General features: G+C 55.3%; 4 protein-coding genes across 9 annotated transcripts; 2 read left to right on the forward strand and 2 right to left on the reverse strand.

The window, feature by feature from the left end:
* Window positions 1-5,791: 5,791 nt before the first annotated feature.
* On the reverse strand, window positions 5,792-12,357 carry BAK1 (BCL2 antagonist/killer 1). 3 transcript variants are annotated; one of them, XM_047734203.1, is made up of 6 exons: window positions 12,221-12,357; window positions 10,059-10,159; window positions 8,981-9,116; window positions 8,471-8,614; window positions 7,207-7,387; window positions 5,792-7,114 (listed from the first exon to the last, which is right to left on the reverse strand). In XM_047734203.1, exons 2-6 carry the CDS (start codon window positions 10,126-10,128, stop codon window positions 7,010-7,012), a joined length of 636 nt encoding a protein of 211 aa, XP_047590159.1. In that variant the 5' UTR covers window positions 10,129-10,159; window positions 12,221-12,357; the 3' UTR covers window positions 5,792-7,009. The 3 variants fall into 3 exon arrangements, with proteins under 3 accessions (XP_047590159.1, XP_047590160.1, XP_047590161.1); XM_047734204.1 differs by having other exon boundaries at window positions 12,216-12,354; XM_047734205.1 differs by lacking the exon at window positions 12,221-12,357 and adding an exon at window positions 11,049-11,167.
* Window positions 12,358-12,498: 141 nt separating this feature from the next.
* On the forward strand, window positions 12,499-18,494 carry LOC125102733 (gametogenetin-binding protein 1-like). 2 transcript variants are annotated; one of them, XM_047734200.1, is made up of 7 exons: window positions 12,499-13,931; window positions 14,538-14,656; window positions 15,099-15,193; window positions 15,437-15,581; window positions 16,464-16,603; window positions 17,799-17,945; window positions 18,201-18,494. In XM_047734200.1, exons 1-7 carry the CDS (start codon window positions 13,471-13,473, stop codon window positions 18,249-18,251), a joined length of 1,158 nt encoding a protein of 385 aa, XP_047590156.1. In that variant the 5' UTR covers window positions 12,499-13,470; the 3' UTR covers window positions 18,252-18,494. The 2 variants fall into 2 exon arrangements, with proteins under 2 accessions (XP_047590156.1, XP_047590157.1); XM_047734201.1 differs by lacking the exon at window positions 17,799-17,945 and having other exon boundaries at window positions 18,201-18,486.
* An 18,474-nt stretch (window positions 18,495-36,968) lies between these two features.
* On the forward strand, window positions 36,969-103,667 carry ITPR3 (inositol 1,4,5-trisphosphate receptor type 3). 3 transcript variants are annotated; one of them, XM_047734948.1, is made up of 58 exons: window positions 36,969-37,404; window positions 52,738-52,808; window positions 63,337-63,458; window positions 65,390-65,476; window positions 66,066-66,224; window positions 66,403-66,501; window positions 66,814-66,897; window positions 69,064-69,210; window positions 69,427-69,522; window positions 70,104-70,154; window positions 70,330-70,472; window positions 71,455-71,554; window positions 71,650-71,810; window positions 72,402-72,543; window positions 74,826-74,987; window positions 75,523-75,695; window positions 76,007-76,126; window positions 76,487-76,669; window positions 77,525-77,776; window positions 77,867-78,011; window positions 78,518-78,659; window positions 79,291-79,490; window positions 80,619-80,748; window positions 81,260-81,317; window positions 82,357-82,522; window positions 83,417-83,581; window positions 83,670-83,744; window positions 84,216-84,341; window positions 85,753-85,875; window positions 85,980-86,180; window positions 87,027-87,278; window positions 87,508-87,633; window positions 87,762-87,887; window positions 89,080-89,200; window positions 89,768-89,958; window positions 90,542-90,690; window positions 90,855-90,963; window positions 91,101-91,191; window positions 91,320-91,489; window positions 93,029-93,203; window positions 93,322-93,506; window positions 93,671-93,871; window positions 94,020-94,130; window positions 94,573-94,668; window positions 94,790-94,891; window positions 94,977-95,063; window positions 95,597-95,707; window positions 95,807-95,999; window positions 96,252-96,377; window positions 96,834-97,006; window positions 97,728-97,892; window positions 98,061-98,253; window positions 98,745-98,858; window positions 98,937-99,064; window positions 99,926-100,091; window positions 100,728-100,888; window positions 101,993-102,154; window positions 102,829-103,667. In XM_047734948.1, the coding sequence occupies exons 1-58, from the start codon at window positions 37,316-37,318 to the stop codon at window positions 102,895-102,897; spliced, it is 8,025 nt and encodes a 2,674-aa protein (XP_047590904.1). In that variant the 5' UTR covers window positions 36,969-37,315; the 3' UTR covers window positions 102,898-103,667. The 3 variants fall into 3 exon arrangements, with proteins under 3 accessions (XP_047590904.1, XP_047590906.1, XP_047590905.1); XM_047734950.1 differs by having other exon boundaries at window positions 70,339-70,472; XM_047734949.1 differs by having other exon boundaries at window positions 36,970-37,404; window positions 98,745-98,849.
* Window positions 103,668-104,664: 997 nt separating this feature from the next.
* On the reverse strand, window positions 104,665-118,301 carry LOC125103125 (ubiquinol-cytochrome-c reductase complex assembly factor 2). Its single transcript, XM_047734953.1, has 4 exons — window positions 118,130-118,301; window positions 108,455-108,529; window positions 107,545-107,614; window positions 104,665-104,846 (listed from the first exon to the last, which is right to left on the reverse strand). Exons 1-4 carry the CDS (start codon window positions 118,265-118,267, stop codon window positions 104,719-104,721), a joined length of 411 nt encoding a protein of 136 aa, XP_047590909.1. The 5' UTR covers window positions 118,268-118,301; the 3' UTR covers window positions 104,665-104,718.
* Window positions 118,302-121,165: the final 2,864 nt, after the last annotated feature.

Consider the following 121,165-nt stretch of genomic DNA (forward strand, 5'->3'; position numbering starts at 1 on the left):
CCTCATTTCAAAGCTACATCTCCACCCACCAGTGCACATGGGATGTATGTTACATGTATGTTTGCTTAATGCCATCCTCCATCTTTCCTCATAAGTTTCCCTGCCCTTTGCATCAATATGTACGTCATCCCACCCCTAAGATTATAAACATTTGTTCTAATCTCACTTGGGGGAAAGATTTGAAGCCAGCCTTCTGTCTCCACGTTTTGCTGCCTCTCGAATAAATCTTTTCCCTGCTGCATACTAAAGGTCTCAGTGATTGGCTTTGCTACACGTTGGGCAGACGAACTTGAGTTCATTGACGCTATTTGCAGTTGTTTATGGAAATCAATTTTCAGTTAATTAAAGTTGTAAATTGACCAACAGATTTTCTTCAGTTTTTAACTTTAGCTTGCAGAACTTTGATGTTCTATTTAGAAATCTTGTAATTTTCATACAAAAATAAAAGTAATAACTCATTCCTTGATTAATGTTCAATTAGCCCATGGGCTTGACACATTAAATTTTCTTGAACGTTACTCTTGCCATTTACAAAGTTAGCTAATTAAATTCTCTTACATATTTAAACTACATTTACAAATTTAATATACTTGGTTTTTTCAAGCACTTCAAATTCCTCATAGGGCTGATTTACAAGTCAAACAAGAAAAAATCTTAAGCATGCAAAGGACTCTCATAAACCTAATATTTCAAGCTTTTAAATGTGTCAAATCAAGTTATCTTAAGGATTTCAATATTGTTTACAAACATAATCAAATTATCCTATACCTTTCAGCTTCAAGTTACAAGTCAAAAATCAATTACACAATTCAATCTGAAATCACAAGACTAATCTCTCAGATTCTCTAGTATGCCAACTTCTCTTAAATATTACACACACATTAAAAACACACACACAGGGCGCCTGGGTGGCTCAGTGGGTTAAAGCCTCTGCCTTCGGCTCAGGTCATGACCCCAGAGTCCTGGGATCGAGCCCCACATCAGGCTCTCTGCTCCGCAGGGAGCCTGCCTCCTCCTCTCTCTCTCTCTGCCTGCCTCTCTGCCTGCTTGTGATCTCTGTCTGTCAAATAAATAAATAAAATCTTTAAAAGAACAAAACAAACAAACAAAAAACAACACACACACAGACTATCTCAGTCTTCAGAAATCTTTTCCCTTGAGGGGGCACCTGGGAGGCTCAGTCTGTGGAGCGTCTGACTCCTGGTTTCTGCCCAGGTCATGTTCTCTGGGATCGAGCCCCTCATTGGGCTCCTCACTCAGCAGGGAGTCTGCTTGTCCCTCTCCCTCTGCTCTTCCCCCTGCTCACCCTCAGTCTCTCAAATTAATAAATAAATAAAATCTCAGAAAAAGAACAAAAGACAAAACTCTTTTCCCTAGGGGCACCTGGGTCACTTAGTCATTAAGGGTCTGACCCTTGATTTTGGCTCAGGTCAGGATCTCTGGGTCTTCTCTGAGATAAAGCCACCCTCCGGGCTCTGTGCTGATTAGGAAGTCGGTTTAAGATTCTCTCTCGCCCCCTTCCCCTACTCACACACACACACTCTCTCTCTCTAAAACAAAACAAAACAAAACAAAACATCTTTTCCCTAACCTTACACAATAAAGTAACATTATGGACTTCTTTTTATATAGCATTTTCCTTTCCAAGGTGGTAAAAACGTTTTCTGTTCATAGTTTTCTTGCCACAATTCTACAATCATCTTATTGATTTGTCCCAACAATGAAAGAAAAGTCTGATAATTATCCTTCTAAATGTAAACCTAGATTTAAACAAAATGAATCAGTGTATTAATTTATATTATTTATCTATGCAAAGGAACAAAACAACACTTATGATAGAGTGAATGATGTAAACAACTATTATCTTATACCATCCTATTCTTTCTGTGTATACTTCTTTTTTTGCTTCATCTGTAAAATGGGCATAGCAATTTCTGTCTTAGAAAACTGCACAAACAAGACATCTGTCATAAGCACAATAACTCAACATATGTTCATTTCTTCCTTTCTCCTTTTCTGACACCACAATCTTTCCAAAACTCAGATTAAAGTGGAGAAATTCTAGGGTCTCTCCTTCTAAGCGTAAGGGGCAGGCAATTCTGTGAAACAGAAGAAAAATGACTTTCTCCGGAGAGGTGCCCCCTTCCTCACTCTGATCCCTCCACAGTCCACAGTGGGGTTTTGAAATAATTTACTGCTTTAAAAAATAGAAAATTAGGGGTGTCCATCTGGCTCAGTTGGTGGAACATACAACTCTTGATTTCAGAGTTATGGGTTCAAACCCCGTGTTGGGCATAGAGATTATTAAAAAAAAATGTATATATTTGTATCTCATATTTAAAGGATATGTTAAGGATTTTAAGGTCATGTGAAGACAATCTGTTCCATTATGCTATACACTACACTATATATCTCCATACACCCAGGAGGATTTCCCCACACCCTTACCAGGACAGCACTTGGCTTTGAGCCTACACACAACCCTTCTCTTACACGGCTCAGTAGCAGCGTTATTCAGGTTCCTGGAAACCTTGTTCTTTCTCAGCAGACATGGGAATCCACATCTCTAAGTCCCACTCAGGGCTTCCCTTGCACTCTGATTCACAGTATCCACAATTCCGAGATGCAGAGCATGCCAAATTCACCCCGTCTTTCCCTGGTGTGGTTCACCTGAGAAAACGTTCCCATGCTGGAGGAAGCCTTACCATCTGCCGGAAATGAACTGGAGAAGCTGCCCTTAGTAAGGTCAGAGATAAGGGGGTCAGATCAAAACATGAGAAGTTTGGTGAGTGCAGCTCCCGTGTAAGTCCATCATCACAGAAGTCTGAACTTTGCAAAAGGAGTTTCACCCTGGATGTGATGCAGCAGGCAACTTTGAAGAACTGTCTTCGTGCTGTGTTCTTAGCCAAAGCTAGGAAAAGTTGAGGTATTAGGCACCAGGAATGATTCCAAGATTGCAGAGCAAGAAACGAGATGAATGGAACTGAGAGGTATTGTGATTTGTCTGTCGATTTCAACAATGGATGTCCAAATGTTACTCTCCAGATGTCATACATGCCTCCACATCCTCACAAGCATCCATTTGGTTGCCAAATCTCAGGTGGAGGGAGACTCTGTGGCTTTAGTCCCTTCAGCCATTAAGTGACTTCTCAGAAAAATCCGGTTTCGGCTCACATTAGTTCAGCCCCTGATCTGGGTCTTGCGACACTGCCCTTCTACTGGATCATTCACACAGTTTGCTGGGGATCTGCTACCAGCCATGTGCTCAATAGGCTAGATCACTGCTTTTTGTTCCCTGATTATCTGGTGGGCTGAATCCTCTCTCCCTCCCCCGCCCCCTGCATTTTTAATATGCCACTAGTTTGGTGTTCACCTTTTTTTTTTTAAGATTGTATTTATTTATTTGACAGACAGAGATCACGAGCAGGCAGAGAGGCAGGCAGAGAGAGAGGGGGAAGCAGGCTCCCTGCGGAGCAGAAAGCCCAGAGGTGGGGCTGGATTCCAGGACCCTGACATCATGACCTGAGCTGAAGGCAGAGGCTTTAACCCACTGAGCCACCCAGGCGCCCCTGGTGTTCACCTTTTTAACATGTCCAGCAATTGGTGAATCTACCCCAGAAGCTGGGTTTGCTGGTTTTCTGGTTCTTTTGGACACTTCCAGAAATCTTTGGTAACTCCATTCCATCTCTCTCTCTCTTCCTCTCTGTTTCTCTTACACACACATACCCACCCACACACGCAGGATTAGAGTGAATTAAATCCATATTTTACAAGTGTCTTTGATCAGGGGCCTTTACATCTGAGGTGTGTACAACGGAGCAGGATATGGGGGCGGGTTTTTTAATTTTAATTAACCAATGAATTCATCTTAATTTATTTTAATGCGATTCAGATGGTTAGGTCATAAAAACCTACATTCAAGTCACTGAGAGGTTTGGGCAAAGGGAGGATTTTCTTGTTCAGATGGACACCTAGTAACCTGAAATAAAACTTTTTTTCAGGGGCGCCTGGGTGGCTCAGTGGGTTAAAGCCTCTGCCTTCGGCTCAGGTCATGATCCCAGGGTCCTAGGATCGAGCCCCACATCGGGGCTCTCTGCTCAGCAGGGAGCCTGCTTCCTCCTCTGTCTCTCTGCCTGCTTCTCTGCCCACTTGTGACCTCTGTCTGTCAAATAAATAAATAAAAATTAAAAAAAAAACAAAACTTTTTTTCAGAGGAGGTAAAAGTGCAGGCACAGAAAGGTACACTGTGGGGTGGGGCGGGGAGGCGGGGAGCCTCTGGGTACAAGGCAAGGCAGGTTTTATACTCCCCACGCCTTCAGGATAGAGTTCCAACTCCTTCCTTACAGAGGCAGGGAAAGCCACAGCTCCAGCCACTGCCCACCCGCCTTTCCCCCAGCCATAGAAATACCGGCTCTTCCAAAAAAGGTCCTCAAGCTATTCTCAAAAACCCCGCGGGAAGACAGTGGGAGGTGCACCCGGAGGCCCCGCCCACCAGATGGCACTCTGGCGTAATCGGCCCGGCGACGGCCATCTTGGATTCAGGCAGCCCGCCCACCTCTGTGGTCTTCATATTCGTGGGGCGGTGGCGCGGCGGCTGCGTGCTGTGGGCAGAGAGGCGAGTTACCCCACCTCCCGGCCTGAGCCTTTGGCTGTCCTGTGCTGGAGACCAACGGCCCCGGGCCGCACCTGGCCGGGTCTCTACGTAAAACCGCTGGCTAGTATCCCCGTGGCAAGTGCCAGCTCCCGCCCTAACTGGTGACTCTGGGCAGGTACCTCAGTTTTCTTTATCTGTGAAGTTGGCGCTTAAGCCCCAGCCCCACCTCCCAACCCACCAGGTCACCAGTCATAATACCTACCGATCAGGCGTGTATGACGAATTCTCAGCAGGAGGCCTGGCCCGCGGGGTGTGTGTCCCCTGCAGGTTGTCTGGGAGCTTTTCTGGAGATTGCTTTGTAGCCGCCAACCCCGCCAGCCACCACTGTAGGGCGGGGGAGCCGGGGGGGCGGGGGGCTTGACATGACTGCAGTCTACCTCGACTCTTTGAAGACCCAAGTCCAAAGGGAGAGGAGATCGGCAAGATGCCCTTAGGGAGTGACAGTGAAGCCCCGCAAGAACTTTAGGACTTGCATGTGACCATTTTGGAAGGGTGTCAGAAACACAGACCAGGGTGCCCGGGACTGGAAAGACTTGGGAACATTTGAACGCCCCCATGCTTGTTATTTTTATCACCTCTAGCTGCTTTCCCATAGGGACTCCGATGCAGCACAGAATTCCTGGACTGAAAAGCCGTGTGTGTGCGCGCGCGCGAACGCGCTAGATGTGGGGAACATGGGGAGGAGGGGGCTGAGACACTGTGTCCTGGCCGAGCCAGGTGTGGGAGAGAAGGGCTTTCTGGGCCCCGCATGGATGGCAGGCCCCAGGGAGGGGCATTCACATCAGGCCCCAGGTGGCCTCTGGGATTCCCCAGACATACACAACTGTTCCACCAGTTCCACAGCCAGGGCCCAGCAATTTGGAGTCCCCCCAGCCTCCTAAGGGGTGGGAAACCTGCCTGGGACGCAAAGATGAGGGAGGCACCTGGAAAAGGGTCTAGGAGAGGTGGGGAGGGGCCAAGGCCTTCTAGGGAGCTGGGGCCTGGGAGAGCCACAAGCAGCTTTTACAGGATTGTGAAAGCCTAATAGGAACTCTTATTCAGTAACAAACCCGCTGAACACCAGGCATGCGCAGGTTCCCCCAACCTAGCCTGGTGGAGAGACAGGTAGCAGAGGATACAAAAATAACCACATGGGAATCAGGGGATTATAGTTTATTTTCAGATTTACTCAGAGCGGTGAGGGCTGGCCAGTGGGCTCCATGTGCATCCCCTTCTTGCATTTGGTTTAATCAAAAACTTCCCTCTCCCTACCTCCAAACCTCTAGGTTGTGCAAGATGGACAAGGCCTTCCCACCCTGACCCACAGGAGATTAGGCAGGTGAGGAGTGTGGAGAGTGGGGGTAGGGTAGGGGGGTAGAGTTCAAGTATTCACAGTTTCCCCATCCATACCCCCTGATTACACTGTGCCCAGGCCATGAGGGAGGATCCCAACTCTGGGGTTCCTAGTGACATTAACAGCTCTTTTCTCACTCAGAAACCTCAAGATGAGCTCCTTACCCCCTTTCCCTGACAATAACAAACATGTCCTAAAGTCTAGTCTGGGCAAGGAGGGGACTTCAGGTCTCCACTTACCCAAGATCCCTCCTTCCTTATCTGGAGTGATGGGGGCAGGGTGGGCTTCACTTGTAGTGAACAGGTTGGGTTGAAGTGGTAATAGGGGAGAAGGGAGAGAACTGAGGGTCTCGGGAGGCAGGCTGGGGGGGGCCAATGAAGTTCTCACAGCTCTGGTCTATACCCCCACTCCCTCCCCATCCCACACCCAGGCCCAGAATCCCTGAGAGTCCACTGCAAAGGCAATATGGGTAGGGGGAGTGGGAGCAGGGGGAGAGCTTAGGAAGGGCCAGGACTGAGCTCCAGGCCCAGCAATCAAACTCTGACCTAGAACAGCTGAGTCCTGGGGCACACAGGGTAACCTACGAACCCCCACATCCCAGGCATCCTTGCTTGGGCAGAGTGGTGGGAATGGGGGGTGGGGAGAGTCCTTCCAAGGGCATTATAAAAAGATATAACCATTAAAAATTTGGAGGGAAGTGACTCTCAGCCTCTTGCTTCCCCAAGTTGTCAATCTCCCCAGCACCCAGGAGACACAGCTGAAGGAGTCCCAGAGAGCTGAGGAAAAAGGCTACAGCCCCTCTCTGACAGGATGGGCCCCAGAGAGGGGGGTCATTAGCACCATGCAATGTTGGGGCACCCCGGCAGCCTGACTGACCCCTGGGCAGGGGCCCTCCTAAAGCTTGAGTGCCCCACTTGCTAAAGCTTCTGTATTCTTAAGTGGGGGGAGCCCTGCAGAGGAGGGGATGAGGGGAGAAGGCTTGGCTGAAGTCCAGGCAGGGGTGCCTGGACTTCCCCTGGGAGTCACGATTTGAAGAATCTTCGTACCACAAACTGGCCCAACAGAACCACAGACAGAACTATCAGCACATTCAGGATGGGGCCATTTCCCAAGTTGAGGGCTGCCACCTGCCAGGAGAGACAGAGTGGTCACTGAGGGATGGACAGCCAGCACAGGCTCGCCAGGGCAGAGGCGGGGCTGGGAGAGCGGCCACACTTACCCAGCCGCCCCTCTGCGCAATCCACCGGGCAATGCAGTGATGCAGCATGAAGTCAGCCACAAAGCGGGTCACCTGGCCCAGGAAGCCGGTCAGGCCGTGCTGGTAGATGTGGAGGGCCAGGCGGTAGCCGAAACCCAGGAGAGCCACCACACGGCCCCAGTTAATGCCACTCTCGAACAGGCTGCGGGCAGAGGGGCGATGCTGTCAGTGGAGAACCCCAGGAGGCCCCCACGGCCTGCTCATCCTCTCCCACTGTCTGGTGGCCACCCGCCCTGCTCCCAGCTGGAAAGCAAAACGGCCGAGCCGTGAACCAAAGTGGCAGAGGCTGCCCCAGCTGGGCCTCAATCTGGGAAAAGCCTGCATCTCTGTGAAAGGAGGAAACTCAGAGGGCCTTTGAGCAGGCTGGTGCTGCTGGGTTGTGGCCGTGAGTGCCAACAGGCGGACAGCAGGGAGGGCAGGACAAGAGGACAGAGGCAGCAGGGAGATTACCTGTGGCGGGTGCTGCTGGCCTGGCAGCCCAAGAGACAGCAGAGAGAGAAGGACAAAGAGGAGGTTAGGACAGGTCCTGGAACCGGAGTGGGGAGGGGGCGGCCTCGAAGGACATTCGGGCTCTGAGCGTCTGTTGTCTACCTTCACCCCGGCGTCAGTCCCCTTGAGGCTGACTCCTAACCCAGATTTAACAACAGATGACACTAGTAAGGACGGCCACCGTTCTGAGCCCACTTCCTCTATTTTATAGACACAGGGCCTGATGGCCAGAGGGTTTCACAAAGCCCGTTAAGTGGCAAAGCTGAGATTGGACCCAGGCACGTGATGTCTTTAACCACTGTCCACTGCCTCTCAGACACAAGATTGTAGCAAAGGGACATGAGCATTTCTGGAACATGAGCAACCGGACTGTCTTTGGCAGGAGTATGATTCCGAACTGAAAGGACAGCTGTGTCTCAGTGGGACTGGGGAACTCTGGGGACAGCCCCATTCTGGGCACCTCTCTAGTCCCAATCTAGCCGGTCAAGTCCTCAGTACCCCAGCTCACAAGAGCTGTGAGCTTCTACCCCAAAGAGGAGGCGTCTGGGGCCCAGAGAGAGAAAGACAGGGGCCCGAGCCCATGCGTGAGCTAACAGCAGATACGGGAATGGCACACACATCTCTTGACGCTGACAGAGAAGCATGTCTCCCATCCCAAAGGCGGGACACAGTGTGCCAAAGGCGGGACACAGTGTGAGGGCGACAGCACAGCGGGGAGGCCAGGGGCCAGGGCTACCTCGAGGCAATCTTGATGAAATACTCATAGGCGTTCTCCACTGTTGGCTGCAGATGCTGCAGCATGGCCTGGAACTCGGAGTCGTAGCGCTGGTTGATGTCGTCCCCGATGATGGCAAGCTGCCGACCCACCTGCCCCATGGTGCTGGAGGAATGGGAGCCAGGTAGGTGAGGAGGCCCAGCGCGGGCAGGGCTGGGGCCTGGGCTCATGGACAAGGGGTTCCACCCAAGATGCCCCCGGCCTTGTGGACCCCTCCCTGGAGGTTCCTGACAGTGTTCTGACATGAGGGCCAAGGCCAGGGTCACGAGACAGGCATGTGCTATAAATGGTGCAAGGCCCCAGCAGGGGGTAGAAGCCCAAAATGAAAAAAAAAGGCAATGATGGGAGAAGGACAAGACCACCCCCCTTCTACCCAGCCTCCCCAGCTCCCCAGGCCTGCTGGGCATTGACTCCATATGAACCTCCACTTCCCTGAAGATGTTCCTGCGGGCCGAGGGGCCTCTTGCTCACCTGCTAGGTTCTAGGGACAAGGAGACCATTTCTGGGTCAGCAGGCGCAGCCGCCCCCTCAGCCTCCTGCTCCTGCCGATGGCGGTAAAAAACATAGCTGCGGAAAACCTCCTCAGTGTCCCGGGCTACCTGCTCCTCTGAGAATCAAAGCCAGGAGTCAGGGAGGACGGGCTGGACCGGGCAGCCCCACGCTTTGTGCAAGGGTCACTCTTCGAGGCATCAGCTGTCCACACCCATGGGCAGAAGCATCCCTAACTCTAGTCCTCAGTTAACACCCAGTGCTGCCTGTGTCCAGGATAACCCTCACCACAGCCTTGTGGAGCAGGGGAATCCTAGTTTACAGATGGGCAAGCTGAGACGCAAGGTCACATGGTCAGAAAGAGCCAGGATGTAAGCTGGGCATGTGGGATTTTCAGTGTGTTTGAGTGGGTACAGGTACCTGGCCCTGATGGCCCAGGGAACGTGGGGAAACAGAATTTGAAATTGTAGCTCTGTGCCTCGAAAAGTCACATAGGTACATAGGGACAGACGGGGCACTGAACCCAAAGCCCCGGAAGCAGTCTGTAATGGGCTGGGGACTCCAGGCGTCCCTGATGGTCCCCTCTGGAAAAGGGAAGAAAGGCAGCCATCTTACTTCCTCCCCAAAGTCGTAACAATCACTTTCGCCAGTTAGCAGGCCTGATGGGGTGATATGTCTAGGAACTTCCTTCTTTCTCCTAGTGGAGGAATAGAATAGCCACACCCCACTCTACTGGCCTCTCTTCACCCCTTCCTGCTCCTCTTCCTTGGGATGGTGCTGTACCTGCCTCACACTCTCTCCCGGGCCTCTCCTAGCCTCTACCCCCCTAACCCCAGGCCCAACCTCCTCCCTGCTCCCAGGGCTCAACCTGGACTGCACTCCAGCTTCTGAGGCCACCTGTACTGGGTGGGAAGATGCCTTCCTCCTTTATCCGAGGTGAGTGAACGGGGGAGGAGAGCCTGCCTGTTAGTCCTGCCTGGTCCTGACCCCTTCTGCTCTCACCACCCTCTCAGACAGCCCTGGTGGTTCTGGGATGGGCAAAGGGCAGAGAGACCCTTACCAGAAGTAGAAGATGGGGCCGGCTCTCCACACCCCTGCCTGGGAGGACCGGGGCCTTGCCCGGATGCCATTTCTCAGGTCCCAGTGGAGGACAGGGTTAGCCTGTGGGGATGGGTGAGAGAAAGCCACGATGGGGATGGGCAGGCGCTGGTTGACGAGAGGGTCCCACAGCCACAGAGAGAGGAGGGGGTTCCCCCACTCCCCAAAGACCCACGGTCCTAGCTCCAGCCACCTCCCAATTTCACAACCTTAGGTCCCTGTGGCGTCTGTGGGCAGAATCAGAACTTCCTGAGCATTTCACTAGCAGTCCTTCCAGAGAGATGGAGAAAGGCAGGGCAGTCTGGATTCATACCTAGGGACCTGGACCCAGGGCCCAGGGGAGGGGGGGACACCAGCAACACCCTCGTGGATCTCAGGTCATAATTCACCTCACTCCTGGGCAAATGAGGCAAGTTTTAGAGGCTGTGGGTTCTTTCCACTGCTCCTGGGACCTCCTGCACCCTACCTAGCACGCACTTACCACAGGATTGCCACCTTCTAACTAATGACCCATGAAAGCTGTGCTCGAAGGTTCCACTTCCCCTTGGCTGGTCAGAGCACGCCTGTTTTCCAAGTCAGGCCTCTTGGCCACAGACATTTCCTGAGTGCCAAGCCTTACTTACTTCCATCTCCAGGGGTGTCAGACACTGAAAATGCACATGAACCCAGCAAGGTAAGCATCATCATACCCATTTTACTGGGGGGTGGGGGTGGGGAAAATGAGGCACCAAGAAGTTAGGGCCTGAGGGCCACTTAGCTAATCAGGGAGTCGGGTTGGTTATCTGAATTTTCATCACTTCATACCTTCAGTACTCCTTTAAGATTTATTTTCCAGTTTGTGGTTATCTGTTAACATCCCACCTGTGCTCTACCCATTCCTGTGTTGCAGTGAGCTGAGGAAGCTGTCTCTGCAGTACCCTCCTTCACGCCCCTCCTCCACCACACCGCATACCTGCTCTCCTGTCCCCAGCCCGTTTTCCTCTTTGCTCCGTCCTGGCCACAGCCCCGGTCCTGGCCACAGCCCCGATCTGCTCTGTGAACCCTCGACACAGGAGTATTTCCTGGACGTGAACTGTTTCACTTTCAATTTGCACCCCTTCATACCCACCCCTCCCAAAGCTGCCTCCATCAGCCTTTTGAGGAAGTACCCCTCCTCCCACCGGGGACCGGGGACCAAGCACAGCCACTGCCTTCTCTCAGGGAGGACCTGAGTACCCTCCCCACCTCCCTCCTGCCTTTGACCTGGGGCCATTTTCAAAAGTGCCCCAGGGCAAGAGGTCTCAAAAAGGGGTGGGGGAGAGCACTCCACCCCTCTACTTACTGGGGGCAGGGAGAAGAAGAAAGAAGGGAGAAGGCAGACCCTCCCCTCCTTCAGCCCTGCCTGCCAGCAAGAAACAGACCTTTGCTTGGCACACCCCCATCCCTGCTGCTCCTTCCGGAAAAAGATGCCCTTCCCTCTTCCTTGGTACCCCGCCCCGCACCCCCCAGCAAACCCGGCACCCCTGGGACAGCAGGACCGGAAGATGCTGACTGCACCCCCAACTCCATCGACCGCTACCCAAGGGGGTCGCAGCTGGGGAGTAGGTGGGGGCGTCAGAGAGGTCCCCAGGGCCAGAGGCCTCTGCCGCCCTGGGCCTACCCCTGCCCTCATCCAAGTGGCCTGACTTCCTGGTAAGGGGAGTTCCCCGCTCTCCACTTGCCAGGACCAGGATGTTCCCAGAGGGAGATGCCTGGTTGGGCGGCAGACCCAGTCTAGGGCTCCTGGGGCAGCAGGAAGCACCATGAAAGTTCTCTCCCTGCCCCTGACCTTGGCTCTGACCTCCACTCCCAACCCCCCAGACTGCTAAAAGACCTGACTCTTTAGCACCCAATTCTTTGGCTCCCAGGGCCCCGGGCAGGGCCAGGGCAGGGCCGGGAATGGGAGGGGAGGCGGGGGAATTGACTGAGGGGCATCCAGAGGGAGCCCAGACTGGATCAGGTCCCCAGCAGGAGTTGGCGGAGCTGCCCAGATAAGTCTCCAGACCTCCTCTTCCGCACCCGGCTGCCTGCCGGCTCCCTGTATCCCCACCCCAGGGTCTGGGGCTGCCAAAAGCTGGAAGGATGGACAAGACCCTCCCACCTTACCTGCCCAGACCTTAGCCCGGGCCCGGATGGCTCACAGGGCCGAGGCCAGAGATCCTGAGGGCCCAGCAGCTGCTCCCGGGGGTATCGGGGGCCCAGGCCCGGCTTCCAGGAACAGGGGTGAGTGCAGTCCTGGCGTTAGACACAGCCTGCGCTTGTCCCGGCGCTGCCCCAGGGACCCGAGAGGCCGCAGTGATCCTAGAGGTGCCGGCGGCTCCTGGCTCCAATCAGCTCCCTCTAGAGGAAGCTGCTGTGAAGCCGCCGGATGCGGATGCGGGACCCACAGCCTGGGGGTCGGTCTTGGCTCCTGGGCGGGAGAGACGCTCCACCCCCCACACTCGGCCGCACTCAGCTGGCATGGCTCCCCTTCTCCCACTCCTGCTGTCTGACCTGCACCCCCTTTCATCAGTCAGTACCAATAAAAAAGCCAGGAGGGCAGAGTTTCTGAAGCGCCACAGTGTGCTTTGCACTTTGGCGACAGGGCCCTTGTCCCGTGGAATTTTCTCAGTAACCCTTGGAAGTGGGTGCTGGCCCCTATGCCTCTTTTACAGATGAACGAACTGAGGCTCAGCGGGATTAAAGAACTCCCAAGGGCACTGAGCTGGGTTTAAGATCAAGTCTCTGAATGCCGTGGGGAAAAAATAACACTGCATTGAGATTCAGCGTGCAATTAGGACGCGCACAGGGCAGCTTGGTGGGGGTTTGACACCCTGGAGGTGATAGGCAGGCCAACAGAGATGAAAACGGGGTGTCTGTGTACCACCTGGGCCCGTGCCAGCGGATGCTGAGAAGAGAGAAGGAAGACAGATACTATCTGGCTGTAGGGAACGGTTCTCAAGGGCAGATGCAACCCCACAGGATCAGGGAAGGACAAGCCAGGTGGAGAGAGGTGTGTGCAGAGGCTCCAAAGAGCCCCTGCCCCATTCTCAGTCCAGGGAGCCCCCCAAAGCTTCCTCTGCCTGCCCCCCCACCCCGTGCCCCCTGAAGCCTCATCAGCCATCCCAAATCTGCCTCCCATACCTCCTTCCCCTGCCTCAACAACCCCCTGCCCTCTCTGCCCCCCCCCCCACTAACTCCCCCTGTCATGTATTCCTCCCAGCCTCCCCATCACCACCACCCCCACCTGACCTTTGCCTTCTAGAACTCCTGGAAGTTTCCAACTGGAGGTTTTAATTTGAAAACTCCTCCTGTTCTTAAGCAGTTGGTGGGGTGGCAGCTGCAGCCGCTCCCTCTGAGTCAGGGTCTCTCTCAGGATGGAGGCCCCAGGTCCAACCCCTCAGTCCCGAATTTTGGGCCACTCCTCCATGTTCCTTTTTTTCCGTAGTCTGGTGGGGAGCAGGGGCAGCCCCAAGAGCTCGGACAAGGCCCTGATGTGGAGTAGGCCATGCCCCTCCCAGGAGCAAAGCACCACCCCTCTGATGAGGAACCGCCAGGGAGGAGCAGGGAGGAAGGAGCCAAGGCAGCCAGCCACACTGCCCTACATGCTCTCTGTGGCCTTGCCACAGCATGATCCCTTGGGGCTAGGGATGGGGGACACAGGGGCCCAGAACCCCACTCCAAAGGAGGTCCTGAGGGTGGCAGCCCAGGGTGGAGAGGTGAAGCCCATCCTGTCCAGGGGAAGCCAGGAGGTGCTGGGCAACGTGTCCAAGAAGGAGAAAAGAGAAGAGAAGGAGGCAGTAGGGGAGGCCTCCGGGGATACAAGGACCTCAGACAGGTGAGGGGCTGGGCTATGTGAGTGGTGGGCAGGGGCCTGGGATGGGGGCACTGGGGCAAGGATATGGGGCAGAGATGGGAGGACCCAAATTGAGGAGGGCCCAGGAATGTGGGTCTTCATATGGGTAGAGGACTGGAATAAGGCCCCTAGCTCTGTAGGGAAAGGACAGGTGCATCAAGGATGGGAAGGAGCCTGGAGGCCGAGGGTGGGCCAGGAGAAAGGGAGGAGAGTCTGGGGGGAGGGAACCAGAGATGGGGTGGGTCTTCCCACAAGTCAGAGGTTGTGGGTGGAGGCACCCAAGGTGAGAGAGGACCAGGCTGCCATTTCTTCCAAGCTCCTTCCTGGTCCCCACTCCACCCTGCCTTCCCCCCCCTCCTCCTGTTTCCCACTCCCATTTGGACCTGGCACCACTCCCTGTGAGAAAGGGGGCCCACCCCTGTATGATGAAGACCTCAGAGGACCAAGCAGGGAACTGTTGGAGGCAGGAGGGAGGAATGGGCTGAGCAGAGCCTGTGGGAGGTCCTTGGGGAGTTTGGGGGTTTAGGGAGCCTTTGCCATGTCTCTGGCTCTGCCTGCCACCCCCATCTGACTATGCTTTGGAGTCAGGGGCCACTTTGCCCAAGCCTTGGAGGTGAAACAAGGATGTCCACAGAGGGCCATGGGGCCACCGGAGGTCAGCCCCAAGACCTTCACCAGGGAGGAGGAGAAGGAGTGTCTGCTGGACGGTGAGTGTGGTGGCCACAGGCATTGGGGCAGTGCCAGAAATAGGCCCTCTTCCTCAGACTCCTCAGGGGTGTGGGGCCTGGAAGGACATAGAGTGGTTTGAGGGAGTGCTGGGGGCAGGCTGCCTGGATTTGAGAACATTCCATCACACTATGCCAAGCTGTGGGACGGGGCCATGTTGCTCAGCCATTCTGTGTCTCCATTTCCTGATCCATAGAGTGAGCATGGAACAGTATCCACATCGGAGGGCAGTGGCAAGGAGTCCATGAGATGCTCTTTGCAGGGTGCCTAGTACTGTGCCTGGCACATAGGAGGTGTTTGCTAAGAAAACAAGGGACCTCACCCTCACTTCAGTCCACCTAGTGCCCCTGCCCCCCTGGGCCTAGCTAGGCCTGGGCTGCCCCTTGTTCCCATCGGCCTGCTGGTGACACTGCCCCTTCACAGGAGACTTCAGGCTGGCCTCCTTGAAGGTGGGGGCAACTCCTTGGAACCGCCTCCTCACCTTGTACAAGCAGCTTCAGAAATCAGCCATGGCCAAGGTCTGTGGGAGCAGGCTGGGGCAGTGGGGGAGACAAGGGGGTTGGGAGGAGTGGGTGGTAAAGCCTGGGTGGGGTTCCTCCCTCCATTTGGCTGGGCCCCAGAATTTGTGGCTTGGGCAGATCACTCTTTACTTTTGGGGAGCTGTACCCTCCTGCTTTTTGTTTTATCTTGGGGGTGGGGGTGGGGCTACAGGCTTGGGTCCGTGTTGTCCTCCCCTGATCAGCTGCGGGGCATGCCCTCAGTTTCCTCTCAAGGAAGGCTTGCCTGATGAGAAAAACAAGGAAAAGGAAATGGAGGTAGAGGACAGGTCATTCAAGCTCTGTGTCCCAGGCATTGTCACCCTGCAGTCACCGCTGCATAAGACTTTCAGGTCAACAGACACAGTGGGTAAGTGCAGCGGGCAACCAGCCCTCAGGCCCAAGGGCTACCCTTGGCCGCGGCTCATGGGTGTGATACCAGTTCTTACCACCAGGTGGGACCAGAGGACCTAAGATGACCACTGGAGGTGTGGGTTGGGACGGGCAGCCGGGGAGGGGGGGGACCCGTGGGTGGCTCTGCTGGAGAAGTCTAGCTAGTCCTCCTTTCTCCTGGTTGGGAGGGCATGAGGTGGACTTGTGCTCCAGGAGCATCACCCTTTCCCAGCCCAGACTTCTAACTTGTTCAGTGGCCTGAGCAAGGACGGTAATAGCCTAACACAATCCCATAACATGGTCACTGTTGACATTTGTGTAGCCATAACCATAGGTCAGACCCTCTTCTGAGCATTTGTCATGAAATGCCATGTCACAGCTCTGAGATAGGTCCTCCGTTATAATCTCTACCTCATAGTCAGGAAGCAGAGTCACAGAGAGGTTAAGTAACTTGTCCAGGGTCACACAGCTAGTACGTGGCAGAGCTGCGACTTGAACCTCAGCAACTGGGGTAGTCCCTGATCCTTGCTCTTGAGTCAGTGGCTGGTGAAAGGTGGGGGCAGATGTCTGCGCCTCGCATGCTCTCCCCAGGAGGTGAGGAAACCCACACTCAAACATGTAGGAGGGAGCACACTGGCCAGTAAGTTTCTGGGGGAAGTTGGGGAGGTGGGGAGGAGGGGAGGTGGTACATGGCTGGATCCGGGTAATGGAAATGTAGGCACTGGGGCTGGGAGTGACCGGGGACTCCCCAGGGCTGGGATGAGTCCTGGAGAGCCCGAGCCATCTCTTCTTCCTTCCCTCCCCAGCAGGTTGTTCCACCCTCTCCTGCCTGCCCCATGCCCATCTCTCTGCCTCGCAGGTTTCGTGGAGTCGGAGTTAAAGAAGCTTCTGGCAGTGCAGCGGGACTCCCGCCTCTGGAAGGTGGGCAGCCATGATGGCCAGGAGCTGCTGACCAAGCCAGAGATCACCCTGGAGCAGGCGGGCATTGTGGACGGTCAGGTATGCCCCAGCCTGTCCCAGACCACCACCCTCTGCCTGAGGCCACTGGAGAAAGTGAGACCTCCCACCTCCATAGGCCCCTGGCCCTGGCTCCCACCTCCCCCAGCCTGGGTAGGGACAGCAGAACCCCTTCCTGGTGGTGGTATTTCCGAGAGTAGGAGGCTGACCCCCTCACACACACAGTTGTTTGTCTCTCCGTCTCTTACTTAACCCCATGATGTTGCTCTTTTTCTCTTTTCTCTCCCATTCTTGCCCACACTGACTCCCACAAACACTCGTAGGCTACCCATCCATGTCGCTCCACAGACCACCCACTGCCCACCCTCCTTGACACTGGCCTTCAAGCTCAGGCCTGTTCCAGCTTCTCTGAGTGCACACAGACAGATCAGTTGCAGGAAAATGTGTCGATGGCCTTTAAAATTAATTTGCATTCATTCATCAGCTCATTCTTTCATTCTGTGGACATGTGGCCCTGACAGTCTATGTAGTTTCCTTTTGTAGGAAGAAAAGAAAGAGAGTAGGGTTCAGAGGCCAAGGCTTTCGCTGAAGCCCTGCGCTGGCCTGGATTTGCTCTGTGGCTTTGGAGAAAGGCCTTGGCTTCTTTACCTGTAAAAGGAGCCTGGTGGGAGGACCAGACAGCACTTGATCTTAGCCAAAAGGCCCAAGTGACTGAAGGATCAAACAGGAAGGAGAGGGGATGCCCACCGGCTGTCAAGGGCACTATGGTGTTAAGGATGTGACTTACCCCTTCGGGGAGTGAATACCTGTATCGCCCACCCCTGGGGGCTCTGAGGGGCAGCTCTCTCATTGTCCTGAGCCTGCAGACCTGAGTCACCGGTCCCTCCATGCTCTAGGGAACGAGGCTGTGCACCTTATCCTGAACCACATGGTGGCCAAGCTCTGGCAGGGGCCTGCGCTTTTGTCTTTTCACATTAAGGGGATCTCTTCTCTTCCCTCTCCCCTCCAGAACCACCTTTGAGCCACCCTGCGCCGTCTCAGGGGTAGGGGGTCACACTCCTGGGGTAGCCTGAGCGGCACTGGGGGTCCCTAGGGAGTTTCTGGGTAGTGGCAGGTCGGGGCCCAGCTCTGGCCTCATGTGGGGGACAGAGCTGCCTCAGGGCTATCTTCCTGCTGTGGGTGTTTCGAGGGTCCTATCCTCATCACAACCCCCCACTCTCTCCTTATCTCCCCTCAGAGATACCAGGCTGAGGGGGAAAGAAGCCGCCCCCCAGCCTTTGGGGAATGCTGGGGACCTAGGGGAGGGGCGCTGAGGCAGCGGAAGCAACACCCTAGGCTGGAGGGAAGGGTGCAGAGCCCCCCTGGTGTGGTGTCCAGGACAGAGGTGAGGGAGGGGAGGGCTTGGCTCGGGTGACTGACTGGCTTCCAAGGACCCCACCCCTCACGAAGTTGGAGGGAGAAGGGGCCCTCATTTAGTGGGAGGGAGGTGGCTCAGGGCTGTGGGGCCACAGGGGAGGGTCTGAAATGGCCTCAGGGTGCTTATCTCTGGGGGGTATGTGGGAAGCTTCTAGGGGTACAGAGCCGGAAGGGGGACCCCGAAGGCGCTGAGGTCTCTTTCTTCACCCATTTCTGCCCCCAGCACTTGCTCCTGGAGGAGATGGACGAGCTGGGGAACTGGCCCCCCGAGTGAAGCTGCTGCCGCCCCGAGTCTGCCCTGCTCACGGATCCCCGCAGTCCGAAGCGGGAGTTAGCCTCCCACTCTGTGGAGGCACATCCGAGGTGCCCCCAGGGCCAAGGGATCTTGAGATCACTGGTATCCATGTGTCCGCAGGGTGGGCCTGCCCAGCAGAATGTCCCCACCCACCAGACTCAGGCCTGGGTTATTAATAATAAAACCCACTTTGACTTTGGCCTCCTTGGCTGTTTCTGGACCCCACCCCTCAGCCTCAAGCTAGGAGCAGACTCAGGTTAGCCAGGGTCTCAATCTAGCCCCCAGGGCAGTAACCCCCATTGCAGACCCCCGAGTTCCAGTGGAGGGGCCACAGTGTGGCTTCGGAGCCAGAGGACAAGACCTTTGGTGCACCTGACCCCGGGGGTGGGGAAGGACTGGGGGTGAGAGTGCCAGGAAAGCCCGTGCTACCACAGGACTAGACTCTGTTAGGGGGAGCATCCTTGACTTCCCTCCCTTCTGAGTTCCCAGGCCATCTTGGCCTTGGAGTGGGGGGAGCGGGGAGGATCCGGGAATTCTCCAGCAGGAAGTTGCTGCCCAGCCAGCCCAGGGACAAAGCCAGGAAAGCAGCCTTGGGGCCATAGGGACCTGCTGGAGGGCTGAGCTGGGGGCAGGTAAAGGATCCCCAGGACAGGGGGTGTTGCAGAAGGGTTCCCTGATACGGAGGTGGGGGTGGGGCCCCATCCAGCTACCCCTGGTCACAGCCCTTCTATACCATAGTCAGTGCCAGGTACCTCACAGGGATCCTGGTCAGAGGGAGATCCAGACGTCTCGAAGATCCAAAGGCAAGGATAAGCTTGAGTTAGGGGCACATAAGGCCGTGTCCATACTGGCCACGGAATGGGGCACCCTCATACCTGACTTTTTGGGGATCCAGTAGAAGGGCGGGCCGGGTCCAGTTTGGACACCAGGAGTTGTTGTTCGCCTGGAATCCTTGACTCAGGCTCTGGGCTAGGGGCTGGTGGAAGGGCCATCTGACTCTCCCCTGAGTCAGCCAGGAAGCAGCCTTGTGACACTATGACTCACCTGTGCCCTAATTATTTCCTCCCAGAGTGTTGGCTGTTGGGAAGGGTGGGGGCCTTAGACAGGGGCCTTTGGGGGTTCCCTGGTTCCACCTGGACCCTTTGATCTCCCCCAGCACAGATGTAGCATCCCCCCATGGGCCCCATGGAGGGGAGACCTTCTCTCCCTCCCCCATCCTAATAAGCCCGTGACCTTGTGCCAGGCCATGTCCAGGCTTGCATGGGGATTCCCAGGGCCCAGAGCGCTGTAGGACAGAGCTTCTGCCCTCCCCCATTGCTCTCCAGGTGGGGCCAGCCAATGGAGTGCCCAAGCAGCCCCACATTGGCTTGGGGTAGGCTGGGCCCCCGTTGGCAGCTCAGGCTCCTTGGCTGCCTGTGTGAGACAAGTGGCCCCTGGGGACCAAGCATCTGATCCTCAGCCCCCATGAGAGTTGGCTTCTGGGGAGCAAGGGGGCAGGAACCTTCATTTAGTACGGGAGACTCAGAGGTGATCATTCCCCTCTCTTCTTCTCTCTTTCCCTTTCTATCAAGAAAGGGTCATGCCACATCCTCGTCCCCCCAAACCCCCCAAACAGAAGGTAGCCTGTGAGAGCAGGAAGAGGGTGTGCACACTGGAGCAGGCATGAGGGCCTTGTCCCAGCCCCTTGGAGTCCTCGGCAGGTTTCTGTGGATGGTCCCGGCTTGATACTCATGAATGACGAAGGCAGGGGTGACATGGCTCAAGGACCTGTTGTGGGGGAAGGCCCAGCAGATGAGTGCAGAGGCTGGGCTCGGGCTCACAGCCCACATGGAGAGAGCTGGGCATTTCCCAGAAGCTTCCAGGGACCACTATAGGCATGTCTTGTGGGTCAGACCTGAGGACCGGCTGGCTGGCATTGAAAGTGACCCTCCTCCAACACACACAGTGAGGGAGGGCTGCTATGCACTGCCCTGTGTGTTGGGCCCTGCACTAATATGCTTGGCTCAAAGGCCAGAAGGTTCTGGAACCCAGCCAGGGTGCCTCTCTCTAATTCACTCTGAAGGGCCAGTCAGGTTGGCAGTGGCCCTGGGCCGTCCTGCAGGTTTGAGGGGAGCCATTACTTCCAGAACTTGCCAGATCTCAGTTCCTTTCTGGGCTTGTCATCTCTCCCATCTTCTTCTGTTTTTCTCTGTTGTCTCTGCATGTGTGTTTCTGTTTCATGCGTCTCTTCCTGTGTCTCTGTCTCTTTTTCACTGTATCTCTGGAGGGATAGAGGTAAGAAAAGCAACCCCCAGATTATTCTCAGGGCATTTTTGGGGCCCAGAGGTGGCTGAAAGAAAGGGGGAGGGGAGTAGCTGAGGAGGGGGTACAGATGGTCCCAGGGAAAAGTGGTCAGGGTCAAAGCTGGGCCTGCCTTCCTGGGGAGTGGGTAGGGTCTCTCTCCCTGCAGGCTCCTGGGCAGGACCTTTGAGGAAGATGCTGCCTGTGCCAGGTCCAGAGTCACTGGTTGTCAGTCTTGCCTATCCCCAGGAAAGGGAAGGGCAAAACCACCTGTATTCTTTTCCAGGTGGGCAATGAAATGGAGAACAGAGAGGCAGAGAGGAGAGACTCATCGGGTTGGAGCCCCAGCTCCAACGCGGACAAGTTCATGTGACCACAGACAGGTCCCATACTTCTGTGAATCTCAAGTTTCTGCATCTGTGAAATGGGCAACTCATGGGGGCTTCTCATGTGGGCTGAATGAAGTGCTATTTGGCATCAAACAAATACTTCTCAAGCATCTACTACATCCTGTTCCTATTCTAGGCACTGCGGAATAGAGCAGAGAACGAGATGTACAGAACTTTTTTTTTTTTTTTTAGCATTTTATTATATTGCTAGAAGGATAGACAATAAACAGATAATACATCAGGGAGTGACAAGTACTGTGAAGAAAGATGAAGCTGGGTAATGCGATGCTGTTTTAGATCTGAGTGATGGGGTGGGCAAGGCAGCTCTAAGGAGATGATGTATAAACAGGGATGGGAGGAAGGGAGGGGGTGAGCCATGGGGGTGTTGGGGAAAGGGCATTCCAGCAGAAGGGACACAAGTGCAAGTGCCCTGAGGCACTGGCTCCTTTGAGAAACCAGAAGAAGACCCCTGTGGCTCAGAGGGAGAGGAGTGAGTGGGAAGGGGAGGAGTAAGAGGTGAGGTCAGGAGGGAAGGAAGAGGACGTGTATTTTGCCCAGTTGGACTTTTTTCTAGGGCTTATTTGATCAGTGCAAGGAGTGACATGATGTGGCATACGGTTTAAAAGTCTTCCTTGGGGGGCCCCTGGGTGGCTCAGTCATTAAGCATCTGCCTTCTGCTCAGGTCATGATCCCAGGGTCCTGGGATTGAGCCCCACGTCAGGCTTTGTTCTTGGTGAGAAGCCTGCTTCTCCCTCTCCTGCTCCCCCTGCTTGTGTTCCCTCTCTTGCTGCTCTCTCTGTCAAATAAATAAATAAAATCTTTAAATAAAAAAAAAATAAATCTTCCTGGCTGCTGAGGGGGGAAGAGACTGTGGGGATCAGGGACTGAAGCAGGGAGGCAGGTGGCCTCACTGGCGGCTGTAATTATTACAAGGGGACTGGGGGGTTGCTTGGGGGGATCTCTTTCACCAGGTAGCGCCCTCTGGCCGGAACTTCTGTGCGGTGGTCAGCCAGGGGCTCCCCAGGTAGAACCTCCCAGCCCCGCCCCCGAAGAGAGGGGCGGAGCCTGGGCCCGGACAGGGAAAGGCGGGGCGGGGCGGGGCTGGAGGCCAGCGGGGCCTCCCTGTGGGGGTCGCCTGTGGGTGACTGCAGAATGAGGGTGGGAGGAGGCGGCTGCTATCTGCCTGGCTTGTGTCCACCGAGGCGCGTAGCAAGTGCAGCCTGGCCGCGACCTCCCTGCCTCCTCCACCCCCACCCCCGCCCTGCCCCGCCTCTGGGGTGTGAGTTAACAGCAGACCCCAGCCATGAAAGCAGGTGATGATGTTCCCGCAGTATTGGTTTGGAGACCCCTGCCTGAGAGGAAACCAGTCATTGCAGCAGGGAGGAATCCAGAAGGCTTCAAGGAGGAGGCACCATTTGTGATTTGGGCTTGCAGGGGAAGCGGGAGGCCATGCCTGCCAGGAGAACCCCGTGGTAATGGGACAGTGTCCAGTCGCCACCACAACCCCAGGGTCCACCCCCTTGAACCATTCTGGACTCCTCTCCTGGGCCTCCTGCTCAGTCCACCTGTTCATGTGTAGTCCTTTCTCCCTGCCTCCCTCCCTTCATGCGTGCTCTCTCTGTTCCTTTCCTGGGGCCCCAAATCACAGCCACAGCTTCCCTGGCTTCTCAGAGCTGCTGTCCCCGCCACTGCCAGGTCTTCCGTGGTCCTCCCCTCTCCCTCTCCCTCCCCCACCCCGGCCCCCGCGGTAACTCCTGCCCCTCCCTTACAGCTCAGCTGCAGCACCTATGCTCCTGGAGCGCCACATCTGCCTGGCTCTGGGTGACCAGGATCTGCGAGTGCAGCTGCTCTCCCCTACCCATGACCGATATACTATAAGGACAGGCCCTGGGGGGCTTGGTCTCCTCGACAGCCATGTCAGCTGAGGTGGGTGGTGCACAGTAGGCTCAACACATGCTAGATTGGTGGGGGGGAGGTAGGTGGGAGGAGGGGGTATATTGCTGGAGAGACAGGCGGGGGCCAGATTGTGTAGGACCACTCAGATCGTTCTAAATGGCTTCACGTTTATTCCCAGGGCCCCTGGAGCCACAGAGTGCTCAAAGCTAGGAGAGTGGCCTTGTCAGATGCACCGTGGAGGGTGGAGTAGAGAGGACAGGGGGCTGATTGGCCAATTAGGAGGCTGTCACAACTGTCATAGTGAGAGGGGTGTGGGCCTAAGCTGGGACAGAGGCGGATGGGGTAGACTGGAGGACACTTGGGTAGTCGTTCTCAAATGGGGGCTAGTCTGTCTGCCAGGAGCCATTTGGCAATGGCTGGAGACATTTTTGGTGTCACAAGTTAGGGGAGAGTGCTACTAATGTCTAGTATGTAGAGACTTCTCTAGTCAGTTTCATCATCTTTAATAAAGGTTATTAGAAGGATTAAATGGGTTAATACATGTTCGGTATTTAGAAAAATGGCTGATACATGTTAAAAACTATGTAACATGAGCTACTGTTATTTTAAACATAAATCCTCTTGTTCAGAGCCCTGCACTGGCTTCCGCATCACGTAAGTGTGACCCCGAGTCCTTCCAAGGGCTGACAAGGCCCCACCTTATCCAGCTGCCTCTCATCTTTACCCCCATCTCCTGCCGCCCTCCTTCTTCCTCTGTGTGCTATGGCCTTACTAACCTCTTTGCTCTTCCCTGCACACTCTTCCCACTCCTGCCTCAGGGCCTTTGAGGTTCTGCCTCTAGGAATTTATGTGATTCCCTTCCTGACCTCCTTGAGGTCTTTGCTTAGCTGTCACCTTCTCAGGAGATGTTTCTTAGCCACTGTATATGTTGGGGGGGGGATAATCTCTTCCCTTTCATCCTCTGCGCTGGCTCTGTCCCTGTGCTCCCACTCTGTTTTATTTTCTTCAGAGCACTTTCATCATCTAACATAGCACCTATTTCATTTTCTTATGTGCTTACTGTCTCTCAGCTGGAACATGAGCTTCATGAGGGTAGGCACTGTTGCCTATTTTGCTTGCTGCTGCGTCCCTAGGGCCTAGAACCTTACTAGCACATTCCAAGTGTTCCTTCTATATTGCTTAAATGAATGAACGGAGTGAGTGAGCGAAAAACCCCATCAGAAGTCAGAGAGGGGTGAGACGAATGGAGAGAAGGTAAAATGGTGGAGGGGAAAGGAGGGCCTGAGTGGACCTCTGAGAGGGGCCCAAGGTCCTGGCATGGACCGGGACACAGAGCCTTGCTCATCTGCCCTCCCCAGGCCTTCCATCCTCATCTGCTCCGTGGGATCTTCCTGCAGGAGGTGGCCTGCTCTGTCTGCCAGGCCCCAGGCAGGGCACCCTCAGCCCAGGCAGATGGCCAGGCCTGAACAAAGTGTCCTTTCCCCTCTGATAAGCTGCCTCCCTCCAGGGGCACACAGAGCAGGACATGTCCTGTGGCTCAGGAAGTGCCTGAGGGCCTGGGTAGACCTCTGGAGGGGACACAGGCCCCTCAGTAGCCACTCTGCCTGGAGGCTGAGCAGAGAAGCAAGGGCCCAGCCTCAGCCCACCACCCACTCCAGCCCGCAGTCACTCCTCATTCATTCAACAAAGCTCTACTGAGAGCCTGTCCGAATGTGGCTGGGACCAAGTTCCCGCCCCTGCAGGGGATGAGGGAGATGGGGTGAAGGCTGCCACACACTGGGACACTGGCCTGCCTTGCCTGCTTTGCCCTGGCTACTGTGCTATGAGGTTGGGCTGGAGGCCTAGAGCAGCTTCGGAGACAGTTGGGACAGGCAGGGTGCTGAAGAGGTGTCTTTTGGCCTCAGGGTGGGGACTGAGGATCCTGCGTTTCTCTAGGCCTCCTCGATGCTACCTGCAGTAGTTTAAGAGTCTGGTCCTAATATCCTTTGGCACTCTTTCTAGGGCAGGGGTGGGATCATGTTCTTCTCACCTTGAATCTGGGAGGGCGGTGGCTGCTTCCATCAGTAAAATACAGTGGAAGCGATGCTATGCGACCATGGAGGCTAAGTTAGAAAAGGCCACATAGCTTCCTCTTGCTTCTTGTAGGACAGTGGCTCTGGGATAAGCCAGCCCCCACATGAGGAGTCAGACCACCTTAAGATTGCCAAGCTGGAGAGGCCACAAGGAAGTGGTCTCAGCTGAGTTCCCAGTCATGGGAGGGAGCTGTCTTGGGCATCTAGTCCCTGAAGCCTTTCAGATGCCTCCTGCCCCAGGCAACAGTGGGCAGCATTCGTATGAGACCCCAGGTGACAGCTGCCTAGCGGGTCTTTCCATAATTCCTGACTCCTAAAACTCTGAGCAGAATAAAATGGTGGTTGTTTCACACTTCGAAGTTTTGGATGACGTGTTACGTGGCAATAGTCATCCAAACATTACCCATAGACTTTTCCTGATCCTTCTCTTGGTCCCCTTCCCACCTTGTCTCGCAGACTGAACCCCTCCTTCACTAGACCCAAAGCCAGGAGGTGGCTCCCTGGGTTCCCAGAATGCCGTGGGGAAAGCTGGGACAGGACGCCCACCCACCCTCTGGCCCCAGGGGGTGAATAGGAACCGCTGGGCTTACCCTGGTGCTGGTGACCAGCCAAGCCCTCGATGGATGAGCTGCTGGGTGGCATCTCCACCCTGGTCCCTGGGTGGGGACCTCTGTGCCTGTGTTGGTCCTCAGCCAGGCCCTGCCCTCAGCCTCTGGCACTCCATGTCTCCGAGGCTGGCCTCCTGATCCCCAGTCTATCGGCCAAACAAGGCTGGAGCTGGATGAAGATAAGAGAGCCGGTTGCCAGAGCTCAGAGCTGCAGGAAGCTGGGGCCTTGGACGGGAGTCAGTGCTAGAACGACTGACTGGTGTGTGGAGGGTGCATTGGAGATGTCTGTCATCTCACTGAATACTCAGCCCCATCCCCTAGGGCTGGTGGCAGATAAGGGAGGTGAGGGTTAGGGAAGTTGTTTATTCAAGGTGAAGTGCTAGGAAGTGTCAGGTTGCCTCGGAGAGTCCAGTGGTGGTCCCTGTGCCCAGACTGCCCCACAGAGAGCACAGGTCCTCTGTGTGACCTGCTGGCAGGACAGGACCCAGAAGCCGAGCCTTGAGGAGCAGACATGAGGAAGATGGAGAGTCCTGGAAAAGGCTGTGGGTCTTGGTTTCCTCACCTTGCAGGTGAAGAATAGCTGTGCTGCTGCTATAGGGCCGGTTGAAGTTTCGGTGCTTTGATAGAGACCTGGAAGGACTGTGGAAAGGTTCAGGAAATGCTCATTCTTCTCGGCTCTGAATGGGAACAGCGTGAGCAGCTGGGTGTGTCCTGGTGGGGGTTCTGAACAGAATCTGGAGGCAGCCTTCCAGCTCCCACTCCCAGCACTCAGGCCCCGAGGGGAGGGAGCTGGAGAAGCCAAAGGATGCTAATTAGTTTGGAACCCCCCCCATATTTGGATTTTTACTCCTGTGGCCTGGCTTATTCCTCTTTTTTTTTTTTTTTAATTTTATTTATTTGTCAGACAGAGATCACAAGTAGGCAGAGAGGCAGGCAGAGAGAAAGGGGGAAGCAGGCTCCCCGCTGAGCAGAGAGCCCATTGTGGAGCTCGATCCCAGTACCCTGAGACCATGACCTGAGCTGAAAGCAGAGGCTTTAACCCACTGAGCTACCCAGGGGCCCCTGGCTTATTCCTCTTTTTAAAGAACGCCATGGGGCCTGGGTGGCTCAGTGGGTTAAGCCTCTGCCTTTGATTCAGGTCATGATCCCAGGGTCCTGGGATCAAGCCCTGCATCAGGCTCTCTGCTCAGCGGGGAGCCTGATTCCCTCTCTCTCTGCCTGCCTCTCTGCCTACTTGTGATCTCTCTCTCTGTCTGTCAAATAAACAAATAAAATCTTTAAAAAAAAAAAAAAAAGAAAGAACCCCACAACCTCTGTCATCCCATCCAGGCATCTTCCAACCCCCACAACCTGGAAGTCCTCCCTGCTGTCTCGTTTTCCTCCTGTGCATTTTGTCCACGGGGAGCAAGGGAGGGCTGACGAATCATGGTGGTTGGCACTGGTTGGTCTGCAGGGATCAGGGCAGGTGCACCCCGCGTGTGGCCCACAGGCTCTGGTACCCAGAGCAAACCCATCCTGGGCGTGGAGGCCTACCCAGCTCAGGATAGAGGGAGCAAGCCCCACGGAAGCTGAAGTCAGAGGAAAGATCTAGATGGAGGCTGGAGGCACAGGCCCTGTCCCAATGGCAAGAGTCTCCTCCCAGCCGCTCCTGACAGGAGTTCTAGGCAGCGTCTGTGAAGGCAAAGGAACCGCCCTCTGGCGGACATAACTCGTGGGTGAGCCCAATTCCCCCTCCAGATGCCCTGTCTGCAAAACTTCTGCAGAGGGAAGATTAAGCCAGCCTGCTCTGTGGGGTCAGGTGGGCCTGAGTTCGGGTCCCAGTTCTGTCATTTATTAGCTGTGTGGCACTGAGTAAGTCTCTTCACCTCCCTGAGCTTTCTTTATCTGCAAAATGGGGACACGGTACTAGCTGTATGATCTTCACCAGCCTGTTAGATAGCTGAGTTCTACTCCATCCATAGCATGGGAATGATCCATAAGCCCTTTGATGGCCTTCAAATCCCCTCTGCTCTGCAAGCCTCGGTTTTCTCTTCTGTAAAATGGGCGGGGCTGAGGCCAGACTGAGTGCGCGGATGCAGCCACAGCACCACCTAGGGGTGGATGGCAGGTATTGACCGTGATGGGTCATGAATAGTTTTCCCTTCCCCACTCCTGCTCCAGGTGCTTGCAGAGCCTTCCTCTTTGTTCCCCCACCGAACCCTGGACAGTACTGAGGGCTGGCTGAGGTGCTGGGGGCCGCTCCTGGGTGTGGCTAAGTTTAGAAAGAGGTTAGAGAATTACAGCAGCACCGACCAAAGAAGGAGCTGCTAAGGTCCAGCTTGGCCCAACCCGTGTTTGTCAAAGTCTGCTGTGGGTCAGGGGCTGGGCCGGAGCTGGGTGCCCTGGCCACCAGGAGGCTGAGGTCCTCAGGGAGCTCTCTTCCTGCTGCCAACACAGACTGGCCAGCACACAGCACAGACTCAGTACTATCTGCCAAAGGGCTGAACGCAGCCCTCCTCGCCAGACGGCCCTAGAGATCTGAGCTGGGCTTGTTCACGGCAGACCAGGAGCACCCCTTCCAGAGGAAAGCCTGTCCAGCTTTGACGGCCCAGACCTGGAGAGTTTTATGCCACTGGGGCTTCAGGAAGGCAGCACCTTACTCAACAATTTGGGGGTGTTTCTGAGTACCCTGGGATTGCCTCCAGAGCTTCTGGGGTGGGGGTGGGATTGGGGGCCAGGCTTCACCAGGCCTCAGTCAGGCTCCTCTCTTCATCTTGGGCTGGAGAGGAAGAGAGCCCCAGAAGGAGCTCTGTGGGGGTGTGGGAGGAAGAGGCTGACTGCTCAGCCCGGGAGTCCCTCCTCTCCCCCTGTTGCTCTCCATCTGGCCAGAAGCCTCCCCCGCTGCCCCAGGACAAGGGCCCTAGTGTCTATCGGCTCTTGGGCTAACAGCAGGCCTTTCTCTCCCTCTCCTCTCCAGAGTGCCTCAGCTGTGACCCTTCCCTGCCCCCTGGGAAGGGCATGGCCCACCCCGTGCTACAGGACCTCTTCCTTCTGAATGATCCAGAAACAGAGGCTGGCAAAGCTGGCAGAGGAGCAGGTCCTGTTTGGTGGACAAACCCCTATATTTTAGCCATTGCCAGCTTTGGCCCGGCAGCCCAGGCAAGGACCGGTTCACGGGACCCAGTCCTGCCAAGGTGGGCGTGGGGCCTGGCTGGAGGCCAGGACCCAGCCCAGGTGGACTTGATGTCATCGTCTTGGTCTCCTGCCAGGCAAGGCTGGCCCTGGCCCCGGGGGATTTTCCATGCTGGTCCATGCTGGTTCCCTTTCCCAAGAGGATCCCTGGGATGATGTCCCCTCTCCTTCTAACAGGACTCCCTTGTTGGCAGGTGAAGCGCAGAGGCCTGGGCAGCTTCCCCTTATGGTGCAGGGCCCTTTCGCAAAATCTGGAAAGAGGCAGAATTGCCAGAGGCCTGCCCCTGTCTTGGGGGGCTCCACCGTGCTGACCTGGATAGAAGGATGGGGAGGCCTCGCAGAGTGATCAGGAACTGTACTCAGCTTCCACTGTAACCTCCATCATTCTTGACTCTGACTCAGAATTCAGGGGGTTTTGCAGCTCAGTCCAGGCTCCTGTACTTCCTCCTCCTGGCCAGTGTGTGTAATGGGCATTCAACCATTGATTGTTCAGCTGGGGACGGGACTCGGGCTTGATTTGTGGAGAGCCTGATAAAACCTTCTGCCTAATCAATGTTCCCTCCTTGGTCATCCCATAAAACAAAATCCACCATTAGATTGTCATTTCTTTGGATCCACAAGCACTTCTCTTTATTCAGACCCCTCAGGACTATGCAAATAAAGACAGTTATTTTGCTGACTGATCTAAGGGCTTTACAAAGTAGTTCCTGATCCTAGACATTCTCCACTCACCCCTCCAGGTCCACTGTCCTACTCTTCTGCGTTTGCTCTGGGCTCTGGGAAGCCGATCTCTGTGGCCTGAAGTACTTGGCTCCCTCGGCCTCTGAGCAATGAGAGGCACTAGTAAAACTGGAAGGCAGGAGGACAGACAGTGTGGGGGGTTGTTCCATTGGCTACTTTTCAAGCTTGGAGTGGTAACAGCTCTCTGTAGTTGATGGCTCCAGGGCTCTGTACCATCCCTTTTCCGGGCCCTTGACCCTGCCTGCACCTCTGTGGGGGGGACCCACTTGTTAACCTCTCTTTAGTCCCTCGTTGGGGATGTGTTGTCAGTTTCCTGCCAGGATCTCACTAATACAGTCCTGCATCCTTATTTTCCACCCAAGAACATGGAGGCCCAGAGGGCTGGGCAGCTTCTCCGCATAGCTGGCAAGTGTGCAGAGCTAGGACTCCAGTGGTCCTGCTCTAGGACTTCTGCTTTCCACTTCTGTTTGTGGAGGTGTCTGCAGAGGGGGTCCCACTTTTCCTGCCTGCACACCTCAGGGCACAGGAGGAGGGAAGACCTGGGGTAGCCCCACCCCCCATTTCAAGACTCCAGAGCCAGGGTGCTCCTCTCTCAAGAGGTCAAAATTAGAAGGAATCACCCTTTCCTCTGTGACAAGAGGGAATCCCAGAAGATTCTTTTCTCTCCCTCTTCGCCAGACCAGGAGCACGTGTTAAAGTTAGGGGGCCACATTCTTATAGTCTGTTTCGTCTTTGGTCCCTTGCATGTGAAGGTGGTCAGCCATGTCTGAAATAAATAGATATGGCATTGATGACTGGGGCGTGGGGGGTGGGGTGAAGGCAAACAGAACAAGTATTGTTTCCTTTCAGGCTTCCTGAGAGGGTGAGTGTTGTGTGAGGGTGTGGATGAGAGTATAGGAGTGAGAGTGTGAATGTGTGAGGGAGAGTGTGTCAGTATGTGGGAGGGAATGTGTGAGAGGGTTGGTGTGAGTGTGTGAGAGTGTGAGGTAGAGTATGTGAATGTGTAGGAGAGAGTTGGTGTGAGTGTGTGTGTGACAGAGAGTGAGTATGTGAGACAGTATGAGAGGGAGAATGTGTGAGAGTGTGTAAGAGAGCATGTGTGAGGGAGCATACATGAGTATATGAGGGAGAGAGTTGGGGTGGTTGTGTGAGGGAGAGCGTGGGTTTGTGAGGGAGAGGGTGTGACTGTGGCATGTGTGAGTATATGAGGAGAGTGTTGGTGTGAATGTGTGAGGGAAAGTGTGTCCCTGTGAGTGTGTGTGTGAGGTGGGTGTTGGTGTGTGTGAGGGAGAGGACATGAGTATATGAGGGAGAGTGTTGGTGTGGGTGTGTGAGGGAGAGTGTGGGTTTGTGAGAGAGAGTGTGTGACTGTGGCATGTATGAGTATGTGAGGAGAGTGCTGGTGTGAATGCGTGAGGGAGAGTGTGTGATTGTGAGTGCATGTGTGAGGGGAGTAGTGGTGTGTGTGAGGGAGAGTGCAAGTGTGAGTGACGGTTTCTGGGGCGGCAGCACTGGTGGCGGCTAAGTGGTTACTTGTGGGCTGGGGTGCCCGCCCAGGGCAGCTTATGGCATGGGGAAGGAATTCTCTGGGAACCCCAGAGGGCCTGGGCTGGCACCCCACCCACGGCGGGTGACCCAGCTGGGTGGTTGCTACACTGAGTCAGACCTTCTGGCCCGACTCTGTCCCTCCTCTCCGTGTCCTGTTGCCCTGTCAGGAGTGAGGGGTTGAGGAAGCCCTTCAGAACTACCTGTTATTTGCTTCAAACCACAGGATGATACAGCAAGTGTGGGGGTGGTATTCCTACCCCTCCCAGCTGCAGTTATGGAGGGCCAGAAAAAGGTTAAAGAGCAGTCAGAGCCAAGAGTGAAATCTGGGAGGGGGATGGGAACTCTGTTTATAAGGGGCTCCTGGGTGGCTCTATCAGCTAAGTATCTGCCTTCAGCTCAGATGGTCTATACAGCCCAGAGAGAGGTCTGTACTCTGAGCAAAGTCACACAGCAGAGCTGGGAACGAGTGGCCAGGAGGCAGCTGAGGTGTGGGTGGGGGCATCCTGTGAAGGAGGCCTAGGCTTCACAGCTGGTAGTCTCTCCTATGTCCATTTGCCTGCCTGTCCCCCCACTCCTTGGTACTTCCTCTAGTCCAGGGAGAGGGTCTGGGTACCACCACCCTTTCTTCCCTCACCTCTTCAGGCCCAGGTCAGACAGTAAATGGAGGTGGGTTTCCTGGAAGTCTTCCTGCTGGATCTTGGAACTTGGGGGTGATGTTTTGAACATCTTTGTTTTATTTATTTTGGGTTATAAGCTATATATTCACATAGTCAAAATTAAAAAGTTAAGAAAAGAGATGGCAAAAGGTAATTTCCCCCCAACGTAGCCCATACCCCACACCCCGCTCCACCTTCTAGAGGCCCCCGTAATCACTGGCTCCCTGTGAATCCTGAGTCAGAGCTTCCCATCTCCTCTGTTTTCCCTCTAGGAGAGGCTCCCGTGGGAGGTGGGTACAAGGACATGCCCAGCCATTGACGTTCGGGCCTGGACCAGGCATCCATTTGCCTTGGGATGGTGGTGACCTCTTTCCTGGGTCTGAACTTGGCCCCAGCTTGACAGCATCCTGCTTGAGCCACTCAGGAGGGGTAGGGCCCGTTGCTTCTCCTTTTCCACTGCTTAGAGCCACATCCGTGGAAGCTCCCTGCCCTCCACCGAGGGGACCCAGGCACCTGACACCCTGAGCTGGGGCTACCCCAGTATCCTTTTATCTCCTGATGCAATTCATATACTTTTGCCAACCTCTTTCTTTCTCCTTGACAGTTCAAATCTCCATGGACTTGGGCCTCCTGGCTGGCTCAGTTGGCAGTGCAGGCAACTCTTGATCTCGGAGTCATGAGTTCAAGTCCTACGCTGGGTGCAGAGCTTACTTAACAACAACAACAAAAAATCCCACATGGACCTGTTAAGCACTTACTGTGTGCCTGAGCTGGCCTGGGGACACCAAGTGAAGGGGCCATGCCCGCTCCAGTGAAGAGCTCACAGTGGCCTGGGGGAGGCCAGAAAGGAGAGCGATCATTCCAGCTCCAGATAGCCCATGCACCTTGGTGGGAGTTGGGTATTCTAAATCCCACATTAAAGAATCTGACAGGGGCGCCTGGGTGGCTCAGCAGGTTAAGCCTCTGCCTTCAGCTCAGGTCATGATCTCAGGGTCCTGGGATTAAGCTCTGCATTGGGCTCTCTGCTCAGTGGGGAACCTGCTCCCCCCCCCGCCCGCCTCTCTGCCTACTTGTGATCTCTCTCTCTCTGTGTGTGTGTCAAATTAATTAATTAATTAATTAATTAAAGAAATCTGACAATGCCGAGTGCTGGTGAGCACGTGGTTCAGTGGGCACACTTCCAGTGGCTGGTGCGAGGGTGAGTTAGAACAGCCACTTTGGAGAGTAATTCGGCAAGTCTAGGAAGATCTTCTCTGTGATCCAACAATTTCACTCACTTTCTAAGTCCTTACTCTCAAGTAGAATATTTCAAAATTTTTGACAGTATCCTCAGTAAGCATACACCGCACGCTCACGACTGATACAACTCCCACTCTGACAGTTACCCTGAGGACGTGTGAGGCACATTATTTTCAAATCAGTTCTGAGTTTTAAAAATGCTCACCTCATCCGCTAAATCGATTTGACCCGCTGCTAGGTCTCAAGCCTGGGAACTGTGCTCCCACGTGCATGCACAGGAGACAAGAAAGCTTACTGCAACATTGTTGTCACAGCAAAAACTGAAATGGGGCTTTTGTGATTACCAGCAGAATGGATAAAGAAATTGTGACTTGGTCAGGAAGTGGACTATCATGCTGTGATACACACATGGGGACACTGTCTAGATCCATCTTGGACGAAAGCTCTGCAGAATGGTGGCATATTATGATTATGGTTCTTATACGCCCATATTATTTATGACTATGTCCTGAAGTGGCGTAAGTGTAATCCTGCACAAAATGATACCCACGTCAGGATAGGGGTTATCTCTGGAGGGAGAGGAGGGGAATGGGGCTGGTGGGGGTGTTGTATAAGGAACTGCAACTCAAGCTTTAAGGTTCTGTCCTTTTTTTTTTTTTTAAAGATTCTATTTATTTGGGGCACCTGAGTGGCTCAGTCATTAAAGCATCTACCTTCAGCTCAGGTCATGATCCCAGACTCCTGGGATCGATCCCCGCACTGGTCTCCCTGCTCTGCAGGAAGCCTGTTCCCCTCACCCACGCCCCCCTGCTTGTATTCCCTCTCTCACTGACTCTCTCTGTCAAATAAATAAATAAAATCTTTAAAAAAGTATTCTATTTATTTATTTGTGAGAGAGAGTGAGCAAGCACAAGTGTGGGGGGGAGAGAAGGAGAGGGGGAAGGGCAGAGGGAGCGGACAAAGCAGACTCCCAGCTGAGCAATGTGGCTCCATCCCAGGACCCCGAGATTACCATCTGAGCTGAAGGCAGACCCTTAGCCAATCAAGCCACCCAGGTGCCCCTTAGGGTTCAGTTCTTAAAAAAATATATATTGGAACTAAATTTTGCAAAATATGGGCATTTGACAAAGCTGGAGGAAAGGTACCTGGCACTCACAATATTTTTAATGTATTATTTTATTTTTTTATTTCTTAAACTATTCCATAATAATACTTAGGGGACGATGTTCCAGAACATCTGGGAAGGAGACTTTCTTCTGACTGTGGGAATAGAGATGGGGGAGTGTAGAGGGAAGCCCACGAGCCCAGGCACAGGGCTGGGAGTAGGTGAGGTCCTGGGTAATGAGAATGAACACTGAGTCCTTCCTAAGTGGGGACACCATGATGATGGCTTTATCCCACTTCCTTCCTGTGTTGGCACCACACCTTCCCTATTTAACAGATGGAAACAGAGGCTGGGACTTGAACCCAGGCCTGTGAGTCAGAGCCTGTGTTCTTGAGCACGGTTCCTCCTCAAGGAGCAAGCTTTGTGTCCGTCCAGAGTGCAGGGGTGGGGAGGGGTGGAGACAGGAGCTGTGATGTGTAGACTGGATTCTGTCAATGATGAGGAGGTTCAGGAGGATTTCAAGCAGGGGAATGAGGGAGTCAACTCATTGTAGCTACAGCATCCGAACCTGTCTTTAAACAAACTCTAACTCAACTCAGAATCTAAAGGAGCTCACAGTGCCAGGCACCTGGGTGGCTCAGTCGGTTGGGCATCTGCCTTTGGCTCAGGTCATGATCTCAGGGTCCTGGGATGGAGCCCTGCACTGGGCTCCCTGCTCAGCCAGGAGTCTGCATCTCCCTCTCCCTCCACCCCCTCCCCACTTGTGCTCTCTCTCTCTCCCTCTCAAATAAATAAATAAAATCTTAATAAAAAACATTTAAAAAATAAAAATAAATAAATAAGAGAGCTTACGGTGGAGTCGATTTGGCAGAAGCAGGTGACAGGGGCCTAAAGCCCAGAGAGGGCTCCTCTGGGAACATGGCATGGATGCCACATTCCAGAAAAATACCTAGAAGCAATGTGTGTGGCAGGAGGCTGGCAGAGGTGTCCCTCCTCAGGTGGATGAGAGTTGGGTTCTCCTCCCTCTTCCCCCCAGTCCTCCTGGTTGGTGGAGTGACAGAGGTACTGAGCACTCCCAGGCTGAATATGGAGGGAAAACCAGTGGCATGTTCTTCCGGGGGAGACAGGCCTGACCTCCACTCCTGGCTGTGAGACCTTGGCTAAATTATGGACCATCTATCTGAATCTCAGGAGGGGAGAGACATGGGTTCCTGGATGTAGCTGGGGCATGGAAGGCACATGTCCCGAGTGTGGCCCCTGGAGAGGGTGCTTCTAGCACATTCCTCTCCATCCTTGCTGTGTGGGGTAGGGGGAAAGGCAATTGGGCCATGGCTGCAGCTGCATCAGAGCCTGGTGCTCGCAGAGGGCCCAGATAAGGATTGTTCCCTTCTATCAGTGGAGGCCTGACTTTTGGGAGCAAGAGAAGCTGTTCCCATAGGGCTCCAGGGATGGATACAGCCAGCTCCAGTGTGGTGTGGGAGTACTGGGGAGAGTACTGGGCTGCCAGTCCGGGGCTGGGCTCCTGACTCCTGGTGAGGTGAATATACGGTGTGACCTTGAGGTTTGGTGTGCCTTCTCTAGGCTTTTGTCATTTCTTTTTGGCAGAGAAATCTGGATGAGGTTTTTCAGACTGCAGTTAAATGTTTGGCACATTTAAAAAAGCAATCAAATGGGTCACAATCAGTATTGAAAAACCAAACAAAATACAGAAACAGAACAGAAAATATCAGAGTGCATTGCCTGCAGGTCATAAGGGTAAGCATTGTTTTGTGCAACTATTGTAACATGTATTTATTCCTGTGGGTCCTGGTAAGAAACTGTAAAACACGGAGCTCAGCTCTCCCGGAGGTGGCCCCCCCTCCCACCGTCTAGGGGTCTCTGTGAAAGAGCCACACACCCAGGGTCTTTTCATTCCCTTGGGTCAGCAGCTGTCTCTTGGCTCTCAGCGGCCTCCACCCGTCCCTGGGTCTCTCTTCTTCCTGCTTCAATCCAATCCCCTCCTCCCTTTCTCCGAGGGACAACCCCCCCACCCCCACCCCTTCCCAGGAAGTCCGGGTGGGGGTTTCTGAAGACAGTGAACGTGATCCAGTCCGGGTGGCCGTGGGCACTCTGTCCCAGGAGTTAAGATAAAAGGACTAAAAAGAAACACCCAAGCACCCGGGGGACAGAACGGAAAGTAGGCGAGCTGGGGACGTGGGTTGGAGGGCAGGACTTCGTGAGCCACAGCTCAGCGGCGACACCGCCTCGGGTCACTCCCAGAGAGCCAGTACCGGCCTTGTCATTGTTGGCACTCGGTTCGCTATTAAGTAGCGAAGGTAGCTTTCTCTTTCGCCACCCCCCCCCCCCCTTTAAAAGAAAGATAGAAGGTGCCAAGAGTTTTGGAGCCAACTCCTGGAGAGGGAGCGGCTGAACTGATTCGGAAGTTGGATCTCTTTGTACACAGGAATGCGGAGAGAAAAAAACAAAACCCACCCCATTGCTTCATTTCCCCTCCAAGCCCCAGCGCCTTCTATTGTGCAATGAAAAGGCTTTTTCACGTTGAGAAAAATGAATCCCTATTTGCGCTGCGAAGGCATGAGCGCGCCTCTCGGTGCGAGACGGCTCTCAGCTGGGACGCTCTCGGGTCTTCCGCGCGCGGCTGGAGGTAGTGCCTGCGGGGGCTCCGGACCCCGCACCCGGCGCCGGCTCTCACCGACCCGAGGGCAGAGGAGTAGATAGCCCAGGGAAACCCGATGGCAGAGAACCCCCCGCTACGGCTGGGTTTCCCGGGGATGGAGGTTCCGCGAGTCTGTTTGGGAACTCGCTGGAGCTGGAACTCCGAACCGGGGAGCCCGCAGGAGCCCCAGGGCTCCTCGGAGTCGCGCGGGTCAGGAGGCCCGTCGGTGCCCGGGAGGCCTGGCCCTGGACGCGCGAGGGGCGCAGGGGACAGGGAGGCGGGCAGGCGCACATGGTTGCCGGCGGGTCGGCTGCGGCGGGGAGCGGGGGGGCCGGGGTGTGGCTTCCCCGCCTCCCGGGCGGGATTTGCATGTGTGTGTGGCGGCCCCAGACTTCCTGCTCCTTCTACGCTGCAGGTACGCGCGGGCCGGGCCGGGCGGGCGGGCGGCGGGCGCGCCGAGACGCGGGCACCTCTTCACCCGGACGCCACCAGCGGCTCCCGGGCCGCCCCGCGCCGCCTTCCGCCCCGGTGGCCGCTAGCCCGTCCCGGCCGCGCGGAGCGTCCTGCTCGCGGGTGGGGGCGCGTCCCTCCGGCCTCCGCGGTCATCTCCGTCCTCTGCACCGAGCCTGGCCGCGCGCCCCTTGGCGCCCCCACCGTCCCGGGTCCCCGGCGGGCCGCAGTCATGAGCGAGATGTCCAGCTTTCTCCACATCGGGGACATCGTCTCCCTGTACGCCGAGGGCTCCGTCAATGGCTTCATCAGCACTTTGGGGTGAGTGAGCCGGGTTCGGGGGGGGGGCGCGGGCAGGGAGGGGGTGACGTGGGCCCTGGTGCCACTTGCGTGCGTCCTGCCGCCGCCCCCCCCCCCCCCTTCCCCGATAGAGAACCTGGAAGTCCCCAACTTCAAGGAGCGGGGTAATGGCTCGCCTCCTTTTTTCAGAGAGAGGAAGTTAAGTGTTTGCCCAGGTAGAAGTCGGGGACCCTGCGGGAGTTGGTAGGGGACACCCCTTCGCGAAGCCTCCACCCTCGCGCGCTCGCCCCGCTTCAGAGCTGGACAAGAGGCCGAGACTTCCTCTGCAGGTGGTCCCGGGGCGGGGCAGGTGGGTGGCTGGGGCCTGAGTTGGGGAAAGGCATCCGGGCCTGGACGTGACTGGCTCTGGGGGTGGGGCGGAGCTGTGGGGGAAGGCAGGCTCACCCCGGAGCCCGGAATCCTCAAGTTATGGTCTGGTCCCGTCACACCTTTGAAAGGTCGCACCTTTCCCTTTTAGCTCTTTGCTGCCCTGCCCCCTCTTCAGTAGGAGTGCCTTCTCTAGCCCTCCCCTAGCAGGAGTCCCAGGTCCTGGCCTGCTGCTCCTCTCCCCGCCTCTCCCTGTCAATTTCCTGCGCGGCTCATCTGGCGCCCCTGGGTCCCCGGCCCCAGGATCTAGCGAGCACTTTACAAACATTAATTAACTCTGGCCGTCACCCCCCAGGGTCTGGCTAGCAGGGAATCTATTCAAGTCCCTGGAGAGGGCTAGGCCTGAAGGAGGCCTAGGGCAGGAAAGGAATTAGGCAGAGGGAATAGGTTTATCCTCAAAGGAGCAGTTGGGTGAGTGGCTGGGGGTGGGGGTAGAGTGCTTCCTCTACCTTTCCAGACAAGCTCCAGGGCACAGCCTGCTGCCTTTGTCCCATTTTCAGTCTGGGGACTTGGGTTAAATCGTCTCATCCCCACCACACCCAGCTGTCCTTTGGGATAAACCCATCCTCTTCTGTTCCCCCTACTCATCAGGACACCAGCCTGTCACAAGGTGCGTCCTCTGGCGGGGGAGGCGGGGGGGGGGGGCTTTGGAGGACCAAAAGTCTGACTCTGGACCTGGCCGGTCCTCACCCTGAGCCTGAGAAGTGGGAGTCACCTGGCTCTCGGTCTCTCCCAGGGTTGTTGGGAGTTTGGTTCTAGTCCTGATGGAAAGGGAGTCCAGCCGGCCTGAGGGGGTTGGAGGGCTGGCTCTGCCAGCAGGGGATTCTGACTGGGAATTCCAGCATACCTGCTCTCCTTATCTCAGCATCCTTTTTGACTCTCTCATTCGCCTCCCAATTCAGATGTGGAATCCCCAGCCACAGGTCATCCCCCGCGCCCCATTAGATTTGACTGATCTGGCTCATTTCTGCAGAGGACGGGGCTGGAACCACATCTGGGCCAGCATCTGTGCAGGCCTCCCACAGAGCGCTGACCAGGGGTCCCGCTGCCAGGCACACAGTAGGCACACAGTAACCCCCCTGACGATGCTGAGGGAAGCAGGAGAGAGTGGGGGGGGGCTGTGGGGGAAATGCGGGGAGATGGTGGAAGCCGCCCTCCCTCCTAGTGTCTGGACAGCACTGGCGGCTTTTGGGAAATGATCAGCTTCTCTGTTGCTTAGAGCCTGGGTCAGGGCTGAGCACAAAGTGGGTGGTTTTTTAAGTACGCGTGAGATCTCTTTAGTATCCGGAGGAGATCTCTTTAGTATCCGGAGACGCATGGGAGATTCTGTCGTCTCTCAACGTAGCTTCTTCCTGCCTTGGCCCTTCCTGCCCCCGGAAGCTGCTTCCTCCGGTCCATTTTGACCCTGGGGCAGGACCTGGTGACCCCTGAGAGGGCTTCTTTCCGGGGTGCCTGTTTCCCGTGCAAACACCTCCGACAGCTCCCGACTTTCCATCGACGGATGCCCGTCTCCCAGCTTAAGAGTTCTAGCACTCTAACTTAATTTTCTATTTTTCCCCCCACTTTCCCTTTCACAGCCTCTGAAGCTCTAGGTGCGTGAGGCTACTCTGATTCCCGGAACCTACCCCACGCTCTAGGTCTCTTTACCTTTGCTCCTGTGTTGCCCCCGCCCTTCAGCCAGCCTCCACCTGGGTAAATCTGACCCACCCTGTAAGACCTAGTACTAAGTGACCTCTTTTGAGAGATCCAGCTCCTCCTCCCACAACCCAGCAGTTAACCCTTCTTCTTCTGTGCTTTGCACAGCTTTGCACAGATTTCTCTCTGGTATTGTGTTGTTTCACGGTTAGTTGCAGATTTCTCTGTAGGGCCGTCCAATGCTGGGCCATTTGCCAGGATTAACTAAGTTATTACACCATTCATCCACTCAGCATGTCCACAGCCAGTGTACTGGGCACTGGGGACTTGGTGGCGACTGAGGGAGTAGTGTGTCCCATCTTCTTGGAACTTAGAGTCAATGAGAGAACGATTTCTAAGCCCTGATGAGTCTTTGCTACATTTGCAGCATTACCATTCCCTAGAAGCTTGCTGAATAGTCAGGATCTCAGACCTGTGCCCATCCCTCAGAACCTGCATGCTGATCCCTGTGGGATTTGATGCCTTAAAGTGTGAGCTGCTTTGCTCTAAGTCAAACTCTCTGCCCCATCCTTGCCAGCATCTGTCTCCCTTCCCTTCCCTTCCTTTCCCTTTCCTTCTCTTCCCCTCCCTTCCCTCTCCTCTCCCCTCCTCTCCTTTTCTCCTTTCCTTTTCCTCCCTCCCTCCCTCCCTCCCTTCCTTCCTTGATTTTATTTATGAGAGCCAGGGAGCCTTGGCCCAAGCAGGGGGAGGGACAGAGGGAGAGGGAGAAGCAGACTCCCCACCAAGTGGGGAGCCTAATGTGGGGTTCAGTCCCAGGACTCTGGAATCATGACCCGAGCTGAAGTCAGACGCTTAACTGACTGAGCCACCCAGGTGCCCCACTCACCAGAATCTTTCTGCCTCTATCCTTAACTCTGGTCCCCATTGGCCTTCATCCTGGCTCATGTCTGTGAACCCTAGAGGCTGATTTGACAGAGTTCCCAGGCTAGCCCAATACTTGGTGTCCAAGAGGTGCCCAATAAGGGCTGGATGAAATGAATGTGTTGAAGACGGGGGGTGGCCTTGGCGGGCAGAGGAGCAGGTCAGCTGGGAGATGGGAAGGGGGGTGTTGGTGGAGCAGGGAGTCTGAAGCAGCCTTCAGATTCTGGCCAGACTCTACGGGGAGAAGCAGAGGAGGCCAGCCAGTTAGACCTGCCTGAATAATTCGAGCTCCTGGTGAAGATTGTACATTAACTCTGGGTTGGAAGGGTGGGAGGGTCTGGGCAGTAGATCCTGGAGCAGGTCGAGACCTCGGCGGGGAAGGTAAAGCAGGCCCACGCCTGTTCTTGGCAGGAGAGTGTGGCCAGGGCCACTGGCTCACACCTCACCATGGGTGGAAGGCAGTAGAGGCCAGGGCTGGAGTCACTGATTGGGACCAAGGAAAAGTGGAGGATTCCGTGTGGCTCCTGGCCACATCTGTGTGCAGTATGCGGCCTGGGCCCCTCAGAGTCTGATACCCAGTTCTTTGAAGATTTCTCTTCAAGGCCTCTCTCGATGAATGGCCAGAGGGGTGGGCCCTAGCCCACAGAGTATAAGTTGGGGAGTGTAGGTGACCTGGGTTTCGAGGCTGAGCTCCCAACATTTGTCAGAGTACCTCGGAGCACCATCTGGAGGCTCTCGGGGCTTCTGGGCCTGTATCCCCAAGGGTTGGGTGATCACAGAGCATAAGATCAGAAGGGTTCCCCCCTCCTTGGGCTTCCCTGTCCACCTTTCAGCCTGATTCACTTCCCCAGGAGGGTGGGCCCTGGAGGCCAGGACCCAAGAAGGGAAGTGTGGTAAATGTGGAGGAAGCCTTGGGTCCCCAGGGTCAGGACCCTTGAGCTAGTAGCCCCAGGGGTGCGGCTCTCTGCTGCTTTGTCACTAACTCACTGGGTGATTTTGGCAAGGCCCTGCCTTCTCAGAGTGTGTTTCCCTCAGCCTGGATGTCCTCTAGAGGTGCTCTGTTTGCACTGAGAACCCCCTGGGATCTTTAAAAAAATTTCAGCTTCTGAATCCCAGGTCTGACCAACTGTATCAGTATTTCTAGGGCTCTGAGGGTTGGGTTTCTTAAAAGCTCCCGGGTGATTTTACCTGGGGTGGCGCTTCCTGATCTAAGGGCCCTCGGTGGCTGACAGGCTGTGAGGAGGCCTACCTGTTGGATCCACCCGTCCCTTGGTCCAGAGAGCCCATCTCTTAGCCCTCATCAGACTTCAGTAAGTCATTCAACAAACATTAACTGAGCACCTACTTTGTGCCAAGCACCTTTCTGGTCATGGGGGAATCCGGAGTAACCAAGATAGAGTTCCAGCCCGTTCTAGTCTCTACACAGGGGAGCTGGGTGAGGAGGTCTGTAAGGGCCCTTTGAGCCTGAAGTCCCTGAAACACATATAATCCCATGGGTGTGGGGGTGTGGGGGTGTGGGGGAGGGCACTGACCTTCCATGCAGACTGCATTCCTGGGGCAAATTTCAGACTTGTCCTTAGCTTTCTTTTCATTGTGATTTCCCTGGAGAGGATGGAACTCCCGCTGTCCTGTGCCCCAAGGCAGGGTCTTGACCGCAGTTAGGCCTAGTCACACAACTCGTTTTTTAAAAAATACATATTTGGGGGCACCTAGGTGGCTCAGAGGGTTAAAGCCTCTGCCTTCAGCTCAGGTCATGATCTCAGGGTCTTGGGATCGAGCCCCGCATCGGGCTCTCTGTTCAGCAGGGAGCCTGCTTCTCCCTCTCTCTGCCTGCCTTTCTGCCTACTTGTGATCTCTGTCAAATAAATAAATAAAATCTTTAAAATTACATATTTTGGGGGGGCGCCTGGGTGGCTCTGTCGGTTGAGTGTCTCACTCTTCATCTCAGCTCAGGTCTTGATATCAGGGTGGTGAGTTTAAGCCCCAGGGCTTGAACACAAAAGCAAAAAACACAGATGTAAAAAAAAAAAAAAATATTTTTTTGTTCAAAAATAATGTATGTTCCATGGAGAAAACTGGAAAAATGCAAATAAAAAATTGTTTGATACTGCTGTGACTTATATGGACATTCTTTTTTTTTAAATTTTTAAAATTTTTTAATTTTTTAAAAAACATATAATGTATTTTATCCCCAGGGGTACAGGTCTGTGAATCGCCAGGTTTACACACTTCACAGCACTCATCATATATGGACATTCTTTATGTGGATGTTCTGGGGTGGTTTTTTGTTTTTTTTGGTGTGTTTTTAGTTTTATCTACACAAACATTTACAAAACGATGTCAGATGGCAAATATGGCTTTGTACCCTGTCATTTTGGGGAGATACGTTAGGCTGTATTTTCCTACACCAGACAGGCCATTGTCACAGCCGCATAGCATCCTACGGTAAGGTAGGATGTATCCTCATTTATTCAAGCGACTCTGATATTGGGCATTCAGGTTGTTTCTGAATTTCTGCATTATAAACAATCTGCCCAGAACATCCAGGTCCATACATGCCTGGATGCTTGTCCAATTACCCTCTCAGGCTAAACTTCCAGAAGCGGAACCCTGTTTCCCTCACAGGCTTGGACTTTGCTGGTTTCTCTGGTGGTAGAGGTGACCTGCTGAAGTGACCCTGCGTCCCAGGGGGCCTGACCCCACTTCATATCCTCAGTTTGAGAGTGTTGTCCTAGGGGGAGTGGGGAGAAAGACCAGCCTCCACCCTTGAAGTTGGGCTTGGTGACTATGATGGAGAGGGGGTAACTCGGGGAGAGGAGCTGGCTGGGGGTTGCCTGAGGACACAGTCAGCCCCAGGCTTCCACTGTGGGACCCAGGGACTCAGGCTGCATCCCCTCCCCAGCCCTAAAGAATGTTGCTGTAGTCACTTGCTCCCACTCTGCCCTGCCCTACATTCCTGACCCTACCTCCCCTCCCCGACTGGGCCTGATGGGGCTGTGGGGTGGGTGGGGCAGTGGCTTGGGTTGGGGGTGGGGCGCTGTGCTGGATTTTCAGGTGGGGCCACACCGGCCTTCTGCTGTCTGCTTAAGAGGAGGGGTCTGGGTTTCCATTGTCCCTGAGCCGGGGCCTAAAAGGCCCTGTAGCCTTCCTGGGACCTGTGGTCCATGCTTCCTCGCCCCCTTATTGGAACTGGGGGGCTCCTCCCTGGAAGCAGGGGCTTCCTCTCTGGAAGGGAGGAGGTCTGGGAAAGGGGAGGAGGGCAGAGCCCAGATCTATGGTAAGTTCATCACAGGCCTCTGAGACTGAGCTCTGAGCCACCATGAGTGTGTCACGTTGGTCCTGCCGGCGGTGGCCCCTGGCATTGGCACCCACACTTAGAGTTCCCTGCAGTGGACACCGCTGGTGTAGCGAGGCTTAAAGGACTTGCCCGGGGTCACATAGCAGGGGCTGCAGGGCTCTTCACACCAGCGATGGTGGGCGCAGAGATGAGTCTAGGCCTTGACAGCACAGAGAGCCCAGGGTGTGGGTGGGGACACTTGGGGAGACAGGCAGGAGGGACTTGGCAGGGGACTAAAATGATCCTAGTGGTGGCATGTGAACGTAGGTGTTTTGGGGGCTGGCAGGTGGGCAGAGCCTGAGGAGGCAGTGAACAGAAATCTCAGCCCTGGAGGTCCCCCCCCCCGCCCCCGCCACCCCGTGGTGCAGGTGCTGGGCAGCTGCAGGTGGTGGGGAGACACCTGTGTGTATTTGGTTCACAAATCCCTCCCTCCCCTCAGCCAGCCAGCTAGCACCCCTTCCTCCAGCCTGCGGGAGTGCTGTCATCTCCAGGCTATGGGCTTAGAAATGGGTGACGGGGGATCTAGGTCATGGTAGGCAGAATTAAGTCTGTGTCTCAGAGATGCTGCGGCTGCTGCCACAATGGGTAGACGTCACTGAGCTTTTATGGTGGGTGGCTCTCGCCTTTACGTGTCACTGTGGCCCCTCGCCACATATAATCCAAGGAGAGTAGAAAGAACTGTTTAGAACACCCATATGCCTACTACTTAGACTTAATGATTGCCCACATTTTGCCATACATGATGTATCTATATTTTTGCTGAAGTATTTTATGGTAAATTATATAATTGCATGTTTTTACCTCTCATTACTTCATTACACAGCTGTAAGGAATAAGGATATGTTCCTGGGTAACCACAGTACCTTCATCCCACCCTTTAATAACTTTCTAATGGCACCCGATGCCCTGTCTGCACACAGATGTGCCCCATTGTCCTCAGTCTTTCTTTCTTTCTTTGTTTTTGTTTTTTTTTTAAGATTTTATTTATTTATTTGACAGCGAGAGAAAGAGAGCACAAGCAGGGACAACGGCAGGCAGAGAGAAAGGGAGAGGGAGAGGGCAACTCCCTGCTCCCCACTGAGCAGGGAGTCCGATGCGGGGCTCGATCCCGGGCCCCTGAAATCATGACCTGGGCTGAAGGCAGATGATTAACCCACCGAACCACCCAGATTCCCCTCTCAGTCTGTCTTCAACCAATGGTTTCTTTAGTTCAGGGTCCAGTCAAGGTCCACATGTCACATTTGCTTCCTAGGCCCCCACCTCTTTCTTTCCCGCAATGATACTGAGTTCCTGACAAGACAGGGCTGGTTATGCTACAGACGGTCTCACTTTCTGGATTTGTCAGGGCAGCTTTTGTTGCTGTTTCCCAGAGAGCTCTGTAGCAGTCTGGAGCCGGGTGGGCTGGGCCTCAGGGCCTGCTCTGAGGAGTCCTGAGGCCTGAGTTACTCTGTCTTGCAGGGCAGGCTGAGTCCAGTTCCGGGTTATGGAGAGCAGGACAAAGGCCTAGGCCTGGCAAGGTGAGGTGAGGGCCGGCCAGCTGGATGGCCCCTGCTTTCACATTCTCTGTCTCTTCTCAGTTTTCCCTCTTGTCTCTCCAGCTCCCTCGGTCCCTCTTCTTAGCCTAATGGGTGCACTTCCCGGTGCACCCAGCAGCTCTGTTGAGACCCCAGCACTTGCCAGAGCCCACCAATCCTGAGAGCCAAAAACCCAGGCCTGTGGACAGAGGCAGCATCCTGAAGCCATGCACATTAGCCAGGGATCTTTATTTGTAGTGGGCCCCAAATTCATTCATTTTTGCCACCACCGTGCCTCAGGGGGAAGATTCTCGAGGTTCTCTGAGTGTGTGGCTTACTGTCCTTTTTATTTTATTTATTTATTTTTTAAAGATTTTATTTATTTATTTGACAGAGAGAAATCACAAGCAGGCAGAGAGGCAGGCAGAGAGAGAGGAGGAAGCAGGCTCCCCGCTGAGCAGAAAGCCCGATGTGGGGCTTGAACCCAGGACCCGGGATCATGACCTGAGCCGAAGGCAGCGGCTTAACCCACTGAGCCACCCAGGCGCCCCTTACTGTCCTTTTTAGACATAAGCTCTCTGAAGAGGAAGCCTACCTGCCTGCCCCTTGGTCCAGAGAGTCTCTCTCTCTTAGCCTTCATGAGACTTCGTGAAGTCATTCAACAAACATCTAGTCATCCAGGCTTGTTCTGTATACTGGTCCCTCTGGTGGCTAGTGGTAGATCTTTGGTACAGAAAGATATGTAGAAGTTAAGTAAATGGATGGTTTTCAGGGATGCAGAAATGAATTTCTTCTCTCTGATGAGAAGGGATCCCTGCCAATGAACCAGGGTTCCTGTCCCAACATCCCTCCCCACCCCCATCTAGTGGGTGTGACTTTGGTATTTGGCAAAAGGGACTCCAAGGCCTATATGAACCACCTGCCAATCCCAGTATTCTAACATTGCCCACATTGGGAGTGGCCGTTCTTGGGCCTGGCCTAGATTTGTGAGGTGGTGGCCAGTGTCCTGGGCTGGGAGTCAGAGACCTGGGGTCTGGAACTGGCTTTAACTTGTGTGACCTGAGCCGGTCAGTTTCCCCTCCATGCCTCAGTTTCCAAGCTGGCTTGGGGAGGGAATGTCTAGAGTCCCTCAGGCATTTCCCAGTCCAGGGTTCCCAGTCTTGTGCCTACTCTGATGGTGGGTGCAGGCTTTGATTCAGGCTCTTCTGATAGTCACTTGCCCCACTTCTAGCTCCCTTCTTCCTCTCCCTTATCTAATCATTCCAGACGGCAGCGACCCGCCCCACTGCCTTTTCTATTACTCCTACCTGGATCTCAAAGTCCAGTCAGGGCAGAATGGGGCCACGCAGGTCCCTGGACACATCTGCCTTCTTCTTTTCCCTCTGACCAAGGTCTTGGGGTGCAGACCCTATGGGCATTTCAGGGACAGCACCCTCCTCCACAACTTTGTAGAGCAGAATTGTCAACCATCTCCTCTTCAAAGGGTCCAGGGCAGCCCTCCCCACTAATCCTCATCCCACTGCCCGCTCTGCCCACGCCCTGTTGGGCCCCGAAAGTCCAGGCTCAAACTGGCTTTGTGCCTCCCAGCAGATGGAAGTCTCCTAGCAGTCTCTGGGCTGGCCCTGGGGTGGTCCAGGACATGACTCCTGTCCTTAGGGCACTCAGCATGGTGGGTATGAGCTTCCTGACCCCACCCAAGCACATAATGGCTTCCCTGTAAGTTTTTGTTGAATGGATGGAGACCTAGCTTGTACACGTGTCATCAACTCACCAGCTCTGTGGGCTGAAATGGGGGAGGCAGAGGCGGCCTTTAATTTTACTCAGTGAACCTCACACTGAATTGTAGTAAGAATAGAATTAGGTATTGGATGTAAAAACAGCTTATAAATTAAAACACGTTCAGCACTCTGGAAAGTTGGTTTTTCTACTGTGGACGTGTATCGGCTGGTACCTGCTTTTAGATGAGGGGCGGTGTTGGTGGTGGGACCAGGCAGGGAACTCTGCAGGAGCCTAAGCGCGGCCCTGAAGATGGCAGGACTTGGCAGGACTTGGGACAGGGTTTCTGGTGTGCAAACGCCTGGAGGTGGGGACGATGAGATCAGCGGGCTGGCAGAGGGTGGGAGTCGGCCCTTCCCCGGACCTAGGGAGGAGACGGAGGAGCTCGGGAGGGGAGGGGTCCCGGTGGAGTGAAGCGACGCGGCTACTTACCCCCGCCCGCAGAGCTCGGCTCTGGTTACAGCTCCAGGTGCTTACCCGAAGCACCTGTGACCCGTGTCTGGCTAGTTTTATAAACCCAGATGTCCCCGTGCGGGAGAGTGAGGGGTACAGCCCGGGACGTGGGTGCCACGTGGGGGGAACAGGTCGAGTCGCGGAGGGGAGGAAAGCGCGGACTCGGCGCACGTCATCCTCCCGCCCCCGCGCGCGCCTGCAGTCGAGACAGGCAGGGGCGAGGCGGCGCGGCGGGGCGACGGCTGCACGTGGGGTGGCAAGTTTCGTTGGGCGGCGGGGGCAGGGGCGGGGCCTGGCGGCGGGGGCGGGGGCGGGGGCAGAGGTGGGGCCTGGCGGCGGTGGGCGGGGCCGGCCGGGGCCTGGTGGGTGAGAGCGCAGTGCCGACCCGGGGTAGGAGGGTTCCCAGGGGAGCCCGCGCTGGGCGACCACCGTAGCTGACCCGACTTGGGCTGGCCCCTGAGGCGCCGCCTCCATCAGAACTTAACCTGTCATCTTGGGCCTTCTTCTGGCCTCAGGTCTCCCTGCAGCCCATCTGATAAGCGTTTCCCTGCTTATCTGTTAATGGTTTCTTGAGGCACCCCTCCCGCCCCTGCCGCCCAATAGCACCTTCTTGGGTTGCCTCAGTCTTCATGAGTACACGCACAGGAATGGAGGGAGGCTCTCGCGGGGGCGCTTGGGGACATTTGGGACTCTGAACACCCTGCTTTGCTTACGGGCTAGGTGGGGAGCTGCCCTAAGCACCAGGAGGGAAATAAAACAATGAGTAGGGCAAGGTGCCACCCCTCAGACGTTTCTGGGAGGATGTACGGAATGTAGCCCAGCGTTCGTGGGCGATGTTGATTCTGCTAGGCCGGGACCCACACCTGGAGGACGGAGGGTGTGAAATGTTAGAGCCAGGAGAACCTCCGAAAGTCCGATCTACTGACCTTGTTCCCCTGATACCTTCGGGAAACACCCCTGCCTCTTTTCTCCTCCTACCTGGCTTGCTTCTTTGCTCTGGTCCCTCCTACAGACCGTCCCTGTCCCCTCTCAGCCTGCAGCTTTTTCTTCTCAACCTTGTCTGAAGTTCTCTTGGAGGCCATCTTCCCCTCCTGATCAATCCTTCCCTTTCCCAGTGTTGTCTCAGCTCACACTCCCAATATGTGCCCTGCTTTGCACTCTGGGGCAATGCGGGGGAGGGAGGGGCTGAGTTGGAGACATCAGGGCTTCAGAAGCTGTGTTAGAGTGGGAGGGGACAGATGGACATCCGCATAATGACCCGGCAGATTTGTGCCAGGGGGATTAGGAAAAGCACGCCAAGCATCTGAATTTGTGTGTTTTTTTCCTGCACGTGTGGCCCAGACGAGGAGCTCCCAGGGGAGCCGTGGTGAGGTTAGGGTGAAAATGGGTTTTTCCTCAGAGAGTCTCTGAGGAGGTGGCCTCCCCCAAGGCCTTGAGTGCTGTTAATAGGGGCTGTTGGGGATGGCCCCAGCCTGTCCTCAGCCACACTGACTTCCATGATGCCGTGTGGCTGTCCAGCACCCCTGGCAGTGCGGGTCCCAGGCCAGGGCCTGTGCTTCCTCCCTTCCCCCATCAAAACGCATCCATCCCGTGTCTCCTCCCTTCAGGGCCTTGCTAAGAGACAAGCAGCTAATCTGATTCACTAATGTCTTACAGGAAATTCTATGAATTATTCAAGGCTCAGTACAGCTCCTGGCTCTTCTTTCACACTTCCTCTGATTGGCCAAACTCTGACCTGTTCCTTCCCTGGATTCGGACAAAATCCACAGCTGGTACCACCAGTTGGCACTCATACATATTCTTTATATCGTAAACTCTTCTGAGCGTGTGACTTGTCTTCCCAATGAGATTTGAAACTCCCCGAGGCAGGGGCCTTACCTTTTGCTTTTCATCTACTTCCTTAGAAGCTGGTAAAGTGAATTAATTCACTCACTGTGTGTTCCGTATGTGTGTGCTCTATGCAAGGCATTGGTCTAAGTCTGGGGATACTGCAGGAAGCAAAACAGACCCATCCCTGTCTTCATGGCTCTTCCATACCAAGTCGGGGCTGGGGGGTGTAACCAAAATAAAGAAGTAAAAAATACAGCAGGCCAGGTGGTGAGAAGTACTATGGGAACAGTGAGGCGGTGAGGACCCTAAGGAGTGTGAGAAGGAGCAGTTCCCAGTTTTAAAAAGGAGGGTGTTCAGGGTGGTGGGTCATTTGAGCAGCGATCTGAAGGAAGTGAGGGAGGGAGGGAGGGAGCCAGGAGGGTGATTGGGGGCAGACAAAAGAAGCAGCACCAAGTGTCTTTGAAGGTTTGAGGAGCCTGGAGGAGGAGGGCTGTGGGCTGGAGCGGAGTGGGCAAAGGGGCAGGGGAGGGAAATGAGGTCAGAGAGGTGAGGGCTGGATCATGTGGGTTCAGGCCATTGTGAATTCTTGGCTTTTACACGGAGATGGGTAGTTCTGGAGGGTTCTGAGCAGAGGACTGCCCTAATCTGACTCACCTTTTAAAGGAAAGGTATGCGTACTGTGTGGGGAATGGGGCTTATGGAGACAAGGGGGACATCTGGAGATCGATGAGGAGGTGGTTACCCACATCCAGGGGACAGCTGGCCAGATGTTGGTGGCAAAGATGAGAAGGGGTAGAATTCCACACATATGGTGAAGATAGAGCCCACAGGGTTGCCTCACAGATGGGGTGTGAGAAGCAGATGGAAGAGGAGCCAAAGATTGGCCCAAGGTTTTTGGCCCAAGCAACGAGAAGAATGAAATTGCTGTCAGCTGAGATGGAGAGAGCTTCAAGAGGAGCACATTTAAGTGGTAGATCAGGAACTCAGTTTTGAACCTGCTGAGTCTGAGATGCCCATGGACATCCAGGTGGAGGTATTTAGAGCTGTGGTCTGGAGTTTGTGGGGGATGTGGATGTGGGAGGCATTGGTCAGTGTCTAAAGCAGTCCTTTGAACCTACGAGTGTGGCTGAGATGCCTAAGGGAGTGCGAGCAGATGGAATGGGGCAGAGGGCCAAGTGCTGATCTGGTACTGGGGGCCGGGGAAAGGGAACGAGACCAAGGTGGGGGGGGGGGATCTTCAAAGAGCAAGCTGCCTTTCCCCTCCCATCATTGTGAAGTCCTGCCCAACATCCGCTCTGACGCTGCTCAGCCTGGCATCAAAACCCAATCCTTCTTGCTGACTGTGTGTCCCTGGCCAGATGGTTTATGTCTCTGGACTTGGGCTTCTCTGCCCAAATGTGGGGCAGAGAATGGAAATAGTAACAATGGAAATAATAACAATAATAACAAAATAGATTTAGGGGCGCCTGGGTGGCTCAGTCGTTAAGCATCTGCCTTCAGCTCAGGTCATGATCCCAGGGTCCTGGGATCCAGCCCCGCATCGGGCTCCCTGCTCAGCAAGAAGCCTGCTTCTCCCTCTGCCTGCTGCTCCCCTGCTTGTGTTCCTTCTCTAGCTGTGTCTCTCTCTGTCAAATAAATAAAATCTTTATTTTATTTTTTTTTAAAGATTTTATTTATTTATTTGACAGAGAGAAATCACAAGTAGGCAGAGAGGCAGGCAGAGAGAGAGGAGGAAGCAGGCTCCCTGCTGAGCAGAAAGCCCGATGTGGGGCTCGAACCCAGGACCTGGGATCATGACCTGAGCCGAAGGCAGCGGCTTAACCCACTGAGCCACCCAGGCGCCCCTGCTTTTGTTATTCTGATGGATCACATGGAGCTAAGTGCTGGTGGTGCCCAGGGAAAAAACAGCGGCCTGTCCTCAAGGAACCCAGAGTGTAGATATGGCAAATAGTGGCAGCAGGAGAGGCCAGGACCAAGTGCTGTGGGAACACGGGGGAAGGGGACCCAGTGGGAGGGAGGGCACTGGCCAGGGGAGGTTTCATAGAGTAGAGAGAGGGGCTGAGGGCCAAAGAATAAATGAGGTCTGCTAGGCTTGGGTCTTGATGGGGAGCCAGGGTGGGCTGGGCATGAAGGGCATCACAGACTGCCACTGCAGAGGTAGTCACCTCGGTAGGGATGAGAGCTCCAGGGACCTTGGAATCAATGCGGGGTTTAGCATGGTTTGTGCAGGAAGTTGTGAGGCTAGCTGGGGAGTGGGTAGAGGTCAGATCACAAAAGACCTTGTTAGCCAAACCAAGGAGGGGAGGAGGGGGTTTTGGAATTAGCTCTGTGACTTCAGGCAAATTATCTCACCTTCAAACTTAGTTTCCTCTTCTGTAAAAAATGGTGTTAATGACTAGACCCTGTGGGGAAGTTGGTGAGAATTCAGAGGGAACAGCTGTGAAGTGCTGAGATAGACTTGGCCTCTGAAAGGGTGGATGATCATCATGGTATCCTAGCGCCTGGGATGGCATTAAAGACTTAAATGCGGAAATGGATGGATGGATGGATGGATGGATTGGTGGCTGGATGGATGGATTGGTGGCTGGATGGATGGTGGGTAGATGGATGAATGGATGGATGGGTAGATGGATAGATGAGTGGGTGGATGGATGGATGGGTGGGTGAGTAGGTGGATGGATGGATGGATGGATGGATGGATAGGTGGCTGGGTAGGTGGATGGCTGAATGGGTCAGTGGGTGGTTGTCCTCCAGAGATTCAGGATTAATTCCAGTTGTGGCTTAAGAGGGGGGATTTGGGGCCCTAGGGTAGTTCAAAAAGGAGGGTGTGGAATGGGGCCTGACTGGGGTTGAGAAGGGGTTAGGTTTGTTGTCTGGTCTTTGAGACCAAAGGATGGTCCCCCTAGTTTGGTGTTTCATAAGCTTCTCCCATCTGTCCACCTGTCTCCAGTCTTTCTGTGCCTCTGTTTGTATCCTACTTATTTTTCTGTCTGTTTATCTTTCTCTTTTGCTCTCTCTGTGTCTCCCCTCCACCCTCTCTAAGTCTCTCTGACTTTGTCTCTGTTTCTCTTAGTCCTCTTCCCTTTCCTTTCTGCATTGCCCACTGCCCTTTCAGGTCTGGGCAGCAGGGTCTCAGGGCTTTCATGAGACTTATATCCACAGTGCGTGGGAGCCCAGACTGGAGGCAGACCCCCTCACAAGACAGCTTTAGCTCCCTTAGTCTGGCAGAGGGTGGGGGTTGGGGGTGGGTTGGGTGTGTCTCTGGGCTTTTCCTAGGACTCCCCCATCTGTTTTAACAGTGGTGCCAGGAAAGGGAAAGACTTGAGGGGTTGGGAGTTGGACAGTGATGGAGAGGGGTTTTGGGGGAGGCCTCCCTGGTGCCCTGAATCCCTTGCCCCTAGGGAGGGACACCTGGGGAGATGGTCTCTTCTCTCCCCCTGACTGGGCTACCTTTTCCCCCAGGTTGGTGGATGACCGCTGTGTGGTGGAGCCTGCGGCGGGGGACCTGGACAACCCGCCTAAGAAGTTCCGAGGTAAGACCCCCACCTCCACACCAGCCTTCCTCCTAGGCTGTGGAGTCCTGGACCAGGGACAGAACCCATTTGACCCCGTCCAGTGCCCATGGGCCGGGTCAGACTGCCCTGGCAGTCCTCACCTTGCTGTCGGTAGGAACCCCCCCATTGGCTTCCACTGCCATCTTGGCACAGACGGCCTCTGCCTTCATTTTCTGGGGGCTGCACCCCACTTCTCAGGGGCACACCCACTTTTGGCTGGGAGCCGTTCGCCCCCACAACTCCCCACCAGCCACAAGGCCTTCTCTGTCTGCACAATGGGGCATTTTCGGAGGGAGCGGGGAGGGAGAATTTCCTCAGGCTTTGGGAGGTCCCAGAGGTGTGGGGGAGAGCTCTTCCATGTGCTTCCGTAGTGGGGGGTGAGGGGATTAGAACCCGTGATCCCCGTCCCAGTGTGTCCCCAGGCCCAGGCCGTGGATGACTCCAGCCCTAGGAGAGTTGGTGGAGCCCTGGCCTAGCTCTGCTGAGGGGCCTTGGGCAAGGGGTCCCCTCAGCCCCACCTGCGGGCCCAGGGGCGCCCAGGGAATTAAATGCTCTCCCGCTGTCACCGTGCCCAGCCGAGGCATGGTGTTATTGTTGTGATGCCCTGCGAGGCTGAGACAGACAATCAGATAGATCCCGGGTGTGGTGGGCAGGGTGGGAGCAGGCAGGAACATGCCAGGCAGCTGCCGCCTTGTCTGCCCACAGGGCTGCTCCTCTGGGGAGAGATTAGCCGGGATTGTCCTTGAGGGGGGATGCTGGGAGGGAAGCAGGGTTTAAGATAATCCTGTGGCATCCCCGGCCTTTGTCGGTCTGCTGGGGCCTTGCCCATCCATGGGAGGGTGGAGGAGATGGAGGGGGGCCCCCCCAGCCCGCAGAGGGGCCCCACACCTGTTGTTCTGCTTCTGTCACGGGCTCTGCTTGGGCGTCTTAGGTCGGGCCTTGCCCCTGGACTTCCCTCCCTTACCACTGTGGACCCCTCAGCCCTGCCATCAGGCCCCGCTGCCTCTCTCACCTCCATTCTGGTTGTTTTGTTCACTGTTTTCTGTGTGGTGTCTGCCTCAGAGTGGGGGCCTGCTACACAGCTGAGGAATCAATGTGGGCATCTGCCCCTCCTCAGGCTTCCTCCCACCCCTGCCGCCTCTCTCAGGCCTGGCTGCTCTAGTTCCCGTTGATGTGACCCGTCCCAGAGTCCCTCAGTCGGACCCAGCCTCCAAGGCATTGGGCCCAGGCTTTAGGGGATTCAGGGCACTCGTGCGGGCCCCCTGCTTGTTGGCCCAGGTCTGACTGCTCCCCGGGTCCTGAAGGCGGAGACGGCACCTGGGCCTCTCCTGGAGCCCGAAGTAGGAGAGCTATGAGGCTGCTGAGGGAGGGGCCTTCCTGTGCCCAGCCAACTCAGAGAGCTTCCAGCCTGCTCCCTGCCCTCTTTGCCCCAGGTCCTGGCCTGTGGTGTCTGGGGGAGGCAGGAAGAGGCCCCTCTGAACTCCCCGGGGCCCTATTTGGACCTGAGAAGAGCCGACCTTCTGGGACAGGACGAGTCTCTGTGCAGCCCAGGGGCTGGTGGGTACAGCCGGAGTATTAGAATTTGGGACAAAGAGACATGGCCTCAAACTTCTTCATTTTGAGGCAGAGGAGAAAAAGAAAAGCAGAGTTTGGCTTCCCACCTGGGAGTCCCGGTTCTCTCCTGTAAATACCCTGGCACTGGAAGGAGGTCCTGGCAAGGGCACGGTGGCCGTGGGAAGCATGTTAGAAGTGGGCTAGAAGTTGGCAGGGATGGCCGTGTCCTAAGGCCCCCCGAGTGCTGTCCTGCCATCCTTGGGTGGGCCCAGCTATTGCTGCGAACGCTGGTCTCTCCCTCTCTCCCCCTGCAGCTTGGTTGTTCTCACCTGCTGCCTCTGGAGACCCCCAGGCTGAGCTGGCAAAGCCCGGGGATGCTCCCAGCCAGCCTATAAGCCCCTGATTGGCTTCTCGTTTGTGATTTCAGCTCTAGCCATCTTCTAAGGCCATTCCAAGCCCTGACATGTTCTGGGAATTCTTTCCAGAGTGTGCCCAGGCTACTGGTTCCCCAATGCGTGGGGTAACCCAGTCCAGCCCACCATCTCTAACCTCTGCTTCACCATAGGAATCTTGGGGTTATGGCTGCTCTGAGTTGTGAGCTGTTGGTCAGGCCCTGGGGTCTGGGCATGTTCCCTCCCATGAGCCCTTTTTCTATCTCCTCTTCCATATGGAGCCCAGGGAAACCCAGTGAAGGGCTTGGACAGCTTTCGCCTCCCAGTCTACCTTACTTCCAGCTACAACGACCCCAGGAGTGTATGCAGGAGCCAGACTGGTGTGGGGGAAGGGCAGTGCCAGGGAAGGAGGCCAATCAGGTGCCCTCCCTGTATTTATATGACTGGGTGCCCTCACCTCTCCCAAGCCTATGCTTCTGCTCTACCTGCCCCGCCTTCCAAGCCCCGTTTATGTATTTATTTTTTTGTTATGATTAAGACATACTTCAACTCTACACAGAAGTAAAGAGAGCTCTGTCAAAATCCTTTTTGCCATGTTCATTTCAAACCTTGTCATTTTTTAAAAAAAGATTTTTTTTATTTCCCTTAGTGAGAGATAGAGAGCCCGCAGGTGCAGGCATGGGGAGGAGCAGAGGGGGAGGGAGAGGGAGAGGGAGAGGGAGACCATCTCCAGCTGACCCTGCGCTGAGCCCAGAGCCTGATGTGGGGCTCAGTCCCACATCCCACTACCCTGAGATCACGACCTGAACCAAAGTCAAGAGTCAGATCCTCAACTGACCGAGTCACCCAGGCGCCCCCAGACCCTGTCTTTTTTAAAGCCTCTTATGCCTGTAGCTGAAGCCCTCCAGGTCTTCTCCCTGATCCTTTTCCTCTCCCTCCCTCTCCAGAGGCAAATCCTCATCAGAAATTTGTGTATATTTCAGGAGCCTTTTCTTATACTTTTGCTATTAATCCACAGGGCTACATTCACAAGTGATATAGGATATTATTTCCTGTTTTTATAACCCCGTATATTAAAATCTTTCTGCACATTTTTCATTCTGCACCATTTGTGAGATTTCTGCACATTGACACACGTGGGTCTAGTTCATCTCGTCAACTGCTATGCGATATTCCATTGGGTGAATAAGCAGCAAGCCTTCTATCGGTTCTCCCGCCGATGGCCACTTAGGTCATCTCCAGCTTCTGGCCGATGCCGGCCATGCTGTGGTGAGCGGTCCCATCCACGTCCTTGGGCTCCAGGCAAGAGTTTCCTGGGTGTGTTCCCAGGGAGGGGGAGTCCTGCTGCAAGGAAGCTCTTCTGAGCCTTCCCATGGGGCTGTGCGTGCTCACCCCCGACAGACTGTGGGTGCGCCCCCCCCACCGCTTCCACCTGCATTCTTTTTTTTTTTTTTTAAAGATTTTATTTATTTATCTGACAGACAGAGATCACAAGTAGGCAGAGGCAGGCAGAGAGAGAGGAGGGGAAGCAGGCTCCCTGTTGAGCAGAGAGCCCGATGTGGGGCTCGATCCCAGGACCCTGGGATCATGACCTGAGCCGAAGGCAGAGGCTTTAACCCACTGAGCCACCCAGGCGCCCCTCCACCTGCATTCTTGCCACACTTGGGTCTATCCCACTTAAATATCTTCCTGCCTGCTGGGTGTGAAATGGCATCTCACTGTGGTTTTAATTTGCATTCCTCTGAGGACTAGTGAGATGGAGCATCTTTTCTATGTTTATTGGCCCCTTAAAATTTTGTTCTCATTCCTCCCTCCCCCCCCCCCGTTTTATAAAAGTAATGCAAATACAGACTTGAGGTTCAAGGTGAAAGCCGTGGTGTCCCACCTCACTCTCTCCGACCTTCTGTCCCCCCTTCCTGGGGGCAACCATATAGAAAAACAGACTAGGTAATTTATTCATATGATTAAAATATCAAAACATTGTACAGATAGGTGGACAGGGTCTGCTCCCACCTGCCTGGTCCCCCCACTCCCCTCCTCTATGATCATCCCTTCAGGAGATCACTTTCCTGAATTCCTTATGCATCCTCCAGGGTTTGCAAATACAAACATATATTCGGGGTCCCTCCCCCTTGTCTTACACAAAGGTAGCATTCTATATACATTCTTCTGTTTTTTGTTTTGTTTTGACTTTATAAATCTTACTGCAGATCCTACTGGAGACTTTTTCATATTAGCATATAGAGATCTTGAACTCTGTTTTGTTTTTGTTTTTTTTCATTTAGACACTATTTTTGTTCTGTGTCCTGGACAACTGTGTGAAAATAGTGTTTCTACAACTTAGTTGCTTTGAAACATTTAGGAAATATTTATTTATCTTTAAACTGTGGTAAAGATCTCTAACACAAAGTTTCCCATCTTTAACCATTTTTAGGTATATGGTTCAGTGGCTTTAAGCACATTGTCACCGATAGGCAGCTACCGCCACCATCCAGCCGTGGAATTTTCGTTTTCCTACAACACTGAAACTCTAAACCCGTTGAATAGTTACCACCGCTGCCCCGCTCCCCAACCACCATGCTACTTTCACCTCGATCAATGTGACTATTCTAAGTACCCACACGAGTGCAGTCATCCAGTATTTGTCCTTTTGTGACTGGCTTCTCTCACTTAGCATAATGGCCTCAAAGTTTACTCACATGTAGCACGTGTGGGAATTTCTGACCTCTCCCTTTTATGGCTGCAGAACATTCCATTATTTGGATCGGTTGGAATGTATTTACCCAGTCCCCTCTGATGGACACTTGAGCTCTTCCTAATCTCCATCTTTCCAGACAGTGCTGCAGCGAAGACCCTTGTCCCTTGACATTTTGAACAAATGCAGGTGTGCTCCCGGAAGGTTAGGCCAGCTTCGAGGTTGCCCGCTGGAGGGAGCCGGTGGAGGGGGGGATGAGATCAATGTCATAGGAGAAGGCGGTCCCTTCAAGCTCTTCATTGTTTCTACTGTTTGCTCCCAGGTCTAGCCCTATGTTGCTTATTCCAGGAGAATTCAGCTCCCCTGGGCCACTCTTCCGCTTCCTCTGCCCTGTCCTCCCGAGGGCAGCCTGTCTCGATTCTCCGTTGTCACCTGCTATAAACCCCGGGGAGAGGGGCATGGTTCCACCTTGGTTTCCCCAGCAGGCCAGCAGCCCCTGCACTGCCCCACGCCCCTTCCCTCTGCTGCCAGACGCACATTCAATTTTACATCAAGACCGAATAATCTTGCCTTCTCTTCTGGAACCACAATGAAGTCTTTTATGTTTTGTTCAGTAGGTAGAGTCTAAATGTTGAAAATAGAAGCAGATGTTTACACGATTTACACAGAGCTTGGACATTACCGTGGCTGTAGAATTTTATTCCTGTGCTGCGTTCTCACCTCCAGTCCTGGGCACTGGTGCTTTTCAACCTTGTTGGAGCGGCAGAACTATTTAGGGATCAGGGTGCCTTTATATATGCATATCCCCCGCCCGCCCCCCCACCTCGCCCGGCCTTGCTCCAGCCTGCTGAATTGATGCGGAACCTAGGAGTTTGTATTTTTTTTTTTTAAAGATTGAATTAATTAATTTATTTTAAAGAGAAAGAACTCAAGGGGTTGGGGAGGGGGACAGGGAGAGGGAGAGAGCATCTCAAGTAGACCCTCCCGCCCCTGCTGAGCATGGAGCCTCACCGGGGGCTCGATCTCACAACCCTGAGATCATGACCTGAGCCAACTGAGCCACCCTGGTGCCCCAGGACTTTGTGTTTTTTATAGCTCCCCAGTGGCAGTGGCTTTTTGAACTGTTAGGAACTTTAGTTTTAGGGAATGTCGCTAGACTTTGTTTACTATGTGAATATCCTCTTGTCTGCCGCCCCACAGGCTCTGGACCCCCTCAGCCATGAGTGCCTGTCCCCCAACACACACTGTCCTGACTGTTGGAAACCTCCCCGGACCCAGACTTTTCTCTTGGCCTTTGCTGCTGCTGTTCCTGTGTGAGCCCGGTCTCTTGGTCACCCTCCATCCTTCTTCCTCCCATCCTGCCCTCCTGCCCTGGGGCTTGGGGAGAAGAAACTTTCCAGCCCCTTCTGGGGTTCTGACAGTGCTGCCTTTAGGCCAAGAGCCCCGTAAAAGCCTGGAGGTGTGCCACAGATATGGAGAGGACTCAAGTCATTTATTCATTCAACAAGCATTTCCCGACATGCACTATGGACCAGGCTCTAAGGGACGATCTGTGTGAGAGAGAAAAAGAAAAGTTTGACAAGTGCTAGGGAGTCCATTTCCAAGACAAAGACAGAAGAGTCAGGAGCAGGGAGAGATCACGTCTGGCTTCTTTCCCCCTCCTGGGACACTCCGGAGCAGTGATTCATTCAGACACAGGCTCTGACCCATTTGTGGCTGTGCAAAGTCCCTTTAGGGGTCGCCACCATCCTTTAAAGACCTGGACACAATGGAATCCGAATGCATCATGATAGTAGGGGTTGTTCCTGTTTCATTCATTCTTCCTTCAGCTCTTTCCTTCTTGTTAAAGGCATTCGATGAGTTTTATTTATTTATTTTGTTTAAAAAGATTTTATTTATTTATTTGACAGAGCGAGATCACAAATAGGCAGAGAGGCAGGCAGAGAGAGAGAGGAGGAAGCAGGCTCCCTGCCGAGCAGAGAGCCCAATGCGGGACTTGATTCCAAGACCCTGAGATCATGACCTGGGCTGAAGGCAGAGGCTTAACCCCCTGAGCCACCCAGGTGCCCGTTCAATGAGTTTTAAATGCGGTTGTTGAAGCTTTCTTATTTCTAGAGATTCCATTTGGTTCTTTTTCAGTCTGTGATGTTACTCTTTACAGTTTCCTCTTCTCTGCAGGGATCCTCGGGCTTTTGTGGATTTAAGCAGAGTAGGCATATCTGTTCTACCGACGTCTGTGTCTGGAGTCTCTTCGAGTCTGTTTCTACTGTCTGTTTGGTGGGTTGGTTCTCTCTCACGACAGCTAGTTCTCGAGAGTTCCTGGCTGGCTTTGACTGTATGCTGGCCATTGCATTTGAAGAATTTGGTACAAGTGGTTGTAGACCAGGAGGGAGGTACCTTCCTCCAGAGCGGGTTTGCATATCCTATTACCAGACTCCTGGGGCTCCACTTGTCCAAGGCTGCCCAAGGCCAGGCTCAGATTTGGGGTTTCCTGAACCATCCAGGGGATTCCAACAGGGTTCTAGTTCCTGGAAGGAGCTGTTCTGTTTCGGGTTCAGCCTTCACTTGGGAGTGTAGCCCTTTGGGGTCCCAGCTTATTGAGCGGAATGTCTCCTGTTAGACTCCTACCTTCCATGGGCCTGGGTTTGGATTTCTGTACCCCATCCCCTTCCCCTGATGAAGCCATCCACATAAAAAGCCTGTTTTCTGGAATCGGTGACTATTCTCAGCGTGAAAACTTGGGTGTCTCTATAGCTTTCTGACTTCCCTTTGATCCTCTCCTCAGGCCCAATAATTCTTCGCTAGTTTGTCAGCTCTTTCAGAAGTCTTAAAATAATACCCATTTGAAAAATCCAGTTGTGTTAGTTGTTTTCTGGTTGGGTTGGTCCAAAAGATATTATAACCACAGTTCTCAGCCCCGTCAGAGCCTGCCCCGCTTACCAGGGGTGGAAGCCCCCCATGTTGTTTCATGAAATGGTGATCCAAAAATATCTTTCCTCGGGGAGTCAGTTCAGAAAAGCTTGAGAACCTCTGCTCTAGGGCGACCTGGGGCCACCTCTCTCTTTCCTTCTGTTCTCTTTTCTGGATTGGGAGTGGTGGGGGGAGGGGGAAGAGTGGAGGTGTAGGGAGACCAGAGAGTTCATGATCGCCAAGGCCTGTGGGCTCCAGGCTCACTCAGGTTCAGGGTCCTGGCCTGGCCCCTCCCGTCCCAGCTCGCCAGACCCAAAGTGACTGGCTGCTATCACTTCACTGCCCCCTCCACGTGGCGCCCTCTTGTCCTTCCACTTGCAGTGCCTCATCCCTTTCCTCTATTCTCGGCTATAAATTCAGGTCCCATCTCATCCGCATGAGAGTCGTTTCTAGATTCATGCGTTCATCTGGCAGGTATTTGCTGAGCCCCCGGCTAGGTGCTGGCGACAAGGGGATGAGCTCCACGTGGCCCTGCCCACCTGCACATGAGCCTGTCAGAACCAGAGCATGCTTTGATATTCTTAAGTGGAATTCAAAAGTAATACAACCGATGCATATCCATATTTATGTCATATAAAATGGGGGGGGCAGGGCCAAGGTCTGAGGGAGCCTGGAGCTGGCGGGGGGCAGGGAATGAGGCCAATATAATGTCCTAAGTGTGAGCAAAAAGAGACGTAAAAGGAAAGCGATTTCTAATGAAGTAATAGGCTCTTTAGAAGTCGATGTCAGGCACAACTAGAAGGCCCAAGGACGCAGTCAGAGCTTGCCTGTGAATCATGACTAGGGCAGCCACAAATGCAAGCATCTGGCATGGCCAGGAGTGATGCATTCTCTGAAACAGCCAAAAAAAAAAAAAAAAAAGCGGGGGGGGGAACTCCTGGTAAAGGTTGAACAACACAAAGGACAACACAGATTCCTTCAGCTTATATCTGAGTTGCATTCCTAAAAAATTCACTGATTGCTGAAACCAGGCAAAAAATCCTTTGTGTTTCTGTGTGCCACTCTGGGCCCAGAGCACTGCCCGCAGCAGTCCACCCACAAGTGTGTGGCAGAATGTTCTCGGCAGGAGTTGTGCTGGACGATCTTTATGGTGCCGATGTCCAGCATCCCTGCCCTGCCCACTAAATGCCAGCTGTTACCTCTCTCGGGACCACCTCCTCCCCCCACTTTGCCAGACAATCCCTGGCTTGGGTCACTGCTCTGACTTTGGCTGGGAACTGGTGGCTTCTAACAAGGCAGTGAGATCGGTGTGGTAAGCGGGGGGTCTGGGGAGCCCTGAGAGCTCCAGCCCAGCCTGAAGAAGCAGGAAGATTTCTTGGAGGAGGTGACACCTGAGTTGCTTCTTGAGGGCTAAGCAGATCCTTGTAAAGACCTACTCTGTCCAACAAACTGAGTGCTTATTTCTAGAAGCAGTGCCCACTCCTGCTGGTGGTGTCAAGGTGGGCCAGGCAGGGCAGGCCTTGGTGACTCTATCCACTTATAGAACTGCTGTTTCCCCCTCTCCCTTTAAGGAAGTTCTGTCTTCTCTGAACTGTCTCTCTTCCGGATGGCACCAGGGGGCTGCATGCTCATGGGCTAGTTAGAAAATCCAGTTTTGCTACTGCTTCTGCTTCTTCTTTTTAAAGATTTATTTGAGACAGAGAGAGAGAGAGAGGGCACAAGTGGGGAGGAGGGTCAGAGGGAGAGGGAGAAGCAGACTCCTCACTGAGCAGAGAGCCCAATGCGGGGCTCGATCCCGGGACCCTGAAATCATGACCTGAGTTGAAGGCAGGCGCTTCACTGACTGAGCCACCCAGGAGCACCCAGTTTTGCTTTTTAGTTTCTGGGGGCTGGATGACCGGCCTTGACCACAGTGGGCACCTAGCCTTCCTTTGGAGGGCAGATGAAAAGGACTTGAAGGAGGGGAGCTCCAGCACAGCCACCCCAGCTCCTGGGAGCCATGCCGCTGGAGCCTATGCCGTCATGGAGGCCCAGCCTGTAGCATGAGAGCATCTTAGAGGCCAGTCCCTTGTCCAGGCTGTGATTCCCTCTTGTGATGGGGAACTCACTGCCTCGGAGTGTAACCCATGCCATTGGCAACCCAGCCCAGCCACTGAGCCATCACTTGACCATGACCCATAATCCTCCATCCCCTCCTGCCGCACTTCAGAATAGGATTTTCCGCCTCCTGCTTCTTTCAGATGAGTAGAAACATCGGCTCCCTCTCTGGAGTTCGGGCTTGCGAAAATCATAGGTGTTTTGTCTGCTTTCGAAAATAAAAATCGCAACAGTGAACGTGTTCATGGAATCTTGAGTGGCTTGGTCTTAGGTCTAGTTCCCTGGAAGCAGAGCCTATGGAGGAGGGGTCTCAGGAGGAGAGAGTGGGGGAGCCTTGCTCATTTAGGGCCGGGGAAGTCCCAGGCAAGGATGTGGTTTCAGGGCAATGCTGCAGGGAGCTGGGGAATGACCAGCCCCACACATAGGTCACCTCCAGAGGCCCGATGATTCTGTGTCAGCAGCTCAGAGTGAGCTGCTCTTGGCGGGGGCGGGGGGGGGCGTCGGGGATGGGGTGGGATATAACTTCCCAGGCATCTGTGGGCAAGATGGCAGTGAGTCAGAGAAGGATGTAGGTATTGGCCGTCAGCCACAAAAGTGGGCACAGAATGGGCATGGGGTCGGGACTCAAGGCCTTCCAAATCTGCCACAGGGAGAAGGGCATGTGTCTGCCTCCCAAGTGAGATCCTGCCCTCGCGCCTTCTCCACGTTCTTCGGGGTTCTTCCAACCACTACCTCTCTGCCCTAGTGGGGCAGGAGGGTGGGGAGGGATGGGGAGAGCGGAGGTAGGATTTGGGGGCCTGGTGGCAGGCCAAGCCCCGCATGAATTGATCTCCCCCCGCCCTTGCCCACTCTCCCACAGACTGCCTCTTCAAGGTGTGTCCCATGAACCGCTACTCGGCCCAGAAGCAGTACTGGAAGGCCAAGCAGACCAAGCAGGACAAGGAGAAGATCGCTGACGTGGTGTTGCTCCAGAAGTTGCAGGTGGGTTTGTGCGCAGCAGAGCACCTGTGTGTTGCTTCAGGGAGCCAGGCACACGTGGATGTTGGGGTGTGGGTGCTGTTCATCAGAGACAAAGGGGCCCAGTGGCTGAGTCCAGAAGCCCAGCATGCAAGAGAGTGGTATGCGTGGGTGTGAATGCGGCGAGAGAGGGGAAGTAGTGTGCCTTCCCAGTGATCCACTTGTCTGTATGACCCTTTGTGCCAGTTAGAAGGAGGCTGGCGTGGCCCTCTGTCTAGGGCACATGGGTCAGTGAGTGAAAGGTGGACTAGATTTCAGCTCCCACCCAGCCCTTCAGCTGGACAGCGTGGTGCAGTGAACAACCTGTACAGCTGTACGGGAAGTTACCATTAGATCCTGGTGATAGTGGCTCCAGGGAACCTGACTTGACAACCAATCTTAACCGCCTCCCTCATTTTATAGATTTGGATCCTGGGGCCCTTAGAGTGGGCTGGGCTATCCATGCTCATCCAGAGACTTTGTGTTAGGCCCTGAATGGCCCCCAGGTCTCTGACCCACCTTGGGCTCATTGGACACACGGATAGTGCGTCATGGAAGGGCTTGGTGGTTGCTCATGGGTCTCTTGGGGGCAGTGGCTCAGTGGACATCCTAGGCAGTGCTGTCTGGACAGACTCTCAGGGCCCCGAGCCCAGTCCCCATGAAAAAGCAAATAGGAGGCTTTGGCTGTGGTCAGCAGCTTCACAGCCTGTTTCTGAGGTCCTTCCTCAGGCCTGGTGCACCCCTCACTCTCATGGAGACTTGCTTCCCTGTGGCCCCTTCCCTGAGGAGGTGGGTGTGAAATGGGGAAGGATGGGCGTCACCCCACAGCTGTGAACTGGGCTGGAAAGAGGGCGTTGAGGGGTGGGCTGCCAGAGCTTTGTCATAAATATCCCATCTTTCTTCCTGGGTTTGGGGCTGTCACCGGCATCCTTCCTGCGGCTGAACTGAGGATCTGGCCTGGGTATAGGGCATTTCCATGTGCGCGTGCATGCACGCAGACACACACACAAACGCACGCACACACGCAAGCACACACACAGAGTGATGTGGTCACACATTATAGGTTTGTGGGAAGTCACGTGGTACACGGCCAGTTTCCCTCACAGCCACCCTTGCCCCCACCTCAGTCATGAGGCCTGGAGAGTGGGGCTGAGGAGAAGCAAAGTACGGAGGGGCCAGTGCTTTCAGGGAATGCCAGCCTGATGGAGGAGACAGAGCCCTGTCTCCAGAAGCCCCCAATCTGATGGAGATAGAGTCAGTCTATCCTTAGGCAGCTTCCTGGCTAAAGTGACAGAAGTGCCTAAAAAGGGTCCTTAGTGGGAAGCCAACCAAATCCTGAGGGCCACTGGGGTTGGATCTGTCAGAGCTGGATGTGGTCCAATAGTGGGGGCTCCCTGGAGGCAGTGGCTAGAAGCACATACAGTTTTGGGAGGGAGGGTCACGGAAGAGAGGGGTGGAGGAGGAGGTGGAGGAGGAAGGAGCACTGGGCGCATCTGTCAGGGTTTGGGCTGGGGCAGGTGTCCCGTGTTGGGGGCATCGGGACTCTGCTAAGATGGGGGCAGTGAGGTACAGCTTAGGTTGTCCGAGGGCATAGGGAGCTCCCAGGCCTGTTGGCCTGTCCCCTCCACAGGAGGTGGGGGGAGGGGGCAGGGGATCGGGATTCAGTTCCCCTGGGCCTCCTGCTGTCTGACTTCAGGCTGCCCCTCCACACTCTGAGGATCAGTCCCTTCTCAATAGAGGGAGGGAATGGGCCAAATGGTCTCTGGGTGGTCACTTTGGGTACAGTGCCAGGAGCTGTGCCTGTGTGTGTTTGTGTTTATGTGCGTCCATGCACACATGGGTGTGCGGGTCGGGGATGTGGCCCCGCAGGAACAGGCTTCTGAGCCTGCTGTCCACCTTTGCATGTGTCCATGCAGCATGCAGCCCAGATGGAGCAGAAGCAGAACGACACAGAGAACAAGAAGGTGCACGGGGACGTGGTGAAGTACGGCAGCGTGATCCAGGTGAGACCGCATTGCCCTCTGGAGACGCTGGGCCAGTGTTGGGGTGGCTGGCAGCTGACGTGCCCTGGGGCAGCGGGGGTGTGGGCTGTGTCCCCAGCGGGTGGCCCCGGCACTGTCTCTGGGACTGCATACCGTGCCTCCTACTGCATGGCCTGAGGAGCTGTGCCCATGGGTGGCTTCTCTGCTCACCGGTCACCAGTGCGGATGCTGGAATCTGAGTTCCAGTCTTGGCTCTGGGACCTCGGGGGCAAGTTCCTTAACTTCCCAGTGCCTCTGTTTCCCCATCTGTAAAATCAGGCCGGTGATAGCACTTCCCTTTTGGTCATTGTAAGATTACATGAACGAACACAAGAGAGTGTTTAGAAATGCTGGCTTCTTTTGTGATCACCCAGGTGCCTGATGGAGGAGGGGGCGTATGTTCGTGTGCGTGGCTGCATGTGTCTTAGTTTGGGTGTTTACGTCTGTGTATCTGACACCCTATGTATGTCCAGCTGTGACCAGTGTCCACTGGGTCCCAAGAGTCCCCCCTCCCTGCGGGGCTGGCCTCCCGGGGCCCAGCACCCTCACTTGCACCCCGCCTGCCCCCCAGCTCCTGCATATGAAGAGCAACAAGTACCTGACCGTGAACAAGCGGCTGCCAGCACTGCTGGAGAAGAATGCCATGCGCGTGACGCTGGATGCGACAGGCAATGAGGGCTCCTGGCTCTTCATCCAGCCCTTCTGGAAGCTGCGGAGCAATGGGGACAACGTAAGGACCGGCCAGGGCTGGAGGGGCCGGGTGGGAGATGCAGGCCGCAGCTCCAGAGGGGTTTCTATGGGGCCTCCGATGGGGGGACTGGGGGAGGTTGTGCCCATTTCTTAGAGGGGCAGACTGAGATCAGAGAGATGCCCTTCCCACCTGCCCCCTGTTCCTCCCGTGCCCATAGGTAGTGGTGGGGGACAAGGTGATCCTGAACCCTGTCAATGCCGGGCAGCCTCTGCATGCCAGCAGTTACGAGCTCAGTGACAACGTGGGCTGCAAGGAGGTGAGTGGCTGGGGGGGGGGCCCTGAGGGCATAGACATCCCCTCCTCACCCTGCTCTCGGCCTCCAGTCCTGCCTGGCCTGCTGCCGCTCCTCTGCCCCATTCTCCACCTGCCAGGCCGGCAGCCCCAGGGCAGCTGGGCTGGGACCTCAGGGTGGGGGGTGGACCTGGTTGAGAGACGGCACCTCCTCTTTGTGCTCTAACGGGAGCTGGGCTAGTCTGCCCCTCACCCCCTCACCCCGGGCCTTTCCGCACCCCAGCCTCCACCCGCCGGGGGTCCACCTGGCGTCAGCGTTCTCTCTGCCCTTCCCCAGGTCAACTCCGTGAACTGCAACACCAGCTGGAAGATCAACCTGTTCATGCAGTTCCGAGACCACCTGGAGGAGGTGTTGAAAGGGGTAAGAACTACCCCCCACCTCCCCCACCCCCGCTGCCACCTGCCGGGGGCCCCCTTCCCCCACCTCCCCTTGCCCAGCTCTGCTCCTCGTCTGACTCTCCGCCTCTATGCACCCCTTTCTCTGGCTTTGCACCCTCTTCAGCCTTTCTCCACTCCACAGCACCCAAACCCCCGCTTCCCCCACAAGCTGGACCACCCCTTCTCTGTCTCTGGACTCAGAGCCTTCCTCTGCATCCTTTCTGGGTCCCTGCTAGCCTCTTTTTTTCTCTTGCTGAGGGTGTGCCAGAGGACTAGGGGTCCCTATCCCCTCACCATGGGGCCCAGATGCTTTGAGCACCCTGTCCCCTCCCCAACGCTGGCTCTGTGGAGCCAGGCTAGGCACCCTGCCCTTTGCCCTGTGCCCTCTTAGGCAAGGGCCTGAGGTTGCTGAGTCAGGGCCTGTGCCCTGGTTCCAGACCTGCTAGCATGGGTGCTGGGGCATAGGGGTTGGCAGGTGCCGAGGGGTTCAGCTCCTCCCCCTCCCCCCCTACCCATGCTCTGTCCAACTAACTTTCTTTTTTCTTTCTTTCTTTTTTATTTTTTTAAAAGATTTTTATTTAAAGATTTTTTTATTTGAGAGAGAGAGGAGCAAGAGAGGGGGAGGGTCAGAAGGAGAAGCAGACTCCCCGCTGAGCAGAGAGCCCCATGCGGGACTCAATCCCAGGACTCCAGGATCATGACCTGAGCCCAAGGCAGTTGCCCAACCACCTGAGCCACCCAGGCACCCCCAAAGGCCTTTCTCTCCCTCCCTTAAGCCTGCACATCATCCACATATCAACCAAGCCTCAGCCTGTGCGCCACCTCTTCCCGGAAGCCTTCTCTGATTACACATTCCCGCCCCCAAATCTGTGTGTGGCCTTTAGACAGTGAAGCGTCACTGGGCTGAACCCCATGGTTTCGGTGAACCAGTCACGGCTTGGATGTTGGAGGTCAGGCAGCCTAGAAGTGAGATTCGAGTTCACAGAGCCCATCCCGTTTTTGGCTCTCGCCCTGTACTGTGTGCATACAGAAGTCCTGAGGTTCTGCCAAAGTAACGGGTTTAATCTGTGTATCTTCACCCGCTCATTCCCTGGCGCGTTCACGTGCACAGCTGGGTGCCGGGTAGGGAAGCCAGAGAATGTCATTAGGGACAGGAACAGGGGTGGCAGCCATGCCCCGAGAGCCTGCCGGTTGCAAACCCGCTGCCGGTTGCAGACCCGCTGCCGGAGGAAGTGTGGTGGAAAGATGAGGGTTCCGAAGCTGCACCACGGGTTCATGTCCCCTTTGCCACTAGCTGTGTGACCCTCGGCAGGACACTTACTTACCTTCTCTGCCAGAGTCTCTCCACCTGTAGAATGAGGATAATGATATAGGTACCCAGGCAGTTTGGGTGAGGATGGGGTGAGGAAGTCCCTGTAAAAAGCTCACGCGGCAGCCGTCACGTGAGAAATGGGCAGGGTTACTTCATTGTACAAATCATGGCCCTCGCAATTTCTGTAAGGAGGTCCTAATATCCCCATTTTGCACGAGAGGAAACCGAGGCTCAGAGATCTTAAGGGATTTATCCAAGGTCACACAGCTTGGGAAGCAGAACCAGGGTCCAGACTTGATCTCTGTGTCCAGAGCTCTGGAGATGAATAGGCCACAGTCTCTGCACTCCAGCTGTTTCAGGCCCATGGGAGCAGAAGAAATGGGCAAGAATTACCCATATTCACCTAGGGAGGTGCAGCCGTGGGTCTGGGGGGACCCCAGGAGGTGATATCCCTCCAGCCTTAATAGAGAGGGTGACTTGAGGTTGGCCCTTAGAAGTCAGGTGGGGTCCCTAGAGTTACAAATCAGGGAAGGAGACAATCAACGGTGGGCTTGACATAAGAAGCTGGGGAAGCTTCTGGATAAGAGCATGCCCTGCCCTAGTCATCTGGAGGGTCTCAGTTTGGGGTCTGGACAGAGTGCCTGGCTGAGGGTCCGCCCCCTGGCCCTGGCCACCCTCTGGGGGGTCTCGGCCCACGTCCACCCCTTTGCTTGCTGGCTCTGCAAGGAGCACAAGGGGCCGTGCCAGCCGCACCCACATCTGAGGTGGGGTGGGGAAGGGGGGGCTGGCCCCCAGGGAGGTCCTGGTCCATCCTGAGCCCATGGCCCATGGCTGCAGGGAGATGTGGTGCGGCTGTTCCATGCGGAGCAGGAGAAGTTCCTGACATGCGACGAGTACAAGGGCAAGCTGCAGGTGTTTCTGCGTACCACACTGCGCCAGTCTGCCACCTCGGCCACCAGCTCCAATGCCCTCTGGGAGGTGGAGGTCAGAGCTTGCCTCTTACCCAGGACCCAGCCCTCCTCGCCAGCCGTGGGCCCCGCCCCTTCTCCCCCCATCACCCTGGAGGGTAGGACGTGTAGAGCCCGGGGTGGGGGTCCGGGTGCCACTTACCCAGAGCTCTCCAGGCCTCCCTGGGGTCTGAGTACCCCTACCTGGCCACCAGTCTCTCTTCCTTGCCTCACCCGTGTGCCCCCCCTCAAGGTGGTCCACCACGACCCCTGCCGTGGAGGAGCTGGCCACTGGAATGGCCTGTACCGCTTCAAGCACCTGGCCACGGGCAACTACCTGGCTGCCGAGGTGAGCAGGGAGGGAGAGGGCGCCTGGGAGCTCGGGCTGTGTGGGCACGTGGGCGCGTGTGAGCCTGGGAGTCGGGCGCACGTCTGCACGCATGGACACACATGTCTGTGGACCCTGGCTTAGCTGCACCCTTGCATTTACCAAATACTATCAAATAAGTGCATGACTGCAAATAAGTCCTTTGAATATTACTGAGCCTCTGCTCTGTGCCAGGAGCTCCTCTGGGCACTGGGGAGTCACCAGCAAGCCAGGTTCCCATCCCTCATATGACTTACAGTCCACATGTATCTCTGTCCATAATATGCAGGCTTGTGTATACTGGGGTGTTTGCGTGTGTGTGTGTGTGTGTGTGTGTTCTCATCTGTGGGTCCATGAAAAGGGCGAGAAGGGCGGGGCCTGGGGGCTCTCATTGGTGGCTTCCTCAGGAGTGACTTGGGCTTTAGCGCTGGGGTGGGCACCTCCAGGAGGGTGGGGGACTGTCTGCCCTGACATAGGGCCCTATGTGGACCTTGTTTTGGGTGGGGGTCATGTGAGCGTAGCTCCATATCCAGTAGCTGCGCCCATCCTTTGTGTCTGTCCAGGAGAACCCCAGCTACAAGGGTGAGGCCTGTGATCCCAAGGCAGCAGGAATGGTGAGAACCAGAGCAGGGCTCCAGGGCCTGTAGTGGGGAGGGTCCGTGGGGGTTGGCCAGGAAATCCTGGGAGGTGAGCTGGAGGGAGAAGGCCTCTCGGGTGGGATCCCAGATGGTTTTGGGGAGGCCTGAGAGCAGGGAGGGGCTTCTGCCTGAGCTGGGGTCCTTATCCCAGGGTGCCCAGAGTCGTGTAGGTCGCCGGAATGCTGGAGAGAAGATCAAGTACCGCCTGGTGGCTGTGCCCCATGGCAATGACATCGCCTCCCTCTTTGAGCTGGACCCCACTACGCTGCAGAAAACTGACTCCTTTGTGCCCCGGTGAGTAGGTGCCGTGTGCCTGGGGGCTGACGGGGGTGCCCAGGCTGTGCTGTCCTGTCCCTGGGCTCCCTGCACCCCACGCTCCTCTGGCCTCAGGACCTGCCTGTCCCGCCCCTCTGGGGACCAAGCTCTCAAAGCGGTAGGCATCTATCCTTTACCTAACGCATGTCGTGTGCCCGGCCCTGGGTTCTGGTCACACGGGGTACTGCCTTGTGCTGGCTGCTTCATCAAAATGCCTTCTCTCCGGTGTTCTTCATCAGCCACCTGCCCCCCTCGCTCTCTGCACACTCAAGCACAGGCTGCACAAGTTTGTCCATGGGGTGGGAGGCGGGGGGGGGGGACCAGGATCCCCGATCTTTAAGGCCCCCCAACCCTAGATGGTAGGACGTAACGTCAAGAAACTCCCCAGGTGTCAATCAGGCTTTGGCATTTACTATGTGTCTGACCTCAGGCCCTTTGCCCTGACTGCCTGATCCGACAGTGGGCATATCAAGTGTACCCATAACAGGGCTGACGGGAGATGTAATGGCATCCCTCACTGTAGGCCCACCAGCCCTCACCTGAAGCTCTTGGGGCCAGGTGCGTTTTGAGATTCAGATTGTTTTTCATTTCAGAAAGGTAATTACATTTCGTAATCAGACAAGAATGTTTCTGCTCTGAGATGCACGCATCTTGACGTGAAGTGGGAAAAATATCTAAGTAGTCTCATTTGTCCAAATGAATCTTGGTTTCAAGTTTACAAACAAGCTCCGGCTTTTAGAACGCTCTGGGTTTGAGGGTGCAGGAGAGGCACGTGCGGAGGAGCAGCACAGGGCCTGGGGGCCATTTGCTGGTCACTCTTCTCTGGCTTGGGCTTCTCCTGGGAGGGGACCCGTCTCCTTTGTCCCATGGCCCGTGGAGTTGTGTGGAGATGTGGTGCCCTTGTGGGGCAGGGCGTGCTGCTGGGATTCACTCTGAGGCCCGCCCCCGGCCCCGCCTCCAGGAACTCCTATGTCCGGCTGCGGCATCTCTGCACCAACACGTGGATCCAGAGCACTAACGTGCCCATCGATATTGAGGAGGAGCGGCCCATTCGGCTCATGGTGCGAGCCGCCCGGGGTTGCGGAGCTGGGGCTGGGGGACTGGGGCAGGGGCCTTGGCTTATCCCTCGGTGCCTGGCTGACCTCTCTCCCTTTAGCTGGGCACCTGCCCCACCAAGGAGGACAAGGAGGCCTTTGCCATCGTGTCCGTGCCCGTGTCTGAGATCCGAGACCTGGACTTTGCCAACGATGCCAGCTCCATGCTGGCCAGTGCTGTGGAGAAACTCAATGAGGGCTTCATCAGCCAAAATGACCGCAGGTGGGCCACATGGCTGGGTCCTCGAAGGGTCTGCATTTCATGAACCAAGAAGTCACAAAGCAGAAGCTGGGCAGTCTTGGCTGGCTGGGGTTGAGGAGACAGAGGTGGGGACCGGTTCCTACAAGTTCTGGTGGCCCCTGGCCCTTGCCTCATAGCTCATGTGCTCCCAGAACTAACCCTGATGAAGGGTTCAGGCTCAGAGAGGTTAAGAGAATTGTCTGTGGTCACAAAGCTAATAAGTGGCAGGATCCGGACAGAAATGCAGAGCCCTTCACCGCAGATACCTTGTGCTCTGTTGTTCCTTTCCAGATCCGAGTACACTGAGATTCTTTGTCCCGGGGGCGCTTTGGAATCCAGGGTGGGTGGGGTGAAGGGTGTGTTTTGAGAGCCTTTTGGGGTGAAGCTGGGGAGCAAAGTTGAAAGCCGATGATGGGCTTTGTGCTCTGGATAGCAGGGCAGGCGAGTGGCTTGATGAGATCATGTTTGCGGCAGGGCTAGTTGCCCGTGAGGGGCATGTGGCCCCCTGGGTCCCAGGGGTGTTTCCCGGGGTTGGTGCCTCACACTTGTCATCCCTGGTGTCCCTTCATGAAGGTTTGTCATCCAGCTGCTGGAGGATCTGGTGTTCTTCGTCAGCGACGTCCCCAACAATGGGCAGAATGTGCTGGACATCATGGTCACCAAGCCCAACCGGGAACGGCAGAAGCTGATGAGAGAACAGAACATCCTTAAACAGGTGTGTGCATGCCTGTGTGGGGGAGGGGCGGGCCTGGGCCTTGGGGGAGGGGCCGGGTGTCCAGAACAGGAACCTTTTCCCATCCGCAGTGGAGCTTCAGTCTCTCTGCAGCTTCTCTTCACCCCTCTTTGGAAATTGAGTATTTGTTGAGCCCTGGCCACATGCCCCAGGCACTGCCCTAAGCGCCCTACACCTATTGGCTTGGTTGATCCTGCCCACCTGGGGGAGATACTGTTATTATCCCAGGTTACCTGTGAGGAGACTGACACGTGGAGGTTGGAACGACTTGACTGAGAGTATGCAGCTAGAAAGCAGCAGGGTCAGGATCTGAACTCAGGATGTCTGCTCTGGAACTTGTGCTTTTTTTTTTTTCTTTCTTTTTTTTTTTTTTTAAGTAAGGTCTGCGCCCAGTGTGGGGCCCGAACTCACAACCTGGAGATCAAGAGTTGCATGGTCTACAGACTGATCCAGCCAGGCACCCCCAGAACTTGTGCTTTAAAAAAAAGGGGGCGCCTGGGTGGCTCAGTCGTTAAGTGTCTGCCTTTGGCTCAGGTCATGATCCCGGAGTTCTGGGATCAAGCCCCACATCGGGCTCCCCGCTCTGCAGGGAGTCTGCTTTTTCCTCTCCCTCTACCACTTCCTGCAGCTCCCGCTGTCTCTCCCTCTCTCTCTCTCTCAAATAAATAAATAATATCCTTAAAAAATACTATTTCTGGGGCACCTGGCTGGCTGAGCCAGTCCATGGTGTGTGACTCTTGATCTCGGGGTTGTGGGTTCGAGTCCCACACTGGGTGTGGGGATAACTTAAAAAAATATTTTTTCTAAGTTTTTATTGTAAAACTTTTATTTCTCTTTTATATTAAGTTAAAGTTTTCTTTTAGATTTTTATTTATTTATTTGACAGAGAGAGAGGGAACACAAGCAGGGGGAGTGGGAGAGGGAGAAGCAGGCTTCCCACGGAGCAGGGAGCCTGATGTGGGGCTCGATCCCAGAATGCTGGGATCATGACCCAAGCCAAAGGCAGACACTTAACCTACTGAGGAACCCACCCATGTGCCCCTGATTGTGAAACTTTTCAAATATTGAGAAAGTAATGCAAGAATAGTACAGTGAACACTGTACAAACACGGCCCGAATCCACTTGTTACCATTTTGCCCGTTTGGCTTGACGTAACTGTGCGTCTGTACACCCGTCCTTGCATCTGTGGATTTCCAAACTGGGTGGGCCTCACCCTTATGTTTTTCAGAGTTCATCTCCTGGAATAAGGGTATTGTCCTCCGTAAGCACAATACTAGCAGCACAATAAGAAAATTAGTAATGATACCAGTCCATATCAGATTCCTCTGCTTTACCCAAAGTGTTTTTTAAAGCTTGTGTTTTGACCCAGGATCCCATGAAAGTTTTCTTATTCCATTTGGTTGTATTTCTTTGGTTTCTAGAAAAGTTTTTCACACTCACCCAATCTTTGCTTTTAAAATTTATTGATTACATTAACATTTTTTTAAAAGAATTAGTGGGTTTTTTTTTTTTTAAGATTTTATTTATTTGACAGAGAGACAGCCAGAGAGGGAACACAAGCAGGGGGAGTGGGAGAGGGAGAAGCAGGCTTCTTGCGGAGCAAGGAGCCGGATGTGGGGCTTGATCCCAGGATCCTGGGATCATGACCTGAGCCGAAGGCAGACGCTTAACAACTGAGCCACCCAGGCGTCCTACATTAACATTTTTTAAAAGATTTTACTTATTTGAGGTGGGGGGAGGGTCAGAAGGGAAAGCAGACTCCCTGTTGAGCAGGGAGCCTGCCTTGGGAATTGATCCTGGGACTCTAGGATCATGACTTGAGCCCAAGGCAGATGCTTAACGACTGAGCCACCCTGGTGCCCTACATTATTGTTTTTTTTTTAATGAGGTTGGCTTGTGTCTGGTCTCTTAGGCTCTGGCCACACCGGCCTACCTTTTCTCTTAACCTCAGATGCATGAGCTATGGTAACCCTGAGCTTTTCCCCCAGACTCTGAGCCAGGCCCAGGATCTGAGTTGGCATTAGTCACGTGGGGAATGGGTGGGCTGAGGCCAGCAGTGGCATCCCAGCCAGAAGAAGGGAGTGGGGGCTGGAAGTGGGGCTGATGGTGGGTGGGCTCAGGTCTCCGTCCAGCTTAGAATCAGCTTGGGGTACCTGTCAGTGTGGCTTTGGGGCAGGGTGACTTTGGGGCCAAGGGTTCCTGGGATAATGAAGGGTGCAGACAGGTGTAGGGGGATCGCTCCTCATATTCTCTTCTCCCCCAGATCTTTGGCATTCTGAAGGCCCCTTTCCGTGAGAAGGGGGGTGAGGGCCCCCTGGTGCGACTGGAAGAGCTGTCGGACCAGAAGAACGCCCCCTACCAGCACATGTTCCGTCTCTGCTACCGGGTGCTGCGGCATTCCCAGGAGGATTACCGCAAGAACCAGGTGTGCTGCCACACCTGGCCTGAGCCTTCCCAGCTGGGGTGGCCCCGCTCATGCTCACCCACTCGCCAGCTTGCTCCCTCCCGCTCCCCACCCCCCCACTCCGCAGGTAGTTGCTGCAGGGTGCACACCCGCTGTATACCAGGCACTGTTTTAGGCTCTGGGGATACATCAGGGACCCAGACAGTAGGGCCCGCTTTGTGCAGCCAGGCTCCATACCCAGAAGGGCCTCGAGCTGGGTTCGATGCTCTGCTGTGGCCATCTTGAAAGTCCCGATGTTCGAAGAAGGGTTCTGCTGTTTCATTTTGTCCCATGCAGCCAGTCCCACCAGGCAATTCCCCCCTCACGGAGGTTTGCTCTGGTCGGGAGATAGGCTGTGTGAGCTGAAGAAGTCTGTTAGGCAAACCCAGTCCGCTGCTCAGAGCGGGTTTCCTCCCCCGGACCTCCGCCTTGCTCGTGGGAGTTCCCAGGCCCTGGGGTGGGGGGGCTCGGGGGAGCAGACCCGGGCCCCCTGCCACTCGGCTCATCTGTTCTCCAGGAGCACATCGCCAAACAGTTCGGGATGATGCAATCTCAGATCGGCTATGACATCCTGGCGGAGGACACCATCACCGCCCTGCTGCACAATAATCGTAAACTGCTGGAGAAGCACATCACCAAGACTGAGGTGGAGACCTTCGTCAGCCTCGTGCGCAAGAACCGGGAGCCCCGGTGAGCCCACCAGCCCGCCTCCCGTGCTGCGCCCGCCCCCTTTCTCCCAGGGTATAGGGGTGGCGGCCGCTGACCATGATCATTCAAACAGTGAAAGACCCTTGCCTCCACTGGTAAAGTGCCATGTGTCTGAGGTCCTGGCATCTACAGCCCTTCCCTGGGGACCCCTCCTGATTGTGGCCCAATCTCGAAACCAGATGGTTGATGCCTGTATTGAACCAGTTGTACAATATTTTGGAGGAGGTTGGGGTGCATCCCCACCAGGGACTGGTGTCTGAGCCCCCTCCTCGCCCCCATGGTCCCCACCCCAGGTTCCTGGACTACCTCTCTGACCTGTGTGTGTCCAACCACATCGCCATCCCCGTCACCCAAGAGCTCATCTGCAAGTGCGTTCTGGACCCCAAGAACAGCGACATTCTCATCCAGACCGAGTGAGCCATTGCGCTGTCCCCTGCCCACAGCCCCGCCTCTTCCCTGCCCTGCTCCTCAGGCCCTTTAGAGCTCGGGCCCCGGGCGCATGCAGACTGGAACGGTCCCTCTGGCCGTCTATGCTCTGTGCCCGAACTGTGAGAGCAAGGACGCCTCGGGGACTGAGCCAGATCCTCTGTCCTTGAGAAGCTCGTGGTCTGAGGAGTCTGTTTATTTGAGCTGGCACTCAGCCAAACTCCAGGAGGGGATTGTGCGGCTGGGCACGCATGCGGGGGCGCTCTGGCCTGGCATCCTAGCCGCCCCTCCCCCCCCCCCGCCCCCTGCTGCCCCCACTCGCTGTGACACACGGCCCTGGTTCACAGGCTTCGGCCAGTGAAGGAGATGGCTCAGTCCCACGAGTACCTGAGCATCGAGTATTCAGAGGAGGAGGTGTGGCTCACGTGGACAGACAAGAATAACGAGCACCACGAGAAGAGCGTGAGGCAGCTGGCGCAGGAGGCACGGGCGGGCAATGCTCACGACGAGAACGTGCTTAGCTACTACAGGTGCCTTTGGGGGCCCAGCTCCTTCCCCGTCCCCAGCGCTTCCACTGTCCTTGGGCCTTCTCAGAAGGCCGGCAGCCAATCCCGGCTGAGGGATGAGCTCCCGCAGCTGCGTGGCCTTCCCTAGGGAGGCTGAGTGTCGCCCAAAGAGCTCAGCCCAGGGACGGGGCCTGAATGAACTTGAACCTGTGTACACGCATATTTATTTTAAAAATAAGATTAATAGATAACCACTTAGCCAGTACCTGCCATAATTCAAAGTCTTTCCCCTGGCCACTCACGAAAGCCTCACCGCAGCCCTATGACTACTGTCACCCTCAGAGTTGGGGAGATAGGCACAGGAGGTGAAAGGACTTGCCCAAGGTCACACTTCCTTCATAAGGGGCCATGGTTCAAACCCAGGCCATCTGGTGCCAGGACCACAGCGGATAAGGCAGGGCTCTGAGCAGAAAGCTGAGGGCAGGCCAGCACCCCATGCAGAGCAGGGCCGTCTGTGGGCCTCCTTTCAGCCGTTCTCCTGTCCGGGGCTCTGTACCCGCTGCTCTGTGGAGGCCTGTCCCCCTACTGTGCTTCCCTTTCCCAGCCTCTCCCAGCCTCTCCCAGCCTCTCGCTCAGCCAGCTCTCCTCCCATGAATACCTGTCCTGGCTGAGCCAGAAGTCGTTTCTTTCTTCGCAAAGAAGGGGAGGGCTGCAAACGCTCGCTCAGAATTGTGTCTTTTCTGTGATGCTGGTGGGGGCCTGGTTTGACCTAAGTCCCTCTGCCATTCTCCTAAGGCCTCCGCCCGTCCGGAGCCCAAGTGCTGGTGGCCCTCGCCAGCACCTGCCTGCCGCGGGCTCACCCTCCACCCCGCCCTGCAGATACCAGCTGAAGCTCTTTGCTCGCATGTGCCTGGACCGCCAGTACCTGGCCATCGATGAGATCTCCCAGCAGCTGGGCGTTGAGCTCATCTTCCTGTGCATGGCAGACGAGATGCTGCCCTTTGATCTGCGCGCCTCCTTCTGCCACCTGATGCTGCACGTGCATGTGGACAGGGACCCCCAGGAGCTGGTCACGCCAGTCAAGTTCGCCCGCCTCTGGACTGAGATCCCCACAGCCATCACCATCAAGGAGTGAGATGGGGAGCAGAGGGTGGGCCAGGCAAGGCTGGGCTGGGGGGATCTCAGCGACCCTTATACCTCACTGCCTCCCCCCACCCCCAGCTACGACTCCAACCTCAACGCCTCTCGAGACGACAAGAAGAACAAGTTTGCCAGCACCATGGACTTCGTGGAGGACTACCTCAACAATGTGGTCAGCGAGGCCGTGCCCTTTGCCAACGAGGAGAAGAACAAGCTCACCTTCGAGGTTGCGGGGCAGCGGGGGGCGGCAAGGGGTTGGCGTTGGGGGGCTCTAGGCCTCAGCTGCCCCCAGGGGTGCTTTGAGGGCTCCATGACCTAACTTGCCACCGTGTCCCAGCCAGTTTAGGGAGCCCACATAGACCGCCGGGACTCCCCAAGGGGGAAGCTTCTCCCCGGCCACCTGTGAGAGGACTTGTTGGGAGGGCCCTCCATTCACCCCTGCAGGCCCCTGCGAGGATCACCCCGCCTTCCTGCCTCTCTGCCCTTTCCCTGCAAGCCCCCCCCCCGTAGCTTTCCTTGCAGGCCTCCCTTCCTCAGTAGCCCACTGGGGGCGGGGCGGCTGCTGTCCTCTCTGACCCATGCCCCCAGAGGTCCTGCCTTTTCCAAGGAACTTCGTCACACCCTCCCGTCACACCCTCCTGACACCGGCTAGCCCTACTTTCCCATCCTGGCCCCGCCCTTTGCGAGGCCCCGCCCCCGCTCACCTCGGGGCCCCGCCTCCTCCCCCTGCAGGTGGTCAGCCTGGCGCACAACCTCATCTACTTCGGCTTCTACAGCTTCAGTGAGCTGCTGCGGCTCACTCGCACGCTGCTGGGCATCATCGACTGCGTGCAGGGCCCCCCGGCCATGCTGCAGGCCTACGATGAATCAGGCGGTGAGACCTAGTGGCCAGGGCCACACATTCCCGCCCTCACCCAGCCAGGGCCTTCCTCCTAGCACCACAGTCCACTCTGCTCAGCACCCTGTGCAGCCTGCCTCCTGGCTTCTGCTGGACCAGAGGGGCCCCTTTCCCGGCGCCGTGGAGACCCTGGGGCCCGGGGCAGTTGCTTTCCAACACAGCTTGGTCCAGAGGGGAGATAATGCGGGAGGAGGGGAGACACAGGCCCTGCCCAAGGAGCTCCCAGTCAGACAGGGGAGTGGGCGGGAGACATGTGACCACAGACACAGCCCGGCCCTCAGGGACACCCCCAGGGGTAGCACAAAAACCTCTTATCAAAAAGTGCATTGTCTGACACCTGGTGCGTCCTGCTCCCTGCACGGTATCCCCTGTGTCTCCCAGGCTCTGTAGCAGCTCTCAGGATGCCCCATGGGAGAATTCTCACTGCTCTCCCCACACAGTTAAGCTTTGCCCTGGCCAGCCCCTCTTTACCCAGGTTTGGCTTAAAGCTCACCTCCCCCAGAAAGCCTTTCCAGGTTAGCCCTGCCTCTGACAGAGCCAGAGCCAGAGCCAGACCCAGGGCTCCTACCGGGCACCCTGCGACCCCCTGGTGCTTCTCACTCCGCAGGCAAGAACGTGCGCCGGTCCATCCAGGGCGTGGGCCATATGATGTCCACCATGGTGCTGAACCGCAAGCAGTCTGTCTTTGGGGCCCCCAGCCTGGCTGCTGGCACTGGTGCCACTGAGCCACTGGACAGAAGCAAGTTCGAGGACAATGAGGACATTGTGGTGATGGAGACCAAGCTGAAGATCCTGGAAATCTTGCAGGTGGCTGGGCCAGGACAGTGGTGGAGAGTGTTGGGAATAGAGCAGGAGAGTGGGGGCCTGGGACAGGGAGGTTGGGGTTGGTGGACCCCTGCTCAGATCACAGATTCCAGTAATGGGAGCTCTGCAGTGATTGGCTATGTAGCCCAGTGGTTTCCAAAGCGTGGCCCTTGGACCAGCAGCAGCATGGGCCTCACCAGGGAACTCAATAATGCATGTTCTTGGGCCCCGACCCACATACTGATCAGAGGCACCCAAGGCAGGCCCACTGTCTGTGCTGTGATAGGCCTCCCAGGTGATTCTGGGGGGCACTAAAGCCTAGCTCCGTCCCTCCGCTGTACAGATGAGGAAGGGAAGTGGGGAGGGGATTAACTGCCCTCCTACAGAGAGTTCAGAGCAGAAGTAGAGCTTTGAGAGCTCATTCCCTGGTGAGGCGGACACGGTCTTTCCTATTCTGGGTCTTGTCTGAGACCCCCTAGCAACACTGGAAGAAGGGGCTGGTAGGACCTTGGGGGTGGTCAGAATGCCTGCTTTTGCCTTGCTTCTACAGTGACCTCCATGGGGACCCAGTCTGGGCAGGGCCTGGTCAAGGAGTTGGAGGGTTCTGGTTCATTCTAGGAGCTAAAGCCTTCCAGATCTACATCCTGGGGTGTGGCCAAAGGATAGAGGCCAGTGAGGGGTGTCTGCAAACCCTCTGTCCTCACTACCCCACCCCACCCCAAACTGGCCTCTCCTGCTCCCTGCTAGTCTTCAGTCCCACAACCCCCTGCCCTTCAGCCCCGGGCAGAGCAGGGGAGGAGGATGAGAGCTGGCCTCTGGGTCCAGGGAGCTTAATTTTCTTTCCTGTCAGCATCCTCCCTGGGAAGGAGGGACTGAGTGATCTATGTCTCATTTGGAGAATAGGTGTCATCCCTCATCACTGGGGCAGGAGAGGAGCAGAGGGTACTCTGGGCCTCCCTGGGGAGAGGAGTCTTGATTTTTTAGGTTGTGATGTCCTACAGTAGCCGGAACATCTATGCCGAGACCCCTGAGTGCTAAAGCTCATTCAGGGTACTCCTTCCCCCTTCCTGGGGTGCGACTGGCCTTCTGACTGCATCCCAGTCCTCACCCCATCCCTCCCCGCTTCTCCAGTTCATCCTCAATGTCCGCCTGGACTACCGCATCTCCTACTTGCTGTCCGTCTTCAAGAAGGAGTTTGTGGAAGTGTTTCCCATGCAGGACAGTGGGGCTGATGGCACAGCTCCGGCCTTCGACTCCACAAGTGAGCCTTGACCCCTTCCTTCCCCCACCTGCAGGCTAAGGCTGTGTGACTCACCCAGGGGTACACATTAGTGGGGTGGGGGCTGGGGGGACGCCTCAGGTCCAGCTCCCTAGCCCTGCCTCTGTTTCTCATCCAGCCCATTTAATTGCCATGGTGAGCGGCAGAGGCAGACATCATTCTCTCCATCTCCTAAATGGAGAAATTGAGGCCCAGAGAGAGGCAGGGACTTGCCTGAGGTCAAGCCATCAGGTGCTGAACCAGAGCAGGACCCAGGTCCCCTGGTGGCCAGCTCAGAACTCTGCTGGGCCCTGCAAGGGTAGTGGGGCTGCTGTGGTCCCCGTGCGGGCAGGGGACCACCCTGGGAAGGAGCATGAAGGCGCGGCTGCCACCTAGCCAGTGCAGGGAACGGGGTGGTTCGCGTGCCTCCCTGCTCCCTCACCCCTGTGCTCCCCATCTTTCCTGGGCACGGACCTGCCACCTGCCCCCATCCACTCACCCTTGCTCCCTACAGCCGCCAACATGAACCTGGACCGCATCGGGGAGCAGGCGGAGGCCATGTTCGGAGTGGGGTGAGGCCAGGGTTCAGTTGGGGGCTGGTGTGTGGGGTTGGGTGGGTGATGCTGACACAGGTGTGCAAACTCCCCTCCTTGGGGGTCTCCAGGTGGCCCCTCCTCCTGGGTCTGCAGGACCTTTACTGGGCTCTGTGCTTTTGCCCTCTCACGCCTACCTAGCCCCAGGGACATAGGGGCCACTTGGGCCCTCGTGTCACCTCGGTCATTCCCCTGCCTTCACCCAGAGCAGTTGTGGCTCTATCTACATTGGGACTTGGCCCAGGAAGCTGGAGGGGAGCAGGGGGAGGCATGGGGGACAGCCCACTGTACACAGTGCTGGGGTGGGGAGAGGTCGCCTGGGAGCTGGGGGCAGCACCGTCTCTGTGCCGTGCCCTTGGCATTTAGCGAAGCCCAGGGACCCCAACTCAGAAGGACATTTTAAAATTCATAAAATAAAGCACGTCAGTTACAAAGGAAACCAAGAGCTTTGAGACGCAGTTATCAAAATACTGAAGAAAACAAATTTGAAGTGACAGATCTGTGGATCTTTATTAACACATTAAGTAACCAGCTGAGCTGGGGTGGGTAATTAGTACCATGATTTCGAAGGAATGGTGCATGTGAACGGGATTCACAATTTCTGTAACCACTGTAAGGTGATGTGCGAACATCTGTGACTGTCACTGGTGACAGAATCGCCGGTACCCCTAGCTTCTCCTCACTGAAGGAAAGGCTGCATTTTACTTAGAGATCGGTACAACCGACGGGAATTTTCCCCACATCCGTTCCCGACCCCCAGCCCATCTCCACGAACCCCTTGGTGGGGGGAATCCTGTGGGTCGGGTCCCCTGCAAAGAGTCCCCGCTTCAGCTGCGTGATCAAGGGGAGTTCTGCGGGATCTCAGGGAACACGGGGCTCTCTCGGAGGTTCGGGGTGTGGCTGGGGTCACTATCCCGAGTGCGAATTCCACGGGGTGCGGTGTCTGCTGGTGGGTGGCAGGGTGGGCGGCGGGGAGCCCGGTGCCCAGCGCCCAGCATGGCCGTCCCCGGTGCCGCAGGAAGACCAGCAGCATGCTGGAGGTGGACGACGAGGGCGGCCGCACGTTCCTGCGCGTGCTTATTCATCTCACCATGCACGACTATGCGCCGCTGGTCTCAGGGGCCCTACAGCTGCTCTTCAAGCACTTCAGCCAGCGCCAGGAGGCCGTGCACACCTTCAAGCAGGTGCTGCTCCTGCCTGAGCCCCCGGACGGGCCTTGGGGAGCGGGGCAGAGGCCCCAGGGGACTTCCGGGGTGTGTATGGGGGGGACTCTGAGGACCACCTGGCCCAGGCCCTGAGTGGGTCGGTATCCTGGCCGGGCTTCGGCCTGTGCTGGGCACTGGGGGGTTAACTGGGGTTAACCATGGGGGTTTGGGGGCAGCTTGCTGCTCAGGGGAGCCCAAGAGGCTGGTTTGGGGGGTTTTGGCCTGGCCTTGCCGAGCTCCTGAAAGGTGAAGGCCAAGTGTTGGCCACCTTTAGGACCTCTCCGCCTGACTCAAGGCTTGTCACTTTTCATGAAGCGGACAGTACTCGAGGGTTTCATAAACGATACCATGTGAGCCTTTGCTAAGTGCTTCAGATCACGCCTGGCACACAGTCAGCCTGCACTGAGGTGACTGGTTCTGTGACCATGATGTTGCATGGTATTGACAGTGCCCTGTGAAACACGCCTGCTGTCTAACGAGCACGTGCCAGGCGCAGAGCCTTGGCCTTGTCTTATTGGGTGGGTGGGAGCCTTAAGGCCTGGGAAGCTTTCCTGCCTTATCCTGTCCAGAGTGAGTGCGGTGGGAGCCAAGGCTCTCCTGCCACGGGGAATCAGTGCTGCCAGGACTCTTTGTCCTGCCCTGACAGCCTTAGCAGCATCAGTCAATGAGCAACTGAAGCCCGCGGATGGAGCAGCTCATGACAGGCAGTGCGGAGAGGCCTTTGGCCATCATGGAAGGCTTCCTGGAGGTGATGGACCATAGCCAGCATTGAGGAGGAGCAGAGGCCTGGAACAGGGCAGGCACCAGGGGTCTCCGTGAGGTAGTGGACCGGGGGTGCCCATCTCACCTGGCATGCCCACGGTCAACCTTCAGGTGCAGCTGCTGATCTCAGCTCAGGACGTGGAGAACTACAAGGTGATCAAGTCGGAGCTGGACCGGCTGCGGACCATGGTGGAGAAGTCGGAGCTATGGGTGGACAAGAAGGGCAGCAGCAAGGGCGAGGAGGTGGACACAGGTGCTTCCAAAGACAAGAAGGAGGTGAGTAGGGTGGCAGGGAGCTGGGAGGCCAGGGCTGCCAGCAAGGGCTGGGCCTGGCTGACCCCCGTCCCCTTCCCTGTGTCCCCAGCGGCCCACAGATGAGGAGGGCTTTCTGCACCCCCCCGGGGAGAAGAGCAGTGAGAACTACCAGATCGTCAAGGGCGTGAGTGGCCTGGGGCCCTGAGGCAACTCCCCGCGCCCTGTCCCCCCCCCCCCCCCCCCCCCCCCCCCGCCCCCAGCCGGAGGCTCTGGGGCCTGGCCTCTCCTGCCTCCCCACTCTGCTGGCCACTTGCCTTCAAAATACACATTTTCTGGCTTTGCCTGCACATTAAAGACAATCCTGCCCAGGTCCAGATGGAATTATTTTAAAGCTGAAGGAATTTAATGAAATTCCATTTCACAGTCATATTGTTCTATTTACTTTTATGGGCGGAATTGGGTTTTTAGTGCTTGCCTGCCTTGTTGTGGTGATCTGACTCAGTGAGCATGGCCTCCTCCCCCTTCCTGTCCCCAGTGTGAGCTGGGGCTTGGCTGGGCTTGGCCGGGGACTCCCACCAGCCTGAGGGAGGCGGCGGGGCAGCTGGAGGAGGAGGGAAGGGGCAGGGGCTCTGGGCTCACCCCCCATGCTCCCCAGATCCTGGAACGGCTGAACAAGATGTGTGGCGTTGGCGAGCAGATGAGGAAGAAGCAGCAGAGGCTGCTCAAGAACATGGACGCCCACAAGGTCATGCTGGATCTGCTGCAGATCCCCTATGACAAGGTGACCTCTGACTTCTGACCTCTGGCTTCCCCCTAACCCTGGCCCAAGCCAAACCACACACTAATCCCCAACGCTGACCTAACCCAGCCTCACCCTGACTGCAGCTTCTGTTGCCCTCTCTGGCCTCGTCCTAATTATCTTAGCTTCATTGTAAGCTCTGACTGTTGCCTCCTCATCTTTCTTTTTTTTTTTTTTTAAGATTTTATTTATTTGACAGAGACAGAGCTTGAAAGAGAGAGAGAGAGAGATCACAAGCAGGGGGGAGAGGTAGAGGGAGAAGCAGACTGCCTGCTGAGCAGGGAGGTCTATGTGAGGCTCCATCCCAGGACCCTGGGATCATGACCTGAGGCAAAGGCAGACGCCTAGCCAACTGAACCACCCAGGTGCCCTGTCTCCTCCTTATCTTGATCCATGTTAAACCTTAACTGACCCCTGCCTCTCTTTGATTCTTTTTTTTTTTTTTTTTTTAAGATTTTATCTACTTGACAGACAGAGATCACAAGTAGGCAGAGAGGCAGACAGATAGAGAGGGGGAAGCAGGCTCCCTGCAGAGCACAGAGCCCGATGTGGGGCTCGATCCCAGGACACTGGGACCATGACCTGAGCCGAAGGCATAGGCTTTAACCCACTGAGCCACCCAGGTGCCCCCTCTCTTTGATTCTTGATCTCAACTCGGACCTCATGCTGACCCCAGACTCCGAGCACAGCTGGTAGTTGTTCAGGAAGATATGCTGCATGGTCTCGGCCTCCAGGAGCTGCGAGCGGGCGGGCAGCTGTCACTCTGAAATCAGACTTTGATTTCACACTCTAGCTTCACTCTGACCTCTTACCTTGACCTGTCCCCAGGGCACATCCTGGTGGCGGACTCCAAATTTAGCATAATTTCAACCTTTGATCCTCCACACCTTGCCTCACCTGACCATGATCTTGATATGTCTCAAGCCTCACACTGGCTCTTGAGCGTGACACCCAGCATTCACCTGACCCTGACCCCTCACCCCTCAGCCTAGCTCCCCCAAGCTGGCCTCCCGTCAGTCTCTGCCCCTCAGCCCTTCACATATTTCCTATTTATTTATTTTGAGAGAGAGAGAGAGAGAGAGAGAGCACAGCACGGGAAGGGACAGAGGGAGAGAAGCATCCCCTCCACCCCCCACTGAGCAGGGAGCCTGATGCGGGACTCCATCTCAGGACCCCAGGATCATGACCTGAGTCGAATTCAGACACTTAACTGGCTGAGCCACCCCGGCGCCCAAGACACATTTTCTTATCTTGACCTGGAGGCCCTCTTTCACCTTGAACCTGGCCTTCCCGTGGTCCCAGTCCCAAGCCCTGCCCCCTCCTTCCGGCCATGCCCGCTGGAGCTCAGGCACAAGGCCCGGTGTCACCTTCCTCCTCCCATCCGGATGCCCAGGGTGATGCCAAGATGATGGAGATCCTGCGCTACACCCACCAGTTCCTGCAGAAGTTCTGCGCGGGGAACCCGGGCAACCAGGCCCTGCTGCATAAGCACCTGCACCTCTTCCTCACGCCGGGGGTAAGGGCCTGAGGCCGGGGGATGGGGGTGGCGGTGTGGGGCTGGCAGGAGGGGCGGGGGCGGGCCCGGATCCCTCCGCGTGACAGCTGCCCGCCCGCTCGCAGCTCCTGGAGGCCGAGACCATGCAGCATATCTTCCTGAACAACTACCAGCTGTGCTCGGAGATCAGCGAGCCGGTGCTGCAGCACTTCGTGCACCTGCTGGCCACCCACGGGCGCCATGTTCAGTACCTGGACTTCCTGCACACCGTCATCAAGGCCGAGGGCAAGTACGTCAAGAAGTGCCAGGACATGATCATGACCGAGGTGAGGACGGGGCTGGGGCCAGGGGGGCACCGGGGGCTCAGGCAGCGGGACTCAGAGTGAAGACGAATCAGACAGAGTCGTGAGAGGTGCCTGGCCTGTGGAGAGGACAGAGGCTACAGAGGCGGAACTCACGGCCCCATCCCACTATTTATCCTTGTATTTTCATGCATTTCAAAACCGTGAGGCGCCTGCTGGGGGGCCAAGGAGCCCGTGTACCCCGGGGGACACGGGTGGGGTGTACTCTCGGGGCAGGGACCACATCCGGTGCGCTTCTGCATGGGCCCCAGCGTCTGGTGCACTGTAGGTGCCTGGTAAGTCTGTTAGCCTTGGCATGAAGGAGGACCGGCTGAGTCTAAATCCGGAACAGAGGTGGTCTCTGCCCCGTGGGGGGGTGGGTAGCACAGTAAACGGAGATGAGGGACCTGACAAATGGGGTGCCCTGCACCGGAAGTGCCCTATAGGCCGAATTATTAATTGCTGTTATTATTATTACCATGAATAATATAATCACTGACATGAGAGGGTGCAGCAAGTGCTCTGGGAGGCTTTAAGTTCCACCGTGGGTGCACAGGGGAGGCAGGCAGGCATGGGATTAGAGAGGGCTTCTTGGAGGAAGCACCTGTGAAATAAGACTGAGTGTGGGATTTTTTTTTCCTTAGGGGAGAAGGGGTCATTTTTGTCCGTCCAGGGATCGGCTCTGATGGCAGGTGGCCTAAGACACCAGCCTATGGCCCCAAGGGCCAGGCAGGGGAGGGCTTTCCTGAGTGTCAGGTGAGGGCTGGGGTCAGAGTCCCAATCTCTTCCTGCTGACGGGGGCGTCTGATCAGGCACCCCTCCTCCCTGCAGCTGACCAATGCGGGTGATGACGTGGTGGTGTTCTACAATGACAAGGCCTCGCTGGCCCACCTGCTGGACATGATGAAGGCTGCCCGGGATGGCGTGGAGGACCACAGCCCCCTCATGTACCACATCTCCCTGGTGGACTTGCTAGCTGCCTGTGCCGAGGGCAAAAACGTCTACACGGAGATCAAGTGCACCTCCCTGCTACCCCTGGAGGACGTGGTGTCTGTGGTGACACATGAGGACTGTATCACCGAGGTCCGGGGTTTGGGAGAGCTGGTGGGAGTGGGGGGAGGGGTGTAAGGGCTGGTGGAGCCAGGCCGGGGCAGCCATCAGTCTTGCATGGAAGGGGGAGGTAAGAAAAGTGGGGGAATGGAAGGTGTGGGCAGAGGAACAGGTGGAAGTCAGGAGAATGGTGGGGCATAGAGAAGGAGAGCCTGGGCTGGTGGTCTGGCTCACGCCCCTGACCTTGCTCCCGGCTGCGCAGGTGAAAATGGCATACGTGAACTTTGTGAATCACTGCTATGTGGACACAGAGGTGGAGATGAAGGAGATCTACACCAGCAACCACATCTGGACACTCTTTGAGAACTTCACCCTGGACATGGCTCGGGTCTGTCTGCTGGGAGGGCGTGGGCTTGTGGCTGCACCGTGCTGGGCACAAGTATGGTTGGGAGCCCAGTTAGCCTGCCAAGGACTAGGCGTGGAGGGCCCCCAAGGCATCGCTCTCTCCTGCCCCAGGTGTGCAGTAAGCGGGAGAAGCGTCTGGCTGACCCCACGCTGGAGAAGTACGTGCTGACCGTCGTGCTGGACACCATCAACGCGTTCTTCAGCTCCCCATTCTCTGAGAACAGCACTTCCCTGCAGGTGCGCTTGTCCTGCATGTGCAGTTCTTGTGCGGGGAAGGAGGGAAGGAGAACATATATTCCTGTCTGCTTGTGGTGCATAGAGACATAGCGGAAGGACATAGACAAGTGTGTTAGTTACACATATGCCGTGTAACAAATTACCCCCAAAGTTAGCGGTTTTAAACAACAAACGTTTATTCTCCTAGTACTTCTGTAGGTCAGGAATTACTGTGGGGACAGTACCCTAGAACGGGAATTCCTAAATTGACTTGGTGTGACAGGTCCTAAGGTGGCAGGGGATGGCTGGTAGCCCTTACTTCCTGAAGACAAGACAGTCATGTGTACCACAGTGGTTAGCAGAGCCCGAGCAGTAATCCAGTGGTTCCAAGGCCCAGAGAGCTGTGGTGTCAGCTTAATCAATCAAGTGCCCCTAGGACTAAAGTCCTACTGCAGCAGAGAAGCTCTACGCTAGGGAACAGAAGTTAGCCTTAAATCACTGAAGAGTCCTGGACGCTCAGTCAATTCCGGTTCCCAGACTTCCTAGCTCAGACCCGCTTGAAGGCAAGAGAAGCAGACTTCCTGGAGGAGGGAGCCTGAGACAATACCTAAACCATAATACCATAAATCACTGGATGGACACAAGAGCCCAACAAAGCGGTTACTTATAGGTAGAGGAACTGGGGGCAGAGTGGGTCCTGGTCTCAGCAAGGGTGGGTTTGTTTTGACACACAGGCATTTGGGCCCTGGGACCTCTCTGGGACTATGAGTAATTTGTATAAGCTTTTCCCACCTTTCATCAGTCCCAGGGCAGAGGTGGGAGAATGGGCTGATGGGATCAAGGCTGGGGTGAGACTTCTCAAAGCCTACCTTTCTATAGCATACTTCAGTTTTTGAACCATGGAACTATATCACCTTTTCACAATATTAATTTATTTTAAAAAAATTTTTAAAGGAAGGAAAGGATTAGCAATACAGGATTATAAGCCCCAGGTCTGAACTTTGGGGAGTTCTCCCATGTATGGTTGGGCAGGTTGCGCACTGCCGAGAGGAAAGGCAGTGCCTTTTTCCAGTTGGCACAAAGATACATGGTAGCTCTTGGAAGCCTTGTTCCTCCACCTTGCCCATCCTCAGGGGGCCCTGGTCACTGGGCTTGGGGCTGCCTAGGGTGGAGGGTGGGCCAGGCTATAGCAGTAGGCATGTTGCTTTTGCAGACACATCAGACGATCGTGGTGCAGCTGCTGCAGTCCACCACACGGCTGCTCGAGTGTCCGTGGCTGCAGCAGCAGCACAAGGGCTCCGTGGAGGCCTGCATCCGGACCCTCGCCATGGTGGGTGAGTGTGCCAGGGGCACTGGTTAGCTCCAACCACCCCTCCCTTCCCTTTGCCTCAGGGCCACCTGCCCTCAACACAAACGCCTTATTCCTAAGCTTGCCCATCATCTGCTCCCAGGTTGTTCCCAGTAAGTCCTTCTTGGTGTCTCACTGGCATCTTAGCAATCGAGAGAAGCTGTTTTCTCCTTTGAGCTTTATGTCATTTCCCCAGAGGGTAATGCCGGGGGACATCCCCCAACCAAAGTTTCTTGCGCTTGCAAATGGTTGCAGGCAGAAGGGAGGTCTGGAGGTGGTTAGGGAGCATCGGGGAAGAGGAGAGAGCAGGTGGGAAAGAGAGGAGAGGATTCAGGGTGGAGCCAGGGTAGAATCAAAGAGGCAGAAACTCCCTCTTTTTACTCCAAAAGTAGAAGGGGGCACCCCAGTCCCAGTGGGGGCCAACACATACCCCAGAATCTTGGGGAGTTCACCCTGTCTCCCAGTTCAGCAGCCTGGAGCCTGACTGCTCTGGCTGGCCCAGCTCCCCCAAACCCCACCTGCCCTCGAGCACCCCGTTGTCTCTCCCCTCCAGCTAAAGGCCGGGCCATCTCACTTCCTATGGACCTAGATGCACATATCAGCTCGCTGCTCAGCAGTGGGACCAGCTGTATAGCCGCTGCCCAGCGCAACGCCTCCAACTACAAGGCGACCACACGGGCCTTCTCCCGTGTCACGCCCACCGCCAACCAGTGGGATTACAAGAACATCATCGAGAAGCTGCAGGTGGGTGCGGGGCTGCCCAGGAACTGCCACAACAGGGAAGCCTGCCTCCCCATGCTGCCTGGACTCCCCGGGAAAGAGGCCCCTGCTTAGGGCAGGCCCTGGGCAGGGGACCGAGAGGCCTCATTCCAGGGGAAGCCAGGAGAACCCAGGCCTCCGCTAGGCAGGGTTGGTGCTCAGGAAGGGGATCAGAACACCTCTCAGTCCTGAGAGCACGCTCCTGTTTATGTGACACGCTCTTGGTCACTATCACACACTTCTGAGGGGGATGCGGTGGCTCACTATACCCACGTGGCAGGAGACCGAGGTTCAGAGAGGGAGAGGAGCTTGCCCCAGGTCACACAGCTAGAGGAGGGGCTGGGAGAGAAGCCCTGGCTTGTGGCTACCCGCCAGGTGCTCTGAGCAAGCAGACGACCTGCATGGTTCAGGGTGGTTCTGTGGGTGCAGGGCCCCTCAGACAGGCTCGGAGAAATCCACAGAGCCATTTGGTGTTGGGGCGGGCCGATTGGCAGTACAGCCCCACTCATCTCTTGGGCCCGGGTGGCCTGCACCTGGCCCTGTAGTGACTTTGCTCTGCCCACCCCAGGACATTATCACAGCCCTGGAGGAGCGGCTGAGGCCCCTGGTACAGGCCGAGCTGTCGGTGCTGGTGGACGTCCTGCACTGGCCCGAGCTGCTCTTCCTGGAGGGCAGTGAGGCCTACCAGCGCTGCGAGAGCGGGGGTTTCCTGTCCAAGTGAGCCGGACGCCAGGCCCGGGCAGGGGGCGGTGGCCGGGGCAAGGCTGTTGGGGGCAGGGCAGGACTGGACAGCCCACAGGGCAGGGAGCTGGGGCAGGGTAGGTGGCTGGAAGGAGGTGGCCGTGGCTGGCCCCAGCATTCCCTCTTCCCTCACGGGCCAGGCTGATCCAGCACACCAAGGACCTCATGGAGTCAGAGGAGAAGCTGTGTGTCAAGGTGCTGCGGACCCTGCAGCAGATGCTGCTCAAGAAGACCAAGTATGGGGACCGGGTGAGTGTCCGGGGCGAGCTGGATGCAACTGCGAGACTGGCCGGTGGGGGCCAGGGGCTCGGGGCCAGTGCGGGCTGGCCCGTGGTCAGTCTGATGGTGAACCGTGCCACCGTGGGGCCTCGCACCTTCCCCCACAGGGCAACCAGCTGCGCAAGATGCTGCTACAGAACTACCTCCAGAACCGGAAGTCCAGCTCGCGGGGGGACCTTCCAGACCCCGTGGGCGCTGGTCAGTACCATTTCCCTGCCGCCACTGTGCCTCTGTGTGGCCCATGTGCCTAGGCCCTGGGCCTGCCCTTCTGTTCGCCTGCCTCACCCTACCCCCAGCTCCCTTCAATGTGGGTTCCCCAACTCCAGGCCTGGACCAAGACTGGTCAGCCATTGCGGCCACCCAGTGCCGGCTGGACAAGGAGGGGGCCACCAAACTGGTATGCGACCTGATTACCAGCACCAAGAATGAGAAGATCTTCCAGGAGAGCATAGGCCTGGCCATCCGCCTGCTGGACGGCGGCAACACCGAGATCCAGGTGTGTAGGGGCTGGGGTTGCTGGGGGCTCACCTCCTCTGGGGGGGTGCTTTGTGCTTGGGAGAAGGTATGGGGCGGCACATTGCTGAGGCTGCCGGGCCAGGTGCTGGTGGCCTACACGAGTCCAGCTACGTGTGGGCGTGTCTACCTTCCCCCATGTCATGTGGCTTCTTTCTGCCCACACAGACTATTCTGCTCAAGCTAGGCCTGAGCCTGACTCCCCACCATGCTGCCCACACCGCGTCCATCATTCCTGCCTCTCAGTCTCTGCTCAGGCTTCCTTCCCTCCTCTCCCCTATCCTCCTCAGCCTTTGATGCCCAGTCGAAGGACTGTCTCCTCTGAAAAGTCCCCTGTGATTGCCTTATCCCCATTCTTTCATTCATGACTTGTGTTTTTGTTATTCTTCTTTTTAAGATTTATTTATTTGAGAGTGAGAGAGTCTGGGAGAGGCAGAGAGAGAAGGAGAAAGGGTCTTAAGCTGACTCTGTACTAGATGCAGGACCCGATCCGAGGCTTGAACTCACGACCCTGAGATCATGACCTGAACTGAAACCCCGAAACCAAGAGTTGGACACTTAGCCGACTGAGCCACCCAGGCGCCCCTCATGCCCTGTTTTTTGTTTGTTTGTTTGTTTTAAGATTTTATTTATTTATTTGACAGAGAGATCACAAGTAGGCTGGGAGGCAGGCAGAGAGAGAGGGAGAAGCAGGCTCCCTGCTGAGCAGAGAGCTGATACGGGACTCAATCCCAGGACCCTGAGATCATGACCTGAGCCGAAGGCAGAGGCTTAACCCACTGAGCCACCCAAGTGCCCCCCTCATGCCCTGTTTTAATAAGTCTGCACTTAGTGTTTTCCATGTGCCTAGGCACTAAGGTTTTAGCCATGAACGGAAAAGACAAAATCCACATATCCTCTGAATTGGTCCTATAGCCTAGTGGTATAACAGCCCATGACTGTAACCCCTACGTGGTGTGGAGAGTGTTGGACAGTGCTAATGCCAGCGAGGGGCCTCGGGGTGCCAGGGCAGGGATGGCGGAAGGCCCCTGAAGAGGGGCCAGTGCAGCGAGAGCCCCGAGGTAAGCCTGTGGACAGGAGGGGCGGGCTGCACCAGGCAGAGCAGGCAACTGGTGCCAAGAGAGGTGGCAGGCCGTCAGATGGCCTCATGGGCGCTGGGAGGTGGGGCTTCTCCTGTGGGTGAGATGGGGCCACTACGGGCAGAGGAGGGATGAGATTTAGACTTCCAAGGGCACCTCTGCGGCTGTGTGGGGGGCAGATGGAGGAGCAAGAGCAGATGTAGATGGTGTGAGGACACTCTTGCAGGCCCCTAGCATCACAGTGACGGCAGTTATGGACCCTTCCCCTCCACCTCTGACAGTCCTGACCGCCCCTGCCCCAGTCATAGTCCCAGGGCACGTCCAGAGACCTGTCTGCAACCCAGCCTTGTCCCTGAACCATGGGAGAGAGCCCTCCAGGGACTCACCGAGGGCTGCTTAGCACCTGACCCTGTGCTGAGGCTGTCCGCCATCCCCTCGCCCAGAAATCCTTCTACAACCTGATGACGAGTGACAAGAAGTCAGAACGCTTCTTCAAAGTGTTGCACGACCGCATGAAGCGGGCCCAGCAGGAGACCAAGTCCACAGTGGCTGTCAACATGAACGACCTGGGCAGCCAGCCACGGGAGGACCGGGAGCCGGCAGACCCCACCACCAAAGGTCAGAGGTCATGGCCATAGAGGATCAGGGTGCCGGGCCTGGGTCAGAGGGTGCAGGGTGAGGGTGAGGGTTCGGTCCCTTCCGGCAGCCCCAAGCCTCAGCAGGCCTCCCCCTGCAGGCCGCGTAGCTTCCTTCTCGATGCCAGGCTCCCCATCCCGATATTCGCTAGGCCCCAGCCTGCGCCGGGGCCACGAGGTGGGCGAGCGCGTACAGAGCAACGAGATGGGCACGTCCGTGCTCATCATGCAGCCCATCCTGCGCTTCCTGCAGCTGCTGTGTGAGAATCACAACCGGGACCTGCAGGTGTGTGCCAGCCCTGCCCCCGCCCCCCTGGCCAGTGTGTGGATCCCCACCCTTGCCACCTGCCCATAGGCCACTGCTCTGTGCCTACACAGGGCAGGGGCCCCCAGGCCTGGCCTCTAGCCCCCGTGAGAGCCTCGCCATGCCCGCCCTCCTGTGCCCTGCAGAACTTCCTGCGCTCTCAGAACAATAAGACCAACTACAACCTGGTGTGCGAGACGCTCCAGTTTCTGGACATCATGTGCGGCAGCACCACAGGTGGCCTGGGGCTGCTGGGCCTTTACATCAATGAGGACAATGTGGGCCTTGTCATCCAGACCCTGGAGACACTCACTGAGTACTGCCAGGGCCCCTGCCACGAGAACCAGGTGAGCGGTCACAGCAGTGCCCGTGGCCGACAGGGAGTGTGGACATGTGGGTGCTGGGAGCAGAGTGGGAAGGGGAGAGCCAGGGGCATTGGGAGCCCAGAGGTCTGAAGGGCCTGGGCCCCATGTCCCCCCCACTGTCCCCTGCCAGACTTGCATCGTGACGCATGAGTCCAATGGCATCGACATCATCACAGCCCTGATTCTCAACGACATCAGTCCCCTGTGCAAGTACCGTATGGACCTGGTGCTGCAGCTCAAGGTGGGGCCCATGGCAGCCCACGGGCATGTGCGTGCGAAGGGTGTGCATGTGCGCAGGCGATGTGGGTGTCGAGCATTCGTCCTGGGGCGTGGTGGGGGGTTTAATATGCACACATAGATGAGTGTGTGAGCAAATGTGCTGCACGTACGCTCCAGGAGCAAGTGGATTCTGGGTTTCCCCCAGGGCTTCCTGTGTGTGTGTCTGCTCTCTGGGGGATTGTGTGCGCCCACTGTGGGGTGGGGGTGAAGGCAGTGGGAGGGGGTTGGGGGTGGTCTGGATTTGCAGGACGCTTCTTAGCGAGTCCTGAGGGATAGTGGGGAATGGGAAGGCCCTGGCATATCTTCTGGGCCGGGAGAGGCTGTTGTGGAGTAGAAGGGGTTGTTGGGGGGCATGGTGGGGGCTCTCAGACTGTGACCTGTCCCCCTTTCCCACCTCCCCACAGGACAATGCGTCCAAGCTGCTCTTGGCTCTGATGGAGAGCCGGCACGACAGTGAAAACGCGGAACGAATCCTCATCAGCCTGCGGCCCCAAGAACTGGTGAGGCTGGGCCTGGGGTCAGGTTGGGAAGGAGTGAATGGGTGGGGTGTGGAGGGGACGAGGATTGGGACATTCCCTACGCCCCGGGAAAACAGCGTTCAGACAGGCAGTGCCCCGCCAGGTGGACGTCATCAAGAAAGCCTACCTGCAGGAGGAGGAGCGGGAGAACTCAGAGGTGAGCCCACGGGAAGTGGGCCACAACATCTACATCCTGGCGCTGCAGGTACCAGCCCCGCCCCATGGCCCCGCCCCCGGATGCCCCGCCCCCGTGACCACGCCCCGTGACTCCACACCTCCCTCTCACGCAGCTCTCCAGGCACAACAAGCAGCTGCAGCACCTGCTGAAGCCGGTGAAGCGCATCCAGGAGGAAGAGGCCGAGGGCATCTCTTCCATGGTGGGGGCCCCGGGACCAGCCTGGGTGCGGTGGTGGGGCGGGGCGAGAGTTTCGATGGGCTGGTATTGGGGGCAAGGCTAGGGAGGGAGGGCGGGAAAGAGGGCAGAGCGGAGATCTGATGGCCCGTGGGAATCGGGATGAGCCTGGGGGCGGGGCCCGGAACTCTGGGCGGAGCGCGGCCGGGGGCGTGGCCTGAACCTGAGTAAAGAGCTGGAATTGGGGGGTGGAGGGGGGGGCTCAGGGTTGGAAGAGCCACACAGGTGGCCCGAGGTGAAACCTAGACGTACAAGTGTAAGCGAAGCTCTGGGGCTGTTCTGGAAGCCTAGAGCAGGACAGCGGAGGACGGTTTACGTCCTTATTGTCTGGACATTGCTCTCCCACTACCCCTTTCTTATTTGGAGCTGCACCCTAGTTGGACTGGGCTGCGTCTGGTCTGGGTGGGGAACCCTCGAGCACCTAGGTAGGCTGGGTGGCGGGCCTAGCAGTGGGAAATTGTGGGGCCTGACCTACTGCAGTGGCCATTCTACTCCCAGCTCAGCCTCAACAACAAGCAGCTGTCCCAGATGCTCAAGTCCTCAGCGCCCGCCCAGGAGGAGGAGGAGGACCCCCTGGCCTACTACGAGAACCACACGTCCCAGATAGAGGTAGGGCCAGAGGGCAGTAGGTGCACTGTGGGTGAGGGCCGTGACCCTGGCCCTTGGTGGCAGTGGCCTAGGTGTGACCCTGTGCCTGTGTGTGCCCAGATTGTGAGGCAGGACCGCAGCATGGAGCAGATCGTGTTCCCCGTGCCCGGCATCTGCCAATTCCTGACGGAGGAGACCAAGCATCGGCTCTTCACCACCACCGAGCAGGATGAGCAGGGCAGCAAAGTGAGCGATTTCTTCGACCAGTCCTCCTTCCTGCACAACGAAATGGAATGGCAGCGCAAGCTCCGCAGTGAGGACCGGGTGGGGCGGGACAGGGAGGCAGGGCTGGAGCTGCTTAGCGCCCCCCCCCACGCGCCTCCAGCCTGCTGCTGGTTGCTGCGTTCCGCCCCCACCTCAGCCCCACCGCTAGGAGGGCTCTGGTCATGGCTGCTCAAGTGGGACATGGAGCTTGTGCTGGCGCCTAGGGGCCCCTGTGGAGTGGGAGAACAATATGAAGGTGAGAAACCCCTCACGCCAGCCTGCCGCCCCCCTCCTCCCCCAGGCATGCCACTGATCTACTGGTTCTCCCGCCGCATGACCCTGTGGGGCAGCATTTCCTTCAACCTGGCGGTGTTTATCAACATCATCATCGCCTTCTTCTACCCCTACATGGAGGGCGCATCCACAGGTGGGGACCCCAGGGTGGCAGACTGAGGCCTCAGAGTCCACCATGCCCCCTCCCTGGGCTTGGGCAGAGCCTCGGTGCCGGCCAGGCTCTGCGGGGACCAGATGCAGAGTGGGGAACATCACCCTGCACTGCCCTTTGGGCTCTGCACCTGTGGGAGACAGTCATGGTCTCGTGCGATGGACAGCTTCCTTAATCTCTGGAGACAGTGCATGTCTCTTGCCGTCTCTCTAACACACGAACGTGAGCCAGAGGTCAGACAGGGTAGCAGCAGCTGAACAGGACCTCCTGCCTTAAGCCTGGATGGGCAGGTGTGATGGGAGGGGGGGGCCTAAAACTAGGTGACCAAGAACGTTAGAGGGAAGGCTTCCAGGAGGAGGTGGCTTCTTGGGATGTGTTGGGGCTGGGGCTATGCTGGGCTTCACTGCCCAGGGCTCACCCCTGCACCCTGGCCCCCAGGCGTGCTGGGCTCTCCACTCATCTCGCTGCTGTTCTGGATCCTCATCTGTTTCTCCATCGCGGCTCTGTTCACCAAGCGCTACAGCGTCCGCCCCCTCATTGTGGCGCTCATCCTGCGCTCCATCTACTACCTGGGCATTGGGCCCACACTCAACATCCTGGGCACCCTCAATGTGAGTGCTGGAGGGAGCCCTCACCCCACCCCGCCCCTGTGCTCATGGGGCGGTAGGACCTCATGCTGGCTGTCTGCCTCCCCACAGTCCACTGCTCTGCCCTACTCCCCACCCCGTCCCTGTGAATGGGGCCAAGTTTGTTAAAGACCCATGGGTCGGGCTGTTCTGTGCCTCCTCCGTCACCTATGATCAACTGGGGCAACTGGCACTCTGAGCCAGTTGTGGGGAGTCACTGTGGGGAGTCACTGTGGGGCCCCAGCTCCAGGGCTGCTGTGTACATGGGGTTAGTGGGGCACTGCCCAGAGGCACTGTTCACACCGTAGACATCAAAGATTTGTAATGTGATGACAGTTCCCGGCAGCTGGAAATAAAGCATACCTGGAGCAAGGCAGGGTGGCAGGGGGTGGGGGGCAGGCAACTTTCCCTAACTTACCAAGTCACCGTCAGGGCCAAGGTTGGTCTGTCCGACTCCATCCTCTGTTACCTGTATCTCACTTTCTTCCTGGAACCCGGGCCCCAGGGGCTTCTCCCCTCTTCTATCCCAGGAGCCCAGATACATTTCTAGAAGCATTTTCATTAATGCCGAGCCCGCCAGGCTGAGGAGGACCAGCTCAGATCTGTTCCATGGAAGAGCTGGGCACTGGGTGGGCCCAGCAGCAGGGAGTGGAGATCTGGGGTGGGTGGTGGGACACTGATCCCACTGCCCTGTCCCTGCCCCCAGCTGACCAACAAGATTGTCTTTGTGGTGAGCTTCGTGGGCAACCGCGGTACCTTCATCCGGGGCTATAAGGCCATGGTCATGGACATGGAGTTCCTCTACCATGTGGGCTACATCCTGACTAGTGTCCTGGGCCTCTTTGTCCACGAGCTCTTCTACAGTATCCTGGTGAGCCTGCTGGGGGCGGGTGCTGGCAGGGGTGTGGGAGTGATCGGGGCTCCCCTCAAGCTTCTGGAAGAGCCCGTGGGAAACCAGCGGGAGCAGGGCAGCCCTGGGATGCAGCGGCACCTGCAGTCCCACAGGCCCAGGTCCCATGACCCTGTCCCTGCCCGGCAGCTCTTTGACCTCATCTACCGTGAGGAGACGCTGTTCAACGTCATCAAGAGCGTGACTCGCAATGGCCGCTCCATCCTGCTGACCGCCCTACTGGCCCTCATCCTCGTCTACCTCTTCTCCATCGTTGGCTTCCTCTTCCTCAAGGACGACTTCATCCTCGAGGTTGACCGGCTGCCGGGCAATCACTCTGGAGGTCTGATGACTCCTCTCCTTGGCGGGGGTGGGGGCTGGAGGGGGGTCCACGAATGACCTATGTCAGGCCCAGGCCCTGGGAGTGCTTCTCCACCAGGCTCCGTGCCTCAGTTTCTTCTCTTGGGTTCCAGGGAGGTCTAGCTCACACCATTCTGCCTCCCTCTTGCCTGGCACAGACTGAGGGGGTGGGAGAGCCTTGGGCTTCGGCTCCCTTAGGAGCCTCTTGCTTACAGACCCCAGCATTCGTGTTCAACTCGGTATTTGCTGGGACTGCCTATGTGCCAGGCTCAGGGGTGCAGACCCCCCTTTTCTGCCCTTCGTGCACAGCCCAGTGGGGGCAAGGGCACGAAGACCCTTCCCTTGTCACCTGGCAGAGTTGGGAGTTCACAGGATGGAAGGGTTCGCGGAGGGTATGATACTGGGGACACAACCAGGGGAATGGTAAGGCCTGCTGTGTCCTCATCCTAGTGACCTCCTCTGTGTCCTTTCTAGCCAGCCCCCTGGGGATGCCACATGGAGCTGCCACACTCATGGGCACATGCAGTGGGGAGAAGCTGAACTGTGTCTCGGGGGTCTCAGTGCCTGAGGTCATGGAAGGTGAGGGCGGTGTGTTTCAGGAGCCTGGGGAAGGGGGCGCAGAGGCAGGGGGCTCGCCCTGCGTCTGAGCACACGCTCTGTGTGTAGGGAACGGAGAGCTGGAGAGCACGGAGCGGGCTTGTGACACTTTGCTGATGTGCATCGTCACTGTCATGAATCACGGGCTGCGCAATGGTGGCGGCGTGGGCGACATTCTCCGAAAGCCCTCCAAAGACGTGAGCATCCCCTGCCCTGCTCCCGGATCCACGCGGCCCAAGCCCTGGCCCAGTCAGCCGCGGTGAGGTCCTGCCATCGGGTCATGGCCTGGCAGAGCAGCTTGGTCCCCGCCCCCACCCAGTCTTCAGTGTCTCAAGCCCCCGTCAGGTGTCCACTTTCCCTGCTCTCCCACCAGTCACTGTGCAGTCACGTGGATGTTGAGACACCCCCCCCCCGCCACTCCCACATCCCACCAGCTCACCATGGTTGCTCTCAGGAGAGACCTTGGCAATCAAGCTTTGCCCAGGCTAGGGAAGGTGTGGGTCAGATGTCGGGCGGATCCCCGGCTACACTGGCTTCATCTGTGAGGCAGAGCCCTCACCCACAGGGGGGTGGGCAGGGCGGGGAAGCTGAGTCGGCTCCATGAGGAGGCCTCAGGGTTTGACTCAGGCAGCCAGGCGTTACCAGTAGCCAGTCTGCCCCAGTCACGGGGCGAGAAGCCGTTTCCTGGCGAAAGTTCTAGAATGTGTGAGGCCAGGCATCCCCAGGGCAGGGCAGAGGAGTTCGGAGCTGGCTCTGCCCCCATGCAAAAATCGGGGGCAGAGACAAGCCTCCACCTGCAACCTTAGTGCCCCACGCCAAGCTCTGTCCACAGGGCTCAGGCCTAGCTGGTATCCTGAGTCCGCTCTTTCCTGACCTGCAGTCCAAGCCTGCGGCTGCAGTGCCGAGGGTGTGGGAGTGAGGCTGGGTCAGCATTGCTGCCTTTAGGGTTGTAGGAGCCGGAGGCCTTTATTCCCCTCTGTCCTGGCCCTGACCCCTCCCAGCCTGAGTCTGGCTTGCCTGGGTGAACTGGGCCCAGCTTCCCTGCCTGCCCCCTGCAGGAGTCTCTCTTCCCAGCCCGGGTGGTCTACGACCTCCTGTTCTTCTTCATTGTCATCATCATCGTGCTGAACCTCATCTTCGGAGTGATCATCGACACCTTCGCTGATCTGCGCAGCGAGAAGCAGAAGAAGGAAGAGATTCTCAAGACCACATGCTTCATCTGTGGTGAGGCTCTGCTCCTGCCCCTCGGGGGGCCGAGGCAGGGCTGAGGCGGCCACAGTTGGGCCCTTCCCTGGTTCCCACGGCCCCCAGGGGGCTGACAGCTTGATGGCGGTTTGTTCCTCCTATCCTTGGGGAGAACAGGACCCTGCCTGAGCTTGGGGTAATAGAAGAGAGTGGGAAAGAGCTTCAGAAACCATTCCTTTGAACCTTCTCAGTGTACAGAGGAAACTGAAGCTCTCTGGTCTCCGTCCAGAGCTTTTCCCACTCATGGTTTGAGGTGCTAGTCCCCTCACCCCAGGCCGAGGAGCCGATGGCACCTGCAGGACAAGATTCCTTCTCAGCTATCCATGTTTCCTCCCCCTGGGCTCGGAATGCTGGCTGCCTTAGTCCTCGGCCTGTGGAGGGCTGCAGCTGTGGCGGCGGGGTTGGGGGTGGGGGCTCTCCATGGCTAAGTGGCTGGAGCCTTAAATGGAAGTGATCTACATAGGCCGGGGTGGGCTGTCACATGTGTTTACCAGACCCATCAGCCTGAGACCAGATGCCCCCCCACCGCACCCAGAGGCAGTGTCTGCTCGACCAGGGAGCCCCATGTTGGCTGTGGGAGGCTGACGGTCTCATCCTCACCCCCCGCACCCTCAGGGCTGGAGAGAGACAAGTTTGATAACAAGACGGTGTCCTTTGAGGAGCACATCAAGTTCGAACACAACATGTGGAACTACCTGTACTTCATTGTGCTAGTCCGTGTGAAAAACAAGACAGACTACACGGGGCCCGAGAGCTACGTGGCCCAGATGATCAAGGTGTGGCCCTGGGGACGAGCAACCGTGGCCACTGGGGTGGGACAGCTGGGAACACTTGTGGGAAGGCCAGAGAGGCCTCTGAGCTCTCCTGCACAGGCTCAGTTGTCCGGGAAAAGCCCACAGCAAACCCGTCAGCCCCAAAGGACGTGCACAGGGTTCCCCAGGCCCGTGGGTGCCCGATACTGAGCAGTCAGGGGATTCCACCCGGCTGCTGCTCTGTGGACGTGCTCAAGGGGCCTTTTCCAGCTTGGCGAGAGGAATGGCAGCTTCCCAAAAGCTTTGGATGGTCTAGGCTGAGAGGGAGGCTGGGATAACTTGCAACTATCAGATCTAGGAGGAATCAGAGATAATCTGTCCAATTTCTGTAGTGAGGGAGGCAGTGACGGCAGTGAAAAATAATAATAATTAAAAAAAGGTCTCGTAGTGTTTCAGAAAAAGGAAGCCCGTCCATTCCATCAGATGTAGTGCAGCTTCTAATCACCGCACAATGGATAAATTGCAGGCTAAAAGGAAAGACCTATTTAGTCGGGGAGAAATGGGGGAGTTCTACTATTTCTTAAGTCTATAATTTGATCTTTGAGTACAGGTTTATCTGATGGTCTGAGAACTCCCAGCTTGTGACAAGGAGCCAGACACCTGGTGGCCCCCTTCCCCTCCTCCCCCATCCCGGGAAATGTGGCCTTGCCTCTCAGACACATCAGATGCCAGCTGTCCTCGGCAGACCCTCCCCTTGTTTGATGAGTCGTGTCTGACTCGAATCTTCCTGGGGTGTGGAGCAGGGCGGAAGGAAGGAGCTTCAGGGTCTGGTGCAGAGGCCCCCCTCCTCCTCTCAAGGTGGGGTGTCAGGAGAGTAAACAGACGGTGCTGATAGCAATGAGACTTGAGGCTGTGGAACGGAAGTTAGCCTGTCCCAGGGCACTGGCCTCTCTACGCCCTGCCGAGGGTCAGAGAGAACCCCAGTCGGTTCAGATTTTCCCCTGACAAGTCCCCAGGGAGTAATTTGTCCAGGGTGTGACAGCAGGCTCCCCCTCCCTTACTGCCTTTCTAAACGAGGCCTTCCTAGGCTGGGCCCAGCTTGCTCATCCCTCGGGGGACCTTTTTCAGAACAAGAACCTGGACTGGTTCCCCCGGATGAGGGCCATGTCCCTAGTGTGCAACGAGGGGGAAGGGGAGCAGAATGAGATCCGGATTCTTCAGGACAAGCTCAACTCCACCATGAAGCTCGTGTCCCACCTCACTGCCCAGCTCAACGAGCTCAAGGAGCAAGTGTGTACCCAGTCCCACCCCTGGGGTCCCCAGCTTCAGAGCCTCACTGGGAGGGGGGGGTCACAGCCCAGCCTGCCGTGGGGGAGGGGAGGTGCTGGGGCCTTTACACCCCTTCCTTTCCTTCTTGGGTCTGGGGTGAAAGACAGGTTTCAGAGACACTCTCTCCCCCATGGAAAGCCAGACTTGAGGTTGACAGCTCCTGTCTGTGAGCCCCTGAAAGAAAGGGCCAAGTGGACACTTGGTAGAGGTGTGAGAGGTCTTTCCCCCTCACTCCCCACCTCACCCCTGGCAGCTGCTAGGGAGGCTGTCTGAGGGGCTCACCGGTGATCAGGAAGGTCAGGGCATCCTTCCACTTGTCAAGATCCCCTCTTGCCCAGAGCATCCTCCTTGCCATCTGGCAGTGGCTAAATGAGGTTAGGCAGCCCCTCTTTTAGGTGGGGTGGTTCCCCAGCTGCACCACATCAGGGATTCGTGATGCACTAATTGAGGACAAGGGTTTGGGGCTGACATCCTCAGTGCACCCTGGGGGGGCCTTGGCCTGCTGCCAGCGCTGAACAGCAGCTGGGCCCACTGGGCATGGGGCGGGGTGTGGGCACTGGCCCCTCCCTGGTGCCCACGGGGGGAGGGAGTGCCAGGCTCCCTGACCGGACGCGTGGGCCTCTGTTTAATCCTAGATGACAGAGCAGCGGAAACGCAGGCAACGCCTGGGCTTCGTGGACGTCCAGAACTGCATGAGCCGCTGAAAGACCCGATGGAAGACCCGATGGGGGATGGTCATCACGGACAGCGGTGACTGGAATGCTGCCCCTTCCTGTGGGTCAGGGGGCCCGGCCAGTCTGCCAGCCTCTCCAGGCCAGGGGCCCACTCAGCCTCCAGATCCCACTCTGCCGGACACCCCCGCGCCATCCCAGGCTCTGGCCGGTGCGGTGTGGGGAGCCATGGGGCTGCCAGTCCTGCCTAGAGCCGTTAGACAACTCAGAATGTCACTGGGACTCCGCTTACCTTAATGCCTTAGAGGAAGAGAAGCCGTCTTGAAAGACAATCGCTTTGTCCCTTAAAGCAGTAACTGACATTCCTGTGTTCCTCCTTGTGGGGGTCGTTAGGAATGGGGTCCCTTCTCTGTTCTAAGCACTACATTTGTCCTCTGCCCGCGCCCCGGGGAGGTGCCGTAATGCTGTCGTTGCTAGTGATTTTAGTGCTGGTATTTAACTTATTCAAAGGGGGCCATGCCTGGGCCTCGGATCTGCTGTGGACAGCACGAAGACCTCATCGTTCAGGCCACCCCCCTGGCTCGGCCCCAGGGAGACTGACCTGAAGACGAAGAGCCTTGCTCCTGGGACCTGCCCCTTCCTAGTAGGCCTGCTGACAACAGTCGCTGGCCTGCATGACAGGGCCTGGGTGTGTTTGAGTGGCTGGTTTTGGACTGCTTGTTTTATCTCTTGGTGTAACATTTTACAAATCCTTTGGCCTAAGAACTAATATGTTAATTGCCTTAAATAAATTAATAGAACTCTAGGCTGTGAGGAAGGGATGCTGTTTCCTATGCTCCCCAGGGGCTGTGGGGGTTCCTGCGGCACAAGGGCAGGGGACAGAATATGAGCCCTTGCCCACCAGCCCAGCCTCACCTCGGGCTCTTGGTAGATACCTGAGTGCATCCCATCTTGCAGCACTGCCGGAGAACTGTGTTGCAGGAGAACTGGGTGTATTTTATTGTCTGTACTTCAGCACATACTGAGGAGTCTAGTTACAGATGGGATTAAGAGCTCACGTTCACGTCTTCCCCATGAGGGGCGCCGTCAGCCCCTGCCCTACCCCTTCTCTCAGCTCTGTGCTTTACAGAAGAAAGCTCAAGTGGACAACATGAACATTTATGGAAGAGCTAAGGTTCTGTGGAATAATAAGGTGACCCCGAGTGGCTCAGGCCCCAGGGGTTTTTGTCCCATGACCTTCCACGCAACCTGCCCAGAGCGCTGAAGCCCACAGTGATCTGAGGCCCCACCTGGCCAAGGCCTGTCCATAGCTCTACTCTGGCCCTTAAGCCAACCAGGAACATGGGTTTTCTGCAAGGTCAGGGGCAGAGGACTGGGTTCCATCCTTCTGAGTCAGTCAGTGGGAATGAGGGCCAAGCCGGCTCTTCTCATCTCTCCGCCACACCACCTCCTGCTGCTCTCTGCTGGCAACAGGATGCCGCCTTCGATATTTACCGCTATTTCTGGCTCTTGCCCAGGAGCTCTTACAACAAAAGCGAGCCTGAGATTTTCGCCAGGAGCCAGCCAGACCCCCCTGGCAGGTGGGGCTCCTGTGGCTATGCAGGAAGCACCTTGCCCAGAGGTCCCGGCACCTTCCCTTCTCAGGCCCAGACAGAGACCCGCATTTCCTCTCTTCTGGAGACTTCCCTACCCTGACCGGCAGGCGGGGCGAACGCTCGACGGCATCCCTTCTCAGGCAGCTTTCTTTAGAGCAGCAAGGGCTTCCTTCTTGTGAGGCTGAGGAGATTCCCAAACTGTGACGATGGGGAAATTAGGGCAGTTTTATTTATGATGACCATGTACAAGACTCCACACTTAGGTGCGTGGGCGAGATAAGGGCCGAGCCCAGGCCTTCTGCTTCTCCTCGGGATTCCTGGGGGCAAACTTCTCCTGTAGTTTCTTCCACATACCTTTATTCATTTCCTTAAACTCTTCCAAGGTGTCTGCAAGAGGGGAAGACAAGAAATAGACTGAAGTCGGCAATATGATTATGTAAATTGGCCCCACGGGCTCTTGCCATCTGAGCGCACCTTGATTTTTACACAGCGTGGTCTGCGAGAGGGAGTACCTGCATAGCAGGCCCACGCAAAGCACCCTGTGCCTTACGGTGCCCTCTGCCCACATCTACACGGGCCCCCCTGCTGCCCGATTCCACAGGACCAGCAAAGGAATGGCACCGTCCCATCAGCGACACATCCCACAGGCCCAGAGGCCTTCTCTCAAAACTTGGCAGGCCTTACCGTCTCCACTTCTTAGATGTGGAAATTAAGGCTGAGGGAGGCCAGGTAACTTGCTCAGGTCACACAGCTCAGAAGCAGCAGAGCTGGGACATGAAGCCGGGCAGTGTGGGCCCACCATATGCTGTGGGCTTGAGCAGGCCCAGGGCGGGGGGCAGCGGGAGATGGACCCGGGATCCCCACTGATCATCTCCTCACTGGGCAACAAATGATTCAACCCTGTTAGCCTCAGAATCCTCATCTGTAAGGTGGAGGTCAAAACACCCGCCTCCAAAGTTGTGGACTAAAGAAAGTAAGAGGAGAATCTGCTTGGCGCTTGGCCTGCACTCAGGAAAAGCTGGCCATCTTCTCAGCTATGAAGGTGGCAAGGAGCTGGTCGATGAGAGCTAGTGGGGCCCTTGTTTAAGGACATACACAACACACACACATACACACACACATCCCAGAGACCCCAAAACCAGCTTTCTCAGTCTCGGTGCTCCTGACATTTTGGGTCACCAAGTCCTTTGTTGTGGGGCTGACCTGCTCACTCTAAGACGTTTAGCAGCAACTTGGCCTCTCCCCACTAGATGTCAGTAGCAGCCCCCCTACCCGGCCCTGAGCCGGGACATCTAAAAATGTCTCCAGACGTCGTCACACGGCAATGTGGCAGATTTGCACCACCCAACCCCCCAACCAACCACCCGTCTAAAGGCTCTCTAGGGCTAAAGTTCTATGCTGCCTAATTTTATCTGTACTTTAAATTTAGATTTTCACATAGTATTGTTTTAATTTCATAGCCTAGATTTTCCTTGGTTAACAAAATTTCTGGAGAAGAAAAAGAAGAAAAAAGGCAACTTACATTTATGGTCGGAGGGCTCTTGACTAAACGAGGACATACGCTCTACCTCAACCATGAGCCCAACATCCCATCCTGAAATCTTTCCAGAAGTCTAGGTTGTCTTGTGGGCACAAAGTGGGAGGCTGAGGGGTCCCCGCCCACTTGCGACCCACAAGGACTCTCTCAGAGTCTACCATGACCCCAAGCCCAGGGGAACACACTTGGGCCCTAGACCTTGGCCACATTTCGGACTCGCCAGGCCCTCAAACACCGTAAGGTGTGTATCCTTGCCTTGTCAGAGGAAACAATCAGGAGCTTGTGCCACACGGCTGCAACAAAAATATATGAGGCTTATTGTGAAAACAAATTATCAGCAAATTTCCCAGAGCTGAGCTCCCAGCCAGAACAAGTTGGAACCACAGGCCAGTGGTGGAAGTCTTCCAACTCCCCCTCCTTTGCTGCAGAGTCTGTCGCTTCTTCCTCACCCCCCTGCCCCACTCGCAGAGGTGTCCAGGGGCTAAGGGTCGGAGGCTGGGCCTCTGGAACTTATTTCCATTCTAATTTCAAGTTCAAACTTTGTTCAAACCCTCTGGGGCCCTCAGAGTGACACAGTGCATCAATGCTGGTAACTGCATGGGCCTAGGGACAGGGGAATACATTTATGTACGTATTTTTAAAAACTGTCGATAAAGTAATTCTGCCTGGCCAAAATATCTTTACCCCAGTTTTCCAGAGTACTGGAACAAAAATAGGATCAGAGCTGACATACGATAGCAGGTGATACCATTTCTGTTCAGAAGGTTAAGCGTTCTCTGGAAGGCCAAATCCCCAAAACTTAGTCACTGAAAGGCTGCCAGAGGAATAGGAAAGAGAAGTTTCTAGGGTACCAGAAGGCAAATGTTTCAGGGCCGTGCCCTTGCAGAAAAGGTTAGCCTATTTTTGTATATGGTATCCTTGGCAATAAAAATAGTAATTTTCCAGACCCTGCCTACTTCAACCCAGGCTCCCCTTGCCACTACCCTCAACTCCCCCTCTGGTTACAATAGAGATGGGGAAGTAAGGAGGGGACGGCTAGGCAAGGTATTTCCTTTCCTGTTAATTGAGGTTTGTCAACAACTCCCAAATGTACCTAGTTAAACCCATATCTAACCCACAAACCACATCCCCTGGGTCAGATAACTCTTCGACGGATATCCCCATACAAGTTTATTGAATGGCTTTTTGTTTTAATTAAAACCCTCATTGTTTATAAAGCCCCCTTAGGACCATAAAAATAAAATTATTTTCCTTCCATCCTGATTTCAACTACTTCCATTTGGCAAATATGTATTCCCCTGTTCCCTGCTGCCCAGGCTTGAATTTAAAAGCTCTAAAGATGGATTTTCTTTTTTAATATAATGCCTTTGACCTTCTTCATATTCTATGGCCAAAAAGCATGAGCCCTCAAGCTTCAGATTTTCCTCTGGGCTATTCCACAAGACTTTCCATCATGCAGCGCGGTCTTATTAGACAACAACCCTTGGCAGCTCGAACTCAAAGAATCATTTGCAAACCGACCAGAAAGGGCAGCGGGGCTGTCAATACCTGTGGACAGGATCAGCTTGTACTCTTCCACGGAGAGGCCACTGAAACTTGTGTCTCTGGGCCGAGGGTACTGGTCACACGGGGCAGAGAGGACAGAGAAAGTAGGGGAGAGATTAGTTCTACAGCACAACGTCAGAGACCTGATGATCCTTGAGAAGCCTTGCTCTTCCGGCACAGTTCCCCAACATGGGCCTCCGCAAGCCAGGGGCCGGGCTAGAAGAGCTGCGCCACCTAGAGGTCACTTGGCCTTGCCTGAACCGACCCAAGAAGCCTTGGGGGAAAAGTAGCCTGTGTGATTTAGGAAGTCTGGGTGTGGTCCCCCCAATTCTGCATTTCTAACCAGTTGGGGGCGGGGGCAGGGAGATGCGTGCATGGCTGCTCACAGACCTCACTCTGAGTTGCGAGGATTTAGAAGAAATCCCTTTTCCCTGTAGGCTAGGCATTTGGGTGTGTGTATCTCTAGAGTTACTGAACACATTGTTCCAGCCTGGGGAAAACCACGCTGAACGGAATTTGACAGTAATCACATCAGGGCTGAGGAAAAGCCCAGCTTTGTCTGACAGGACGTTCCCGAAGCACCCATCTTTATCACGAGTGTGGGGAAATGCCAGCTCCATCAGAGAAGATGGGAAAATAACGGGTAAGGCCCAACAGGCGTCAGATACACCCTGAGCACACACTGGTCTATAAAACACATGGCTGTTATTCAAAATTATAAATAGCTTTTATTTAGGTAACCTAAAAGCCTCTACCAGGCGCCCTTGTTGGCTTGGTTGAAATTACTGGTTGCATTGAAAAGGCGCAAAACCACACTTCTTTACAAAGCCCCGTATAATCAGATTTTTCACTCACTCTCATTGGTCATTTCCAGTCCGAGGGCTGGGGATATAAAAAAGACTGGCCCACTCACCTTGTGTTTGTAATAGTTTGAATGGAGTCGTGCTAGGCTCTCATACATCTGATCACAGGCCTCAGGCTCTGCAATCTGAAAAACACAGAGCCCCCCAAGGAAGTAAGCAAACAAGCCATCTTCCACCCTGCGTCTGCACCTCCAGGAAGGACCCCGCTTCCACAACGCAAATGAAGCAGCCTGCCACTTAGCACCAGCTTCTCCCCTCCGTGGGAAGCCAACTTGGCCTCCAGCTCCAGTGATGAGAAAGCTATTAGAAATCACCTTTCTGTGATGGCTCGACCTCATCCACTCCCCAGCCTGCAGAAAAACTCCATCAACTGGCAAACAAATGTTTGTTGAGCATCTGTGACTAGTGGACCATCACACCAGCGGCAGCGGGAGGCACGGCAATGAAAATATAGTATCAGAAGGGTGAACCTCATGGTGGTGTGGGAAGAAACCGGGGTGGGGGGGCAAAAGGGTGATTCACAGGCTCAGCGTATGGCGAGAGTGAGACTGAGCTGGGTTCTGAAGGATGCACAGGAGTTAGGGAGCAGAAGTGAGAGCAGAGAGGCCTTCTAGGTGGAGGGATGGTGTGAGCAAGAGACCCGGATGCTGTCTATGTTTCAGACCAGATCAGTCTGGCTGATGGCCTGAATATGCAGTAAAGGCTTGGGTGGAAGAAAGAGCAAGAGTTTTTTGAGTTAAACCTTCAATATGAAATGTATTAGATACTCTTTTATCAAAGGCAAAAAAAAAAAATTGTTTGAGCTTTCATCCTTGGTGAGCCATTACAGTTTTACAAGGAAAGAAACATGATGAAGGCTGTAGTTAAAGATGAGATAGTTGAATTGAGAATCCAGAGGGAGAGTCCAATTAGGTCCTGCTAGAAAGGAGAGGGCGCAAACACTGAGGCCTTGCAAATAGAGGGAGAAAAATCAGGACACCCTGGTGCCCTTGCTGGAAACTGCAAGAAACATGGACACGTGCAGACGTGAGGTGGTTTGCCCCTGTTCATCCCACTTTTTAGTTTTCCCTTCCTTCTGCCCTCACTATTATTTTACCTATGGTTCCTTGCACGATTCCACCAAGAATTCTGAAAGTTCCCCTGAAAAAAAAACTTTCTTTTATGTTTTTCCCTAGAATTCAAATGATGGATTTTTCCAACTTAAACCCTTTCTCGAAGAAGGGAAAGCATAAATAAATCGGTGGTTAAGTGTTTTAATAAGGTCGCTCTGTTTCTGCCTCTGTGCGCATGTCAAATGAGGTCCCCACTTCAGAGCCAACAAAAAAAGACAATCCATCATGTAATTTTACTTGATCCGTCCCTGGGTTCAGGCCACTCATCACAACTAGGCCCAAGTAGCCACATCAGAAGAGAGAGGATTTGGGGCTGAGGAGGTAGCCAGGGTTCGCTGAGTAATAATCAAAGGCATTACTTGGGTGGATTGGCACTGAGGGCTGAACAGAAGGAAGGGATGGAAAAACCTAAGGCTGGGACTGGGTCCTGAGCCCTGCAGGGCAGCGTTCTTGGGGCGGGGGAAGGGGGAAGTCCAGCTGGAACTGAATTCTGCAGCACACACTTCAGAGGTAAGCATTTCAAACATTATGGTTTCAGCGGAACGTGCATAACCACGAGCTAACACGGAAGGGAGAACAGAGTGTGTGAGACACAAAAGGAAACAGAGAATAACGCCAGCACCAAGTTTTAAATATTGTGTCAATTATCAAAAGAAAATCGTGCATTTCATCTTTTGCCTGCGGTCTTCATTCTTGTGTGGATGGGCTCACTTACAAATTTAAAAATAAGGCATCAAGGGGTGCCTGGGTGGCTCAGTGGGTTAAGCCTCTGCCTTCGGCTCAGGTCATGGTCTCAGGGTCCTGGGATCAAGCCCCGCATCGGGCTCTCTGCTCAGTGGGAGCCTGCTTCCCCGCCTGCTTGTGATCTGTCAAATAAATAAAATCTTAAAAAAAAAAAAAAAAAAGGAAAGAGAGAAAATCTTTAAAAAAAAGTCACACACCAAGAACCTGCAGTGTGCTCGGCCCTGTGTATGAGCAGGTCTCCGTGGCTGTGGAGAGCAGTGGAGTCATACCTCCTGCCTTGGAATCTTGGCTCCTTCACTTATCAGACCCAGGATGCTGGGCAAATCATGCAATCTCCCCGTCCCCCACACTTTAGAAAAAACCTGCCACATTTGCTTTATCACTCTCTCTATATATACGTATTTTCCTTCTGATCCATTTGAGAGTAAGTTGGAGCGTGACGCTCCTTCGTGCCATAATATTTCCGTGGGTTTCCTGAGAACAAGGGCATTTCTATTACATAACCATGGTTCAGTGATCAAATTCAGGACACCTGACATTGATGCAACACTTTTATCTAGTTCATCATCCATATTCCAGTTCTGTCCATTGTTTCCGTTATAATCCTTACATTAAAAAAAAAAAAATTTCCTTTTGGCCCAGGATCACCAACGGCATTTATCTGTCATGTAGTTTTCTCCTTTCAGCCGGGACGGTTTCCCGGCCTTTTGTCTTTCAAGCACTGACATTTTTTTTTTTTAAAGATTTTATTTATTTATTTGACAGAGAGAGATCACAAGTAGACGGAGAGGCAGGCAGAGAGAGAGAGAGAGAGGGAAGCAGGCCTCCTGCCGAGCAGAGAGCCCGATGTAGGACTCGATCCCAGGACCCTGAGATCATGACCCGAGCCGAAGGCAGCGGCTTAACCCACTGAGCCACCCAGGCGCCCCAAGCACTGACATTTTTGAAGCATACCCGCCAACTTAACCTTTCTTTTAAAAGGAAAGATAATAATACTCCCTATTTCTGAGGGCGGTGCGAGGAAAAACGAGGCGATGCCTGGATTGCTCTGAAGTTGGGGCCTAGGACGCTGATCGATGTGAGTGATTCGCTTTTCTTAGTGTTACTGGTAGTGAAGAGTTCTGGCAGGCAATGCCGGTCTCCACCTCACGGACTACAAAGGGAAGAGCGGAAGTGTTCGGGACAGCCCTGGAGACAGGTAATCCTGGTGGCAGTGCAATGAGGACCGCTGTGGACACTGCCAGGGGAGACTGGCCAGCGGGAGGGTCATGGCTGAGGACGAGCAGGGGCTACCTGAAGGAAGCGGGGGCTCTGCAGGCAGGGGGTCAGCTGGAAAGCACACACCCTGGGGGGATGAGGCAGTGAGGGTGTTCTCAGCAGATCAGTGTTGCCCTCACCAATGTGACCACCGGGGTGTGGCTAGGCATGGAAGTAATGAAGGCATGGGAGATCACTCCACGTAAGTTCCCCTCCTGCTTCTCCTCCAACTTCTCTAATGGTGACCATGGGGCAACTGGGCAACCTCCTACTAAAGCCTTGAGAGAATAAGGTGTCCTCTTCCTTCCCGTCTCTGCAGGGGCACAGAGGGAGGCCAGGGTCACCCCTATAGAGCACTGCTCCCAGGAGGGCAAAGAGCATAGGGTCTGAATGCAAAAACAATGGGATGGTCTGAGCTCCCTCAACCTCTTAAAATTCCTTCAGTATTTACGACACAGCCTCCTAGATATTTTATATAATGCCCTGTGCTCCATTAACAATCCGAGAAGGAACCAAACACCTAACAAGAACCAAACACCAAAAAATGAATTGGTCACCCAACCTCTTATCTGAGGCCAGAAGGTGTGTGTATGAGGCTGTAAGAGGAGCTCCAAGGAGGTGATTTTGAGAGGCCAGAGTGCTCATTTCTGGCCAGGTGTGACTGCCTAAGGGCAGATGCGGCTCCAGCCAATTCTAGCCCCGGGCACATCCAACCCAAGCTCCCCACGAAAAAAAGTCTTATTTACCATTTAAAAGGATTATCCGTAGAAATATCTGTTTGATTCCAGAAGCCCTGCCACACTCCTACATCCTACACTTTATTCACAGACTCCAGCACAAATGTTTCTGAATTTGGAAATATAGTTTGCCTGATGAAATGTTCTGTGCACTTTTAGAAATATTCTTATCTACAAGCTTTAAATTACCTGATTTTGCATTCACACCTAATGAGATTATGGACATTTCAGGACTAATAGCAGCTCTGGGTTTGAAGAAGGCAGCCGTGCGACATTATGAAAAATTCAGCTCTCCTCCCTAAATGTGAATGAAATAGATGTTCAACTGACATAGTGTCCTTTATGGCTCTATTTTTGCTCCTTTTGCATTTCCCCTGCTCAGTCGTCAGTAAATTTCTCTTTACCATATTAAACTTTTATACATACAAATCTACATCAGTGCCGCAGGCACTGATTTCGATTTTCAAAATTGAATTTTGGGTGGTGACTGCAATCGGTCCACACAGCGGCCCGGATTCTAGTCACACAAAGGGACGCATAAGTACTTTTGGGAAAGGGTGTTGCAAATTGCTTTGCTAATTAAGGTAGAGCTGGATTCGGTCCAGGAGGATCTATGAAAAAAGGTTTTCATGGCTTGGTAATGAACTTCTGAAATGAGTTCATTCCGTTATGGGAGCCTGCCCCCTTCAATTCTAGTGCAAATCTATTTCTTGAGCACCTACTAGGCAGAGTGCTCTGCTGGCGGGCTGCGAGGGGACAATAAAGACCCAGCCTCGGCCTTGGAGAAATTGGAAATCAAGCCGAGCAGACAAGTCATGCATGCGTTAAATATCAAACATGGCCCCAGGGGTAGCGTGTAACTGAGCACCAGGATACAGGACATCAGGGGTGGGAGCGGGTCACTGGGCCTGGCTGACAGGGCAGGGGTGGCAGGGGTCTTGAGTTTCAGCGCAGTGACAGTTCAGAGGGGGAGCCAGAGTCCCACAGTGTGCAGAGGGAAGGAACTGGGAGTGGGTGGAATGGGGATCAGAGTGGCTGGAGGACGTGTGAAAAAGCAGGGGACAAGGATGTTTTAGGCAAAGCAGGGTCTTAAGCTGAGCCAAGGAGTGCTTCAAGGGCCAGGGTTGTGGGGGGCAACAAATCTTGGCAAGCCTTGTGCATCTTGGGGGGTGGTGTCCACAGTGCACTAGATTCTGAGGTTAAGAACCACTTGCATGGTGGCCCATTTGGGAGGCAATGGGAGGCCAGGGCACAGGCTGCCGTGCGGTGAGGGGCAGAACACGGGCTGGCACGAATGATCGGAGGACAGTGAAGACCTCACACACCTGCCTGCCACTCATCAGGGAGGCAACAGGCAGACCCACAGGGCTCCAAGTAAAGCAGGGACCCACCCAATTAATTAATGCCTCTAGGAGGACGAGCACCTGTATCTTTAACTGAGCATAGAAAGCTGCCACCCCTTGGCCTAAACACTACCTTGGGTCGCTCTAGCTCTGCCTGGAACTGGGAGAGGAGGAAAAAGATGGAGACGTCTGCATTCCCTCTCACAGATGAGTCTCCTCACAACTCCTGTTTTGCAGTGGGTTCCAGATTGTAGCTAAAGATAGCACAATCTGTCCTTAGGCCATGCCTCGGACACTGGCCTTCTGGGGCCCCACAGAGCAGGGCATGGGCACGGCTGCGGTGCTGTCCCGGCGACCAGCACCGGCCAGGCAGTGGTGGATGGAGCTGGCCCCCTGCCACACTGAGGAAAGCGAGAGTCCAGGGCTCCGCCGGGTGACCGAGACAACAGAATTACATACAACCTTTACACTCTCCCCTGAGACCTAAAACTATCACTTACATTACTGCAAACCCAAGACACAGTTCAACTTTTCTCAAACGAGGCTGATAGGATTTAAACCTGGGTATGATGCAAGAACTCAGTGGTGGGTGAGCCCCTTCCTGGGTGGCCGCGTTTCCAGGCTGTTCCCCAGAGCCATGCCCCATGCTAGATTAGCGGGTGCGGGTGTGCAGTCAGGGATCTTTCAGGAAGCTGCCTGTGCACCTAAAGAACTCACGAGAAGGATTGGCCCCTTTCCCTGTGCTTAACTCAACAATCAGAGTTGTTTTCCACCTGCCCCCACGTTGTGATTCTTTTATTGAGCGCTTGGTGCTGCAGGGGACGTGTTTCCTTGAAGAAACTGCATTCAGAGGGGGCAAAACCCATAACCATTAACTTTCAGAATACTGCACAAAAGGACCGAGGGTGTAAGAGGTGTTAAGTGTGTTCCTGCTTCCCACCATCGCCTCCCTCTTGGTGGGTTCTGGGTGGACCGTGAGGCTCCCCGAAGGGCAAAGTGAAGTGGTATTAATGGAGGCAGAGGTTTTTGGTACTCTGCGTTCAAGTCTGAATGACTGATTGCTTTCTAGTGAGTCCGACCTTCTGCACTGATATCCCACCTGAGGGTCATCTTTCTTCCAATCCGTACGAGGGGGGTCGTGGCTGGGGCAAAGCAAAGCAGGTAGGTACAAGCAGGAGATATTTACTTCTTTGGCAAACCTGTCATTGGCTTGAAGAGGGCATGAGGGAAAAGGGGTGGCTTCATGTTCACGGAACGAGAGGTCTTTTCAGCAAGAAAGAACTCGGGAGAAATGGCAGCTGAAGAGAGAGGAGGCACCAAGGAGGCAACGCCGGATCAGGATTGGCACAGCTGGCTCTGTTACTTACTTGTCTCGCCACTGACTCCCCGAGGACCCGGAGTAAGTTGTTTTAGGTTTCTGATTTTGTTTCCTTGTCTGTAAAATGGGAATTAAGTGATGGCCACCTTCCTCAGCTGCACTGAGGATTAAATTAAATGAGAATATGCCTGCAAAAGCATGCCAGGCCATGTGTTCAGTGGTACTGTTAACATGCAGGAAGCCAGAGGGTCGGGAGGACTGCCTGCCTCTCTCCTCGACAGGAACAAGGAGGCTGGGGAGCAGAGCTGCATCCACCTCTAGTCCGATCTTTCTGGCAACTGGCATAACCAAGGGGGAGCTCCCCACCCATCGGCCAGCTGCGTCTAACGCTCGCTGCCGGCTGCCAGCTTCATGAAGAGTCTACCAGAAATACCTTTCTTTCTCAAGCTTGATCCGGGGTGTCAGTGGGAGTGACTCACAGTGCTGTTCTCCGTTCTGGCAAGGGGCTGCTCCCTCTACAAATTATCACCAAGATTTACTAAGCCCAGGAGCATTCTCAGGTGCCACGAGGATGAGGTACCATGACAATGGTCCTGAGTAATGTGCTTGCTGCCCCCATGATATACTGGTTCGCTCTACTAGGGATGCATTCAAAAGCGGCTCCAGAACCATCGACAAAGCCATGACCTGCATTTAAAACTATGACTCAAATCTGGGTGGGCCTTCGGCTGATTAGGACTATCTCCCCAGGTGATGACAAAAAATGGTAACTCCAAAAGAGAAAGCTTTTCTGGATCCTCTAACACTAAGTCAAGTAGGCAAACGTCACACTCTCTCACCTCCTCCGGTCTCTGTCTGCCTCCCTGCTGGCTGCTTTCACCACCTGAATGTCAGTCCAGTAAATTGCATGTCTACCTGACTGGTAAGTTTCTTGACGGTAAGGACCAGACTCTGTCCCCCTTCTGGAGTTCCTAAGGTTCCCCCCACACAGCAAGCTCTCAAATTCTCACCACTCAGGACACAGAACTATTCCTTCTCACTCTTCGCTATTCCTCTCCACCTAGTTCTGCCACACCTGCAACTGTATTCAAATGATTTTTGTATCATGAGTCATAACCAATCATTTATTCAATCTGTTCATCCAGACATTTACTGGTTGTCCTTTTATGTGCCAAGAACCATGCTAGACACTGGGGCGGGGGGAGAAAATAAATGGCACCCTCTCTATTCCCAGGAGGCTCACACTAAAAATACGTAGGGAGCAGAGCCCTAGAAAAGTCTATGGAGTTTGTAAAGTTGGAACTAGATACAATTCTTGCCTTCAAAATCTTGATTTATGTCAGAACAGTGAAGACCACTGTAAAAGGTGTATCAGCGTAGTGGCCCCTCACTCCTTCCCCCAAGCCCAGAGCCAGGCACTTCATCCATGCCCTCCCCCAAGTCTGAACTTTGATTTCAATGATACCACTGGGCATGTTCTTGCTCCCTGAGGTGGTCTGGCTTGGCTCTTTGTTGGGCTAAGCTGCAAAAAAAACATGTTCCTGCTTTGACAGGTAGTGGCCAAGTTTGGCAAAAGTCATTTCTTCAGGTTGTGTGTTCCTACCTCTGACCTCTTGCCTGAGCCCCAGGCTCAAATATATCTCACTGCCTCCTTGACATTTCCACTTGGAGGTAAGTCCACTTGGCATCTCAAATTTAACATGTCTAACACCGAACTCAAGACATTCTTCCCACACCTGCTCCTCATCTAGTCTTTCTCGTCCCAGTAAACGGCACCTCCTCCCACCCAGTTGCTCAGGCCAAAAAAATCTAGGTGCTCTCACTGGTTTCTCTTTACCCCTTTACGTCACATCCACTATATTAGCAAGTCTCACTGATGCAACCTTCACAGTGCACCACTCCGTCTCCTGTGCTGCCTCCCTCATCCAAACCACCATTATTTCTTGCCAGAGTAGCCTTTTCTCCAGCTGCCTTGTTCCTATCCTTGCCAGCTATAATCCATTCAGCACATGCAACCAGAATGATCTTTTAAAACAAATAAATTAGGTCATGTCAGTTTTCACAAACCTCCCCAATGGCTTCTCACTGCCCTTATGATAAAAGCCAACTCCTAACCAGAGCCTGTTAACACCCTACTGCGCCTGGCCCTTGTCCTCCTCTGACCTCAACTCTTAGCAACTCCATCTCACTCACTCCCCTTCAGCCACTCTGGCTTCCTTTCTGTTCCTTAACACGCCAGTCTGCTTCCTGCCTAGGACCTTTGCCTGGAATGCCCTTCCCACCACGTGTACAGCCAGCTCATCTTCTTCTTTATGTCTCATCTATGTGTCACCTTCTGGGCCAGGCCTTCTGTATCAGAACCAGTATTACCCTTTTATCATGCTACTCTATTTGACATCCAACACAGGACTGACCTGGACTATCTTACCACTGTCTACTTGCTTACTGTGTCCCAGACGAGAATGTAAACTTCAACTTCAGTTGAAGTTGAAGAGGACAGAAGAGGACACGACCTCTTCTGTCTAATTCACTGCTGTCTCCCCCAGCACCTAGCACAGTTCCCAGCACATGGCGAGTGATCGATGAGTATGAGCTGTATCTCTGATTGAGCCCCACAGCCGCCCTAGCACCAACCTGGAGGAGAGCAAGAAGGTAGGGTCTATGACTCACACAGGGGCGGGGATTGAGGTCCAAACCGGCTGCATGGACTTACAGGGGCCCAGAGAGCACACAAAGGCTTAGCTGGGGCCCTGCAGAGGTCCTTGAGGTTCCGTTCAGTCACTGCACAACACTGCGAGGTAACAGCACCATGTCAGGGAAGCTCTAAGCCTGCGACTGACGCCATCTCAACTCTGGCTGCACCCAGAATCATCTGGTGAAAGTTACCAAATATTGAGGCCAAGGCCCCAACCCCAGAGGTTCTAATTCAGTAAGGCTGTACGGTTCCGGACACCTAGATTTTTTAAAAGCGTCTTCAGTAATTCCAAAGTGCAGCCAGAGAAGAGCACTGAATAAAAGGCTGGGTCGTCGCTCTCTGCAGTTCCGGGAGGGGTGGGGGGGTACAGGAGGGTCCGCGCGCACGTGCGGCCAGGGAGGGAGGGCTCGCGCATGCGTGGACCCCACTGCTCGCGCTCGTCGGCCCCGCCCGTGCCTCGTCCTTTCCGCCCCTCACCCCAACCGACCCCGCTGCAGGCGGACCCCACAGTCCGGTCACCTGGGTGTTCTCTCCCTCCCGAAAGGCCTGTGCTACCCGCTGCCGCAGGTAAGCGCCCAAGTCCCGGCCCCGTTTGGTCTCGTCCACTGGCCATTCCTCACAGAGCTTAAGGAAACGCCGGTAGCGGCTGGCCGCCATTTTGGGCCTCGCTTGTCCCCTCCCTTGAGGGAGGAGTCGGCGCGAAAGTTGGCGCTTGCGCACATAGGCTCGCCAGTTTCCCGGGGAAGCGGGAAGGGAGGAGTGAGCATGCGCGAGTTCGCGGGCACCCGCGCGCTCTCCGGAGAGGGGCGCTGCTCTCCTGTCTCTGCGAGCCGAGCTAATTCAGTGTTCCTCCTCCTGGAACCCGCACAGCTCCCAGGGGTCCGTCAGACGCGGTGTACCCCAGGGACAGGTTTGCTTCTCTTTTTTCAATGCTTGCACAAGCTCCAGACTAACAAACTTTCTCCGAGACCTCTGCTAATTTGCATAAACGAATACATTTTCATGTAAATACAGGTTGTTATTCGATGAAGATGTGTATGAATTTAATCACATAGCACGCGCAAGTTGTTCGCCTCCCCATCTCCTATCGCAGCCCCTGTGATTGTCATTACCACTAGGTACTGCTCCTTAGCTCTAGCTCCTCTGTCCCCAGCCCTTTAGTATTATTTCAGAGCTCCCCTCCCCATACCGGGCACGTGTCCCTGGGAGGCACAGATTTCCCAGCTTGAGCAAAGTCAGCTGGGTTGATTCAGCCTGGGAAACTTGTTTTACCAATTCTTTTCTTATACATCTCCAGCTGCAGCCTCATGTGGGATGTCATCATTTTTCTTTTCAAGATACCCCCACCAGTTTCCTTAAGCCGAGCCGGGCTCTGTCTTCACGATCCTGCATTGAGCCAGGACCATCCCATGCATACAACACTCAGCTTCCCCCAAACCTCTTCCTTCTCACCTGCCTACTTTGTAAAGGTAAATCCAGGAGACTCTTGCCTTCAAGGAGTGGACTGTTGAGTAGTGTACACAACCCGAATACAAGTTCAAAGTGACAGGGACTTTAATGGAAATGTCAGAGAATGCTGGGGAGTTTGGAGAAAGAAATACTACTTCTAGCTGTTCAGGGGAATAAGGGGAGAAAGATCAGAGATAGCTTCTGCAGGAGATGGCATTTGGGCCAGACCATGAAGGATGGTTAGGATCTGGATAAGTGGGAATGAAAAGTTCCTGAGCAGCAAGAGCCAGGCCTGGGGGAGGAATGGGAGAGAGAAGAGGAGGAAGGGGTTTAATCTGAGGAAAGATAAATGGTTGGTTTTAACAAGGATCAGCTTTGAAGTGTTCTGAAGGCCGTAAGAGTAAAGACCCATTATTGAATGAGAACCTCTGGGGATCTGGGGTGTGCAATGTCCACTTGAGGTAAATGAGTTCAGGGAGTGCCTTCCTGAGGTTCTCAGGAGGAGTGGAAAATGAGGCTTTTGGGGGGCACCCCCCCTTCGTTCCCAGTCCAGCAGTACCTCCCAGCTCTATCCTCCTCATCAGCTGTCTGTTTAGCCACGGAGTTTTGATGGCTGCCATGAGACCTAAAGGTCAAGGATTATATCTGTTTACTGTCAAGTTCCAGGTGCCTAGGGCTGTGCTGAGTGCCTAGAGGCCTTGTCATTCTGCTTGAGGCCTGACCACAGCTGTGGCTTTGAAGAGCACCTGGTTGGCTGACAGTGTCCCTAGGACGCAGGGACTGAGGTCCCTCTGTCTTCAGTGAGTGGAAGAGTATCGTGAGGTGGCAGCAAATGGTCTTTACACCACTTGAGGCGCAAGTGGAATGAGAGGTTGAGAAGAACAACTAGACATCCGGGAAACTCAAATCAATGTCTCCTTCTAAGGCTCTCCCCTTCCCAGCACAGCTTCTTCAAGGTGGGTTGTGTTTGTTCCTGGTTCAGACTGCCCTGCCCACCTCTCTTATCTCCACTGGAGGCTAGTTTGGTTTGGTGGTTCAGGAGTGAGGCCTTGGAGTCTTACAGACCTGGGTTGGAATGTGGGCTTGCCCATTCATTCATTCATTCATCCATTCATTGGTTACACTATCTGTGTAATTTGTGGAGGCCCAGTGGAAGGTAAAAATAGAAAGTTCCTTGTTAAAATAGTAAGAATTTCAAGACAGGGGCACCTGGATGGCTTGGTCAGTTAAACGTCTGCCTTTGGCTCAGGTCATGATCTTGGTGTCCTGGGATTGAGCCCTGCATAGAGCTCCCTGGTCAGCGGGGAGTCTGCTTCTCCCTCTCCCACTTCCTTTGCGCACGCCCCCCCCCCCCACTTGTGCTCTCTTGCGTGCTCCCTCTCTCTCAAATAAATAAAATCTCTTAAAAAAAAAAAAAAGGAATTTTGAGACAGTAACCATGGAGCATTAAGCCAAGTATGGGGCTCTTTGGAGTTCAGGGCCCTGTGTGACTGCAGAGGTTACACACCCATGAAGCAGCCCCTGAGCTCCTTCCCAGTGGTGGACAGGACAGGTGAGGGCCCTGATCTCGAGGGGTTTACATATAAGTGGGTGGAGACGGACAACAACTGAACAGACATATAATAATGATAATAACAGTGTTTTATATATATTAAGTCATTTAGTAAATGAGTAAGATAATTTCAGGTCCAGTAAGTGCTAGGGAGAGATTCAAAGCAGGGTGCTGGGTCCACAGCAATTGGGGCAGGGGTGGGTCTGTGTGGTCTGGAGGAGGTCTGTGTATGAGAGAGACCCTAGTCACAGAAGGGGCCAGAGTGGCTTCCCTACAGAACAGAAGCCTTCAGAACAGCCAGCATATGATAGGTTATTTAATCTCTCTGATCTTCAGTTCTTCATCTTAAAAAACAGGCATTCTAATGATAAAGTGACACCTGACTATTTGCTCTGTGTCAGACTCTGTTCTAAATGCCTCATACAGTAGTGACTCATTCGTGCTTGGAATGGCTCTCAGAGAGAAGGACTGCTATTATCCCCATTTTACAGAGGTGATGACTCAGGTACAGAGAGGATGCGGACTTGCCAAGGTCACTAGCTGGTAAGTGGCGG

This window comes from Lutra lutra, chromosome 6 (genome assembly GCF_902655055.1).
Source record: "Lutra lutra chromosome 6, mLutLut1.2, whole genome shotgun sequence".
NCBI lineage: Eukaryota > Metazoa > Chordata > Mammalia > Carnivora > Mustelidae > Lutra > Lutra lutra.

Excerpts from the sequence above, each read along its gene's own strand:
- LOC125102733 (XM_047734200.1), top strand. The coding sequence starts at position 13,471 with ATGGAGGCCCCAGGTCCAACCCCTCAGTCCCGAATTTTGGGCCACTCC. Across the intron at positions 15,582-16,463 it reads CAGGTCAACAGACACAGTGG|GTTTCGTGGAGTCGGAGTTA; the intron begins GTAAGTGCAGCG and ends TCTGCCTCGCAG. Across the intron at positions 16,604-17,798 it reads CGGGCATTGTGGACGGTCAG|AGATACCAGGCTGAGGGGGA; the intron begins GTATGCCCCAGC and ends ATCTCCCCTCAG.
- LOC125103125 (XM_047734953.1), bottom strand. The coding sequence starts at position 118,267 with ATGGCGGCCAGCCGCTACCGGCGTTTCCTTAAGCTCTGTGAGGAATGG. Across the intron at positions 107,615-108,454 it reads CAAACTATTACAAACACAAG|TACCCTCGGCCCAGAGACAC; the intron begins GTGAGTGGGCCA and ends CCGTGTGACCAG. Across the intron at positions 104,847-107,544 it reads CAAGCTGATCCTGTCCACAG|ACACCTTGGAAGAGTTTAAG; the intron begins GTATTGACAGCC and ends CCCCTCTTGCAG.
- ITPR3 (XM_047734948.1), top strand. The coding sequence starts at position 37,316 with ATGAGCGAGATGTCCAGCTTTCTCCACATCGGGGACATCGTCTCCCTG. Across the intron at positions 63,459-65,389 it reads TGTTGCTCCAGAAGTTGCAG|CATGCAGCCCAGATGGAGCA; the intron begins GTGGGTTTGTGC and ends GTGTCCATGCAG. Across the intron at positions 80,749-81,259 it reads TCCGGCCTTCGACTCCACAA|CCGCCAACATGAACCTGGAC; the intron begins GTGAGCCTTGAC and ends TGCTCCCTACAG.
- BAK1 (XM_047734203.1), bottom strand. The coding sequence starts at position 10,128 with ATGGCATCCGGGCAAGGCCCCGGTCCTCCCAGGCAGGGGTGTGGAGAG. Across the intron at positions 9,117-10,058 it reads GGCCCCATCTTCTACTTCTG|AGGAGCAGGTAGCCCGGGAC; the intron begins GTAAGGGTCTCT and ends TTTGATTCTCAG. Across the intron at positions 7,115-7,206 it reads TTGCGCAGAGGGGCGGCTGG|GTGGCAGCCCTCAACTTGGG; the intron begins GTAAGTGTGGCC and ends CTCTCCTGGCAG.